The 144179-nt window shown below is 40.7% G+C and overlaps 4 protein-coding genes and 1 long non-coding RNA gene across 8 annotated transcripts; 1 reads left to right on the top strand and 4 right to left on the bottom strand.

Moving 5' to 3' along the window:
- Positions 1-12415: 12415 nt before the first annotated feature.
- On the bottom strand, positions 12416-28111 carry LOC119027659 (high-affinity choline transporter 1-like). Of its 2 annotated transcripts, none has more exons than XM_037113055.1 (9): positions 28012-28111; positions 23955-24204; positions 19038-19151; positions 18680-18835; positions 18441-18589; positions 16046-16189; positions 15056-15209; positions 14213-14430; positions 12416-14035 (listed from the first exon to the last, which is right to left on the bottom strand). In XM_037113055.1, the coding sequence occupies exons 2-9, from the start codon at positions 24136-24138 to the stop codon at positions 13484-13486; spliced, it is 1671 nt and encodes a 556-aa protein (XP_036968950.1). In that variant the 5' UTR covers positions 24139-24204; positions 28012-28111; the 3' UTR covers positions 12416-13483. The 2 variants fall into 2 exon arrangements, with proteins under 2 accessions (XP_036968950.1, XP_036968959.1); XM_037113064.1 differs by having other exon boundaries at positions 23955-24162; positions 28012-28107.
- A 4023-nt stretch (positions 28112-32134) lies between these two features.
- On the bottom strand, positions 32135-43915 carry LOC119028282 (multidrug and toxin extrusion protein 1-like). Its single transcript, XM_037114073.1, has 16 exons — positions 43593-43915; positions 41512-41613; positions 41304-41372; positions 40936-41084; positions 37238-37280; positions 37054-37098; positions 36863-36960; positions 36610-36707; positions 35841-36022; positions 35584-35692; positions 34410-34485; positions 33831-33900; positions 33604-33736; positions 33412-33506; positions 33245-33308; positions 32135-33163 (listed from the first exon to the last, which is right to left on the bottom strand). Exons 1-16 carry the CDS (start codon positions 43782-43784, stop codon positions 32922-32924), a joined length of 1767 nt encoding a protein of 588 aa, XP_036969968.1. The 5' UTR covers positions 43785-43915; the 3' UTR covers positions 32135-32921.
- Positions 43916-46677: 2762 nt separating this feature from the next.
- LOC119022854 (multidrug and toxin extrusion protein 1-like) lies at positions 46678-63742 on the bottom strand. Of its 2 annotated transcripts, XM_037104239.1 has the most exons (16): positions 63322-63739; positions 57722-57823; positions 57524-57592; positions 57224-57372; positions 56358-56400; positions 53755-53799; positions 53555-53652; positions 52595-52692; positions 52217-52398; positions 51896-52004; positions 51492-51567; positions 51170-51239; positions 50930-51062; positions 50733-50827; positions 50579-50648; positions 46678-50452 (listed from the first exon to the last, which is right to left on the bottom strand). In XM_037104239.1, the coding sequence occupies exons 1-16, from the start codon at positions 63463-63465 to the stop codon at positions 50205-50207; spliced, it is 1731 nt and encodes a 576-aa protein (XP_036960134.1). In that variant the 5' UTR covers positions 63466-63739; the 3' UTR covers positions 46678-50204. The 2 variants fall into 2 exon arrangements, with proteins under 2 accessions (XP_036960134.1, XP_036960142.1); XM_037104247.1 differs by lacking the exon at positions 57524-57592 and having other exon boundaries at positions 63322-63742.
- Positions 63743-66357: 2615 nt separating this feature from the next.
- LOC119022845 (FERM and PDZ domain-containing protein 1) lies at positions 66358-110448 on the bottom strand. Of its 2 annotated transcripts, XM_037104224.1 has the most exons (17): positions 110161-110448; positions 108987-109071; positions 98227-98340; positions 90325-90447; positions 89848-90011; positions 83524-83626; positions 83345-83390; positions 82052-82156; positions 78173-78268; positions 77513-77638; positions 77300-77419; positions 76285-76421; positions 75696-75915; positions 75398-75580; positions 74613-74757; positions 73157-74494; positions 66358-71772 (listed from the first exon to the last, which is right to left on the bottom strand). In XM_037104224.1, exons 4-17 carry the CDS (start codon positions 90441-90443, stop codon positions 68384-68386), a joined length of 6291 nt encoding a protein of 2096 aa, XP_036960119.1. In that variant the 5' UTR covers positions 90444-90447; positions 98227-98340; positions 108987-109071; positions 110161-110448; the 3' UTR covers positions 66358-68383. The 2 variants fall into 2 exon arrangements, with proteins under 2 accessions (XP_036960119.1, XP_036960111.1); XM_037104216.1 differs by lacking the exon at positions 108987-109071.
- Positions 110449-113737: 3289 nt separating this feature from the next.
- On the top strand, positions 113738-115776 carry LOC119025041. The gene is made up of 3 exons (XR_005076675.1): positions 113738-114710; positions 115003-115126; positions 115290-115776. It is a non-coding gene; the product is annotated as an uncharacterized LOC119025041 (long non-coding RNA).
- The last annotated feature ends 28403 nt before the right edge of the window (positions 115777-144179 follow it).

Genomic DNA, 144179 nt, shown 5'->3' on the forward strand with positions numbered 1-144179 from the left:
TGAACCACAGATCTTTGTGCAGAGTTTCATGGCAATCCATACAGTAGTAGCTTGCATGTTGCTAGCTTGGTTGAAAATACCTGCACCTCTACCTCCATACTGTTTGGTTCTGTGCCTACAGCATTTTCTAAGACCTTTAATCACACTGTATGAAGTCCTGCTGAGTGGGCCTTTATTATAGAAACTGAGGGGACCAGGAGGTGAATAATGTAATATGCTTTGGCTGAGCAAGGAAGGCAGGTTGCTGTACAGGCAGCTGTATCTGCCAAGCAAACACTCTAATGTTGAGTACGTTTCAAGTCCATTTGTTCACATGCTGGATACAGTGAATAAACAGTCAGACAAGGTCCAGCTGTTCTGTGCTTTAACTTTTTCAATAAAAATTGGAAAACCTGGAGGTGCTGGAGCTTGTGCCGTCTTGTGAGATTTCTGTGAGACATGAGTGGTGCTCAACTAACACACCAGAGAACACCTCATTAAATTGTTCAGTTTTGTTGTTGTTGTGTTTGTGAGTCTACACATTCTTTGGGACAGCATACTTTCCTTTGGTTTTGGTTTGGCACCAAATAATAAACAGCAGATGAACTCTTTACCCTTGTGGGCCTGCTAGGGAGGTAATGGGAGTTTCCTCATCCAGTCCTCATGTGTTTGGATGGATGGGTTTGGAGAAGGAGTACCACCTTGTTCCTCGGGGAGAACTTTGGGGAGTACTGCGAGAGTATGGGGTTGCAGTTGCCTATCTTATCACTATATAACCAACATGAGAGCTTTGTCACATACCTGGTGGTGTTGAACTCGCCAGAGTCTTCCCTTGAACCATATCCCGTTTATGATAATCACAGACAGGATCCTGGTGCAGCCTTGGTAAGAATAGTTTGCTCAGAATTCCGAGGCCACGGTTCCCTGCCAGAAAAAGGTGGCCTGCCCCCTCTGTGCACTGTGGTACTGTTTCAGCAGTAATGCAGAGATGCTGCTCCTCTGCATCGAAAGGTGCCAACTGAGATGGTTCAGGCATTTGATCAGGATGCCTCCTGCACACCTCCCTTTGAAAGTTTTCCAGGCAAGACCAACTGGCAGCAGACTGTGGGGCCGACTCAGAACTCGCTGGAGGGCTTATACATCTTGACTGGTAAGGGAATGCCCCGGGTTCCCCCAGGAGGAGTTGGAAAGCTACACCCGGTGCCATCGTGACCAGACCCCAGAAAAGCGGAGGAAGTTGGATAAATGAAACTACTACCTCTTTTACCATACATGTGTAGTTCTGGTTTACATTACACTGCATTTTTTAAACAGCTCCTGACACAATTTTACACTGAAAACTCAAAGTAAATTTTAACATCATTTCCATAACAGACATCTTAAACAAATACACTACATTTGATGTCCCAGCAGAAGATGTCCACAGAAAAATGTGTGAAATGTTCTTGTGCAAGCAAAGGCACTCCCAGAATCCTCTGAGTGCACACTGTGTAGACAAGGGCTTTAAGAGGAGGCGTTCAGTTGTTTCAATCTGTCGTCGATTGCAATGAGAATGAGGGGAATGGGTGGTATGATAACAGTGAAACCAGACCAAAGAGTTAAACTGCTGAAATACACAAGGGGCACTGGCAATGAGCGTGTGTATACCATTACATGTGTGTGTTAAGGGCGGAGAGGCTGTGTACAGAAGGAATGCAGTTGACTCTCATAAGCTCATAAACTGTTTCCAGGAAATATAAAACAATCCAGGGACACTCTGTCAAAACACAACCTCGCACAACCCGTGGAACTGGCTGTTTATCTGTTTGAGCGAGCCTGCTCTGCTCCAGCATAATTCCATTTTGATTCATGTATGCTCTATAATAAGCACACATTTCTGGGGGGAGGGGGGGCTTTCTGACACAGAGTACTGGGTAATCCTTAAAAGGGTTGACTCCAAAATAATATTCATATCAAAGTGTGGATGACATGATGTAACCAAAGCTTGTGGTGTGTGCATTTCTCTAACCAACACAGTGATAAGGTTAGTGTTAAACTCATGCTAGAACTATGGTGAGTTCACTTGCATTTCTCTAACCAACACCAAGCTGCAAGTTAAATAGGTACTCGACTCTTTCAGAAGTGCACAACTTTGTTTTTTTTACACAACCAACAGGCTTTAGCGGAAAGTTTATACAGTGGAAAACACTCCTGACAGCTCCTGAACTGTACGCCTAACCCTTTTTACTTCCAATAGAGAAAAGCCTTAAGTGTGAAACATGGCTGTGTATGTATTGCTTAAATTTGACAGGGAACACATTTACATCTTTGTTGCCATGTTTTAAAATTCGAATTTCAATGTTTCTCTCGTGGAATCTGTGTCACAGTCCAGCCTACTTAATTCATAGTTATGGGTGGTTTTGTGTTTCAACATCATGTAGTTAAACAGCTTGAAAGACTGCTGGTTTATTCACATGTTTTAATTGTTGCTTCTTTGCAAGCATTTTAATGCAATAGACTCACTGCAATTTCCCGCAAAAGACTCAAGACTCACTTTACCTCGACTCCACATAGCACAGAAAATAAAAGGGCCCGACTTTCACCATCTCCAGAAATGTGAATTAAACCCAGAAAGGAATGTAACAGCCACATATTAGTGAATTATAAAGATACATATGGATAATAAAGATACTGATATTGCTGATACTTGCATATATGCTGGGCCATAAGTATAAACAGTGTGTCACTCTGGATTCTGGCGTGGTGTACAGAATTTGTGGGCGGCTTGAGAGCCCCTGCCCCCCAAAAATGTCTGTGCATGTCCCTGTTGTTCTGATTGTTTCAAAACACATTTTCCACAACCAAGATGAAAACTCAACTCACTGTGATCTTCTGAGTGTGTTTATTGTGTTACTATAAAAGACTGTCGTCTTGTTGAAAGAGATATGAACTAAATGACCGTGCAGTGGGTGACGCACATCAACTGTTATGTCAGGTCATAGTGTCCTTACTTTCAGATTTATATTGTCTGTGATTCAGATTGAATTGCCTTGATGCCCAGTCAGCTGTCAAATTCTGAGCAGCATTAGCCGCTCACAATTATCAGTCATTTGTACTTTGCAGTCTTTAGTACTAGAGGGGGTGGAATAGGGAGGGGTGTACTGTGAGAGAGGCAGATAGCATTTATCATTATGAATATCGCCCCAGTAGTTGTGTTTGAATAGCTTCTATTTCTACACAAATAAACCAATGAACCCCAGAAGACTGCTGTCTACAGTGAATTTTAAAGGGTGTTGATGGCACAATGTGAAACCACTTATTTTGTTTTTCTCAGTGCCATAAAACTGCTGAGCGTCTGGTTCAGCTCTGTTTCCATGATTGTTTTAAATTTAAAATCCAGATCTTTGTCGGCACACCGGCTCTGAAAACATCAAACCGCCCATGTAGTCTAGTTAATATTCCCAGCTCCGTTTCTTTTCCTAGCTCTTCAACTTCCCTCTAGTCAATGTTTTGCATCTCCCCTCCACTTTATCGTCCTCCCCTCTGTCCATCCCTTTGCACTGCTCATCCACGCTCAGGTCAGCCAGGAAAACTAAATAAACAATGGAATCGCCTGTATAACAGACTATATTCACACAGCGGATGTTTTTCTCTGATGTTATGTTCATAGTGGGATACCTAATGCTGTACTGTGCACGCATGTTTCAAGTTGTGAATCTGAATTTTTTTCATTCTTTTTTTTATCAATAATTTCACAATTTGCTGATAATTAATGTTAGTCAGCCAGGTTGACAGTCCATCCATCCATTGTCTGTAACTGCTTTATCCCTTTTATTGGGTCATGGGTTTTTTTTGCTGGAGCCAATCCCAGCAGTGACCCCATAAAAGGGATAAAGCAGTTTCAGACAGTGACATGACATGTTGGACACATTTATTCAATCCTGGAAGTGAATCGAGCTGAATGTAATCAAATGATAATATTATCTAGAAAGTAGACTGGGTGATCAGAAATGTCATTTTAGCTTGAAATACAGCCCAATGTGGACAAGACAAATTATTGCCTTTTCAGCTGATAATCAATCGAGAAGTGATGAAATGACGATTACTCAGATTAACCATGTTTATATAACTTGCAACCTGGAACATGCAGTCCAACATTTTAACTTCACACCCTGAGCATGAAGTCACAGTAAAAAGCTGCCGTGTGAATAATGTCTATGGCTTCGAACACAGCTTCACCAATCATAATCAAGGCCAGGAACTGTCCATTTTGTTTTTGTTTTTATAACCCCTGCAGAAACTTTCAAATCTCTCTGATTGAATGGTTGTCTGGTAAAAGTGATATCAGCTAGTGACCCTGTAGTGATAGGGTGATGCACATTAATTATCAGCACTGTTTTATGACCTTGAGAGATTCCCATACAACCCACTGACCCTAAACAACTGTATCCTGGAATTTGTATAAAATCATTACACAGGAATTAACTTATCAGCAACTTGCTGCGACCTGTAATCCCTGACATCACGCTATCTGGGTCACTCCAGTTGATCCTTACAGGTACGTTTCACCAATTTACAGTCATGTGTCTGTATAGTCGTTATAGATTCTTGACAAGCATCTCTTTCTTGCTGCAGACAGCTGAAGAGATAAACTCAAATTGTCTAAAGTCATTATGGACTGTGGATGTGGATGTATTCTTTTCTCCTCCTTGCTTGAGGGCCTCATGACAGTTCTGTGGACTGTATTTCAGAAAGCCAAACAGCTTTCCCCATTTACACACAGTGGATATTATGGCCGCGTGTCAGCTACAGCCTTGTAGCTCGTAGCCTTGCCATCTAGAGTCAGTCTCGCAGACATAAAAAGAAAAACACAGTCCTGGCTCAACCTGTAAGCCTCTCTGTCCATACAAACCTAGCATTCAGAGCTGACCGGTTCTATGTCGCTGAGGTGTCACACAGTGGTAGTTGTTGTTGGTTTCTGCTGCCAAAGCCAAAGCGGGAAGTGGGCTTGAAATGTTCCTTGATGATAAACAAAAAGCAACAAGCAGCGTTGACAGGACAGTCTGCCACTGGCAGGCGATGCAATTATATGTAATTTGTGACACAAGGCTGGCAGCTAATGGTAGCCAGACAACAGGGCTATGTAGGCCAAACATCAAGACTATTGATAATGAGACTGGCTGGACAAGAAGTCAGTATATTAGAGAAACAAACAACAGACCAGTTGACCTATTTCTAGTTTGGAAACACACTAATGTTCAGAATTCGAAATGCACAAAGGCAGAAACTGGAAGAGTTATCACAGTAAAACTGAAAGTATCACATTGCCTGATGGTCTGCACAATGACCTCGGTCTCATGACATTCTTGGGCATCGTCCAGACAAGCGATCTGAGCTGCTCGTGCTGCTGGATGGCAGCCGGTGCAGAGAGCTCAGCTCACCAATAACATGTCAACATACATATGAATAATTTATGCTGGCAAAAAGGCCACAACACAGAGAAGCGTCGTCTTTGTTCCAGCGTCTTTGTGGGCTGCAGTCTACTTGGATGTGCTTGGAGCGAACAAGGTTAGGGTTCAAGTTCAAGTTTGGATGCAGAACGCAACAGCAGGGTGTAAAATCCAAGACGTGCGTGAAACCAGAGGTAGCACATCTCAACCTGGTGCAAAGCAGCTCTGCTGGTGAATTTACCAGTTTGATATTACTGGAAACACTGCAGCACTAATCACTGATGGCTTGAAAATGATCAAACGCAATTACAGATGAATTTGTTAATTTTCATCTCATAGGTGTACGGTCTATCCTTTGAGGTGCTACATGTCTGCCAGTAAATATGAATGAAGCAAACATCATTGTTCTGTGTTTGTGAATTACACCAGACACTGAAAGTACTCATCATTTGGTTGTTGTATGTTGCAACATTACATGACGCAGGTCGCAATGCTAATTGTCTGCACACACTTTTGTTACGAAAAATAAAAAAATAAAAAACGCTTTCAGTAGGCAGACATGATAAGACTGGTAAACTTAAAGACCACTCTCTAAACCGGTCTTAGAGTTTACTGTTTAGATGTTCACTCTGTTGAGATGGCCAGTCTGTTGAAATGGCGCACACTGAAACCAGCAATTAATCACGATAGGTGGCAGTTTTGTTGCCAGAAATTGATTGATTGAATGTCCACTCTTGGTAAATGTACTCTCTCACACACACACACACACACACACACACACACACACACACACACACACACACACACACACACACACACACATTCATGACAACATCCTGAAAACCACAGAGCCGACAATAAACTATTTGTTATTATGTTCATTATGTAAGACGCCAACATCCCACTGTAGATGCAGAATTTGACACGGTGTTCATACTGCAATTGGCAGGTCTTGTACTTCATTCAGTCACGTGTGTGTATAAAGCAAAATCACATACCATATTTTCCAGTGGGTTTTATGGGCTGTGTCACTCATACTAATTTAGTCGCTGGACTGGTTTATGTGTTCTAAACAGACAATGTGTCAACTGTGCTGTACAGACATTAGCCGAACACTGCCCACGGAAGCACCGACTGTGCGTGTGTGTTTATTCAAAACTCACACTAGTTGTGGCGAGTGTCTCAGTTTGGTGACACACACATACAGATAATCATCATTCAACAACAGTGGCTGTTTGCGGCAATCAACATGCTTGCTTAAGATGGCGGAGGCAGAAAAAAGGGGGAAGGAGCTGTAGTCAGTCATGCATGTTTCACACGCAAACAGCCACTGCATTGCACAACCTGCACATGCAGCGTGGAATTGTTGCCCACTGGACAGTGACTAAAGGCCAACAAGATAAGACGGTTAGGTGTCGAAAGCTTTGATTGATGACAAACATCTGTCAACCTATAGGTGAGGAAGCAAAGCAATGGGCGTGATGTGAAAGGTACAGTATATGAAGAGGTATATACAGTATGTAAAGTTAACAATACAAATATTTAGACCACCTTAAGATGCGAGCATTTTACATAAAGGCTCACCGACGGTAGCTTTATAATTGCAGGAGCAGTTTGTCTGTCAGCGGCGAGGCCACACAACCAGCTGCCTCACTCTGCCACGCCACGAGAGAGAGAGAGAGAGCGCACATGTGAGTATTTTTCCATGACGTGTGAAGTGCGAGTGTGTGTGCAGTGTATTTCCTCTGTTACATGGAGTACTTTTTTGCTCAGAAAATAAAATTGGCTTTCTGCTTTTGAAAGTCTATAGGAAGTTGCAAAAAGAGGATTTGAGACGTGGCACAGTGTCACAGATAAATACACACATTCAAAACTACAAATGAAACCAGTGATATGATCGTGATGTGTAGTTTTTACGAAAAGTAATATTAGGGAGAGCAGATGCATAGGTATAAAAAAAAAAGGATGACACATTAGCCACACTAGTTAGAAACAAAACAAGAGAGACAAGGGAATATGAACAGTTGTATATCTCATGACATGATTACGCAAAATGTAACTGTGTGACATCTAAAGTGTCATGGAAAGTGTCCTTTTTTCACTGCTGTCTTTTAAAACCCCTTGATAGTCATCATCACCAAACCTGCAAACATCTGATCTTATCCACTTGTGATCTGTTTTCTGGGTAAGTGAAAAGGAAGTGCATCTTTTAGCTAAATGAGTAAATGCCAACCTCTTCGAGTAACTAATGTTAGTTCTGTTACCACCCAATAGACTGCTATATATAATCCCTTTAATTCAGCCTTGTTCTGGTCTGTCATGCTGATACAGCCAGTGTCATGTTTACACTTCAATGGCTTTAATCATGGAGGTTAGATGCATGATGATAGTTGTCTCTACAAAAGAGAACCAGTTGCGAGCAGGCCGAACCTGTGAGGAGACACTTAGAAACTAATCAATTTTTTAAATTGAAGGATGGGCCTAAGTCCAAGACGGGATACAGATTACTGCAACTCATTAAACTTGAGCTAGAAGGTCCAATGAGGACACCGGCACACAGCGGAGAAACAAAGGCTGTTCACAAGGACATCGTGTTTCATCTGCTGTCTACAGACACAGAGGTCAGATCAGGAGAAACACACGGGAAGGCAAACTGTTGGCCACGAGTAGTGGGTGACCGTGCCAGTGCTCGGGCTGAGAACGAAGACACACCGCCTGGAGCAAAGAGAGGGGCGGGGAGACGATACATGCTGGGTTGCGCTGATGATATGTTCAGACCAGTTTTTACTGCCTGCTTGGCAGGTGATTATTTATGTAATTCATTGCTCTTATAAACAACAAACCCCAATCCAAATATGGAAAATCCCAGCATATCCACAGAGAACATAAATCAAATACAACAAATAATAGTAAATGGGGGCTTGATAGCACCGGTAGAGATGGTCTGAAGCTAGAATCCACTGATGATTTACAGTTCAACTGAGATTTCTTAAAGGGCAAACAAGTTACGTAACTCTGACTTTCATGACCTCCCCACGTGTAACAGCGTCTGTGTGAGGAGGCAGAGACAAGTCATGATCTATAGAGAAACATTATAACATTTAACTTTGTACTGTGTTGTTTTCCTTTAAAACGTGTAATGTCTCTTTAAAGGAGACAAATTTGGCTAATGTTCAGGTTCACAATTTTATTTTGGGTTACTACTAGAATAGGTTCTGCTCCGATTGGTCAGCTCACACACACCCGAGCCAGCACCGCACTCCGTGTCTCAAGATGGCTCTGTCATATTTCCAACATCCAGTTAGCTTCACTTCAACCAAAAACATAGCCATAGATTATGTAGATGTGGGACATGATGCTGTAGTGTGATGTCGAATAATCACGGAATTAAAGGCAGAGCCGCAGGACTTCTTACGAGGCATTCCGTGAACTTCAGGAGCAGTGATTTCTGTGGGAGAGAGGAGCTCCTGGAGATGAGACTTTGAGCTCTGACCACAAGCACCTATAGGATACAATGAAGGAAGGAGAGAGGAAGAAAAATATGTATTATTATTATTATTATTATTATTATTATTATTATTATTATTATAAAATGTATATAATAATTATAGTCAAAAGTATTATTATCATTTAAAGCTGGTTTGATTTGGTAAACCATGATGGTGACATGACTCTAGGGATGGTGTGTTGGTCGGTAAGCACTTGTCCAGACATTACAGATGTTCATGCACTACTCTACATGGCACACATTTCCCTCACAAATGACAACAAAAATTAGAGAATAATTATTTGGGCACAGCAGTGTAAATGGCCTCGGAGCTCTGACTAAGGATTGTCCTCAGCGTCTGCGCAGCCACAAGCGTTTTTACAGTCCCAGCTACATTAAAGTGAGAGTACTATAGTAAAACAGTAAACTCACCACTTGGATGCGTCAAGTCAGTTTCAGGTATCGAATCTCTCAGTGGAAATTCCAAACACGTTCTATCAGTAAATGAAGGTGATTAACTTAAGATTCTGAATGAACTTAAAATTTAGAACAGGTATCTTTTGAAAAATATGTGCCAAGGTCAGCAAGCTACTGTCATTTAAATGTGTAAATACATAGTTAAGGAGCATTTGATACCTTCTGCTGCTATGTATATATTCATTTAATTTTGTTTACTGAACAGCTAACTTTCTTTCTTGCCTTATTTTCAAGTTGTAGTCGCAGGTTTTTCAAAAGTTCTACTCTGTGTTTTACCGAGTACCATCATCCGCCCAAAACACTCACACATATTTTGGCATATTGTAGCATGGAAAAAAAAAAAAAGAAGAAGAAGAAAAAGATTGTTATCGAACAGTTTGTTGAAAGAAATTGATGAGCAGTAACACATTTTGTTTTGCTGGGTGTCAGTATTTCGCTCCTTTTGGCAGGCAGACTGCTTCAGTGACTTTGGCTGTTACATAACACAAACTGGGACAGAGGTTGTGTATGTGCGGGGCATTTTTAATGAATAGCATTAGATCATCTTTTAACCTTCCTCTCAGATGGATAACAGCTGTCATTAGGGGCTTTAAATACAGTATGCCCCTCACAGGGTGAGTGGTCAAACACTTGAGAACTGTTCTGCGTCTGACTCCAGGGCCACAGCTTCAGTAACACGGCTGGTATTGGGACCTTCATGACACCCGTCTCATCACAAACATGTGCGTCAGGGATTCTTGTCTAGATTTATGATGCAGGCCCAGTTCTTCCTGTTCAAAAATAGATTGACCCACATCTTAACATAGCGGCCTTTTTAGGCCCCGTACAACCCTATCCATCTGTGTCAGTAGCATATGGTGACAACCTCATGCTGACTAAAGGTCAGCTCCAGACGCGTCAGTAATTAGTTACTACATCTTCGCAGCTTATTCAGCTAAGCCAGCGGGGCACCCCTGAAGTGATTAATACTGAAAGTTCACGGTCATAATCAACACACTGGGTTGTTTTGCAGAGCGACTTTTCCCTGTTCGAAATCACAGCACCAACAGTAACACAAGGCCAGCTGCTGAAGATTATCTACCCTTCAAAGCTTATGTTACACTAATGTAAGAGCAAATTTAGCTCACTGGCATGATTTGTTGTTGGGAAAACAAAAATTATGACATAACTCCAACAGGAGTATCTGTGTCTGTCTAGTATGACTGTATGCTTTACACTTTTACACACTTTATTAATTAGAAGAAACATTAATATTTGTCTGAATGAAGCTCAGAATAGCAGCGATCTAAAGGTTCAGCCACCCAAATGTGCAGATGCAAAAACAGGATGAATAGACCTTCACTGTATACAGATTTGTCACAAATGTGGGACTGAAAACAGACAAAATAAACAAAACAAAAGAATAAAAAGACAACATGATCAATGATCTTGATGGAGCCTGATGGAAATAGGAAATTTGGACAGAACAGGACAAGTTACAGCAAGCTACACGGAGTGCTTGTCAATACTTGTTCATACCCTTAAAGATGAATCTTGTTGGTGGGATGAAAATAGGAGTGGGATGAAAACGACTTTCAACAAAGGGGAAATAAGACATCTGTCTTAAATGAAGCTGCCAATAAAATAAAAAACCCAGGACTGATCTTTCAAAAACAAAACCACAGCAAAAGCTATTGACCGTATAATATTTTCAACAGACTATTCAAAAGGTGCAGAACAGATATAGGTAATAATAACAAGACACTGGCATTATACTTCAGTCAGATCGTCAACTCGTGGTATACAAGAGGAAACACATCGCACAGATAAAGATCCAGTAAAAGGAATTATTTCATGTCACACTGAGCAGGTAATTTATCTTACTACTTGTCTCTGTGGTAAAACAAGTAGGGCAATTACAACTTGTGTTGCTGAACACAGAAAAACTCATCATTTTAACTTGTGGCATCACAATATGTTGAATTCAATCATCCTGTTCCCCCTAAGGTATATCAGAAATGAAAAAGTATCATTTCCCCCAAGAGGAAGAAATGCACTATCCAGGAGGAAACACTTTTGGATCCACATTTTAAGAGCTCTGGCACCTCATAGACTGGATATAGATTATGACTAGTGTTTTTTTTTTGTTTGTTTGTTTGTTTGTTTGTTTTTACGATATGTTGATAATGTAGTTTATGATGTTCATATGTAGCTGGTTTTCTTAGCTTGTGTGCATAATTATGACAGATCTTTTTTATCTTTATGATTTATGACATTCATTTGGAGCTGTTGTTTGACTTTTGCCAACTGGAAAGTATTTAACTCAAAGTATTACAGAGTACAATTGGTGTAAAACACTGTTTTTAATCAGAAATGGTTTGATTGATGGTGTCGTTTAACTGTTTTGATTGATTGTCTGTTCACAGCCCAGTGTTGGGGGTGAATTATCTGAGCACTCTCACATGTGTTATCAGGTTAGGACGTTTAAAACACGAGGGCGTGTGTTTCAGTGAGTCTTGATCTTGAAAAAAGGCTGGAGGGCTCACTTTCGGATGATAAATCTGCTCCATGTCAGCTGAAGTTTGGTGTGCTTGGTGTGCGTCTGAAAGCTTTGTTTAAACAATTTTTGGAACTTTCTAGAACTGACAATCAAACAAGGAGACGCGCTGACTTGCTCATGGGCCAGGTGTGTGAGGGTAAGAAGTAGGCAGGGTTTGCAGTTCCCTCTACAGCTCTCTTTTTCACTTTTCTATCTATGTTTCTCGCTGTCTGTTTATAACCCTGTACACCAACAGTAAAACTTACGAGAAACGCTAGAAATTATTATTATCTCCAGTTAAAATATGATCTTTTCCAACTTTTGTACTTCAGTGCAGTTGGAATAAACTACTTTGTTGCAAGCATACACAGCCTGAAAGTGTCATTACAGAATGAAATGAAAAAAGTTAGAGTCTTTGTATAACATGCCTTAATGTTATGTTCCCATAAGGCCAGGGGATGAAGGGAGTAACATAGTTAATATAAAACCAGGTGTAAAGGAGAAAAAAGAAACAGTAGGTAGTTGTTAATTAAAAAACTGCTTTATTTACACCAACAAAAAACACAAAACACTGATCAACCAAGATGGCTGTTGTCTTAAGAAAACTGCAGGCCATAGCTCAGGCTCTCTGGCTCCTACATATCACATCCGCTGCAGCCCACTGGCATCAGCAGCACCTTATAACACTCGGCCTAAGTGACAAGTAGACTCAGGTGTGGCACTTCACACACTGGTAAGGAGGAGGGGGCAGTACCAGGGCAGCACCTGAATAGAAGAAACAGAACACAACACAAAACGCACCCACAGCACTGGGGCTGTAACACTCAATTTAAACCTTTCCGAGGCCCAATGACCACTTTTCTAGACAAGCAAAAGGACAGAATTTATTTGTAGAATAACATTTAATCACCTTTCAAATAAATGGCATCCATGTGTCAGTCAAGCCATTAAGGTGAGAGCAAAGTCATGTGAGAAGTTCAGATTTTGATTCTAAATCCAAAAGTTAACCCAAATCACAGAAAACAACCAAAAAAAAAACATAACACACAAACAAAAAAAAACAACAAGGAGGTGTATGACACTGGTTGTGCAGCTAAAATTTACATTTGATAATCAAGCAATGTTCATTTCTTGGTTACAATAAAACTGATCAAAGCGAATGACTCAGTGAGTGAGCTTTTAAATAAATGCTCAGTGCTTTAAAAAGCAGAAAAGAAATATAACATCTCCGCTGTATTTGGGTTGCAACAGATATCTCACAGTCTGATATCTCAAAATCCAGCTTACTATCTGCATGGGTAGATGCCACAAGGGGTTTTTAATCTAATGAATAATGTGTAAGAATACTATACTATACATTCATTTTGTCACCTGATAACTCTTGAAAGTGTGATATCTGTTTTTTATTTTGAATGATTTTGAGAAAGATTGGGAAAGAGCTTAAAATAAAGGCAAATTCTACTTGTGATTTCTTATATTATCTTATATAGAATATATTCTATATATTCATATTTAATTAATGAACATCTTAATACACATTCAGGCAGACAACCTCACAAAAGGGCAGACAACCTCACAAGAGGAAAGAAAGGGTTACGATTCAGTCTGCAACATTGGCTGTAAGGCAACTCCTTGCTCGTTCTCGTCAAGCTCAGCGTCACTTTCAGGATTCTGTGTGACGGCATCTGCTGGTGCAACAGATACATTACGTTTCACTTTAAAAACATCCCACCCCTCAGGCAACAGGTTGTGGTTGAACATGAACACAGCCAGTGAAGAAAAAACTAGGATGGCTACCAAAGTGCAGACCATGGTGACTGTCCGGACGGGAGATTTTTGGACAAAGACACCATCTTTGAATGTGCAACCAGGAAGATGCAGAACAACAGGAAGACCTATAGTGTTCTCTCCCAACAAAATCCTCAAAGGCAGCCCTATGATGTAACCTGCCAGCGCACCGTAACCATTAGTCACTTCAAAGAAGAGCACAGAGACTAAATGGGGAAATATCAGGCTGTAGTTGACGTCTGCTCCGAGAAGCCACAGGATCAAGGTGCTGTTGGTAAAGAAGGTTATAGTTGTCCCAAGCAGACCCACGACCACCACCGTGATGCGGATCACCCATTGCATTTCATAGTCTGAAGCCTAGGATACAAAAAGGAGATTCATGTACCTGTGTTTTTTCGCAAAATGCATTGTTTTAATTTAGCTGTGCTTTTTTACAGTTTGTAAAGAGTGGAAAAGGACTGGACATCCTGTCTCTTTACACTCAAAACACGTTGTGCCACTGAGCTGCCACCATGAACATGTAGCACTCCTCACCTGTTGATGCAGGATGTTCTTGTAGATGTTTGAAGAGAAAACAGACGTTGCAGACAACAGGGCCGAGTCTGTAGATGACATGACAGCGGCGGCCACAGCTCCGATTCCAATGATCGAGATGTAAGATGGAGTGAGGTTTTGTAAGGCCAGGGGCAGGATAAAGGTATTCTCCCCGCGCTCGTAAGGAGATGGAGAACCGTACAGAGTCTGGTTCCAGTCTTGACAAAAGTAATAACAGTTCAGTACTATTAATATAACATTAATTAATTAATTAACATATATATATATATATATATATATATATATATATATATATATATATATATATATATATATATATATATTCTTTTTTTACATCCATATAGCACTGATACAAAAACATGGGCCTTTTTCTGTCATTGAATAGGTTTGCGATCTAAAATCAACTATTTCAAGAAATCAATGAATCATGTCAGTCGATTTGCAATCAAATATCAAGGAAATTTCATGACTAGACTTGTTACACAGGTGCCATCACAGTACCACGCTGGAATTCACTGAGCTCCTGAGAGCGACCCATTCTTTCACAGCTGTCAGTAGGAACAGTCTGCATGCCTAGCTGCTTGCTTTTATACTCCTGTGGCCAAATGATTGGAACACCTGGTTTCAAATAATTGGATGGGTGAGTAAATACTTTTGGCAATATAGTGTAAGTAGAAATAGTATTTATCACAAAGATGTAATCTTATACTGTCTTCAGTGTTTTTACATGTTTTTCATATACGAAACAACTGGCAATAAAAAGCCACTGGCCATAATTTAAGGGTCTATATTACGGTCTATAGTCTCTAATCCAATTCTTACCTGTGGAGGCAGCGACAGCTCCAACCAAGATAGGCGGGATTCCCAGTATGACAATGACAATTGCAGCAGCATAGCAGGTTAACTGGGCTGTTTGTGGTGAGGAGGCAGACAGCGTCCTCTGGTGGAAGCTCTGAAATGCTATACTACCAAGACCCTGAGAAAAAAGAGCACAGGGGCAGATGCATGTTGAGGACCAAGAAATAATGAGGAAGAAGGAACACTGCTGAATCAGTGACTATTTCTCCTCCAGACTGAAGACAGACTTTCAGTAAATAAATTAAGCAAGAAACAAGCTAGTGCAGATTTGTTTTACTGCTCAGGAAAATACAAATACATATCCTCTGTGACAAATTTTCTACACTTACTATTCAATCCATATACTTCATACTACTAAATTGAGATCTCTCCTTCGCCATAGTTGCATATCTCTGAACAGCAGTCCACAGAGAACAACTCTGAAAACGTTCAGAACACAGACCTCACTTGTCGACGATTCTAATCATTGAGCCACTCTGCTGACCTGCACCTTCATATGAAACTCTGCACTGGAATTATTTCTCTCTAACTTAACCTGCAATAGTCAGTGATTTTAATCCAAACCAAGCACACAGACATGAGTCATTTACACCCCCTCCAGACTAATAATTCCTGCGATTCTGTTTGGAGCGTCGTCATAGTTCTTTAAAGTGGATATCTCGGTTTTATTCACCGGAATATCTTAATTTTCATCCTCATTAAGCTGCAGTGCACTAACAGAAATACTCTCCCTGTATTTGGACCTGGTCATATTATAAAAAGCTGATTGGGATTAATTTGGCATGGAATCTGACAAGAAATTGGGTTTCTTTAATCTCCTTTTTGAATAACATAAAACAGTCTTGTTTACATGAAATTGAAGAATTGAAGTACATCGACGGCAGTTTCCACCAAAATTTGGCTGAGTTCCGACTTTGTGGACGGACACAGGAAAAGTATGAATATTATGCTCACAAGCATTAAGAAGTCGTCAATCCAGTTCCACATTTCGTCCATCTCCAGAGTGCCGATCCACGGTACTTGGAACGTGTGGTTGAAAGCAGTCTGGGCGATGTTTGTAGATATGGGGTTGAGGAGCAGGAAGGGGACACACAACCACTGCAAATAAATCACATTGAAGACTTTAGCAAGGAAAGCTAATTTTTTCATCAGTATTTAAAATATTGTGTTTACATGTAAGGCTGGGCGATATGGCCAAAAGTGTTACCTGAAGGTTAATTATGGTTTTTAAATTAAATGTATTTATTGTCAGATACTAGATGACAAACATTCAACAGAACCAATCAACCAAATGGCTTTATGTTATACACTGAATAAATAAAATGATAAATATGTGCAATAAATTTCTTGTTTCAAACATGTCTCAAACATTTTAGAGGTAGTATACTGAACTGATCATTGATTTAAGAAAATAATAAGACGTTAAATGTTGAGGATGATTAAGCCACTGTATTCTGTAAATATTGCACATTCTAGAGCCTTCAGGTTGTTGTTCAGTTCAGCTTCATCAGCCTTCTGTTCTGTAAGACTTGATGTGGTTCAGACGTGCGACCAGACCTCATATGCTGCACCTCAAACTTGACCCTTCACTCTGGGTACAGCTGAGGGACTGAAGTTTGGCAGAGTGTACTCAACGTCCATAACCGTCATTATCTTCTTGAAGCCCTGTTTGTGCTGTGCTTATAGGCATCATATCTGTAGCGGAACAGTACGTATTTGCGCTGGTTATGTCTTTGTATCACTTCGATTTCTTCGCATAGGGGGCAATTGCTGAAAAAGCAGCGGAGATTGTTGATTGTGAAGTTTGACAAGTAGAAGCAGTGGAACTGGTCTGTTTCTACTTGTGGGGAGGCTGACACTAGCATGATAGCACAAACTCAGGCTTTCACAGTTATGTTCTGGGTAGGTCCTGGTTGAGATGATGGAAGAGGTTCGTGGTTGCCAACACACTTTGCACCTAATGCTGGTCTGTCATTTGTCAGACTTCAGGTAGGAGAGGGGTGGTATGACCTTTCTTCAGATCAATTTCTTCATTTTTCTTTGGGATACATCATTATTTTTACAACAATTCAGACTGCTCTGTGAGGAAAATGGCATCACACACATCAAACCCACACCGAAATATGCTCAGATTGAGAGTCAGAACACATCACTTATGAAAAGGATCAGGATTGCTCAATCAGATTGACTTGATTGGAGAAAAGAACTGAGAAAGTATGTTACGGTCTACAGGAGCATCATTCACACGTAAAAGCCCTGCTGAATTGCTTTTAAGCTGAAAGGTAAGAGGAAAGCTGTCTGAACTGACTGAAGTGCACACTGATCATGAAGGATGTGATCGTTACACAGCGCAAAAGGCAAAGAGCAAGCTGGATGCAGACAAATGCAGAGGAGCACAGCTATCAGAGGTCAGTGTTGGTGACACTGTGCTCTTGAGACAAGACAAAACTGAAAAATTCTCCACCATATTCAATGCAACACCACACAAGATCATCAGCAGGACAGGAAACAAGGCCGGAGTGGAATCGCCAACAGGAGCACGGTATGCGAGAAACAGCACTTTCGCCAAGAAATACAAAGGGAAGTGAGTGAAACAAGGAACATTCCAAGATAAGAGGGACATACAGGAAGCTGAAGATGACACACACACACACACACACACCACTGACACTCAGCGTCTCCTAACAATGACACTGACACACAGATAAAAGCAGATAAGCCATCCAGGCCGCAAAGGGTCAAGATGACACCCAATAGATTATCTGACTATGTTCTCAAATGATTTAAAGAAAAAGAAGACCATTTCTCACACTTCTGCACACACAATTCAGTAGTAAAGCAGGGATACAACAGTAAGGTTACTTGTGCTCGGGTTCGCTAGTTGGACCGCGCATGATGGCTTGACGCCGTCATTCTGATTTGTTGTGAGTGGGAGGGGCCAGAAACATGCATCCACCACACGCATTTGTTTCCCTGCTGTGCGATTGGCTGTTCATGTAGTGTTTTCTAGGTAGAGGAAAATGGACTCAAAAAAAAAAAGAAAAAAGAACGTTATCGAAAATACATTTTACAAATGTATCATTGTTATCATGGAAAATGTTATTGTGAAACTAAATGGATCCTTTTATCTGCCAGCCCTATTTACACCCCACACCTAACACTGCTGTTTCCTGTAGATGATTTTGGAATGGACTCGATTTCGATTTTTCCCTTTCCATTTAAAGGGTTAAAAAGTGTGAAGTCTGAACTATTGTAGCAGGATAACGCTTATCTTTGGCTATAAACTACATGGCAATATACACACTGACACTGTACATTTTGAAAATTAACTTGGTTTACTGTGACTTACCAAACTGAGGAAAGCTAGAGCGAGCTGGATGACGTCAGTGTAGGCCACTGAATATAGGCCTCCTAATAAAGTGTAGATAATGGCTATAACTGCTGAGATCCAGACTGAATAGACATAGGGCATGTCCAGTATCACAGTCACAGTCACTCCTGCCAGGAAATACGAACATTCAAACACTTTAATTGCATCAACTAAATAACAGCAAAAATTGATTTTACCTGGTAGGTATGCATATTTACCTAAGCCAAGCAGAGTGCAGGACACCCACAGCACATCCCCCAGCAGAGCGGGCAGCACTAGAGCACCACTCAGTACTTTGCCATACTTAATCTGGAACGGGTCCATCATGGTGATATACTTCTTGTCCCTCATTGGCTTGGCAAAGAAAAGACCACCTAGTGCAGAGAATAAGATGTAAACCATTAGATTGCATTAATGTATTAAAAACTTTACTGGATGCCGTGGGCACTGTGCTCTGTAAGATGCTGAAATCCAGAAATCAGACACACCAAATTCCTGACTTCTTAAACTATTGTACATTTCACTGCAGCTGTTTAGTAGACTGTCAATAAAAATACAATGTATGATTTGTCATACCTATTATGAAGGATAATGAGTATTGTATGGGCATCAGCGCCCATATCAGGCCCAGTTTAGGAGTGTAAACTGCCTCAGCCAGACCCAGGATGAAGCCACCGCCGACCCACGTAGCTGCATAACAATGACACAGAGGCAGACACACACTTTAATTAAGTGCACAGTGGTATACATTAGTATCAAAATGTTGCTTCAAAGTGTATACATCTAATACATCTAAAGTTCATGTTTGATGTTCTAAAATCTCATTTAAAACAACTCTTTCCCTAAGGTTAGTCATTTTTCCTGTTGCGTTACAGAAATGTCAGCTTTTGTTTATTCCAAAAATAGCAGCTTCTCGTCATGGATTCTGAATTCTACAGCAAAATAACAGAAACACCTAAACTGAAAACCAAAACCGTGACAGTTAGCTGTGTCATTTGAAGAAAAATCACGCTGAAATTAAAGTAGAATTACTTAATTCTTGATTTTGGACTGCTGGTCAACCATTGAAGAAATTGTACCTGACCATGACAAAAACATTTGAGTTCGTGCTCACTCTGATGACATACTGACGGAAAATCAGGCTTTTCTACTGCAAAAGAACTGCAACTAATATTAAGTACTTTTACTGTGCCCTTTCCCACACAAATACAATGAACTACTATTACTGTGTAGTATTTAAGTAATCCACTGTCAAAGAAACACCAGGTAAGACAAAACGCTGTAGTTTTTGAATATTTCCACCTCCACATTTCACTGTGGGTTCGTTACACTGCAGTATCATCGTCTTTCCTGTTCTTATCCGTACACACAGTATACCCTTCTATTAATGCCACAAGTCCAGTGGTGAAATGTAACTAAGTACATTTACTCAAGTAGTTAAATTTTACTTTGTGTTGCTTGTTCTTCCCTTGACTAGTTTTAATATCTTTAAACTTCTTCTCTGCAATAATTTTGAGGCAAATATTTTACTTCTTACTCCATTACATGTAGATGCTGCATTCTGGTATGTTTTAGCCTGCCAAGAGCATCAAGCTGACAGTTGAAATTAGATGAAGGCTCATGAGAGGAATGAGATACAGCTTAAGGAGCAACTGGAACAGGTGTGGAAGGTGAATTCCAAAGGGTTCCCAGTTCTAATAGGAGAATTAGAGGCACTGACCCCCCACAGTATATGACTGGCTCCAGAAGATTCAAGTTACAACATCCGAGGTTCAGCTAATATTCTGCAGAGTAATACAATCAGTATAACTTGATGGAAGTTCAATGTCAGTAAAACATGATTTAATGGTCCTTTGTGGCTTTTTGTTTTTTTTAAATTGTTTGTTATGATGTGTTGGTAGATGTTTAGGAACCAGAAGGTGACTCCAGAGCAGGGAGCAGTTTCAAATATATTTACTGAAGCACTTGGGTTTGGTGAAAATATGACTATATAAATCTTTGTATTAGAGAACGCAACCGAGCACTTCGTCATAATTATGAAATCATTTGGCAGCAGGCAGAATATCAGCGTATTTATCAGGTGCTGATAAATCCAATCACAAGGGAACCCTGCCTAGCCTCTCTAAAGCACCTCTGAAAAACACAATAAACAAAAACACCATCCACAGGTATACAACCGGTCCAAAATCTAAAATCACTAAGATTAATCCTCTTTAAGTGATTTATTATTATTATTATTCTTTTTAAGAATTGGACACCTTATCTTGCATAATCAAAAAGCAAGCGTATCATCAATGAACTCACCTCTTGACAACCTAGCCACACATTATGGACAAGATGAATGATTTTGGCAGAGAAGACTAAAAGCTCATAGTTCTTCAGGGTACCATGTGGAATTTCTGATGAGGGTACAAATGTATGGCAAGGTTTTCCTATCTTTTGAAACAATGTTTATCTATTTTACTTAAGCTCCTCTCCATCATTCATGGAGACTTAAATTGTATATACATAAAGTTGATTTGAGCCTGTATATGTATCTAAGTGGCCTGTGACTAGACAAGGCTTCCTTATGCTGGGGATAAGGCTTAGGTACGGACAATCTTTTAGCCGCCTATTGTGTGGCGACTACTATCACTGGCCATGCACACTAAAAACTGTGTGCATGGTTGCACTAATAACAATCCAGAAAAAGGTTGCAGCCATTATATATAATTACATATGGCTTATAAGACATTTAAAGTTGCATGCCTCTGCATCAGGACACTAAAAATCTTCTGCCTCGACAAGATACATGGAGTGGACTGGAGTGAAGTTAGTTTGAAGTTGGATATTTGACACTCACTCCGGATCTCACTGCATCTTCTTACTACTCTCCTGACATTTTTACTACTTTGGACAATAAGACACATTACTTTTTGAATTGGATTTTAGTTCTTTTCCATTATGATAACAATTTTGAGATACAACTCTTTTAATTGGATGGTGGAGCCTTGTCAATTTTATAAGATACATTTTAGCTTGGATGCTTTTTATAGTGGCATAACAATCCATCAAATCAGAATTGATACATCAGTTTCATGATTAATGGTCTAATACCACAGATGCAAAGTGAAAACATTGATTCATATCATCATCATCTTTAGATTGAAATTCCCATGGCACGCTGCATCACTGTTTCCATTAAACTGCAATCATTTAAACTGTGCCAGCACCAGAAATGTAATGGCAAGTAGCAAAAAAAGATGAGGATATTTTTACTTCGCTCTCTGTAAAATAATCAGCATTGAGGAACTATTTTGGATTTCAGATAAAAGACAAGTCAACACACAAAGTGGGCGGTTCACTCTGTGAGGCAGAAATAATTTTCATGCAGACTGAAATTCATCCTTGCTTGTCATGTTTCAGTTTGTGTTCCTGGGATTTCCTGTTTTATATTTAAGTTTCCTCCCATTGTGTGAATTCCCGCCCCTTTTCTGTATCCACCTGTGTCTCGTTTGTGATCAGCCCTTGTGTGTATTTAAGCCTGTGTTCTCCTGCTGTCTTTGACAGTTTGCCCTGTGTTATTCTCCTGTGTTTCACCTAAGCCTGTTCCAGTGTCTTCCTGTGTCTCCCCGCGGTATGTTCCTGGTTTTTTGTCCCTCGTGTTTTTACTGGTTTGAAGTTTGCCTTTGCCTGTACTTCGTTGAGCTGTTGTTTTTGGTCTTTGAATTGTTGGTATTCACACTTCTTGGTTTGTTGGATTTTACTTTTTGGATTTTGTTTTTAGTTCCCAAGGCTGCTTCCCTCCTTGCTGTTTGTTTTTGCATTTGGCTCCTAACCAATTTTAGCCAAAGGTAACAGAACGAACTGACCAATATGGACCCAGCAGCAGACACCAGCCCTCAACTCCTGAACATTTGGGACAATGTGTTTTTTCGGGATAAGGACTAGAAGAACTGTGTTGAGATGCTTATGGCCATAGCCAAATTCAAAATGAAGCTGGTTCTTTAAGCTCTGGTTGCGAGAAGCTAGAGGCGCAGCAGAAATCAAATCCGGAGGAACTCTGCTTGAAAAGACTTTATTGGGACTAATTATAATTCCAGTGATTCCCATATAGTTCGGCTCCAGTGTATGCTAACCACCGAATGTCTCCTTCCCAGGAAACCTGACTGGCCTACAAGCCAGAAACAGAACTTTTAACAACAGGTAATTTGTTTGACAGTTTCCATGATAACAACCCCTCTTTTTTTACATCTACATTAAACAATACAGTTTTGAGTGGTTTACAATTTAACTTACGATGCTTGCCTCGAAGCAGTTTAAAATGCTTTACTTCATGTGCTGCAGTGCTTTTCCAAACAAATTGCGATGAAAGCAACAACGTGACACAATCTGGCCTTGGAACTTGGCTGTTATTTGAAGTAGCCTTGTATTAGGTCTTGTCCACATGTACCAAAACGATCTTTTTTTTCCCCTCTATTCAAGAATCTTTGCACCCAAACGGATCCACTGAAAACGACTCAAAATGCTGTAATTCGCAATCCAGACCTATAGGTGGCATTTGAAATTCACCAAAAATGTCGAAGAAGAGACGGAGCATGCGCATAACGCTTGCGCGCTGTATTCAAACACAGTAGAAGGAGAAACCGAACACAAGAAGAAGAAGAGGAAAATGGCTAGTGCAAGGAAACCAGAATCGTTTGTGTGGGCCAATAATGTCGAACTGCTGCTGCGACTCACACTCGACTACAAGGCGAGTAAGTTGCAAGAAAGGCTCAATATCTTCTGCTGCACAAACACAAGCATGTAGTCCGCCATTCTTGTTGTTGTTGTTGTTGTTGCTGTTATGAGACATCGTGGGGTTCAGAGGTCAAACGCTAGAGGTCGAGGGGTGGGGCTATGGTAAGTATGCAGATTCACTGTCCACACGAGAACACAAGGGCAGCGTTTTAGGATTCCCCCCCGCCCCCCGAGACTCGGTTTCAAAAAAGTGCATTTTCAGGTGCTGCATTTACAGGATCCATGTGGACGGTTGGCCAAAATGATGCAAAACATGTGTATTTACACAGAAAAGTGTTTCCGTCTGGATGGCCTCTTAGTTGTGCAAGATTTATCTTATCTTAGTGAATTGTAGTGAATCTGGCAAAGGGTCTATTTGGCTGTTATATTTTACTAGTCTAGAAGTTCATGCTGTTAGATCCTCTCGATCGAACAGCAGCTCCAAGATCACAAATCTGTGAATGTTGCTGACTTGATATAATTTCCTTATTATCTAGATATGTGATAAGACATGAGAAGACATCCTTTTCTTAAGATCAAGCGATAATTCACATATTAGGTTGTTATCTCAAAATAATGACATTAGCAACTTGATACTGAGATTGAGATATTAACACTAGCTGTGTTCTCAGCATCTTTCCACAACCTATGTTCTACTCAAAAACAAAAGTGACAAAAAATGTTGGGGTAAAACAAACAATCAAACAAATAACTGAGCCCCACAAAACCACATACCAGTCATGGTGAAAATCCCAACCAGCAAGCCTATATTCCTGTCTCCAAGGAGCACCACTTCAGTCCTGTCTCCATGACTCTTTCTCTCAGCCTTCCTGGACTTTCGGGCGGCCCATAGTCCTGTCCCCAGAATCAGGAGGTAGAACAGCACCATTGCGACCACACCGGGGATGTTCAGAGCCATGGTGTTCAACCACTATGGAGCACACTGACAGATGGGATGGATGGATAACAGATACAAATACTGTGCCTAAAACGAGAATGTTTCAGAGCAAAGGTCACAGTCAGGAACCCAAAAACCCAGGTGCCTGAAATAATCCACAGCTGACCTAGAAGTGTGTACATAAGCAAAGTTAAACAAGGAAGAGATAAAGGCTACATGTAAAAATGTGCTTAGTATCAGCTTTTTACCCTCTTTCCTTGCTTGCCTTACTTTGTCCTGTTGCTAGCATTAAGCAGGTCAGATAAGGTTCCCTTGTAAAATATATGGCCTGTAAACCGTCTACACACATACCTGCGTGTGCATCTCAATGTAACTACTCAGTTTTACTCAGATACCTCCTGTTAACTACATAAGCTTAGGCATATTTCTGAATGGTTGCAGCAATAATTCATTAGAGTACCTTTTGATTTTTAAATTAAAAAAGTAATCTTAAATCATAAATATTTCTTTTAGGAAGTTCTAGTTCAAATTGAAATGTGAACAAAGGCACACGATGTGTTTAGTTATAAAATAGTGCAACCATAGTTAAACTGAGAAAGTGCCATTGTTTCTGGGACTGCATGGTACATTTTTGTCTGACATAAACAAAGATATAACCGCGGTCCCTCCGCCCTCCAGCTGCTTGAGGGGGGGACCGAGAAGCATCCGGTGAGGGACAGCGGGTGGTCGAGGGATGCTGCTTGCCTGAATCAATTCAGAGGATTTTCTGAATCGATACTGAATTGGGAAAAAATGTATTGCAATGCACTGATGAATCGATATTTTTACTCACCTCTACGTTTAAATGTGAGTTTCTGATCCAACCAGATACCCAAATATGTGTATTCAAAAACCCTTTCAATACTGTTTTAGAAGGGTAACATGCAGCCCAATGTCTGCAATATCTCTGGCTCTTGAGAATGTTATGAAATTCAGGTTAAAAAGAGATTTTGCAATTTGTCAAAAGCTTGCTGGAAAATTTGAAACCGCTTTATGTGCAGTTTTAGCAAAGCAGTACAGGACTGTATCATCAGCGTAAAGCTGGCTATTACAATTTGTCATAAAAGAGTAGATGTAATATTGTTACAGATCGTGAATAAGACGGGACCCAGTATTGAACCTTGCAAAACCCCTTTAGACAATGGTAAAAACATGGAACGATCATTTCCTACAGTCACACATTGTTGTTTATGAGACAGATAGTCCTTGAACCAATTACACAGAATGTTAAAAAATATGGGTCTAGTTTATCCTCCCAAGTTACTTTCCTTTCATCTACACCTCGAAGTGCCTCCTTAACAATAAAGTTGTCTAAAAGTTAACCAGTGGGCCTCCTCACCACTACGTCTGGCTAGAGCCCAGGTTTCGTCCCTGGTATTGAGCATCACTGATGGTTCTGAGCTGAACCATGGGTTTGATCTATCTTTATCCCCGAGCTTTTTGAAGGGTGCATGTTTATCAATAATAGCAGCTAACGAGTTGGTGCAACATTTAAGAGCCTGTTCTACATTCAGTATTTTAGTAGGATATTGTATATCAAAAAGCCTGTTCATTAAAATGTTTTTCATTTGGTTTTGATAAAAGTTCTTGACCCTGATTTCACCAATCCAGCACTTCTAATGCAGGCCACAGGGCAGTGGTCACTTGGACCAAATGCTAAAACTCCAGCAGCAGTAATTTCCCCCTCCCATTACACAGAATAAGATCTATCAATGTTGACTTTGAGGGAGCCTTCAAAGGAGGTCTGGTCAGCTCATCGATCAGCTGTGCCGGATGGAGATCGACACACATCTCTTTTAGACCATTAGAATCATTTGTTAAGCAGTCTAGGTTAAAAATCACCTAGAACCAGTATTTCAGAGTTACAGCACTGAGCAAGTAAGTCTGCTAAATTATCAGCTGTACTGGAGATAGCTGAGGGTGGTCTATATACACCCACAACAATGATTGCAATATTACAAGGTAAGTACATTTTCAGAGCAATAAATTCAAAGGAATGAGGTCTACTGACAGCATTTAACACAGTGACAAATAAACCTGATTTCACATGAAAAGCCACACTGCCCTATCTTCCAACTCCGTCTATTCTACAGGCTATAGAAATGCAAAGAAACCTCTGATTCACGAATGCTCTGCTTGAGCGAGGTTTCTGTCAGAACCAAGATATCACTGTCAGTCTGTGATATGAGAATGTTCAAATTATCTAATTTAGACTGACTGAACAAACTTCGGATATTTAAATGTATCAAGCTTAAGCCCTTTCTGAAAATAAAACAATATTTAAAATGATTTTGTTCTGAGTCACCATAGGGCTTACTGGCAGAATTCAACTTAGAGCAGTAGATGGTAGGTTAAGTGGCTAATCATAGTGGACCTAATTAGAAAATGAATGACAGGGCCCCAAACACACTAAGATACACACCACTACACTGGCTCGAATCAAACATCACAAAACTGAATATACTTTTTCCACCATTTAAGACCCAAACATTATCCTCGGCTGGTTGTTGATTAATATTGGACTACATAATATTGGACTTACAGCATAGCATTTACATAATGAGGATCAAATATTTACAACATTTAGCGAGCTAATTTCTTCAGATTAAGCAAATAAATACTGCTCAGCCACAATGTCATCAAATTAGCTTCTAATTTCTAATCAACGTCTAATTGTGGTGAAATTGCCTGTCCCTATACATACTATATACTTTTATGATTTATACTTTTTTATAATTTCCACAGACCACCAAAAAGCAACACTAGAAAATACTAATACTTACAAAAAACTTGACAAAAAACAAAAACAAAAGAATGCATCTAAAGAGGACAGTCAGCAGGAGCAGCTGCACCTACACTCTGCATACTGCTGCCCAGAGGCAAAGAGGGGCCATACCACACATAGCTCTCCTTTCCCTCTGCCAGTCCTGCCTAACCCCCCACCCACCCCCCAGTCCAGTGGTCCTCTCCTACTCAATCTCCATGCGCTACTGATCCCGTGTCCTCCTTTCCCCAAACCATACATTCTACAATTAATCCAACATAATTAGGAAATTTGTTACGGGACAGCAAACTGTTTCCAAACCATTGTGTGGAGAAAATGTGGTGCCCAACAACTAGGGAGGGGAATCATAAAGAATCTCTCCATTTACTTCCATTGTAATTATTATTTTTATCCATTTTTTTTTTTAACTGAATATTTGACAAAGCTGAAAGAGTGACTGAAAGTATGCTGAAACAGTAGCAGAACAAAACTTGAAAAACAAAGTAAAACGTACGGTAGAAGAATAATATTTATGAACTGCCTACAGCATTCACACTGAATAAAGACAACTATGTTTAAAGGTTGTGATATCTCACAGTTTCTTGAAAGCAGCACAGAATAGAGGGCATGTTTACCCTGACTGAATCATTTATAGAATTATTTCATATTATTCTATTTGTATGATATGTACTTATGACCTTAGCTTTAGTCTTCCTGTTATCATTATTAGTTATACATATAAAGTAGTAGTAGTAGTAGTAGTAGTAGTAGTAATGTCTATTACTGTTATCATTGCCAATATTTATTGACTGTGGAAATAAAAACACTGTCTTTTCATTTCACTAAAGCTCATTAAATTCAAATTGACAATTAGTTATCAAACAGCTTGAAACACTGAAATTAATGTTAGCTAGCAGCTCACTAAATTAGCTTAGCTAACGTTACTAGCTAGGGATAGCTAAATAGCGGTCTTTACAGCACTAATAAGTAAAATGGTGAGGACTTTATCAGGTATATTCAGTAAATATATTAATTCCCTGAGAAAAGGCACAACGCAGAATTGGTTATTCAGTAGTTAATATCATCTTAACTTGACTCTCCAAACGTTGATGCAGTTCTACCGCGGGTTAAGCCTGCCTCCACTCCGAAATCCAAACTATTCAAATTAGCTCCTAGTAATTTTGTGGTGCCTGTATATAGTAGATATTACGGAAATGCAGTGTAAGAACAGGATTCAAAATAAAAGCACCGATCTATGAACGCAACTTCACATTAACTCATTCAGGCAGTCAGTTAATCAGTGTTTTAATTAACTGATCCATTTCTGATCACAATGAAGCCTTAGAAGATGGAGGCTGGATGGTGTGAATCATCAGTCCAACGTAGACATAAACACAATATCAATAGCAATATATTCAGATTAGGAATTTAAAAAATTAAACCCCACTTAATAGTCACGTATTTTCAGTATTTCCCTGAATTCATATTTATGTTAAAAGGAAACCACCTGTTCCCACGTACTAATATTTTAAAATCAAAATCCCTCTTAAAAAAACTATGGTCAAGCCAATCGTCATTTGTGATTTCGTGGTCAAATGAGCCGCACCTAATGCGCAAATCCGATAACATTTACGGTAATTGTGAGAGCACAATCTCACAGGTATTGGACAGATGTCACAGAAATACTTTCCATACTCTAAGGCTCACGAATAAGCTCTCCTCATACTACTTGCAAACCTGTGACGTACTTTTTACTGCATTGTTTATTAATTATTTAATTCATTTATTCTCAATAATCCAGGGTCAGCGTTAATCAGAACAGGCAATTTCCTACCCTGAGGGGATATACAAATATTTTCCAGAAGTACTTAACAAAACTAATATTTATGGGCTTAACACTTCCTGGACTACTTTTTAAATAATCCAGGTTCATTCCACAGGATTCAACTGGCCTTTTCCCTATAACTTTGAGATTAAAAAAAATAATAAAAATGTATCTATAAGTACCTCATGCAAACAGAAATTCTAGGCACAGTAACATTTTTTTGAACATTTTAAATAACAATGACGTAATCTATTTAAAACACACATTTGATAGATAAAATATCATATAAACAATCTCAAAAGTTATATAACCATTAACTATAACTTTATTTTTATCATCTACAAAAAGTATTTTTATTTTGACTATTATTATCATTATTATTATTATTATTATTATTATTATTATTATTATTATTATTATTATTATGTTGTCACTTAAAATGTGAACAGGAGCGGTGACATTAAAGTTACTTATTATTTATTAATTACTTGTGATTTTGAAATGTTCCTGTTTTTAAGTTTAAAATCAATGAAATAATAACAAAGCTTTTCACAGGTGTTAATTGGCTCCTAGGATGTCTCCAGGAAAATTAAGTAATCTGGGTTATTTATTTAGTTTCTGAAAAACTCACAGAGCCAAAGAACACAACATACAACTTGTTCCACAGGGCAAGAAGTACTTATTGTGATGAAAAACCCCAGCTTGATGTATTTTTTCCTTCCTCTTCTTAAATCATCGCCAGACTCCTCATAAAATCATTTTCACTGCTTTGGACAAACTGGCACTAAGTAGGCACGTTAATTACTTTTTCAAAATGGCAACCTATATACTTTACTTCAGCATTAATCAGCACTAATGGTTTTACTTCAATTTGAGCAATACTGAGATTAAGCAGTGGTACTTTGATTTTCACTGGGATGTTCAAGGACTCTGTCAACTCACAGTCTGTAATAGTTAGAGGGCATGTTCCAAACCATGAAACGGTCTCATATGTACTGTGAAACACAGCTTTGAATTGTACGGTGTTGGGCCATGCTATACACAAATATATGCAACCCAATTATATCAATCATTCAGCTATTTATTTATATATAGACACAACGTGGAAAAACTACTTATAATAGAAAATACTTTAAATGCAATGCTTACACAACTTACTTTATGTTGCTGATTTTCACTCTGATTGTGGTCTTTGGAATTTTACAGCAAAACATTCAGCAGTGTCCACAAAGGCATAAAAAAGAAAAAAAAGTTCATCACATTTAGAGGATACTAAATGAAATACATGTGCATACTAGATCACAGAGTCATTCAGGGACAGCTACATCTTTATGACATTTATATAGTGTATATGTTACAACAATATCCATGAGTGACAAAGGCACAAGAGCACTATCTCTAAATGGAACCTGAATAAACCTAAATACAGTGGGGCAAATAAGTATTTAGTCAACCACCAATTGTGCAAGTTCTCCTACTTGAAAAGATTAGAGAGGCCTGTAATTGTCAACATGGGTAAACCTCAACCATGAGAGACAGAATGTAGAAAAAAAAACAGAAAATCACATTGTTTGATTTTTAAAGAATTTATTTCCAAATTAGAGTGGAAAATAAGTATTTGGTCAGCTACAAAGAAGCAAGATTTCTGGCTGTCAAAGAGGTCTAACTTCTTCTAATGAGGTCTAACGAGGCTCCACTCGTTACCTGTATTAATGGCACCTGTTTTAACTCATTATCGGTATAAAAGACACCTGTCCACAACCTCAGTCAGTCACACTCCAAACTCCACTATGGCCAAGACCAAAGAGCTGTCGAAGGACACCAGAGACAAAATTGTAGACCTGCACCAGGCTGGGAAGACTGAATCTGCAATAGGTAAAACGCTTGGTGTAAAGAAATCAACTGTGGGAGCAATTATTAGAAAATGGAAGACTTACAAGACCACTGATAATCTCCCTCGATCTGGGGCTCCATGCAAGATCTCACCCCTTGGCGTCAAAATGATAACAAGAACGGTGAGCAAAAATCCCAGAACCACACGGGGGGACCTAGTGAATGACCTACAGAGAGCTGGGACCACAGTAACAAAGGCTACTATCAGTAACACAATGCACCGCCAGGGACTCAAATCCTGCACTGCCAGACGTGTCCCCCTGCTGAAGCCAGTACACATCCAGGCCCGTCTGCGGTTCGCTAGAGAGCATTTGGATGATCCAGAAGAGGACTGGGAGAATGTGTTATGGTCAGATGAAACCAAAATAGAACTTTTTGGTAGAAACACAGGTTCTCGTGTTTGGAGGAGAAAGAATACTGAATTGTATCCAAAGAACACCATACCCACTGTGAAGCATGGGGGTGGAAACATCATGCTTTGGGGCTGTTTTTCTGCAAAGGGACCAGGACGACTGATCTGTGTAAAGGAAAGAATGAATGGGGCCATGTATCGAGAGATTTTGAGTGAAAATCTCCTTCCATCAGCAAGGGCATTGAAGATGAGACGTGGCTGGGTCTTTCAGCATGACAATGATCCCAAACACACAGCCAGGGCAACAAAGGAGTGGCTTCGTAAGAAGCATTTCAAGGTCCTGGAGTGGCCTAGCCAGTCTCCAGATCTCAACCCCATAGAAAATCTGTGGAGGGAGTTGAAAGTCCGTGTTGCCCAACGACAGCCCCAAAACATCACTGCTCTAGAGGAGATCTGCATGGAGGAATGGGCCAAAATACCAGCAACAGTGTGTGAAAAGCTTGTGAAGAGTTACAGAAAACGTTTGGCCTCCGTTATTGCCAACAAAGGGTACATAACAAAGTATTGAGATGAACTTTTGGTATTGACCAAATACTTATTTTCCACCATGATTTGCAAATAAATTCTTTAAAAATCAAACAATGTGATTTTCAGTTTTTTTTTCCACATTCTGTCTCTCATGGTTGAGGTTTACCCATGTTGACAATTACAGGCCTCTCTAATCTTTTCAAGTGGGAGAAATTGCACAATTAGTGGTTGACTAAATACTTATTTGCCCCACTGTAAATATTGGAATTTTTATGTTTTGGTCTTCCAACAAGCCACTGATGTCAAAATAAGGAGTGCTAATGTAATTTACATTAGCGCTCCTTATTTTGTTACAAACAGTCTGAGCTGTCCCTCTGTGGGGCATGTGATGTCATTATTTACCTACAATAACACAGATAAAAAGAGTCTCACCTTAGAGTGTTTATACTTTACGTTTTTACTTTACATTAATTTACATATATAGTATATTTGAACCCAGGGCACAGTGTGTAAACGTCTCAAAATGTTCTTCTAAAATCCAAACATTCTGTAATTTTATTCTTCTTCTTTTAACTCTACCTGAGCTACTGAATAGTATTGAACAGTGAGACAAACATGAACTGATTTTTTTTATTAAAGTTGCACAAATCAAATTCACCCTGGAGGGGTCACAAGTTGAGTCCAAAACAAAATCCTTGTAAAAATCAGTGACATAAAGAGCTGCATCAACTTTCATCACATTTGTTGCTGTATGAAAAATAACGTAGCTAAATGCCAGCAGGATATTACTCAAACATATAAACTCAGACAGAATTTGAATATAATAATAATAATAATAATAATAATAATAATAATAATAATAATAATAATTATATGCAGTTTTAACCAGGAATTGTGATTTTTTTTTTAACTTTAGAATAAGGTTACTACAGTGGGAGCTGGTCCTCTTCAATGTCATGTTTCTACAGTAGTCCAGAATGGCCAAACCAAACACTCTAGGAAAAAGCCTTTCATGTTATCAATGGCCACCGTGACAGAGGGTTTGGTGGAAGGCATTTGTTTGGTTCACATCTGCAACCTCACCACTACATACCTAAACCTTTTTTTGCAGGCCCAATTACTTGCATTTCAGCTCTGGCTTCCTCCTCTAACTTGTGAGCATACGTTGGAGTCTCTTTGGCTTCCTAGGTTTGACACCTTCATAACTGTAGTTAATTCAACTCTGCCACTGATTGCTCTATGTAATATATGACAGGGTTTTGAAAAGCTGCACAAAGCTGCAGAATAAACCATTGGTCCTCATTGGGATTGACAGCACAAGGAATCCTATCACATTATTTAATCAAACTTTATCAATCCTGACAACCATTGGTCTGACTACCGGCTTCACATTATCTAAGGACTCATTTCATCAGCTTGATCAGGAAGTCACTAGCAAAGATTCCAACGACGAGGATAATGACCATTATCAGCAAGGCAAGGCCACGTCGTAAAACCAGCTGTGTTACTGACAGAACATCTCCAACCGTTGTGGCTGTGGATTTATTCTGGTCTGGAATTTGTACCTCCTGGTATGTATGGTCTTCCACAGCACTCTCACAACTGGATGCAGAAGTGCTAAACTGAGCTTGGTTCTGATTGGAGTCTGGAGATTTGAAAGAAGAGCCTTTAGTATTATAATAATTCTGTCACAACAGTATATTTTAGGTAGTGCGGCAGGCCTTACCTATATTTTCCATCCTGACCATCTCTTTTTCTTCTTTGCCCTTGACTCCTGCTCTAACAAGAGCCTGATCGGAGAGACAGTTGTTAATAGTGGGTTCTAACTTCAAATGTATCTCAAGACAAAGTTGGAAGTGGCACTTTGATTCGTCAATGGATGAATATACACACCTCTTCAGCAGCTTTCTTCCAATCGAGTTTGTACACAAATACGATAAAGAAAATGGACTGCATCAACACACAGATGGTAAATCCAGTCCATAGTCCTTTCACAGACATGACAGAAGACTTTTATTGGCTTTTCTGGTGACAGTTGACAAACAGGAGATAATGCTACATACAGTACTAATGGTCTGTTCTTACCGACAATGCCCATATTTGCTGGAAACATTAGGGAAACACCAATAGGAAAGCCAATCATGTAGTATCCCACCAGGTTACACAGAGCACCAATCAGCTGTTTTCCTGTTCCTCGTAGAACACCTCCAACCACACCCTGATGACATGAAACAGACATTCAGTCCAATCATATTCTATATATGCCAGTATTGGTCTGAAATCCTGATTACTTGCATGAAACTGTTTCTCACCGCAACGGCATCAGCAAGATGCATGAAGAAAAATATGATCATGACATCAGAAACCCTCTGCAAAATTTCTCTGGAACACAGAGAGAAAGACAGATTCTTGATAGATACTAACACATTCTGATAAGGAGATGGACAGGAGAAGAATTACTATTTATTTAGAGATAAATGTAAAAAAGAAAGTATCTTGAACTTTCAGGTTAAGTTTAACTTTATTAAGTGTGTAAAGCTTTGTGTTACATGTGAAAAATGTGAAATAGTGTCACCCTAATGTCTGAAATCAATCATATTTGTGTGAGTTAAGTGAAAAGGAAAAACCTGTGCAACAGATACTGTCTGGCAGACTCTACAAAAACTGGGAGGAAAAGCTGTTTTAGCAGTGTTCAATGTTGCATAACAAATGGGTTCAGTGATTGTGAGTTGGCATGAAGATGATGACCTAAGTTAATTTATAACAGCCTGAACAACAATATGAAACTGACCGTCCTATTGAACATGTACTGCAACTAGAGATACACACAATAACTGAACAATTCATTAAGAGCAAGAAGTGAAAGATATTGTGTCAAAGACTTTACTCACTGCTCTGAGGTGAAAATGTATCCAATGACATTTCTGGAGAGGCCAAGACTTCCGCCAACAAAAAATGCAATTATGACTGCCATGAGAAAAAGAAACAAAGATCCATTGTGTTGCTGTTAGTGTAGTTTTGATCAGCTACTTAAAAAGTACCCAAAAGTCATACTTCAGAAGAAGTAAAGATATCTAAAATATGAGTCACCTGTGTGAATATTTTCTTGAGTGAAAATTGTAAATACTTAACAAAAGTATCAAATGGTAATTTACTGGCAGTGCATGTACTTGGGTATCAAAAGTACAAGAAAAAAATAATTAAGCATTTTCCTTGTATGGACTATATATATTGTATATTACGGGTCAAGCGAATTTCGGCCAGGCTGATTATTGTATTATCTAATACTTTCTAACTATCTGAGTAAATGTTTTTTAATTCGATTGGCTCTTTGTAACAATTAACATGTATTAGTCACTTTTTATTACCATATGTGAGCAGATTGTTATGTGATATGAAAAATGAGAACTTGTGGTGTTTCTTTGTGAAGGTGAATGTGAATTTGTGCATGTTCCTGAGTGCCTTGTCTCAGTGCCTCGCTCCCCTCCACTAAGAGAGAGCAATGGTAATGATCACTCGTCTACAAATGGAGTCTGCTAATATAAACTAACAACTGACTTCCAGCACAACACAGAAATCCCACAGAGCACAACTTGGGCTCTGATGCAGCATGTAGTCTACAAAGGAACTAGTACACATGTGCATACAGTAAATATCTTTGTAAACAGGGTTTTAGAAAAAAAAATCCACAAAAGAATTTTAGCAACATCTCAGAAATAAGTCCATACAACATACATGAAAAGCCATATTCCATGCTCATTTACATAAAGTGGGCATGCACATTGTTAGCTACAGAAATACTGTGAACAAGGCAGGGAAACCTGACTGTTTGTCACAAAAAAGTACAACATATGCCTCCAAAATGTAGAAACATAGAAGTATGAAGCTCTAGAAATGGAGAAAAAAAATCAAGTACATCAAATTGTACCTCAGTATGGTCATTGAGTAAATGTACTTTCTTACATTCAATTACTGCTTATTTCAAATCTCCATTAACAACTAATGCTACCAAGCCCAAGTGAATAAGCTCTTCAGGCCACATGCACTGTATGCTCTGGTTCTTACATGCACAAACGATGGGGACTTTGCAAGACAGCTTGGCCTGCTCTATGTTTCCTGCACCAAGAGCATTCCCAACTCGTACACTGGCAGCAGCAGAAAATCCTAGAGGGAACTGTGGGAAAAAATAGATAACTAAAGTGTATTAAAGCTGTTTCTCCTTAACTTCCGTTTTATTGGATCACTGGTCAACACACAATCAAAGGGTTAGCATTTACAATTTATATGTGATATGTGGTAGGGAAAGCACTGAGAGGCATTACCATGTAAGCTATAACAGCGAGCTCATATGTTATAGACTGGGCTCCCAGCTCTGCCTCACTGATTATTCCAGCCAGAAATCCTCCCAACTCAAACATCCACCACTCCAGACAGAGCATGAGCATACTGGGGATGGCCAGCCTGACAAAGGATCCCCACTCCTGCAGACAGTCCAGTGTCCAACCTGTGAGTCACAGGTTTGTAAATTAACCTGTAGGTTAAGCTCGTGTTAATTCCTGTGCGAGTGACATGACGCAAGTGGATGTGAGATTCATGATTGACAAAATCTATCAATGCAACTTAATCATTTAATGTATTTAAATAGTATAGCAGTCATAATGTGTGCTTCAGATTTAAGCGAGGCAAGGTTAAAAAGATTCATTAAATATTTTATTCTAAAATTATGCCAACCTTCGTCACAATAAGGATGCAATTACTGTGTTGCTGGCAAATCATTGCTCACACAACGGTGTTTTGACAAATTAAAGCAAATACTAATTCATCTGCTGCGTCATTGCTGTAACCTCTCCTCTATACTACATTACACAGTAATAGAGTGTAACTGATTTTGCCAAACATTACACACTGGAAAGTTCACAGCGGATAATCCGTTATGAAGTTGTGAAAGACAGGGACTTGAATGATGTAAGAGGATGAAACTACTGGATGGCATTAGAAAATCAACGCAGTCAACACCTGAAGAAAACACATTTAATATTTCAATTTCATGTTGTAGTCAGTTATATCAATAATAATGAGAAAACAACTGACCTCCCCATGTGGCCTTATGCAAGCCCCTCCACCAGATGTAAATGTATAAGACCACAGCCAGAAAATATTGTGAGATAGCATTGGCTGCAGCAGATCCACTGAAAGAAGAAAAAGAGAAACGCAGATCTAGCTAAATGCTAGATGAACTACACTTCACATACATCTGGTGTCCAGATGGCTGATCCGATTGTTATGAATTATGAATGTTATCATTAAACAAAGCTTTACTACAAAATGATTTCGGAAAACTCACGCAACGCCCAGTTCCAGAATATGTAGGAAGACGTAGTTGATGATCGCATTGCAGATGTTTCCAATTGCTCCAGTTATAACCTGAGGCCATATAATTCCCTGTAAACAACAGCACAAACTGGTATCAATATCTATCTTGATAAATACGGTTTATCCAGTACCTTTGATATGAGTGTGTATGAATTGTTGGACCTGATTTTGAAGATACCGCCCTTGCAGCTGATACATAAAAGCAGCCTGAAGAAACGATACAGAATCAGTGTCACTGTATGCAAATTTGAGCATGAGAATAATGATCAAGCATGAACTGAAAACCTCTTCAAAATCTTTATCACATTATTATCTTATATCTTATAACACAGGGTGTAGAACTCACCGGCAGAGCAGGCATGAAGATCTTTACATATAGCTGGGAAATACTTCATGCAGAGACACAACAAAACAAACAAAAATGCACAAGACATTATGTGGTTTGAAATATAAGTATGCCTAGTGCTGGGCGGTACACCGGTTCACACCGAATACCAGTGTGTATTTTCTTGTGATATGAATTTTTAATACACCACGATACCGGTGAATTTGATTACACAATGTTCGGAATGCTACGCTTGCTTCCGATGCATATGTTGTACGTCACTGTTCATGCCCAACTTCGTGTCTCACGTCACATCGCATGTTTATGCCTACCACAGTGAAGGCTTTTTGGGAAAGACGGAATATTAAACCTCCCTTTTAGATAGACAGGGCAGCAGAATGCAGCCTTTACCTTGCAGCAAATGTGCCGCCTTTTCTATCTAAAAGGGGCTAGTAATGCCCCTCTCAACAGTAACATTAGAAAATGCTGTGAACACCTGATTATGCATACATTTTTTTTTTTTAAATACCGACATATACCATGAAACTGTTAGAAATCTGAAAAAAAACCATGATATACATTTTTGGTCATACCGCCCAGCACCAAGTATGCATAGAGCAAGATTTAAAGAAGCAGGTTAAAAAAAATGAAAATTTATCTGTAAACCGTAAAAAGAGAACAGAGAGACAGTAAAGGGAACATAGACTTTAGGGAAAAATCATCCGTGTCTCAGTCACATTTGTCTTTTGTACTGAGGTCTTTGTCCGCTGAAGTCACTACTCCACCACCTGGTCACTGATATAAAGTCTCTGCCTCCAAACCATTTCAGCGCTTCCTGATTGATCCAAATGATGAATAGTGGGAATATGGAGTAAAATCAGGCAATATTTCAAGGTAAAACAACATATGTGATAACTTGCTAGCTAACTTTAGCTATCAACCACTTCCTCGCTAACATTACCATTTGATTACATCCAGTGTGTTTGACTTCCAAGCTCAAATGATTATGTCCAAGACGTACGTCAATATTTCAGTATCAAATTAATTCATGCCTTTCCTGTCGCATTGTTTAGCACTATCATACAGAAACAGTATCTAAAGATTGATTGAATGCTAACACTATCCACTGCCTTAGGGAGGCTAATGGGTTATCAAATATGTTTTTTTTTACCTTAAAATATGGCCTGATGTCCCTCTGCATTTTCCCTACCTAATGCCCTTCAGTTTACGATTAATAAATAGGGTTCAATTTGGTTAAATTTTAACAATTTGTCAGATGTCCAACGTTTATAAGACTTGCAACCTGGAACACAACAGTAAAACATTTAAGCTTCCTGTCCTGAGTGTGCTGTCTGAGGAAAGTTGCTGCCTTGTGAAAATGGTCTGTGGAGCCATTTTATGTTTTAACATTTTAACTCGACTACAGTTGATTAAGAGAATGCTGCAACCCTGTTTTGCTGTTAAGATCCAGACATGTTTTGAAGACTGTGAAACTTCATCTGACTTTCCATCAGCATGAGCGGCACAGATAACCTTTCTTTTTTTTAAGTATTTTTTTGGCCTTTTTGATAGAACAGCTGAAGACTTGGACAGGAAACAGGATGTGACACGCAGCAAAGGGACCCAGGCTGGGATTCGAACCCAGGTCCCTGTAACCCTGTAAATAACCTTTCTTAGAGGTTAAAGATTGTTATGTGTCCAGCAGGGGCATAGGTTTTGTTCTCTTTCTGGCTCTCTTCTGTCTCTCCCTCTCCTAGTTTTCCTTCAGGTGCTGACCAGGTGATGAGGTGCACCTGAGAGGACATGAAGCCACCGCCTTCTTTTGTCTTAATTTCTCCTGTGGCCAATCACCTGACTGGAGGCCCAATAAAAGGGGGCCTGCTGAGGAACTGTCTCTCTCTGATTTTGCATTTGGTCCTCACATGACACAGATTCTCAGACTTGGTTTTTGTTTTGGATTTTTAAATATGCGTGGTGGAGGAAGGGGGTTAGGTAAGTTGGGGTGCCCTGTACATGTCATCGCGTAGTAAACTCTGTCTAAAAACACTAGTCTAGCAGTGGACGGATGCCACTGATGTATTATTTTGACCATTGTTTTGAATGCTCCTTTTTCAGAGAAAACAGTTTTTTTTTGTTTGTTGACTAATAATTAGTATAGACCTTGTTTTGTTTTATTGGTTTCATTACTTTGGCGCTCCACCTTCCTCCTTTCCTCTCTCACGTTTTGTGAACGAAATATTTAAGTTACGTTCATCCTTATTAAAGCATTTTTTTGTTGTGTTGCCATTCCCTGTTCCCCCCTGGACAAATAAAAAGGGACGTAACAAAGATACTCATATTGGCTTTAGGTGGGTTGAGTTTTCCAGCAGAGTTAACTGTGTTTAAATCACCACAAATTTTACCAAGTACATTGTTATTAATGTCACTGTTCTTCACAATAATTCTATAAATGTATCTTTCGTAGCTTATAGTTACTATTGTAGTAACAGCCATTTTTGCAGCATGAGTGAAATATTGCACACAGCCAGTGTCAAATGAGTGTTAAGCTTTAATTAGGCTGTATTGGTTGGGAAATTAATTATCTGGCTGATGTCTTATCGTGTGAAATGACCACCTACTATGTATAAAGCTTCTGCTATGGATAGAAAACTTAAAACAATAGGCAACAACAAAAAAATGGGGCCCGCTGTGAATGGATTAAGTGTGGAGAGTGGCTTGAATTGACCTTAGATTCCCAGCTTGAATTATCATCCCAGTCGCCCCTGCTGCAGGGCCTACTGACAGGTCAAAACATTGTCTCGCATGAATGGGCTTCTATATGAATGCATCCATAGGAATGTTTCCACAAGAATGCTCACCCCAGTTTGCACATTCGCTGTGTGTTGATAGGTCATGGTGCAAACGTATTGTATTCATTCCAGCTCTAAATTTCTGCACATCTAAGAAGACACCCAGTCTAGAAAAGACAAAATGTGCATCACATCAAGTCAGAAGTCTCACTTAATGAATACAGACTGTTTGTATAAAGTCTTTCACAGGGCACCTTAACCCCCCTCCCTTCCACTAACTGTATTGTTTTCAAAATCCCCACCGCTACATGACATCCAAGCTGGCAACCCACACGCATAAATTAGCAGGTCTACCTCCAACAGTGTGTCCAGTAATTATTTACGCATCACTGCTGAATGTATATAATGTACCATCACTTTGCACGGCTGAATTTAGCGTGTTCACCCAGGTCTGGTGTTTAGATCAAAGCCGAGGCGAGCCGAGGGGGTTAAAAAACAATCTCTACTGCAGAGTAAACTGACCTGGGTGTAAATGCAGAGTCCACCCATTCCCATTGCACACAAAAGCCAGATCTTAGCAGGTTCAAGTGGGATATTTGACCAGTGGTAAAGGGGTATAACTTTAACCTGTTCTCTAAGGGCATGCAGGTAAGCTAGCAGCTGTTACCTTTCTTTTGCAGGGATTTAGTCATTCTAATACCAGGGCTCACCTACCCACACGCAAACCAAGTTTCCCACAACAGTACTGGCAGGGGCACCATCGCCACATCCTGAATTATGTTTAAAGCGTGCACACATGCCAGAGCACATTGGTGTAGCCAGACCTTTCCTCTAACACTGAACAGCACTGTGGAGATAGGTTTGGCTTCGCAAGGCTACTTAATTAATTGCTAAAAGTCATTGTTGTTTTTCGGATTAATTATGGCTGACCTGGCCACCTCCGGGCTCTGTCTGACGGCGAGAAGGAGGGGTTCGGTGTTGATGAGAATGGCCCAGCAGGGGAAGCAGGCCAGCAGCAGAATCAGAATCCCTCTCTGCAGAATCACTCCCACACGCTTCAGGTTACCGCTCCCATAGGTCTGCATGAAACAGGTACACAGATAAAGACGCAGAGTTGGAAAACACTAATCACACCGACATCCAAGGTATGATGAGTCAAAGTAAACTAACTTGATACAAAAGCTCATTGTTGAATTGTTTTAAAGGAGACCCCAGGATAACCTGGGAACCCAGCAGCAGATGCTGTATTTGTCTTGGTTACATGAATAAAGTGAAAGAATCTCCAGTGAGAATATTACCTGAGATATAAGGGTATCACAAGTTAATGACAAACCAGTACCAATGGAAATACCAGTGACATTAACCACCTGCAATACAAAGAAACATCGTCAGGGAAAACACATATATATCAGAAGACAGAATATTCAAAATGTGTGAAATCCAATTTTGCACTGGTAGGTTGTGACACCAGTCCGAGCACAGACAGGACTGAGCAAGTCTCCTCACCGCAATTGATAATGCTACTGCTGCAAGTTCAGTTTTTCCCAGGTGGCCGCAGAACACAGTGCTGACGAAACTGATCATGAAGATCATCAACTGGGAAATCACCTGGAGTACAAAAAAACCCATTACCCTTTACTTTCCCTTTTGTTTACACACATTTTAGATATATTCATACAAAAATAAATATGAGCATGAGAACATGAGGTGTCCTTGTGAATTTGGTGACACTTTATTTTACGGGTCTGCATATTTCATGGTAAGTGGATTGTAGCAACCAAGTAATACATTTGAAATGCCTTTGAAGTGATGCCAAAATTGTTACTGTAATTACCTCAAAATTTGTTGAAGAGTACAATAACATTATTCAAAGGGGCACTACGTAGTTTCGGAGAAGAAATTCAAACTCCAAAATGTAATATTTACAATATTTATGAGCTAAGAATACAACCTCGGAAATATTTTTTCCATAACTGAGTAACCAAGCTGTTCTCAGAGGAAGATAAGGTCCCCAGTAAAGGGTTTGAAGTTAGAGAGGTAGCATGGTCCGCCAAATATAAAAAAAAAGTAAAAGTATGAAATTGTGCTGTCCTTTCATCCCTTGTGTTTGTTTATTCAGTCATGAGTTTGTTTTTTTTTTTACTTAGTGTGTTTATGCATAAAAAAATGACCTTCTGATCAATATTTCTTCTCCAAAATGACACAGTGGCCCTTTAAAATTAATATTAATTAATAATTAATATACAGTTAATAAAAAGCTTGTAATTTCTTTCAGGTTTTTAGGAAAATTCCAATTAGTTTGTCCAACTCAGGAGGCCACTCAATTAAAGTGAGGTCAGTAAAGTCAGATGCATTTTTTATCCATGTACATTGTCACCGATATCTATTATTTCAGCAGATGTCCAACAATTTTTAAATGTCATTTTTTTTATGATTAGCCAGCATAAATAGCTAATTACAGACAAATTAATCTTAATAATCAAGTTACTAATTTCCCCTTTCACCTATTCCTTAACTGCCTATTGAAGTCTAATAATGATGGCTTCACAGTCTTCAAAGTCTTTTTGTATTGACAAAAATACATTAGCAAATACATTTATAACAGGAAAGTAGTTAAGACATAGTATAACTGTATAGTACCTTGATATAATAACTCTGTGTGTGTGTGTGTGTGTGTGTGTGTGTGTGTGTGTGTGTGTGTAACAGAAAAACAAACAGACAGAGAGTCTGATTGTTCATTGATGTATTGGTGAAAATGTAAATGGTTAAAAGAAATGTACAACTATTTTACTAACCTAAATAAGTTAGGCTAGATATAAGCTGCTGCAACTCACTTCAGTTTAGTATCCTGCTGAGGGGGGAGTGCAGTTACCAGCTATGTATCAACTGCTCATTGGAAAACAACACAAACAATGTCGGGGTGATTTTCAATACATTTTGAAGTAATTATTGTGGTAAACTGAGGGTCATTTCAAAGAAACGTCAAACTTGGTGCTTACCACCAAGTTACCATGACATTTCTAAAACGTTTAACATATACTTGCTATTTGAATTATATGATACCATCACGGCAGGAAAAAATGTGTTGTGCTTCTTGAGAAGTGATTTTAAACGAGATGTGTAACAATTGGATACCCTTTTAAAATAACCCACTAATTATCGATGCACAGATGCGAACATAATGCCTAACATTGTATCTCAGTCTAAAAATATTATAAGAAGATAGGTGATGCTATGCTATCAAGTCATGACAAGTCGAATAAATGACGTCATAAGCATGATAACAACAGATGAGCAGCATAAACGATTCAATAAGTATAGATACAGTGCAGTCCACGGTTATTTAGACAGCGGCTTTCAGGTTTGAGTGTTGAATGTCTGTGGTGTTCTGATGATTGCGATTTTTTTTTTCTCACAAAAGTTAACATGAACAAAAATTAAAGGGCCCTAAGTTGACGCTTGCGTCATTACATTAACATAGAGTGAGTGAAAAGTGAACACCCAGTGCCTAGGTAAGCTGTGGAAACTACAGATGAATGATAAAAGCCAGTGCGGAGGAGACCTGGAGGCTGTGGTGAGTGTCTTACCACCGGGCCCGCCAGTTTCAGAAGTTGCAGGAGCTCATTCCGGTACTCCGGCGGGATGAGGCGCCTCGTCCTTTCCAGGCAGGAGCCGCAGCCTTCAACGGAACCCTGGACAGAGGGAGTCGCCTCACCCGCTTTTGAATCTTCTTTCACTCCTTCTGTGTATTTAACTGGGTTTTTATCATGGCCGTCCATGACTGAAGAAACTTCAGTGTTCTCCACAGACAGGTTTCTTCTCACTGCTGTCTCCTTGAGAGTGTCAATGTTGGACGAAGTGAGCACGTTATGTCTCACAATCACAGGAGGGCTGACGCACGTGCATGGCTCCGACCCTCCCAGGAGCCAACCAGCTCGTGCTGGAATTTGGGGGCGTCGCTGCCATTGGGTAGACTTAAGGTTGCATTCAAGTGCGCATGCAAGTGCGCTTTACCAGCTTCAGTTAACTTGACAAACTCAGTTAACTGCCTCAGGATAAATTAGCTGCAGTGCAACACATACATTTTGCCATTTGTCTTAATACTTTGTGTAATACATTTACTTCATTAGGTCTGTTTTATAGCGTTAGTTACTGCTTTATGATATGATAATAAATCTTACTCATACAGCAACTTATGACAAAGCAAAATGTCAAAGTGTTTTATAACTATAGCAAACACTATAAAACCCAGAATTTAAGATATGAAATATATAAAATAATAACACAAAAATGACATTCTCTGCAGATTATCATTTTTAAAAAACATTTTGTATTAATAAAGTATGAAATATTATCATATGTAATTAAAGATTTACTCAGTTCTACCGGCTGCAACGTGTCCCCATTCATGCATTACAAATCATAATCCAGTAATATAATTATTGTTACTCTGAAATGGCCATTCTGTATAAAGATCTCTTCTTGTGGTATTTATTTCATACTTCAATGCCAACAATTACAGCCCTTGCAGTGCTTGTAAGAGTTTTCTAGACTCTTATTTAGACACTTACTTTTACTGAACGAAAAGATCTGAATCCCTATTCCACCACTGCATATCTCCAGCATGCTTCAGTCATACAATATGTGTGACTGTGTGTCTGCCTCATGCGTGCCGTAACCCTAGGCCATGCCTCTCATTTGGTGCAATGGAAGGTTGTCCATGTGATCCAGTAAGGGCTGCCATATCTTATAACCCCTTTAGTATGGCTACTCTTAAGTTTGGAGGTAATTAAGTTAGCCAGTAAAGCTCAGAATCCAGTAGAATGACAACTCCATGATTGTTCAACAGCATGTCACATACACCCTGTCAAAACCCCTTAAGTTAAGGACAATGCAGGGTGGAGTGTAGAAATGTTCCCTTATCTATGTCTCACCTAAAAAATGAGGGGAGATATGTTTGAGTTTTGTGCTGCTTATAAGGGCTGATACACAGCTCCTGCAGAAATAAAATAAAATCCATATCTGAAGTTTTAAAACAGATGTTACACCATCACATAATCACAAATCACCCCATAGCTCCCGCTTCAGATTTATTCCCAGGTTTTATGTCATGTCATGTCATTGTCTGTAACCGCTTATCCCTTTCCATGGGGTTGCGGGGTGTTGCTACTGGAGCCAATCCCAGCCTTGTCTCACGGCGAGGGCAGGGTACTCCCTGGACAAGTCGCCAGCTCATCGCAGGGCCCTCACTAGCAATGTGGGGTTCAGTATCTCGCTCAAGGACACTTTGACATACATACAGCTCAGCCCTGCCCAGAGCCGGGATTTGAACCAGCAACCTTCCGATCACCGGTCGACCGGCTCTACCAGCTGAGCTACAGCCGCCCCTATTCCCAGGTTTTATTTCAATCTAAATTTGGATATGTCCTTATTGGGTACTGATAAACTTGACACAAGGTCTTCATACATTAAAGATACATAAAGTGGTTGCTCAGCATGGCACAGCTATACCACAGACATTAGAGTAGGTAAATCCAACTGGCCTTTGTTATTGTCTCTACTATGTCAGGAGATAGTTGAGCAGATAATACCAAAAAAATATCTATGGGGGTGTGTGTGTGTGTGTGTGTCATGTGGGTGTGAATAAAATGAATAATCCCTGTCCCGTGGGGGCATCTGTCATCAGGCATCAGTCAAATTTTGGTCCCTCATGAAAGAAATTGTGGATTTGGCTGTCTTGCTAAGAGGGGATGGCTTATTTGAAGACCTATCAAGTACTCTACTGAAATTAATGAGGTTAAAATCAGTTTAAGGCTTATAATGGGAACTCATCCAACTCCCCTGATCCTAGTGAGGCTATTTTAGGTTTAACTATGTTGCAGACTCAACAGTGGCACAGTCATTGTCACCATTTGTTCTCTTTTCAATGTCATGTAAATAACTAAAAATACGTACAGACATAGAAAAAATACTTTCATAGAAAGGACAGCACAGACAGCAGTCTAAATAATATTTCGACCACATGGGGACTGTTACGCCACTTACAGACCAAGGAGCATAATCCAACCAACAGACCTGAAATTGTAAGAAAATGCTTATTATAATACATAACCAGTCTAAGGTCCTTCCAATGTGACACATTAGACTTAGTGTCTCACATTCTGCACATGCAGAATCATTTCAACAATCATTGAACCAAAGATGGCATACCACGGAAACATACTCAACCAATGGGGGAGTTAAATGGCACAGAGGTCATCACTACTTGGCTTTGTTAAAATTCGCCTCCAACAGTGTGTCCAGTAATTGTTAATGTGTGTTCGACCTACGAATGCTGCTGTGTTCACATCACATCTTTCTTTATTGTGAAGTAATATGATCTGCACTTGGAACAACTTAGAGCTCTTTGAGAAACAGTGTTTGACAGAGAAGCTCAGAGTTGAAGATGTCCCAGCTGAAATGCCTTGCTGACACTCACACAAGCTGCCAACACTAGCTGTGTAACCAAAAATCAGTTATTGCAGAATAAAGTGATTATTCAAAGAAACATTATCTTTGTCATCATACGCACGATAATTAAAAATGATTTCAAGTAAGTTAAATCAAACTTGAAATAATACTTGAAAATAAAAATCAAAGGGTCACTGCTGCACCATGGGCTTGTAATGTTCATATGCACAAGAAATTTAATGTACATTCAATGTTCCTTTGTTTTTTAAAAAAAAAAAATGTTTTCCAAAAACAAGCAAGCAAACAAAAAAACAAAGGAAATCTGCATGCCTCTCTTGCCCTGATAAAAACAAATAAACAAACAAACAAAACATATGGGCCGAACAAGGTACATGCTGGTCCTATATCAATCCTTCTGCCTATATAACCCCAGGTGCCCACAGTGTTACCCAAAATTCCTAAATAAACCAAAAAAAAAAAAAAAAAAAAAAAAAGAATTCTAACTAGACTAAACTGAACATGCTAAAAAGGGAAAGACAAGCTATCAAACTCTAATCTGACTAAGGCAACCATTTAGAATAATCAAACAAAAAACTGTTATTAAAAAAATGTTAACCAAAACTAAGAGCAGTTCCAACAACAACAGTATTAATTGAAATAAAATAACATGGCATTATACAAAAAACAAAGAAAGAGGATGTGTGATGTTTAGATTATAACAAAAAACTTTTAAAGCAACATTATATTGAAATTGGCATTTTGTGCGATTTGGCATTCCCAACAGTTAATGAGAACAACACCAATGTCGTAAACACAGAAACAAGTGTGTTTCAGTAAAGATAAGACAATCTTAGGGTCATTTCAAACAGCAGTAACGTGAACAAATTGACATTGAATAAAGGTGGTTTAAGCATTGAACCCTGGGGAACACCACACATTTCAGTCTGTATTGTGTTCATTTGAAATGCAAGGTGAACCCCAGCATTATACACTGCTCAAAAAAATAAAAAGGACACTTCATTTTCATAGTATGAAACACCAGGTCAGTTAAACTTCAGGGATATCAATCTGTCTGTTTAGAAAGCAAATCAAAGTGACAACAGGTGTTATGAAGAGGTAAAAGCAAGACAACCCCCAAAAGTGAATGGTTTTGCATGTGGTGGCCAAAGACAGGCAGCCCTCAGTGGGTTGATGATTTTTGAACACTGTTAAAACATTTTGTTCACAACAAATTATGTCATGTACATCAATAAATATTCTCAACTTGAATATTCGTTCATCAAGATCTGATGTGTGATTAAAATGTTTAATTTCTTTCTGAGCAGTGTATATTTGCTTAGCATAGTAAAAATCACAACAACTCAAAGAGTTTATCCTACAACGTAAACATCTTTGAACTCACATTCTAACTCCACTTGGGGAACCTAAAAATCCTTATTCCCCAAAACCTTTGGACACTCTCTAAAACTGACATAATGTGATCATTTGCTAATAATTTTTGACATATATAATATATCTGAAGACAGTACAAAGACAATATATTTCATCACATCAGCTAAACTGATTAAAAAATATATAAATTCCTGCTCTGAATTTGATGCAAGCAACACTTTTCCAAGTTGGGACAGAGGAGAGACAGTTATAAATTGTTCTTACATATGACACTTAACAATACAGATACAATATTTTCATGTATTTAAAGTGAAATCTCTTATCTGTCGACTTCTGACATGAGCTCTGTCTTGTGATAATCATGTGGTTGCAGAGTATGAATTGATGCATTCATGTATTATCTATGGTATAATGTATACTGAAAAGAAACTTAGACAAGCATATTATCCTGAAGGCGGTTGGTGAAGCCTCTTCAAAGAGTTTTGACCTTAGGTTAATGTATGACACACAACAATGTTTGAAGCGTATAAGAAGTTGATGTGTATCATGAGAAAGATGTTGGGATGATTTATTGTTCTGGGTTATTATAAAAGATGAACAGAGACTGTCTGTCTTCAGTCATCTATATGCTCCTGACTCTTGCAAGCAGTAAAGTAATTAAATTAACTAGAAATGTTGTGTCACACTTGTGTCATAAATATTTGACTCTCATCTGCACTAGACAAACGACTGATTTTCAGTTGCCATGACAACAGGTTCATTAGTAACATGTTATTGTATCATGAGGGGGGCATGAAAAAAGGCATCCTCTAAAGGCTCAGTCATTCACAAGCAAGTGTGGGGAAGATTCCCCACTTAACCATGAGGATATTATAGGCTCTGGAACACCTTGTTAAACTAGAAGTTAAACTTGAAGTTCTGTCCTCTAGTGTCCTGTTTTGTTTCTCATTTCCTTGCCTTGTCTGTTTTCCCACCTTTTTCTTGCCTCACCTGTGTTCTATTAGTCAGTCACCCGTGTATTTAAGTTCTCGTCATCCTCTTGCTCTTTGTCAGTTTCGTCTGTTCTGTTTTTCCCTTTCGTTCCTGTGTCTCCTTGTCCACTCTTCCTGTTGTGTCTTTCCAGTATTTGGTTCCTGAATCCGCATGTTATTTCTGGTTTGTACTTTACCCTTTCGGTTTGTTCTTGATGTTGCTTTTGTTTTTTTAGATTTCTCCTGTTTAGTCAACTACCTTTGTTGCTATATTTTTCGATTTTGGATATGGATTTGAAGCTTTACTTTTCTGCCTATGTGTCTATGTTTTTGGTTGACTTTTTTTTAACCTCGACAGTAGGTCAGTTTGTCAAACAAAGGGCACCCAAATGAACCAAAATCCGGAAACACGGGACAGGAAAATGGGACAAGGAGACACCGGAAGACAAGGGCAAAACAGAAATGATGAACTGACAAAGAGTGAGTGGAAGACAAGCACTTAAACACACAAGAGGTGAGTGTTTTTTTGGAAACAAAAGTAGCGAAAAGGGCAGGAAAACTGACAAAGAGAGGAAATGAAAAGCAAATCTTGACACAGAACTTCAAAATAAAATAGTAAATGAAAAAAACAAAAACTCAAACTATGTCATGTCTCCCCTAAAATATTCTGTTCAAAGAGGCGGCTTGTATGTGCGAGTATTTCAGCAGCACGGATGTTACTGCACAATCAAATAAATATTATAGAAATTCTACAGGAAGCAGTGTGTAACATTAAAGAAAAATCTGATAGTGTTGGGATAGAAAAAAGTCAGCTTACTAGATTTCTGTAGCCTGCTGCTCAACTGCGTCTGCCACCCATCCATTGTAAGTCTGACAATTATGTGTGCTAAGCTAAATTGATGGATTTCTCTTTTGAAGCAAACAGAATATCTGAGCAGATTATACAGTAAAAAGCAATAAGTAAGACACAGAGAGTATAAATACTGCTATGTTGTAAATCACAAACTTATCAAGTTCCCTTTGGCCTACATGATGGCAAAAATGTGACTTATGTCACTGACACATCAAGCATCCAGAGCAACATGCACATTCCATGCTGTATGTCCAGCATTTACTTACATGTTATCCCTGGTTTGGTCTGTAAGCTAAGAAAAATATTTGGTTCTCTCTTTGATTTGACTCATCACAAGGTCATCACAAGAAGCTTGGCTCTCAATAATCTGTATTGCAGCAGAAAGTACGAATGTGAGGGACAGACCAGCCAGCTCATTCATAACCCTGATGGGAACTGGAAGCTTCACAGGGCTGCAGACTGTGAAGCTTACTCTAAGTGGATTCAACATGTTGAGCAGCCATTTGACACTCAATGTCTGATTTTAGGATGAGTCACTTGAACAGTTTAATCAAAATGTTGCTGGTTATAATCCCAGCTATGAGGATGAAGATCATGATTAGCAACGTAACTCCACGCCATAAAACCAGCTGATTTACAGACAGAACATCGCCCTCTCTGGTGGCAGTGGACAGCAGCGGACTGTGGTCTGAGTCATACAGGTCCAGGTCTGTGTTATCCTCCTCAGCGCTCACATTGTCAGATACAGTAGTACTGACCACAATAGGGCTCTGATTCAAGTCTGGAGGTTTGAGGTACAAAATGAGAGGGGATGTCAAGTACGAACACAAATCTGTCGCAAAAGACTCCTTCCAAAGAAACAATGTTTTATGTGATTACAGAAGAACTAGAAAGTGAAGGAATTCACCTCTGTGTTCAAATTCTATCATCTGATTTTCTTCTGTGATCTTGTTCTGGACTCCTGCTCTTACAAAAGCCTGATCAGGGACACAGAAAAAGGTAGTTTACAGTGAGTTGTATCTTCAAATACATTTTAATAAAAAGGTGATGCAGCCACCAACCTCTTCAGCTGCCTTTTTCCAATCAAGTTTGCTCAAAACTGTGATAAAAACAATCGCCTGCAGTGACACACAAATAGTAAGTCCTGTCCACAGTCCTGCACAGAAATGGACAAAGAGTTTAAATGGCCTTTATGAACGATAGATGTCAAATTAAAAGCAAAAAAACATAGTAGTCCACATTAGAATTTTGGATTTACCAACAATCCCCATGTTTGCTGCAAACATCAGGGACACACCGATGGGGAAGCCGATGAAGTAGACAGACACCAGATTACACAAAGCACCAATCAACTGTTTCCCTACTCCTCTGAGAACTCCTGCAGCAACACCCTGATCATACCAAATACACATACAGTTCAATAGCCATTCACGTCAGTATGCATTAAAGGCTTAATGGATAATGTCTATCAATCAGTTCATTTTGCATTGTTTCTCACCGCCGTGGCATCACCAATGTGCATGAAACCAAACAGAAGCATGACATCGGCGACTCTTTGAAGAATGTCACTAAGAAAGATGCAAAGAGAGATTCTTGTTAGATACAAAAAAATCATACTGACAGTCACACCTGGAATGTAAGATTAAAAGTTTAGAGACAATTATCTTTAGTTTTTAAATAAGGAAGCAGCATTATGAATTACCTGTAGCTGACTGATTAATATGATGGACAAGAGAGCTGAAACTTTAACCGCGTGCGAATGAGACATTGTTTGTTTCTGTTGGTGCGAGATACTGAAGGATACTGAAGACCCTACTCACTGATCTGAGGTGAAAATACATCCAATGACATTTCTGGCGATGCTGAGACTGCCACCAACAAAACAGGCAACAATGACTGTGTCGGCACAAAGACACAAAAAACAGTGCCTGTTGTCAATACAGTTGAGCAATATAGTATTTCTTTGAACACATGTTGAAAAAAAATTGACACAAAAGCATGTCTTTTCGTATACTGTTCTCCGTTTCTATAGTTAAGGGTTTGTTGTGTTGATGAGACACATGGTCTAATGTAGCAAATATACTCTTAATACAAAATATTTTAGTATATTAGTATTAAATTAGTTAAATACAGCCAGAGTCAAATCTAAAATATGTGTTCTTATAACTTTCATGACTTTCTGGTTCTAATGAACAAATCATATGCTGTATGCTTTGATTCTTACATGCACAAACAATGGGGACTTTGCACGAGAGCTTGGCCTGCTTGATGTTTCCAGCACCAAGAGCATTCCCAACCCGTACACTGGCAGCAGCAGAAAATCCTAGAGGGAACTATAAGAAAAGAATACATGACATTGCATGATGAATATAATTCACATTTAAATACATTATGTTAAGTGACATATGAAACAAATGCCTACATTATAGGAACATTCGTGGAGATACATGTATCTGCTTTGTTACTGATAGTTAGATAAGAGGAGTGACACCACTGTATGATGAATATGTAGCTGAGGCCAGTGGCCATCTCAGCAAGGAGTTACCATGTAGGCCATGATGCACAGCTGGTAGACTATGGACTGAGCTCCCAGCTCAACCTCACTTATCACACCAGCCAGGAGTCCTCCAATTTCAAATATCCACCACGATAGACAAATCATGAGCATGCTGGGAATGGCAAGTTTGACAAAGAGACCCCACTCCTGCAGACAATCGAGAGACCAACCTGTTGGTCAGATATGTGTTGTTATAGAGCGTAAATACACGATGACATAAGATAAGATAATCAATTTCTGCGCTGTAAGAGAAGAGAATGATGAAATGGGATGAATGTATTGGACAGAACAACATAATTATTACAGCAGATTCTTCAATAAACACAAAAGAAAACATTTTCAGATATTAACCGGATAAGGACTGACCTCCCCACGTGGCCTTGTGCAGACCCCTCCAGCAGATGTAAAAATATAGTAATGAAGCCAGCAGATACTGTGAGATTGCATTGGCTGCAGCAGATCCACTGAAATGGCATCATGGGGAACCAGCAGGTTTTGGAGCGAGGGCAGAAAAACAAAAAGTAGGAACGACTAATTTGTTGAGAAATTTCAACATATTACTGTTAGCTGATATTATGGTAAAGAATGCTACATATTTATTTTGAATGATTCATCAGATTTTTATTAGATAATATTACAATAATTAACAAGAATAACTGAAACCCCTCTACACTGCAGTGCTAAATACTACCTTGACGACAAAGTAATAAAAATGAGAGAGAGAGAGATACCATGTTGGTTTTTCAGACCTGTTTCCTCATTGTGTCAAAGTAAGCATCATGCACTGCTGCTGTAACATTTAGAACCTGCCAGTTTATTTATTCATCTGAAGAAACAGCTTGTAATTATGTCCAACTCATTTTGACTTATTTGCTCCTACCAGCTAATTTGGAGGTCCAAACACAGAATGTATTGCAATTACCATAAACTCAAACTGTTATTTCTAAGATGTTACAGCAATTCATTTGGACAATATGAGTGCAAGTGTTTTTTTTTTAGCTCCAAGGCCAGGTGAGAATATTAATCGACTAGTTCTTTCAGCATTAGTGTGTTTTTAAGGGTAGTATTTGTGAGTCCAACCACACAGACACGAAAGCCTGATCAAACTGTCTGGCGTGTTTAAAAAGAAATGTGTGTGTGTGTGTGTGTGTGTGTGTGTGTGTGTGTGTGTGTATGTACACATACAGTATGTCATAAACCTGGTGTTGGGAAACTGGAGGTGTAAGAACAATAACTTTGCTTGTGTAAAAGACCTAAAGATTGACTGTTATTGATCAATCAACAACTAATCTATAACACATGATTTTGATATAAAAAAGAACTCACGCGACCCCAAGCTCCAGAGGAAAGAGGAAGATGTAGTTGATCACCACATTGAGGACATTTCCGATCCCTCCAGTTATGACTTGTGGCCACATGATCCCCTGTAATCCACAGCACAACGCAATAGTTAATGGGTTTGATGTTGATTTTAATAGCGTCAGTGCTTCAGCTGTTATTCAATTTCATGAAGTAGCCTCGATCACCTGATTCTGGAGATACCTTCCTTCCAGCTGGTACATAAAAGCTGCCTGGAGAAGACAGACACACATACAATTTAAGCAGTGCTAATTTGGCACAGCAATGAGTGAATGTGAGCTGGAGAGTAATATATGAAGTATAAACATTTTTTTATTAAATCTATATCTGTTGAACATAGGGTTATATGACTATAGATACAGTGAAGGAACAAAAATGTGTTCATTTCAAGGCAGCTTCCCCTCAGACCAATGTTGCAAATCACTGAGTAGACCTGCCTTATAGCAATAATAAATTTAAAGGTCTCCCACTACCCTATTTATCAGCTTTGTACGTTTATTGTTGGCGTCTATTGGAAGATGCTACATGCTTTGATGAGCAGAAAACCCATTGTTTTTCTAATACAGTCCATTGCTTCAGCATCTCTATTACCCTGTCGTGATGCTCTGTTTTAGGGCTTTAGTGTCTTTAAGGCCCTCCTCCCATAAAGCCAAGTCTGGTTGGTCAGTTCTCGCAGGCCCGAGCAGGTACCAGAGCATGTGAGCGGAGCTGAGCAGCGAGAATTTCCGCTCCCTGCTTACGTGGGTATTCGCTCCTTCGCTCCATCACTCAAAGTTATACCAGACAGCTCCGCTCAAAGACCGTTCTCCGCTCACCTAAAATTTCATTCAGCTCCGGTGAAATCTCTCCATGCTCGCTCAAATTTAAAAGAGGGAGCAATTCCTGATGTTTTCCACCGTATTAGCCTGGGACACACTGCCCGATGTTGCCTAAACTGACGTGCAGCGGCTTTGTTGCTGGAGAGAGCCTGTCGATTGAAACCCTTTTCAGTTTGTAAAGAACAGTTGATTGTTTTGGGCTGTCACCTCGTCCTCTTTCTGTGTTCTGTCTGTTTGAGCCAGTGGATGGCCTTGAACTGCCAGTGGTATCGGAACTGGATCGAAACAGAACCATCGCTCTGGCCTTTGGATTAAAACCCGCTCTGCGCTCCAACTATATTTTGCATGCTCGCTCCACACTCACTCCGTGCTCCGCTCCGCTCACATGCCCTGGCAGGCACCACGCAATGCTTTCACTAATCAGCTCTGGCGTATTTTTGCAACCAAGAGCAGGCTGGGGCCGTGGGTCAGAGCGAAGACCACGAAGTTCTGACATCACACCCTGATAAAAATCCTGGCTGCTTGTTTGGAGGCACAGTTTCTGAATAGGGACTATTTGCATTTTGCAACGGATTGACTGTTTTGATACTTTTACAGCATTTATACAGCAAAGCAGTCTGCTTTGTAATAAAAAAGGACAGGAAATCTGACTTCCTACAATATGGGACTTTTAAAGGCTTTGAGCTGCAGCCTGCTAAAACACCTTGATTTGTAGGGTATAAAATTTGCTACAAAACAATACATTACCAAAATGAATGTCATCACAGTGTAAGGTGCAACATGATAAAGAGAAGAACACTGTCTAGCTGACTGCTGAAATATTTATTCACACATTTATTTGCACATTCCTTCCTTCAGTCACAGTCATCCTTAACCATCTGCAATGCTCTCTCTGTGTGCCTCCCTCCATCTCCTGCTCACTTCCCCCAGTCCATGTACTTTCCTTTAACTCCTCATTACATCTCCTCACCCTCTGCCTAGATGCTCCATTTCAGTGTCTTTAAGGCCACCTTCCCCAAAAAAACAGTCTGCTCTGATCATTGAGCTGTCCACCAGATGCCTTCTGACTTTTTTCTCCTTTTTTCTCACTCCTTTCTCACACCTGTTCCCACTTTTCTCATCAGCCCTGCGGCACTTATGCTGCATTCCAGACAACTTGGAGTCAGAAACTCCCAACCTTGTACAAGAAAAAGAACAATAGAATGCCCTTGAAAGATGAAATTCCTGCTTATAAACCTGCGGTGCATCCATCTACCCTGACCTTATGAAGAAGCAGTTGTCTGACATCACACAACACGGCCAGCTGTGCAGTGAAGGTTTTTATATGCCTGGTGGTCACAAACTGAACTCAACTTTTTTATCTTGGTATTTATTTATTTATTCATTTATCTATTTGTTTATATGATACAGACAGAGCAAGTCAATAATGGTCAGTATAATCAGGATAAAAATACACAATGACGACATGTTGGTTTTAGCATGAAAGCTAAGTCCTTTGACAGATAACAAGAACAATAAAATTACAAATAACACTATACAGATACACGATACACAATACAAAAACAAACTGAAAACATTATGTCAACATGTCAACATAAACAACAACATGTCCATTTAAATGTGTCCACAGCTCTGGTTTTTCTTTAAGATGAATTTTAAATGTGGGATATGTTAGCCACTGCCTTATTGCATGGCCCCCGGCAGTCCCCTCCAGTTCCTCTGTAGCAGAAGTTTCGTGGTTGCCATGTGTTTTTGCTTATGAGCCATCCATGCCTGAACATTCACTCACCTAACAAAAACACTGTAGCCTAAAAGTCAGCCAGCCCCATTCACATGGGTGCTGCCATTGTTGTGTGATGTTAGACGACTGCTCTACTACTTAAGTTCCGAGTTCTCTCTGAAATGTTTCATTAGTACCTTGATTCACAGATCACAAAGAACAACAAACTCACCGGCAGTGCAGGCATGAAGATTTTCACATACAGCTGGGAGACACTTAAAAAGACAAATAATGTGTATTTAAAAAACATGTAGAATTATTTCATAAGACTATATATCATGTATGTAACATGAGGATATTCGAGTAATCAACATTACATTTTAATAACAATTGAGGTCACTAAAAAGGAGATTCCACTTTTAGGAGTGCATAGGCGCATTCCTGCTGTTGTTCTTCTGTAATGAGCATCAACTACAACTATCAACTTAGTAGTTCTCTATGGTTTTGGATTGTGGATATATAAGGTTATAGATGATTTTATTTAAAGGGGATCTGTTGGCAGATATGAAATTTATCATCCATAATTTTGTTTGAATATGTGTTTAATCACCTGATACTAAGAAGTTTATCGTTGTTACCTTAAAATGAGCCTTTCATTTGTACAGAGGGAGCTGGTTCTCTTCAAGAGTCTAATGTGTTGCACCACCATGTCTCCACAGTAGCCCAGAACGGACAAAGCAAACACTGGCTCTGGAGAGGGCCTCTTGTGTTTCTCTTGCAGCCAGCATAAAAGAAGACGAAGCAAGCTGCATTCAGCTGATAGCAAGCTGCCACTAAATCCTACACGTTGGTCCCTTAAATAGAATACGTTCACTTTGCATGCTCATGGTGGTCTCCTCTGGTGTCTGCTGTGTTGTCTGTATAGACTTTAAAGCCACTTACTGGTCCATATTTTGGAAAATATGTAGATAGAATCTGTTTTCAAAACTGAGGGAGAAAATGTCTGTTTTTCGAAAAATATCTGTATACATATGAACATGGCCTGAGAGAGCCGACAACAACAGCTCCATACAAATTTACTTCATCACTGGGACTGACCTGGCAACCTCTGGGCTCTGTCTGACGGCGAGTAGGATTGGTTCAGTGTTGATGAGGACGGCCCAGCAGGGGAAACAGGCAAGCAGAAGAATCAGAATCCCTCGCTGAAGAAAGACACCCACACGCTTCAAATTACCGCTCCCATACGTCTGTATGAAACAGGTGGATAAATAAACAGAGTTCAACAACAGTGATCACACTACTAAGCAAAGGTTTGAATAGGGCAAGAAAACAAACGTGATACAAAAGCTCAGCGCTGAGCTGTTTCTAAGGGGATAGAAGAACATCTGGTGAGGATACCTGAGACATGAGGGTATCACAAGTTGATGACAAACCAATGCCAATGGAAATACCAGTGACATTAACCACCTGCAATTGACAGAAGCATGGCCATATAAATTTAAAAAAATCATAGGCAAGACTACAGTGGACAATAACAGCAAATAGTCTGGGAAGCCAGTATAAACAAAGATTGGGCTCAGAAGCATTTCTCCTCACCGCAGCTGCCAAAGATACCCCTGCTAGTTCTGTTTTCCCCAAGTGGCCGCAGAACATCATGCTGACGATACTGATCATGAAGCTCATCAGCTGGGAAATGATCTGGCAAGGAAAAAAAAACAGATATGTGAGTAATTGAAACTAAGTTGTCAAAAAAATTCAAAACACAGCACATTAAAGACTTAACTTGGAGCAAACCTGAAGCAGATTCAATCTAATATCCGTTCAGCACTGGGTTCAACAAATGTTTTGGTTACATGTTAGTTTGAATGGGCTAAAGTTGCTCTGATTTTTTTTTTGATGTGACATCAATTGATATTTGCTTTAATTTGCATGTGTAGACAGATAGATAGATAGATAGATAGATAGAGGAGGATATGGTACAGTATCGAGTAATAATAATTTAAAGAACATTATTTGAGTGTTATGGAGTGTGTCTTATATAGTGGCTGTGTTCAGGTGCAACATACTTCGGAGTGCGCAATTAAAGTGCAATTACGACACAGCGCCGCACGAAGGCTGTCCCAATTCAATGCACCTCACAAATGCTGCCTGCTTTTCCCTCTGCCAGGAGGCTATAAATTGCCCAAGATTCATTGCACTCCTGAAGGGAAGAAATAAATAAATAAATAATGGTGACCTATACTCGGTTGTTACTCATTTGAACATCCAACGCTGGTAATGCTCAGCTTGGTGCCTTTGGAAGTAAAGCCTTAATAGCCTTCACTTTCAAACGTTAGATGTTCAGACTTATATCTTATTGTGACTGTGGAGATGTTGTAGACTCGTTTTACTTCATATACATAAATGGACCAAGATGAACACAATCAGCTCAGGCGGTGATCCCCGCTTTATTTCCAGACTGTAAACTATAAAGTCTAGTTAAACGTTTGAATAAAGAGCTAAGTTTATGATTATACTTATGATGATTATATTTTTTTGCTTTATTATAACTTTTTTGTCAGTTGACATAACACAAAACATCTTTTACATTTCATTTTGTTTTAGGGAGCAAACAGAGAAGCTTCATCACTGTCCCTGGTCAGAACCAACATTTGCTCACAGGGTGAAACATTCCACAGCGGCTAGATGGATATAAGGCAATAATATATAATAAATAGCTGATGTATCAGCCCTGATGTCAGCGGGTGTCAGTGGAAGGCCCAGCGCTGCTACTGGGTCCTGGTGTGTCCTCATGGTGTTAGGACAGAGGCCTTCCACTGCCGTCCTGTCCTAACTGCCTGAGTGACCAGGAGGAGGAGGAGGAGGAGGATGAAGACAATGATGAGGAGGAGAGCCAGCCAGGGCCGAGGAGAAAGAGGAGGAGGGAGGATGAAGAAGGACAATAAGGCTGCAGAGAGGATGGAGAGGCTCTTACCTGCTCCAGAGATAATCCTTACATTATTTCTGTTATTTAGTTAATTTGAGTCCTTTTTAAATCATTTGTTCATATTTGTTCATTTTACATAATTCATGAAATAAAATATTGTTCTATTGTTACACATTGTCTATTCCATTCAATATTTACAGCTTAAGTACAATTTTTAACAGCAAACGGCATCAAGTGATACATTTCAGAGACTAGAAGGATTCAATATTTTCTTTTATTATCAAGGTCTTAACATTTACAACTATTGACAGAATTACAGCATCAATAACAATTTACAGATTATTATTAACTATTAACACAATAAAGACCCTGGTGTCAGTGGGACATCATCTGGGTCGGTACTCAGGGTGTGTTTGGGGGTCCAGTCTCCTCTGTCCATGTGGTGATGAACAGTATCGATGACATGTATTGATATGTTAATGAACTCTAACTGTTAGCTAGCTAATAATTATAATAATGATAACACTACTGTGAGCTTAATAACAGGTGAACCTCTCCACGGTCCTCTCAACCAGGATAAACCAGAGCCGCTTCTCCTCCTCCTCCACATGGAGGAGGCTTTAAAAGGAAATCAGGAATTCCTGTAGCTCAAACAGATCTGACAGTCAAACTTTACTCTTCTTGTCCCTTTTGCGGACCTGCACTGCATAAATAGTGACGTACGGGTGTGTGTGTGTGGGGGGGGGGGTATCTGGTGACGCAACCAGGAAATGCTCCGAAGGCTAGACCATCCCATTTAACAACATTTGACGCAGCCTGCAGGTCTCTTCTTCTTCTTCTTCTTCTTCTCCTCTGCAGGCGGCAAAGACTGGATCCTTGAAGGATGCTGCTCCTGAACCGGGACACAGCTACTATGATGGCACCGGGTAGGAATGATTTGGGCAGCAAGCTTGAATGAGTCTTTTGCTGAATCTGCTCATAAGCTTGTCCACAGTTTTATGGAGAGGTGGGAGGCAAATGCCAGCATCCTGTCTTCCACCAAACCCTACAGGGTAACAAGCTTTGAGCCAACAATGGACTCTGCCTTCTTGCTGAGACACCACAGCGAAGAAGATGGTGCTTGCGACAAAAGACTGATAAAACATCTGGAGCATCTGGTTACAGACATAAAGGACCTGAGCTTACTCAGAAAGTAAAGCCGGCTCAGGCCCTTCTTGACGACTGCGTCTGTGTTTGTGGACCACTCCAGTTTATTGTCCAGCACAACTCCCAGGTATTTGTGTGATTGCACTCCACATCTGTCTGCCCGATGCAGACTGGAGAGGGCGGGGGGCTTGTTCCCCCTGAAGTCCACCACCATCTCTTTCATCATCGCCACGTTCAGCTGCAGGTGGTTCTCCCCACACCACCTCACAAAACTGTCCACCAGGTCCCTGAACTCAACCTCCCTCCCGCCCTCTACATGCCCCAAAATGATATAGCTGGCGTCTGCTGTGGGGATGGGTGTGGGGCTGTGTCCTGGAGAGGTTGCTCAGAGGAACAGCCAGGGTGCTGCTGGGAGTGGGGAGCTGGAGTCAACTGCTGAAAAAGTGGTTTGCTTGTGTTAAAGTCCCTAAGCTACTCCTGCACCTTTGCTCTGGAAGCCGGTTATCAATGTATGTACATATGTATCAATAATTCATTTACTCTCCCATTTAATTTTGATCAGTTCGTTCTTAAACTAATGTGTTTTTAAAGTATTTCTGTTAGGATCTGTTGTGCTTTGTCAATTTCCCCTTGTTTCTCCTGTGTTTTCCCCTCCCTTCTTGTTGGATGTTTGTCTCCCTCTGTCTGTTAGTGCTGTCTCAGGCTGGGCATGGCTGACCTGCTCTCTGATCATCAGCCAGGTGAGAGGGGACCTGCTGCTCCACTCACCTGCCGTCCATCTACACTAATCACCAGATACTTGTTTTAAGCCAGTCCTTCCCCTCCAGCCTCCACCAGTTCGTATGTGGTAACACATATAGACCTTGTTTAGAAGATTTTGTGTAATTCTGCTCTGTATTTGTTTCGCCTGTTTAAAGCCTGCCTTTTTCCCCCTCTGTGCCGCAGACCCGCCACACGCACCAGCCTGTCCAGTGCCTGTTGTCTCTTCAGAAACCCAGGTCTGAACTATCCACAGAGGGTTTTCTGGTAACTGCTGCCTCTTTTTGAACTTGTTGGGTTTTTTTTTTTGTCATCAAAACTGCCTTTGCTTAGAACTCCTGTCTCAGCGTCTGCATTGTGGGTCCAGTTTTGAATACTAGACTATATAAGAATTTCTTTCTGATAAAGACGATGAACCAATTTGTGAAAAGTTAACCCAATGACATACTCTGAAGGACAGCCCTCTCTCATTTTCAAAATGGAACTGAAAAATGCAGGAAGAAATGTGAGAACAAAATTTGAAAATACATATGTTTGGAAGTAAACTGTGTGAGAAAGGCAAAGGGCAAAATAATAACAACAATAAGAAATCAATCAATCAAAAACTACAAGAGGAGAATTAATGCAAGGAGAAAAAAAGCTAATTAAAGCAGAAAAATCTATGTCGCATTTCTCAAATGAATTCCTACATGTAATTTTGGTTTTATGCACATCTATTTGCATATTCATTTATTCAGTAATCTATTTATCTGATTTGATTGTGTCAGTTTCTGTCCTCCACATTTCCTCAAGATTTGAGTGCACCAGAAATGGAAGACATCTTATCCTCAGCTCATCATTCTCACCTCTTAATCACCATATTCAGCTTGGCTGACATAGTTATCCTTATATACATTATGGTTAGGGATATACTGACAATATGAGCTACAGCTGTCTGTGATGTTCATGTGTGTATGAAAAACTCGGCGTCCTTTCGCTATCAAGGTGCTGACAATATTTATATTTAATATGTAAAACTTTTTTTTTTTTCCTGAGGCATTCAATTGGTAAAAGATTTGTTTCTGCTTGTAGTACTCAACAAAGTGACAATCTAATAAGTTAAATAAATGCCTAAAGGAAAGGGAAAGCAATGCCTATCATTGTTTGAAATGAACGCAAGATAAAATGAATGAGCGCTGGCTTTAGGATTTGATAGGTAAGTTAGTTGCACAGATCACTGACAGCATCACTGTTTGTAGGCTCAGCATCCAAACGAGGAGCCTACACAATACATCATGGAATTTAGCAGATACTTCTGTCAAAAGTAAGTCACACTAATTCATATGTTCATTCACTGATCACAGTGGTTACCAGGCAAGGTGCCAAACAGCACATCAGGAGCAGTTTGGACTTCAGCGTCTTCGACATGCAGTCCAGGGAATTCAAACTAGCGACTTTCCGTTACCAGGACACTGGCTTTACCCCTGAACCACAGTCTGTAGTGTTGCTTCATCAACTGCTGTTGTTTTATCAACTAATGCAAACCACTTTAACATCCACACTTCAGACAAGTAGCAGCCCGCTTGTTTCTGTGTGACCATTTTTATGATTGTGTAGCAAAGTAAGCTGCAACAACCGAAAGAAGAACTACGAAGGCCCTTTCCACACCAGACCAGGTTATTTTGCAACCGAGGTTTTGTTACATAAAATTCTGCATCCACACCAGTGGTGTAATACCAAACCAAGAATAACTCCATACACACTTAACTGTAAAATCTGCCACCACGTGATGCAATATATGTGTAATACATATGCCACAGCAATAGGTGCGCCGCCGTTGCTGCATTAGGTTGAGCAGCTGGACATGACAGCTGAACACATCTGACAGCAAGCCAGTAAACAGCAACTTCATCACGTCCAACAACTAATGCAACAACAGCGGCGCCTGGATGAGTAACGAAGGAGACTGCTCCTCTCGCTAGCAAACAAACGATGCACCCCTGCGAGTCGCCATTGTTGTTTGTGTTTTGGTATTTGCCACGCGCCCCCCCTCCGGTTTTAAACTATTTTGATTGGTTAAAACAGCCTTCCATCCCTAACTTATGCTGTGGCTAGGGATATACGCGTATATTGCATCACTTGGTGGCGGATTTTACAGTTGCGTGTGTACGGAGTTATTCTTGGTTATTTTTATCACACCACTCGTGTGGACGCGGAATTTTATTTAACAAAACCTCGGCTGCAAAATAACCTGGTCTGGTGTGGACAGGGCCTTAGCCTACATAGCGTTAGGCTGTTTTTAAAAAAAACCCACTGTCAGCGGTCTGTGGCACTTGTCAGTTCTTTCAGCCCTGGATAACAGGTGAGGTGCTCTTTCTAATCTTACCACCGGTCCTGCTAGCGTCACAAGCTGCACCATCTCAACCCGGTAGTGTGACGGGACGCAGCCTCTGAAGCGCTTCGGCCAGGAGCCTCTGCCGCCGGAGCTGTGGGCAGAAGGAACCGCTTCAAGCGGTGCAGGACCGTCCATATCCGAAAAGGGACGCGCTTCAAACAGGCAGCCTGGCTACGTCTCTACATATCAACTTGTTCGCCATTTTTGGCGTCTGATTAAAAACGTTGCGTGCAGTCAAAGGAGGTGCTGACCAGACCCGCTGCTTCTGGGTTCCCGTTAGGCTGCAACACGTCAACAACATCGCCTCGCGCCTCAAACTGAAACCGGTTCTGACGTGTGACGTCAGGAGCAAAGAGGACTTCCTGTGTCTCTACGGTCAGGGGGGGTCTTCAGGAGCAGCCGACGACTTGTGATGACACTCCACATAACGGTGCTCCTCCTCCTGCTGTTCGTCGCCCATGGCTAGCCGTTTTAACTTTTAGTCGAACCACACTCCTATCGATAATTAATTACATTTTAGATAGCCATAATATAATTTCTCCTGGTCAAAATTGTATTCTCACTAGTCAGAATTCTATTGCAGATATCCAGAATGTAATTGTGGATTTCTGAAATTGAAAGCCCAATACACATGAATGGCAAAAGTGACCTCATTTGTCCGAGGAAGAATGATGTTGTGGATGTCTGAAATGACAGTTGTGGAAAGGAAGAATGTCATTGTGTTTATCTGAAATGTTCTCTTTGACTAGGAATAATTGAATTACAGATACCTGCAATATCCAGTCTAGCTATTAAATGTTAAAATGGCCACTTTTTAAGGATTTAAAGATATCTTGAATTTAATTTTGACAAGTACAATCAAAGTTGTAGATACCTTGAAATACAGAAATACAGTTCCTACTAGTAAGAATGTTATTGTGGATATCTTTAATTACCATTCTTTCTAGGAAAAAACTCTCATTTCAGATATCTTCAATACAATTGTTACTACTCATAATTTTCATTTCAGATATCCAGAATGATATTTGGATGGATGGATAGATAGAGTTACGACCCTAGAGGTCATAAATGTTTGTCTGTTTTAAACATCCCTCTTTTTTCACCTGAGTGAGAGTATGTGTCTGCCTGTGATTGGTTGCAGGTGTATTTGAGTGGCTGCAGGTTACCCCAGGGAGCTGATTGGCTGCTGCCTTGGAACCAGAAGTTTGAAGGTTGGCTCTGCCCAGTTCTTGGAGGCTCTCCTCCATTGTCACAGACTGCCAGCATGCATGTTTGTGTACCCGCTATGTTTGTTAAAATCATTTAAAAACGCTTTACTGCTGGTGGTGCTTGGAGTAAGAGGGGAGTCTCATTTTTTGTTGCACCAGGGTTTCCCCTAGGCCCTGGTTTAACAACTAGTAAAAATGTCATTACGGAAATCCACAATTTATTATTACTGTTAAAAATGCAATCATGGACATCTGTATATGTATTGTGGATATCCCCAATGACATTTTTACTAGTCACAGTGCACAACACTTTCACCTGAGCACTTATCAACAGGTTCACTTTCAGCTGGATGTGATGGATGCTTGTATCCACTACTGACAGGGTTGATCACAGCCCCCCTGCCCTACACAGCCCGCTAGTTATACCCACCCAAATACAGTACGCTGTACACATGTTGGAGGCCCAGTGGTTTAGTGGTGATCTTTGCAGCCTTACAGAGAGGTACTGGGTTCAAATTCATCAGCCATCCTTGACTTTGACCATTTCAAGGTCTATTTACAAGCTTTTCTGGAGCTTTCACTCACATGACATACTTGTACAAAGAGCCCAAACCTTCTCTGGTTAGGGCATTGCCAACAGTACACAGAGCCATTGCTGCTCGTTTTAAAAATGTCCCTGCCCTCTAGTGGTACAACAATTTAACACAATTTTTAAGAAAAATTGACCCATCCTTTATCCTCTTGAGATGTATTCATTGCACCAAGAGTGAAGAGAATAATACATTTTTACTGCAGTGTCACCAAAACTGGAGAAATGCGATGTGATGGGTGTTTTAATAAGTGATCTTGACCGACATATGCACCAACTTTACTGGGGTTCTTTCTATGTGGGAAGATTTGTTCCACTTGACAAGTCCAGCATTTTGTATCGTGTATTTTATAACATACACAAGATAAATGCTACTTATCAACAATATAAATGTGTTTTTTTTAAAGGATCAGTAGGAGTCTGACTTGAATCACGGTGCACCATCCACAAAACATTTGTGGAAAATGTAATAGTTTTGAATTCAGTTATCAATGTACTGTTGGGGAATATATTCAGGATGTGATAGGAAGGGAGACTTCCCCCTTAGGTTTCAAGAGGTCAGAAAGTCACACAAGGGGCAATTCTTTTTGCCTGAGGTGTTTACAGGAAGGTAGATATGATGACATTTACTGTCCTGATAAAATATCAAAGGGTCACTGCCCTGGGAAAGGCAAAACATCAGGGGGGTCATTGTTTTGGGAAGAAATGATTAACAACTGTCATAAAACTATGTTACCCCTATTCTGTTGTATTTAAGTAGGAAACATTTTAAGATTTAAGATTAAAGTAATATGATTCATCACACTGAGTCAACATTTTTCAGGGAATTAGCAACTCTTCACCTCAACAAGGAAGATTTCCCTTACACTTGCATGCATCATTTTATAGAAGAAATATTGGTAAAGAACAGTAGAGTACAGTGTATTAGTGTGTCATTTTTCTCCGTCAGTAGATATACAGATAATGTTTCAGTAAAAACACAATTCTGTGTAAACACAGTCACATTTGGTGTGGTAGACTAATTCTAGTCTTGCAAATATCACTTGTTTTTAATGCAGTGCTTGCTAAATCACATCCTTTTTCCCTAGATCGGTCTTGAGACTAAAAAGACTTTCTGCCTGTGCTGGGGAATAAAAAGTGATTGTAAATGAATCTGCCGTCATGGCTGTCAAGCTGACTGAGCAGAGAAGCTACAAGTGGATGAGCAACAAAGGAGTCATGAAAAGAAAATCTTGACATTGTTTTTAATGGTGGAAGTTAAGCATTGCAAAGCAAGAGCAGACATCATCATTCAGTCATTCACAGATAAAATCCCTGATAAAACAACAATGCATTTTATGGCTTTTAACAGCATGCTTTGTGAGCACAGATGATGAGTTAAAAAGGTTATTTTCCATTATTTGTTAGGGGCAATTTTCTCATGGAGATCAAGGTAAATGTAATTCAGTTCTTTTCAGCTGCATATTGGGAATAAAATACAGGAAATTATATTATTTTGCAACCACAGGGAACAAAACAGGACGAGTTAACAAGTAAAGTGTTTCAACTGCCATTATAAATATATATAGAAACACTGTTTGCATTAAATTGTGTTCCCAGCACTGCAGTGGTGAAATTATTTCTGATAACTTTAATTTCTCCAGTGAACATGCAGGTCCAGTGTGCTTCGGTCCTTTTTATTTTTAGAAACATTCCAAGTGAAAATGCTGTAATATGACAGCTTATCCACAGTTATAACTTTTGCGAAAATCAGTGTTTGACATGATTTTGTGACAAATGTGTTGAGTTCAAGGAACTCCAACGATAGGCTGTCAACCAATGATCGGGTGAGTTCGACAGATGTTCTGAGAACCTCCCACTCAATGTGTTTATCATAAGCTGAAAAGCAAACAGATAGCAAACAGTGCTACACACTGCACTGCTTGAGCTACCTGTGCCCATATCGACTCACAGGTTTGCCACTGTTTGTGGTCATACAAATATATGGGAGATCTTTAGTAATAATGCACTTAGTGTAAGGGACATGGTAGACTAAGTCCTTCCTGACTGTCCCCAGAGCTCAGAGAGAGGTGTGTAGGTTTTTATGATGTTGAAAAGCCTGTGGATTGCTGGAAAATTAAGATTCTTAAAACTAACTACATAACATGATGAATGGAGATTCCTGTTCTCAAAGAACATGTTGATAGCTAATATAAAAATCAATAAGTATGTGTAAAAGACTGGTGGTTGACAGCCACGTAACCATGCTCTGAGGGGTCAGTGTTTTAACTGGAGGTGGAGAAAGAGAGTGTTAACAAATGTATTACACTTAAACAAATCATACCAAATGTCTGTGCAAAATGACAACAAACTGAATGTGCAAAGGACTGTACCTCATCCAAACTGTTTCATGAAGTCACATAATGCGCATACATCAGCATTCTGCTACTAGAATTATAAAATGGCAAACACAGCTTCAGGCTTGATTTCTATGATTTGATGAAATCATTTCTCACTCGAGTTTTTGGTTTTTGTAAACAGTAACATTCAAAGAAGTCTGCGCTGACAGCCTGGCCAATGTAAAGATATATAAGCATCAGTAAACTTCAGTGTTCCTTATCTTCACATGTTCAGTCAGTCACACAAAAGGCCTGTGTATTGATGCAATCAAATACTGATTCACTCTGTGTATTTGAGGTTGTGTGCTTATTTATGTGTGTAAAATGCCCACTGCTCTCACACACCACTATTCCTCAGTCTAAAGCTTTGTCTGTAAACATTTCCAAATATCTTCCTTCCTTTTCTTTACATTCCTTACTTGCTCACTGTAGTAACTCACTAATTAAATAATTGATAAATAAATAAACATAGAAGTTAACATATAATACATTCAAGTACAGTAGTTCTTCTGTAATGGAATGCAAGCAAGTTCTGCTCTTGCAGCTTGCACCGCTTACAGTCGGATGGTTGTTTGCTGACTGTTTGCGGGTTCCAAGACGTGCACAGCAAATCAGTCAGTAACCACATGCACCTCGCCAATCTCAAACTGGCTCTATAATGTTGAGTTTGTTGTGATCATTTGAGTGGTCATGTCAGTGACACCAGTATGTTTCTGAGGTAACCTCACCTCACACTCTAAAGCCCATCCTACACATGGCTGTTCTGGGTCACACTGTCCACATCTGCAGCAGCTGTGGGCTCACTGATGACCTCACTTATATGAGGTCAAACGCTATAGGTAGCTTGAAGGTCTAACACTTCATTGGTCGTGATCCACTCATAGTGCAGTGAGGGTGCGGAACAGCTGAGTGAGGCAGAAGACAGAGGCGGTGAGCGCTGTGCATTGCTTGGCCAACAGCTTGGTGCTCAGGTCCTGGCAGCTGCGCTTGCTGCTGGCTCGCTCCGCTGCCAGACAGAAGTCCCTGAATGAGCGGGCCACATCTGCCAGACCTGCGACTGCCTCGGCATTCCTCCGGTCACATCTGTCGCACCCAGAAAACCAGAGGCATATACCAGCCAACTCCACCAGGGTCCGGAAACTGTCAGCCAGGGAGTGAAGCATTTCCTCAGGGCTCTGTCCAATCCCCACCACCTTCTGACAGCCTGACATCAGTCGCCGTGCCTCTATCTGCAGCACCCGCTTGTTCTCTGTAAAGTGAGCAGGGCAGGTGTCCCTTGGGTGGCGACCTCCATGGCCTGATCGGTCAACACCACTACTTTCCAAAATGGAAAGAAGCTGATCCACGTCGACACGCAGTACTTGGAAACCTGTGGGGGGTTCGGGGTAGCACTGCTGGCCTAGCCGACTGATGGTGTCCTTGTGCGTTTGAGATAGGAAACTGTCAGAGGTGTCAGACAGTGGTGAGAGGAGAGGGCTGAGCTCAGAGGTTGAGGAAGAAAAAAGGATGGAGCGTGGGAAGGAAGGAGAGTGGGTGGAGGAGGTTGAGAGAAAGGAGGGAACAGGTGAAGAGGTCATGAGAGGAAGACCTGCTCCAGAAGTCTGAGTCAATCCGCTGCTCTGTGTGCGACAGGAGAACTCATAGACTGTCAGCTCCTCGTCAAAGCTGTCCCCACCGCTGAAGCAGTTGGTATAGACGGCTGGGCAACCGCAAGCATCCAGTGGAATCTGCATCCCTTCCATAACCGACTCACATCCAGATGCTAGCACAGAACTGCAGCCAAACTCCGGCTTCAAGGGTGGGGTCGTCACCACCTCAGTTAGGGTCTTTGTCTGGGATGGTTCCTCACAGATGGTAAACACCCTGCAGCCTGATGAAAGGGATTTTGCTGAGTCTAAATTCTGCCCAGAAGGCCTGCAAAGACCTATTAAAGGCCTGTCGCTACTGGTCCGTCTTACCTTCTGTGATTGACTGTGAAAAGAAAGTCCTGGCCCATTTAGATTCTGTGTTGTCACCACTATCGGAGGGTGGGCAGAGGGTGAGGAGTCTTTTATAGGGCCAGGAGTGTCTATCTTTTGGCCCGAAGTGTCTTTTTGGATGTTGTTCACAATGGAGACTGGAGGCTCTGTGATTGGTCCTGGCGTGTTCTTGATAGGAAACGTGTACAGAGGCTGATTGTGGTGTTGGGATTTGGGCTCACTTTGAACGGGCAACGGAGAACTTACTTCCTTCACCTCTGGCACTGAATGAAAACTCTTCACTGAGGTTGTTTCTACAAAAAACTCCCCATCTACCTCTGATCCTGTAAGGGTTGCATCCGAATCGTCTGACTCCACGGATTCTGCAGTTGTGCCTGTTTCGAGGTCTATTGTTTGTGTGACGTCATTAACATCTGTGATGGTGATTTCAACATTGTCTTGCATAGGACTGCTGTCAGCGGAAGGACTCTGGGCTACATTCCCTACCCCAGCTTGGCTGAGATTTTCCTGGGATCTTGATAAATACAAGGGCAACTTTTGGATCTTCTCCCTAAGTGTGGAGGCAGATAAGCGACCCATAATGGTAGGAGAGCACGTCTGGAAGAGGAAATGAGTTGGAGAGGGAGGGTCTTTGGAGAGATTGTGGACTATGGCTGTGTTAGCTTTTCCTAAACTAGAACTAGCTAAACTATCTTTAGTTTCAGCACTTTGCATGGATCCACTTTGTGGTTTGTCTACATTTTGATCCGAATCACTTTTCAGTCTTGTACTTGAATTAAATGTAGGAGACGTAACACTTGTTGCAGCTCCAAGCTTTGCAGTTATAGAGTTTATAGCACGAGTATAATCTGAGTTAACTGGATGAATTCTTGTCTGAGCTTCAGTGTTGATATGAGTAGTCATCTGACAATCACCTTTACTTGCTGGGGTTGAATTAGCACTGATGCTATGCTTTGTAGCTATGCTCCAGTCATACTTCTTGTCACTATAAGAATTTAAGGAATTACTCACTTCATCATCATCGAAAACATTGTCCGAATTGGTGCTGTCACTTACTTCATCACTAACAACACTGGTGGCTTCATCCTCATAGACACCGGTTGTGACATCCAAACGTGACTGTGCTTTGTTTGTGTGATTTTGTTGGCAAGGTGGCATCTCCTCAGAATTGGATGAAGATGTTCGTGTGTTTTCCCTTCCTGTTTCTTCCCTCACCAAACAGTCACTTTCTGATTTGTCGACAACTGCTAGTGGAGGTAGAGGGGATGAGGGTGGAGCAGGTGGTGGTGAGTATGATGGAGGATTTGACTTTTCACAGACACTTTCAAGGATGTGTTCCGCTATATATGAATTTTGCTCTAAAGTAACTGGATGGGCTCCTAAAAGGCCATTACTACCCTTTTTATTCACATCTATCAAAGACATAGGCAGCGTGTTGGACTCTGGCTGCCTCTCAGCGCCAATGAGTGGTCTCTTTGAACTGGACGAGGACCCTCTTACCCCCTCTTTCTTATCCTCATCCCGCTCCTCAGTGATTTCTGGCAAGAACATATGACTAGTGAATGGCCCATTTCCTGGCACATCTGTTGTCTCCTCTTCTCCCTCCCCACCACTCTCCTGTCCCTCCCCTTCCTCTTTTCCATCCCCCCTTCGATCAGCACACTCTTTCCCGTCTGGATCCACTCGGCAGCGGACAACGGTGATTGTAGGAGATGCTGCCTTCACCAGATCTGTGACCGATTTGGATTCCATTGCATCTGGTTCCATCTCCATGTCCTGTTTCCTTGTCCTGGAGGAAGGCTGTGATTCTCTGGTCTGCTCACGAGACCCAAAACCACAAGGAGAGCCAGGTCCACGCAAGTGGGGTTTGGACAGGATGGGCTTTGACTCGAGCTGAGCTGGTTCCCCTTCAGAGTGAGTCAGAGAGGAGACAGTAGGACTGGGATTCTGGGTTTGCTCAGAAGGTTCAGGATCTGAGCTCAGCATCTGTGCATCATTGGCTTCTGCCAAATGGTTCTTATGGAGCTTATTAGAGAGCAAGTCCTGCCTTGATTCTGGATCTGGCTCTGGATACGAGACCCTCGAGGTGTAATCAGTTTCCATGAAGGAACGCCGCTTTCGTGATCGTTTTCTGAGCTGAAACAATGTTTCTATGCCTCCTCCTTCCTCCTCGCCTCCTTTTCTGTCTGCTTCTGCTTTTCCATCTTTGTCTGCATCAGTCACTGAGACTCTGATGTCACTGAGGCTGAGTGTGCTGAGGAAGTCCAGTTTCATCTCTGTGCAAATGTCTGCAAGATAGTAAAAAGAGGCTCAGCCAAACAGAATGTACATAAAAACGACCTTTTTATGTCTAAAAAAGCCTAACAATTTCCTCGAGTTTTGTGAACAGTGGACAGAAGCGGAGAAAAGAACTACTGTAGGCAAACCCAATTAACAAAATGAAAAACAAAATTCTAGTTTCACATTACTTTATTTCTGCTTTGAGGTTTAGAGTATGTCAAATGTGTGTGGAACTGTAATTGAAATAATCTTTTTGTGATTTATTGAACTAGTTCATTTATTTACTAGTGAGCTGTGTGTCACTATAGCCACTCGGGGTGTTATTTGGGCATAGGTGAGACAAGTTCCTCCCAATCTTACTTTTGTCTCATTTAAATTGTCCAAGTAGTTGTTAGTCCTAAGTTTATATACTATACTACTACTACTTTATAAAGAGTTAATATTTTGGAACAAGGATGATGGATTCAACTAAAATGTTGCTGTATTTCTTTACTTACACATCAGCACCAATACAATAATCTAAAAAAAATGACATTACAAGTGAAAGTCCTTCCTTTGAAATTGGACTGCAGCAAAAGTTTAGAAATATCAGCAAAATATTCTAGTAAGTAAAATAAGTAAAATATGTCTGTCATTTATGTGACAATCTGTTATTATGTGTATATTAGTAGATAATTAATACTGTAACATAAATATGTCTTTAGCATTTTACATTTGAAGCTGGTGGAGGTGCATCTACTTTAATATACCTTAGATTAAGTTAAGGTCAATCAAGTTGTATCCCAGCCGGCCGGGTCAGGCCACAAGATGAATTGGAGGGATTGAGAGATGATTAATGGGCATGAGAGAAGACAAACTAATTTTCTCATTTGTGAAATCTTGAACAGTTATTTAAATGAAACCATCTGGGAAGTGTCTAAGAAAGTTTCAGAACAACTGGTATGACCTTTATTGAACTGTATTTCATCTGGAAAGTAACTGGTAGACTATAGCTGTCAAATTAATGCTGTGACGTAAAAAGCACAACACATCCTTCTAACAGGTAGTGAAGGTAGTATTACAGTTTTACAAATTGGAAATACTCTGGTGAATTAATAGTATCTTAAAACTGTTCATGAGCACAATGCTTACTTATATACTTTTGGTCACTTTACATCACTGGACTGACTTAATAATCAGTGGGTCACATTGAGCATCAGAGTAGATGTGGTCAGAAGCTGGTCTACTTCTTTCCTGCCAGTTACATAACATAGCTCTATAAAGTTGTATCACTTAGGTTGAGTAATAACTTTGATCACTAGATGGCAGCAAAAGCGGAATTAACAGCCTGTGCTTTCAGTCTACAGGGCTTTAAAATGTTGGTGATGATCCTCACAATAAAAAACGACTCACCTCTTGGCAACGCCCCCGAGGTCGGGTCTTCAGGTGAGGTGAAGCGATCTCTGGCGTCATAGAACTCCTCATCTGAGCTGCTGTCTCCAAAGCCAGGTGGTGGTTGAAGGATGGGGACAGGCTCCAGGTTAACCACCTTCGCTGGCTCTCCCTTCACCTCGTCTCCATTTTCTCCATCATTAGATGAAATGGGCTGGGGGAGGCTGCGTGCGCTGTCGGGGGTGATGCTGGAGCAGAGTTTGTAGTAGCAGCGAGCGTCGCTCTGGTCAAAGTTAAACACAAACTCTGTGTTGGAGGAGGGGGAGGAGGGGGACAGTGGATGTTCTTTAAAGAGACCCTCCCCACTTACACTTCCACCTTCACCTGCTCTTCTCACTGACTCATCCATTTCTTTCAACATCTTCCCCCTCCTCCTCCTCAACTCCTCTTCTTCATCTTCATCTTCCTCGCTGGCCTCCGGAGGGCTTGGCAGGAAGTCCACGAGGCGGGAGAGCTCAGCAAAGCACAGGGAGTTGTCATCAGAGCAGGGGTTACCTGGACACTTTAGGACATGTTCAAGGCTTTGAGAGGGGGAGATGGGTGTGAGGAGCTGGGGATCAGCTCCGTCACCTGACCGTCTGCAGCCCCCTCCTCTTCTCTCATGAGTTGCGAGGTGAATAAGGGGATGGGAGTGAGGAGCTGGAGGGGCGAGGAGGTGGGGCTGAATGCTCCGATGAGAGTAGTGATGAAGCTGCAGGGAAGGGTGGATGTTGGCATGGGTTTGTAATAGAGCACTGGGGTGAATAGAGGAAGAAGAACATGAAAGTAAGTCGTCTTCCTCCAGAGCATCAAGGGAGTCGCTGGAGGGGCTGGTGAGGACACGAGAGTCAGACTGACAAGAATCTGATGCCTCTGATATGGACGGTTGCTCATCTGCTGCTCGCACATCTTCTCCACCTATGTTTTTACCTTCCTCTCCCTCTTTTTCCTGTTGTCCCCCTGAGCTTTTATTTGTTATCTCACTCTGTATTCGCTGACCATCCTGAGCACTCCCTGTCTCTTCCTTGTGCTCTATGTCTTTATCCTTACCCTCTCTGTTCTTATCGAGCGGACACTTTTCCTTTTCAGTGTCAGCATCCTTTTCTTCTTTTTGCTTCTTATTCCCCCAGGGTTTGTCTCCTTTTTCTTTGCTATCTTTGTTTCTCCTTCTGTCTTTTTCTTTTTTTTTTCTTCCGTCTGGATCTGATGAAGATCTGACACGAGGGCAGGGCTTGTCGTCGTGAGACACCTTGGCAACCAGTGGATCCATGTCCATGTCTGAGGAGTTGTCTGAGTCGCTGCCACACCGTGACACATAACCTGGAACATACACAACATGAAAACAAAAAGTGGTTCATTATTCACAGCAAACTTGTGTCTGACTTTATTGATATATAGACTATTTTATGACTGTACATTGCTGTAAATGTTTATGCACCTTCCTCAGCCGACACTCGATGCTTCTTGGAGTCATCAATCCAGGGAAAGATGTTGAGGTTGGGGTCAACAAACAGTCGACAGTACCCTGCTATCAGACAGGACATATCTTTGGCTGCAACTGACTCCAATAGCAACGTGATGGGCTTCATATGAGAAAGGAGACAAGATGGTATGGGATGAGGCAAGGACAGGTAATGTTAGACAGTGGAAAAACACTTTAGCTATAGTGATTTTGTATCCATAGGGCTCATAATATTGATGGAAAGGCAGTTATTCTTTTCAAGCTGACATCTGCACATTGTGTAGACGAGGGGGTACACAAAATAATGCAAAGAGGTCAGAAAGACATTTTAAGTCATCAATCACATTTAAAAACATTGAATTATATTTAGTAATATTCTTAAGCTATTAAAAAGGTCTGGCAGCAGCAGCTTCCAGACTTCAAATTTCCTGTGTCAAAAGCATTAAAAAATGCTAAATTACGTTATTACTCTATGAAATCTGTAAAAAGAATCATAACCCATGATAAATGGTGAAACAAACTGCCAACAAAGAGTGAACAAATAATGCAAATTGATGTGCAACTTTAAATAATCCTACTGCGTAGCAGTGTTTGCAATACTGATTTGGTTACTTCATGGTTAAAGTGCGCTTGTGTGTTTTGAGTATATGCTTATTAAGTTTTTTCAATTTTCAGTTAGGTTAGTGGCATACTTTTTCAGGAAATTCTTACATTATTGGGTGCTCCAGATGTGTGCTGTGTGTGCGTTTTCCTGGTCTTACCTTAATGTCCTGCAGGTATATTTTGACCAGGCTGACCTTTTCGGATTCAGGCAGTAGCTCGATGCGTGTGATGCTGGTGAACTCTGTGAGGCTGGACAGGATACTCAGTTTGTGGTTGACCACCTGACTCACACCGTAGCGTGCCCCCACCAACAATGTCACCATTGACTCTCTGTCCTGGAGCTGAAGGGTGGGGTGCAGGGGAGAGGTCGTTGAACAGACAAAATATTGAAACTTCAATCAACCAACTCTCACTAAAGAATGAATATAAATGTACAGTAAGCAGTTTGAGCGCTACCATCATGGTGGCACTGAAGGATTTCCCTCCAAACGACTTAAGATCACTAAGTTCCTCCAGGTAGTTGATCCGTGCCTGGTCGACTGACAGGCCCTTCTGCTTGGGATCATGCTGTGATTGGCTCTTCTTCATGTGGTATGCAATGGCCTTCCTCAGATCTTTCTCTCGCATGTTCCTCAACAAGGTGGATGACACAAAGTTCTCGATTCCCCACGTCTTCCTGGAGCAAACACAGAAACCAGCAATGAGAGGGTCTGTTTGTCTCTACAACACTGTTAAAGAGATTAAGTTTATTTACAATGTGTGAATTCACAGTACACATGAATGGAATAGTATTCCCTTGATCCCAAACCAATTTCTGATGCAGGCTGCAGAATGACTTTCAAATCGTGAAATGCATCCTTGATGCTCATTTAAAGGACTACAAGACTGCAGTTCTATTGCACAACTTGTGTAACTGTGGGACTGTTTGTCAGGGTGCTGCTTGAGAAACGTGTTGGGATCATATTCACTACTGTTACTCCAAAAGTTTTATCATAGTTTAACTCAGTAGATATAAAGATCATTCAAATGTGTGCATGTGTCTCACGTGATGATCTTCAAGTTGGTCTTTGGTGATTGTCCAAAACTTGCCAATCTCTCCTGGATGTGTAGTGCAGCCAGTCTCAAGGCGGTGTTACACCTCATCTCTATTGCAAAGCGCTCCTGCAGCACATCATTCACCCCCTAACATGCAGTGACACACACACACGCACAGTGAAGAACAGTACAGATTATGAAAGAAATACAAATCTGTAATCTGTATACATTTCATTGGGTAAATGTGTTTGTTAAGTTCTTTGGATTTGTACAGATTTCAGGCCTGTTTATGGTTTTAAGCAACTTGAACTGAACACAAATATAACATAACAACAAGAGGCAACGAAACTTTGGTGTATTTACCATTCAAGTTTTGCTTGTTAAGAGACAAAAGCATTGGCTGCCAGTCACAACTGCGTCTGGCATGTTTTCATTTTGTCAGTGTGTACGAGTGTGTGTCATCATGGCAAAATGTGGTCCTTAAGACAACTATTGTTGCAGGAACTAACACAGAAGCATTTTTGAGTGTTTCACCAGGTGATGTCTGTCTGTAGACAGAGTTTTGTCAGAGCGATAGCATAAAAACAGTGCAGATGCAGCCATTGAACTTTTCAGGTGTATAGTTGAGATCAAAATGGAGGCCTGTTTGAAAGATGGGCATGCTCCTACCCAAGAGTACTGAATACTAAAGTAATACGGTAGTAATGATTAATGAGTAGTCGTGGATCGGACAAGATGAGCTTTCACTCTTCTAATTCACATCATTAAGAAAAGGGCAGCATCATGCTGTGTTAAAAATGCTGCTCCTTAATTTGATTAAGAATCCCCTCACAGGTAAGGATACTTACAGCTGAACAGCTGATTACATATTTTTTCCAAAACATTACAATTATTAAACAAAATTTAAAAGATTAAGTTATGGATAAAATGGAAATCCCAAGATTTTTGTGACAAAAATGATTAGTAATATGAGGAGTTAACTCCAGCAGCCAGGAGTTGATCTGTGGATCTGAGGATCAGTTCACCTGCTGGTAGAGGTACAGAAAGGCTGTGGGATCCTCCTGCAGCATGGTCTCGAGGTTTTTGGGCATGAAACAAACACGAAACAGACATCTGTAGTCGTGGGCCTCTTTCTTCTGCACCACCTGCAAACACACACGCATAATTGTTATTACTCTGTGTGTGTGTGTGTGTGTGTGTGTGTGTGTGTGTGTGTGTCTATGTGAGCACGGGTGTACCTGCTGTATCTTCTCCTCATCATGTAGCAGCAGTAGTTTACTAATGCTGTGCTGCTGCTCCAGCACCAGGGAGAAGTGTTCAATTCGGCTCAGAGAAAGTTTTTCCCTCAGTGTCATCACAATGTCCTGATGCACAGAGAAAATTACATTGTGAGAGACAATATTTTATAACATCAAGGAACAAGATTGCTGAGGTGAGCTGAGCTGAGGTTTGTAGGTCTCAGGAAAGGAAAGGCTGAGTAGTTGGCAAATTTAGAGAGCTGATGTACAGGATATCGAATATCGACAGAAACTGTGGAAGTGACTGAATCACATTAGCTGTAGTTTCAAATCAAATTTAAATTAGCCTATAAATTCATTGAATATACTCAAATATGCAGCTTAGTACAGTCTTGAACCTGCATCACGTTAATCCACATTATGGAGTTGTCTCCTTGACAAATATGTTGATCTCTGAGGAAATTAGCATGGAAATAAGCTTTATATGTTGACTTGATCACAAAGAATACTTTCATCACATAAACACTTTATGAACCTCAGCATCATCTCTGAACCCCCGAACTTCATTACAATTCTCATGTCTTTAGTATGAAGACAACATGAAGTTGGTTATAAATAGGAATGGATATTGATGTGGTCAACTGCATCATTGCATTGTACCTTGACTGTGGTGCCTGGTTCAAATTTAAAGGCCTTGGTCTGCCCGTTCTCCAGATACACCTTCAAAACGTTTGGCAGGAAGAGCAGCGAATTGCCCTGCAAACCAGACATGAGGTCAGAGGTCAGAAGTGTCAGGTGAAACTGTGAGCATTACAAATTATACCTCTAAAAAAAGAGAGAAGCTGATTTTCAGGTATGTTGTTCTAGAATAACAGTAAAGTCTTGACATGGGACTAGGCAACAGGCAAAGTGACACAGAGACACCAGGCTATGAAGAGCTTTAAAAGTACTAAGAAAATTCTTCAGTTTGGTTTTTCTAATACAGTGGTAGCCAATGTAAAGACACTAGAAGGGTGTAATATGCTGCCTTTTTAATTTAAATTCATAAATCCATAAATCAAATGACAAAATTAAAGCCTGTACCATTAATTTGGTTTCTCTGCAGCTCAGAAAATATCACAATGTTGAATATTATTTCAGTGATGAAAGCACAATTCACTGACCTTAGTTTTGAAAAGCTTTTTGAGACTAAGGTTGGGATCAAATAACACACCTTGGTTTTTGACAAAGACTCAATGAACCATGTGAGAACTGCAATTCTATATGCAGATTTTCAGGGCCAAATGTAGCACAGATACACAGAATATCTGCAAAGGAAAGTGTAAATAATGCACACTTCTATCCACTACACGTTGTTTCAATATGATAACTGGCAAAACCAGTTCTCCAGTTGAGTGCCATTAAACCACCTAAGAAGAAGAGGACACTAACTGATGAACAATAATTGAAAGACCATCAGTTGAACCTTAAATGATGCACAGGGCAATTATGTAAATATGACATTTCTTGTTGTGTCATGTATTAATTTGAGGAACTTTACATTGTCCTATTTGATTCTTTCATTATTTCAGACACTTCACTGGAAGCAATATGAACTCTTTCAGCTCATCATAACATAACAAACTTCCATGTTCTTCCTTTCCACACATACTTTTTCTGCTTATATTGAAAATGCACGCTAAAACAGGTGGCTGTTAAAACATCTAATGACAGAGGGTAATAGTTTATTCAGAACTGAATTGAAGGCATTTCTCAAGCAATTCTGCTTTTACAATTAAAAAAAAATGAATTTGCATTTCTACAATGCCATATGATCAAAGCTAACACATCACAACATACTTAGACAAGGAGAGAGACAGAGAAAGAGAGAGAGAGAGAGAGAGAGAGAGAGAGAGAGAGAGAGAGAGAGAGAGAGGGATTAGCCTTGTCTTATTTTCAGCTCTTCTCACGGAGCATTTCTTTCCATCATTTCCTCTGGCCTGTTTCTGTCGGCCCAGCTTATTCACTGTGGTGAGTCATCTTTTCCTGCTTCATCTCTGTTCGCTTATCATTTTATAAAGTGTTTTTCTGTATTGACTCTGTGATATAATGCAACATTGATGTTGGTATGTTTTGAAGATCAAATGGAGAGCTTTCAAATTTTAGACAACCCCTCCCTTGTCACCCTCCCATCTTCCATCTCTCTTGTTTCTGCTCCTTTTACAGTGGCTAACACTTCTCCCCCCTATCTCTTCTCTGTTTGCCTCTGTCTCTTTTCCTACCCCACTCCTTAATCTGATGCTTACTGCCCTGTAATCACAGACATTAGGACTGTAGGACGAGGCAGATATTGATCCGTGTTTTCTCTGTGATTAGTAATGGGCACTCCGGCCTCTGTGGTTTTCCTCATACAGCTAATTTCACATCCGCTGGCAGGGTGGGAACTCTGGCCAGCCAGAGCCAGGCATAAAAGAGAAACACTGCACAAAGTATGGAATAATACTGAATAATTATAGCGCATGTCAATATAGTGTCCACAAGTTACATCTGGTTACAAATGTCACTTAAAGCAATGTCTGCTTTATTAACAACTCAACTGACCAAGATCTAGGAGGCATTGAAGGGGCCCTGTGGTGTTTTCCTATGAACAACAACAACAACAACAACAACAACAACAACAACACAAATCGTTCCGGGTTACTAACCAAAATGCACTGTGTATCTATGAGGTCTAAAAAGTATGTGGCAACTATTTCCTTCCTCATGAAACATTTGTTTACATCCGTGTTAACCAGTGTTGGGGAAGCTACTTTGAAAGCATAGCTTGTAAAACTACATGTAGTTCAGCCTGGCAGTAGTTTGAACAAACTACATTTCTACCCCTGGAGAAATGTAGTTTGTAAAACTGCTGCTAAAAAAAGTAGCTTTAGCAACTACTTATACTGATTATGCTCATTTAACTCAGTGTTAAATAAGTCAACATCATGTGTAACAAAATATAATAGCCTACACAAAATTCACATGCCAGCAGAAATATGCCTCTCAACTCAAGTTTTATCTTTTGAAAAACCAAACCTGACATTTTTCGTCAATATCACAGGAATGTCCGAGGCACAAACACTAAGGCACTAAAACTAGATGCCTGGGCAGAATTGCTTGTTGACTCGACACATGCGCAGTCTCTCACTGTTTGTATCAGACAGCCGGTTCCGTTTGGAACTAAAAACATCTTTACTAACACTAAAAAGCTGCTCACATGCTGCACTGGCTGGGACACCAGTGCTGAACTTCACAAACACTTTGGACATTTTCGGTAGAGATTTGAAAATATTTTGTGGGGTCTCATCTGGTGATTTTTTTGAGTGTGTTTTCGGCTTGTAGAGCTCACATGTGAACACGTAGGTTGTGTCTGTAGATGCATCTATATCCAACATGTACATGCTCAAAAATGGCCATGGTTAGGCTGGCATGTTCGGGGGTGCATCGGGGGTAGCGGAGCACTGAGCACTGCCTTCATGGCACAAAGACCCACCCACTCTGTGAAGCATTTGAGTGTTGCCAGTGCAAGTCAATCAGAGGCAGTGTTGGCTTAGAATGTCATGACATGTTTCATGCCTTTTTTCAAAGAAAAATAAAATGACATTTATATCATACGGGTCCTTTTTTTTTTTTTTTATAAAAAAAATACATTTCATGTTATTGGCCAAAATTGTAGTTTGTAAATTGAGTATTTAAACTACAAAAAATGACTCAAAAAAGTACTTGACACAGCACAAAATATGAATGTAGTTTAACTAACAGCAAGTTACATCAAATTATAGTTAAGCTATCTAGTTTAACTACATGTAGTTTAAGTCTCCCCAACACTGGCATTAACTAGCTTGCAGTCTTCCTCTATGCCTTTGTTAATGGCACTGCAGCGTACTATGTGGCAGTTACAGCCTCATTTTAATCAGTGGAACAGTGTCACAAATTGGAATGATTGTGTATCATGTCATGTGTATGTGTCCTTTTGGAAGAGCATGAAATAATGAAAAACAGGGACCTAATCACAAAGAAGGCGCTAGCTCCATAGCACCACTGAAGTCTTAAACTCCAGAAGGAACCTTTACATCAATCACCTTTACCAACCTGGGGGTCAAGACCCTCCAACTGGATCCCAAAACACAGTATATCACAAGATTTAAGGGAAGAAGCGATAAAATATGTTAATGTATAAATCAAATGTATTTTATTTTCTTATGAAATGCCTTTTTTTCCCCACCTCATTAGGCCATCGCAAACATGGCTCCTTACTGAAATATCATTTTGACACCTGACAACAAATGTGTGGGGGCCATTACGGGCATAAGTAGTTCTTATATCTGTTAAATATATATAAAAAAAATGACAGTAACTCATGTATTTTATACTCTATACCACTATTTAAACCTGGTATAAACACATACATGATGTATCTGGATATCTTATGTAGATGCAAATGAATGTTAATGCCACTGACTAAGTTCAAAGACACTTAGCTGGCAATTTCCACGTAATTTTCCATGTACTCTCACTCACCTGAGAGTGTCCATTGACTTCCACCTCCTCAGCAAAGTGAACTTTAACAGGGTTGGACCTGAGCTTGGCCCTCTTCTCTGGAGTGATGAATGATGACTTGGGGCCCTGGGAAGAACACAGGTCAATTAATCAAGTTGTCACAGTATTTCTTACAATTTAATTAGGAAATGAGTGAATTGAAAATATGCAAAACCCTTTTACTTTTGTAAATGTATCCAAACACATCTGACTATTAAATGGATTGATAATTTATACCCAGTCTTTCTTTGGCAGTATTCTGTGACAGGTTGCAGACTCAAACTTAAAGCAGTTGAAATCACTTCTGCCATTAAAGCTATTAGGCACTGGGTGCATCCAATTTAAAAAATGTATTAATGCAGTAACTGCAATCCTTCTCAAAACAGCACACTCTTCCAAATACATGAAGGTCTACATTTAGGAGTTATACATTATTTATCAATAATAATCCAAAGTAAAGCTTCTCAATGCAAAAATATGCACATTGCTGCGTTCATTAATACCAAACCAGTTATAGTCAGTGGATAAAAGCATGAAAAATCAAATAAACAAACATACAAAAAAAACCTGTTAAACATTGCATTTGTATTTCATCTGATTATAATTATAATCTTCAGGTTGAGAACCTTTTTGATGTTTTGCTACCGCCAACAAGCAGTGATGACAGTGATGAATACTTTCTGGGAAATGCTAATAATTCCTTGAAGCTCAATAATGATTTCTTAGAGGAGCTGTGAATCAGATGGTAAAGGTGCTTCCATCAGCAGAGCCGCTGATGAGAATCACTTAGGAGCAGCCATTTATTTACCGATCTATTTCTCCTTAGTGCAAACACATACGTCACCTTCACAGATTAAGGTCCCACACACGCACACACACACAGTAAACAAACACACATACACACACACACACACACAGGTTGTGTGATGATGGTAGAGTGTCTATTTGAGTGTGTGGGGGTTGAAACATGCTGTCACCGTTAACAAAGATGTAGTGCCGGGACCTAGGTGACAGGTCGCTTGTTAGCAATGACGCTCGACCCCAAGCCTCATTGAAATGCTGATTAATGTGTTGGGTGACAGCTTTCTAAAATCCTATGTGTGTAGAGACACTGTACATCTACAGTATGTAAGTATGTGTACAAAAACATGCCGTGTTTTTTTGTTTTTACAAGAGAAAACAAGAAATGTTCATCTAAAATGCTGCTGGAATTGAATTGCAATTAGGAATCTATCAGTGTTTCTGTTTCTGCAGTTCTACATCAAGCAGACTCACCAGCATTGTTCTGAGGACAGTCATGGTCAACGAATCTTGACACTCCCTGAAAAAAAAAGGTAGCATGAGATTTGACGTGTATATCTTAATTTCAAACAGCAGTTTGTACTGATTCTCATGCCTCATGATAATCGTGTGTGTGTGTTGTGTTGTGTATGAATGCAGCTGTCGGTGTGGACCTGATTATTTCAGCAGCTTGCTCCGGGGTCAGGTCATCGACAGCGACGTTATTGATCTTCACAAGCTGGTCGCCGGGGACGAGCCGGCCATCTGCAGGACCACCTGGACACACAAAATGTCCTTGTGTTGTCATGCCTGAGCGTGTTCAATTGGCCTGCATTCATGCTGCGACCGGGATTGATGACAGACTGTAGCCTGTATTCTAGTGATCTCCTTTCATCTCACACTGATGCATAATTTTTCACACAGCAGTCCAAACCTCCCCACTGCAGAGAGAACAGCAGCCTAATCACTGTAATACTATACACTGTGTATCAAACAACTGCATATATCTCTGCTTAATTTAGCATTCTACTACCATCCTAACGTCACCTTTCTTTTAGTGTCCCTAGATCAGTACCCAACATTAAATGGCTGCTGTTAGCCCTTCTGATGTCATTAGTGGCAAAGACTGTTAATGAGTCTCTGTATTTGCATACTGTACAAGAATACCTTGTACAGTATGCACTGTTAGAACATACAATTGTACACCAGTATAACAGTGCTGTGACCAGAAGTTACAGCTGAAGATCATTTCTTGCACATCCAATTTTCAAAACTCCTCCAAATACATTGATGATGCTGTTCCATACAGTGCATATTTGGATTTTCAGAGTCTGTCTTCGAACAATATTCTGATGTCCAAATGAAGACTGAAAAACTTTGGGCAACAATTTATAGTAAACATTGTTAATACATGGTAAGTGCGTATTTAATTCAACTTTAGTTAATAGTTATTTCACTGAAAACAAACAATGCAGTGATTTATAAACCATCAATTACCCACACCACAGAGGTTATGCTTTCACTTGTGTCTGTTGGTTAGTTGACAGCAAATAAGACTGCTTACAAACGCTAACAAGCTAACGGCAGCTACAGTACATTTAGAAGCAGTTCGCACTTACATTAGCAACAAAGCTGCTGGTGTCTGTCAACCAGGAAACTACATGAACAGACTTGGTACTCTAACTGGCCTCCTTTGTTGTTTTCGGAGGCTGAATTTGATATTGAAGTAGGCTTTTTTTTTTTTTTTTTTCCCTTGGCGGAGGCATGTGCTCTTACTGAGTGCCATTCTATTTATACAACTGTTTATTCTAAAGTTAAACATTTGGTTTATTATACTTTGTAAATGGTTAATAAATGCTCCATAGCAATGTAAATGACCCTTATAAAGCTAAAACTGACCTTATAAAAACCTTAACAATTGTGAATAAATACTGTATAAAGCAGTCTAGGGAAATAACTTAATAACAGTTTAACTAACTATAAATTTACCATTCATTAATGATAGTTAAAAGATAAAGTGTTACCACCCTTTGTTCTTGATGTTGTCACTCCTCCTGTTCATACCGGCCATTAAAAGATGGCCATTAAATTTACAGTCCTCGTTCTGTGCAAGGACACAATGTTTTTAACAATTCAGTGTTTATCTTTAGCAAATATGAGGATTGAGCAGTCTGTGCTTTTCATACAAAACTCCCTGTTCACATTACTATCCCTTCACTGCTGCACAGAACAACACAAAGAGTGAATTTTATACAAAAAAACAGTCACTTGAATTGACTGAACCTAAAACATGGGTATGAGAATGGTATTGTGTCAGTGAAGAAGACAATATTGCAATGAAGACATGGCAAGGGATACGCTCTAACAAAGCTTTAATTGAAAGTTTATATATTTTATTTATACAAAACTTAAAAAGATTCTTTATTTTCTCATGTAGAAAGCTGCTTTTATTATGCACATTTTATCTACTTCTATATAATTAATATTGTGGGATAAAAGGGTCTATTTTTTCTTTTTTTGAACAATCATAGAGGCATGAACAGTGTCTTTGGCTGAGTTTCCACCATACAAATGTTGAAATGGGCAGTAGAGCAAAAATCTTGGCTCTGAACACAGGAAACATACATGAATTCATGTGGGTATTGTGCACAAAAATCCAGATTTGTATCCTAAATTATGTGGAATCTCTGTCTAGTATGTCAATAAAAACATGCATACATATAGACTTTCTTCCCACTTTCCACTGTAGACCACTCCCTGCTATCACCTCCATATTACAATTATCCATAGCATCCTCAGCATATTTTTCAGGGAACCTTCCAATACCGAGTAATGCAATTGTGGCAGTAATGGTTATTACTTGATGCTACATCCAAACATAGATATAGACAGATGGAGGTGACACGGATAGCTCTGGAAATGCTTTTAAATGAAGGCCTCATATTTCACTGTCAAGATGCTGCAGCACGTGCCACAGAGACACAGAGAGAGGAAACACAGAGCCAAGCCTTAGTGGGGCCACTGGAGACCGTGATGACCGTGCACACGTGTGTGTGAGTGTGTGTGTGTGTGTGTGTGTGTGTGTGTGTGTGTGTGTGTGTGTGTGTGTGTGTGTGTGTGTGTGTGTGTGTGTGTGTGTGTGTGTCTGTGTCTGTGTCTGTGTGTATGTGTGATCGGTAGAAGCAGATGGTGACAGAACAGACTTGAGCCAGACAGGAGAGAGCAAGGTAATCTGCCCTCAGACCTCAGGGGGATTCAGATCGTTGTGGCTCTGCAGCTCAGCAGCAAAATGCACTTCAGAGTACAAATACAAGCAGAACACAATACACAGTGTGTACTGAAGTCATTCAATACAGCATGTCCCATACATAGAACCTACTTGCGCTGTCTGCCCAGGTAGATGCAAATCTTAATACATACTTTTAACTAACTTTCCACCAGCATGCCTTCATGGTCAAAGTGATTAAGTGATTAATGATGTCAACTCATGTATTAAGTCACATGCAAGATAACCTTTGCTGGTAGGTGTTATACCTTGACAAACTGCATCCACAATATCTATAGGAAATACATTTTCATGGCCTCATCTTTTAGATGAATCTGAGCTCTGATTGCACTGCAGCTGTTCCTCAGAATGGATGTTTCCAGTGTGGCTCAATTTGCACAATACATAAATAAAATGACTCAAAATACAAACTACTTGTGTTTATGTATTCACCTATAATGTCACTAATCACTGTACTACCAATTACATCAGTGGTATTGTCTATTTAGCTTAGTGTTTGTCTGAGTGCCACATCTCATCATGATGAAAAAAATTTGATCATTAGAATTTGACTGTGTGGTCAGTTATAATTGACTAATGTACAGTATGTAAACATGCCACCAGAGAACACTGGTGTTAAATAACCTCTGTAATGAGGATTAGAGAGACCTAGTCAGGTAACTGTACATTACCGAAACATACTATCCAGTTAGCTGTATTTTTTATCCCAAGTATGCCACAATGGATTGTTTTGTAATTTGTTGAGACTCCAACTTAACCTCCACCTCAGGAAACAGGGATGAAGCTCACTCACCTCAAATTAGCTGTGCTACAACTGCTGCTGACTGGATGAAAAATGGTACATCAGACTGCCTTGTGCAACAGAATGCTATACAATAATGTTCCATCCTTCTATTAGCTAAGGGGTCCTTGGCCTTGGGTCAAATTAAGAGGAATGTACATAAGAAAAGATTAATATTATTGACTAAAAACAAAGAAATTGTATTTTCTGAACTGTCCATGTCACAATTTAGAACAGTACACTCTACCATGCAAAGAGAGGAGTTTTGTATAAATATTGTGTTTACAACATGTTATGTACGAACACACTGTAGGCACGGATTGCCAGTACAATTTAAGGAATCTCTGAATGATTAGCTATGCACACAGCACACAGGTTGGCATCAGCTCTAAAAGGCAGTTAATCCTTAAGTAAGTATGATGGCTGTAAGTAAATCATATTCAGGATACTGTATATAATGATGGATGATTTAGCTCTCTCAATGGAGAGAAACGTATCTGGCTCTGAACAGAAGAAGCCCTTTCAAATCATGCAGCAGGACAAACCATTAGTGTTGCATCACTCTTTTCAAGTTCTGCAATCGACACTAAAGCTAAGCATCATTAACAGGGGTGTACAATACTGTACATCTGTGAGTTTCAGAATTGTGCAAAACTATATATTTCTAAGGTTACATTGTGAAGAGCAGAAGGTGCAGTGCCTTTACTGAAGTCGAGGTGACATGTCCACGTACCTGGAGCCAATCCTAGCTGACTCTGGGCGAGGGCAGGGTACACCCTGGACAAGTCGCCAGCTCATCGCAGGGCCCTCACTGATGGCAGAGGCTGCCATGCAAGGTGCCAACTGCACATTACGTTCTGGGTTTTGAACCAGCGACCTCAGTAGAAAGTTGCTCAACAGATTTTTCCTGTCAGACTTTCAGCTGTATGCAATCCCACCACCTTCACTGAGAGTCCAGTCACAGCCCTAATCCCACTCTTACCTCTCTCCTGCATAACAGAAAGTACATAAGGTATGTGATTGGAGGAGGTTCTTGGCGAGAGTTAACAGCCTGGAAGAAGTGCTGCATGAGAGCCTCAATTAGGAGCAAACAGTGCTCCCTCTTCTTGAAAATCTCCTCCTCTCTTTTGCCTCCTCATTATAGTGAAGATACTTCACACACACACACACACACACACACACACACACACACACACACACACACACACACACACACCAGCATCAGTTCTACACTATGTTTTCTGTGTCCATGTATGCAGTATGAGCATACAGTATTGGCTCCCTCTGAGTTTCCACTTTTTACAGTTTGAGTTGTTCAGCGGCCAGATGCCTGCAGTTGTCTGGCACCACTCCACTATTACATTTGCTGAGAAGACTTGCTCTTTGCAAAGTAGGAGGCAAGAGTGAGAATGAGACAAAAAAGCTTTGTTCCTGAAAGACCAGAATACATTTGCCCTCTTACTAATTATATGGTATGACATAATGCAGTAAAGGAAGGCGGTGTATTTGCTTGGATGTCGTACAGTAAAGCTCTTTATAGAAGCTTATATTTCGGTACCAAATATAGCACTATTGTATTAGGTAAAAGAGGCATCAATAAATTTTCATTGCATTGTTGAGTCTGACGACTCCTGTGCAGCAGCATTGTTTCCACCAAAAGTGTTGTGTCTACTGATCTTGACCTGGCTAGCAAGTGCATTTGTTTTGGAAGCGAGCGAAAGAGTGATATTTTTTATACTACTTTTCTTTTTTAAACACAGTTGCTTGCAGGATGCATATTGATGAAGTAATGTATCTTTTTATGGCTATGAACATGACGATGTAACAAATTTTGTGTTAATACTCCCACACCTACAGGATGTTACACTCTTAAATTCTATAGCAAGCAAATTTGGTTGTTCTGTAATTTTATTGAGCTAAATTTAAAGCTATCAACATTCCTTTGTAATGTTAATATTTACATAATAGCAAGCTAAATAAAAGTACGAAATACCTCAGTACATACTTTAGCTCAGTTGCAAGGTCAACATAAAACGTTAAGATATAAGCCAGTTGTTCCACTGCCATACAACAACACTACAAGGCAGCTTCTTTCCTCAGGCCGCGAGAATGATTTATAATTTTAGGAATTCAACCCTGTTACAGGCATTAAGAATTACTACATATAAATAGCCAAACTGCTCATTGATGGTCTTGTTTGCTTATGTAGGTCATCCAGAGACATCAGTACTAAACTGAGACTGTTTCACAGCTAAAAGTTCCTTGTAGTGCATCTAAATAGACTCTAAGATGAATAATCCCAGTCTCCATAAACAGATGATAACTCTGGTTCAATTGATTATATTTGACTGAACTGACAAAACAATACTAAACAGCTCCTGATAAAAAACTGTATCTACAATACTCTAAAAAGTATGTCCTGTAAATCTGTCAGTATGGCCCTGACCCTCCCATGGGTGGGGCAGGTTATTTCAGTGCTGCTGCCATAGCGGCTCAGCACCTACAAAGTAACAGCTGTGCCTGTTGTGCCAAAGACACTGACAAAGCAGACCAAAACACTGCAGACCTGGCACATAGAAAGTGATCTCGGCGGGGAGGGAGCCTGAGCTGGTGTTGGGTAAGATGATAGGTACCAACCAGACAGAGCTGGGCCCACCTAAACCTGAAGAGTCAGCTGAAATCAAACCCCCTGATACAGTAGTAGTACTGTGTTTCGCTCCACTCATGAGCTGAGTGAGAAGCGCTGCATCAGTTTTGTACAAAAGGGTTGTATATCTGTATATAGAACAATCACGTACATGCACAATACCATTTGTAGCATGAGAGCAGCTTGCGCTTTATAACCACTACCTCAGAACAGACAACCGGCTGAGGTAGGGGTTTGGCTGTTAATAACTAATTCATATTTTGTCTGCACCAGTTTAAGAATACCTGGGGTGACCTCCTGCACCAGAATGGGGGTCTGGGAAGACAGAGTGAGGCCATGAGAGTTGATGTTGTGGTCCCGTTGGATCTGAACGTTGAAGCGGAAGGGGTAATTCCTCTGATCTGAGCCACTGGACTCTGCCGTCTTCCCATCCGCTGCAACCCGGTCTCTGGAGAGGAGCAGGTGGACATAAAAACAAAGCCAAAAATAATTCATTCAGAATGATATATTGCCTTGCAATTTCAATTCTATGCTCTGACAGTCTTAACACTTTTTTGGTTAACAACTTCATTTTTGTATATTTAGAAAAATAAGGAAAGAAAGAATAAATACTATATAAAGTATCAGATATTGCTTGGTGGGTCATTAACGTATGTAAATGTTTTTAAAAAGGCCCTTCCCTCAGGCAAAAGACAAATTTAGGCCAGATAAAACAGAGACTCTAACTACTGAATCTAAATGAAGCAAAAACAGAGTTTTACCTGCTCAGAGAGTGAGACCTGCTGCCTAAGTCTCTGGAACGTCTCAGCCATCGTCCCACCACCTGCTCCACCCGGCTGGTCCTACGGGACGGGGAGCGGCTCCTGTCCTGCACCTCCATTTACCTACCAGGGGTCAAAAGTGCAAAGGGGTTACACAGATATTTAGTAAACTGAGTGTACTTATTTGCCAAAGCAAAAGTAAGTGAAATGTGATGAAACATTTCCTGCATGATTCCAACCAGAAAATATAGGCATACTAAACAGGACACAGAGAGCTCAGCTGCTGAAAAACATTTGCTGAAAACACACTCAAGTTTTTGTGAATGATCAAAATTGAGCTGAAGTGACAGTGTGTCAACAATCAGATTCAGAATACGAGATGGTGAATGATTAAGTTAATTGCAGTGGTGAAAATAATGCTTCTGGGACACAGTGCACACACTCACAGACACACACACACAAACACATGTATTAGCCCTGGCAGTGGGACGTCTGGGCTGAGGCCAACAATGATGTCATTTGTGACTTCATGCAGCCTAATAGGCTCTTAGCCCGAGTTATGAGCCAACTGCTCGCATTTTGTGCTCAACCCTCAGTAAATATCAATATCATTAATTCTGAATGATCAATAACGATGCAGTCTTCTTTAAATGGGTTCGTGTTGTGTTTGCTGTAAGGCAGGTGGTCTTTACAAATGACTGTTGACAGGCTGTGGTGCTCAGTGAGCTGGATGTTATGGACATGGCTCGCCTCTGGTGTCTGTAGGTAGGAGCTGTAGTTGTGAGCTAATGGGTCTTTGTGAAAGCTTGAAATTATCTATCTAATGACATATCAGCTCACACACACACACGCACACACTCATGCACGCGCAGACGCACACATGCACACACACATACACTAATGTTGTCCTTGAAGAGCCACTTAAACTCAAAAATGGAAACTGTTATATATAAGTTATTATCAAAATTTGAAATGCTTGTTAATTGTTTTGTAGAAAAAAAAAAGATCACAGTTTTACATTTGAGAGCTGAAACCAACAGATGTTTGGCCTTTTTGATTCAAAAATGCCATGGAATGAATAATCTATTATCAAACCATCTCAATAAATTAATAACAGAAGGTTTTATTGTTGAACTTAATGAATATGAACGAACAGAATAATCACTTCAGTTCTAGTTGTATTTATGCTACACTGGGTATCACATGTTCGTAGTAATAGACTAACTCATAGATTATGCAGTCATATATTTAGAGCTGCATGCAGACAGTCCATCCAGATACTTAAGTTTTTAATGTGGCCCTTTGGAAACAGTTTTTATGGTTCTGCTTGTTAAGTAAACTAGCACAAGCTCATCAAAGAGCACAAGCATGGAATTCATGTAGATGCTGTCCAAGACTTCCTCTCTCATTTACTTTACACACACACACACACACACACACACACACACACGCACACGCACTCACAGACACAGACACACACACACACACACACACACACACACACACACACACACACACACACTCACAGACACAGACACACACACACACACACACACACACACGCACACGCACTCACAGACACAGACACAGACACACACACACACGCACACACACGCACGCGCGCGCACACACACAAAGAACCTTCCCTCAAGTCTGATGACTGAGACAGTCAGACAAGGACTCGGTCATTAACCCTGACCTTATATCCCCTTTCACATCATTAAAGGCTAAATCTACTAGACTGGGAAATAGATACTAATGTACTCCTGAGTACTCATGTAGAATGACTTTAATATGTAAAACAGATGGAAAAGAATATGACTACTGAAAAAGTGAACACATGATTTGCAATCATTAGAAACTAGAAACCGTCTAGCGATGGGATCACTCCAGCCATGACAACCGTCAACATGTTCACCATACACTGGAGTAATGTAGTTATTACTACATTATAAAATAAGACCAGACCTATCTTTGAAATAGTCCTTCATTTTAATTTATACTACATACCTTGTGACGCTATCTCTGTGATTGTCCAGAGTAGGGTTGGGTTGATTTTAAAATATTCAAACCGGTTTTCTTATAAGAATGGAATAGTAGTACCAAATTTTCTCATTAGCTGTTGCAGGTGACTCAGCTGCTCCAAAGGGAACATAATGAGAGCCTGTGAATGACAGCAGCTCACAACTGCCAAACTACTCAGAACCGTTTCCGTGGTAGTGGGGGGAGCCATGTCCCTATTTCTGGCCCCCTTGTTTTAACCACAGCCACTTTCAACTCAGCCTTCCTTTTGATTACACACCTGTAAATTCTGGCGCTGATAGTTCCTACTACAAAAGGTGTCTCCAAGACCACATTTTAACATGATGACAGACTCAAAAGATGAAAAACATCACCAGCTGACACTGTTGCAGTTGGTACTGACCAATAAATCAATGATCAAAGGTGCCATTCACAAAGAATTAATGAATGAATGGATGGATTGATGATGAGCAGATGAATTAATTAATGCATGGATGGATGCAATAAATGAGTGAATGATCTCATCAGGCCAGTTGTGTCCCTCAGTGAGCAGATGCAGGATGGGATCTCCCCCAGACGGATGTTGTGCTGATGATGGACATTAGCGCCATCCATTAGAGAAAACCAGAGAGTGGGGAGGAGGGAGGAGGAGAGGGGAGGGACAGGGAGATGGGGAATTCAGGTTCTGAATAAGAGACTAGAAAAGGAAGGTGTCAAGTGAATCATCAGCTACAGTACGATGAGAGGAGTGAACAAAACTGAATGAATGGAGGAGAGAAAACAGAGAACAGTGATAGAAGGTGAGAGAAGATGAAAGAGGTGAGTGACACAGTGAGACAGCAATGTCTCCTGGGGGATCTTGAGTCATAAGCACATTATCTATCCATCTGTCTGTGGATACCCCTCTCTTCTCTTTGCTTCTCTCTTTCTTTTCATCGCATCCGCCCCTTACTTCTATCTCTTCCACAGCTCACCCCTCCTGTTTGCTTCACTCACAGGATCTCCCTTCTCCGGTTACACACACACAATGGAGAAGTGTACTTAGGTTTGTTGGGGTCAGAATAATCCTCCTAACTCATCAGCCTGGTGATCTCACAAGTGAAAATGATACAACAAATATAAAGGAACAGTGCAACCCTGAAGGGATTTCCAGAGGGGTTACCTCATCCTAAAATATCAGAAGTGGATTACAGCCAAATGTTGGCACATTTCAGATGGGACCAAGACTTCATACACACCTAATCACCTCTAATCTCATGAACATGTTTTCCTTCCTAAGTGGCTTTGATTGACTGTAGTGATGAAGGACAAGAACAGTGGTGTGCTCTGGGAAAACAGTGTTGAGACCGCACAGTAATTCTTGTTTTGCAACCACAGCATTCACGATGAGAGATAGTAACAGAGTAACATTAGAAGCTGCAGGGAACATTACACTGTACTCCTCTCTCACATCTACCGCAAGACACATCACATTTCTCAACTTTCAAGAAAAAATAGGTGGTTTGGAGCCTTATTAGTCTGCAACGGAACCTCATATATGTGAATGACAATGGGCAGAAAACAATACATATTGTACCATTACAGTGGGAGGGGACTGTTTCTTTGTGACCGCTATGTTTCACACAGTTTTTAAAAAGGAACGGCCGTTACAAACTGAGTAGGACACAAGCACAGCACACCTCTGATTCAATTCCATGTCCCTTGACACTTGATGTATCAGTGATCGCTTCCCTGACAGTTTCCACAATTAACCCATGGTTAATACACTTTTAAAAACAGTTTAGAATTTAAGCTAAAAACCTGCATGTGCTATCACATGATATTATGGCTGGTACAGGTTCACTTGACTTCACATACTGATACACTCCTTTTCAAGCAGCCTTGATCCATCCAATTGTTGGTTCCACATAGTTTTAACCAACCTAACTGAAAAACATAACAGTGTTAAACACAAAACAGTTGTATGAAACAACCTAGCTCCAGGCTACAGGGCCATCCACACCAAGAACAATAACTATAACCCCACCTCATAACTATAACGACAATGACAGTGGCGACCACTTTCAGAGCAATTTGATGACAGCCATTCAAAATTCATACAACTTTTACATAATGAAATATATTTACATAATGTAATTATGGGCTGCAAATAAAAACACAAATCATTGAAATCATTTTTCCTGAAATATACTGCAAAATCCTGCCGGGTCTTGGAAATGTGTTTTGTCCTTACTGATGCTTGCCAGGATAAGTAATTTCTACATACATACTATTCTGTACAGATATAGAACCTTCTCAACCTAGTTGAGAAGGCTGCTATACACATAAAAGTTATCATTATTATTTAGAATAACATTATTATTATAATAATATGTCTGTTGCACTTTGTTGCACAACAAAATTATACTATTCTTCATCGTTCTATGCCATGGTTGGAAAATATACATCTTTTGGTTAAATTAATGACATGGTTCCCCACTATATTTCAACCAGGTCAGCCAAAGAGTAACTGGTAGTAGTTAAACATGTAGAGTTTTATCTGACAAACAGACATTTAATCCTCTGGCTAACATTTCGATAGATATCCTACAGCTACAACATGTTCTGCCAGGTACTTGCACTGTGCAGTGACCTGGTTGCTGTTACTGGCCCAGTTACAACACAGCACCGATCTGGCAACCCTACTGTGGGGACAGGTGTAAGAAATAACTTCACGTCTACCGAATCAGCTCTAAAAAGTGAATCCAATGTATCGATTACAGCTTTAGATTTTTTATTTCTTTAAAATCCAACCAACTCCTCATCATGTAATCCCTAACTTGCATGTCTTCCTCCCTGTCTTTCTATTTGATTATTGTTTAAATGTGTGAGGAATCAGGTTTCTCACATGTTTATCTCTCACTCTTTCTTACTCATAACTGCAAAACAACCCTAACCCTCCACCCTCAGAGAATCACACAAGGTGATTTCTAGGTTTTCATCAAATTTACCAAAGTCATAAAAAAAGTTAGCTTACAATGTGATCAATCTTACTCACCAGGTGAGCTAAATCAGACCAGTATCCGAACAGTTGCTTAACTCATTACATAGTGCAAGTGACCTTTTCTTGTGTTCCTCTGCTTTGTTTTCCAAAGTTTTATTTCTTCTAACAAAGGCAGTCGTGGTCGTTTGTCTTAGGCTTGGTGGCTATAATGCACTGCAGGAAACCCTAACGTCATCTCCCAGCAGAGAGGTGCTTTGAGAATGCTGCATTCTTAAACTGGTGCAGACAAATACACACACTGAGACAAGGTGAGTGATAGGGCTGCAGCAGCACTTACAGACTATGCCCATTGCCCATACTTATGTTCGCTGCTGTACAGTCATTCATTCATTTATTCACTGTATTATCTCTTCTCCCTCTATCCATACATCTTCCTGTGTTTCACACATACTGGAAATATATATTTTTTTCTATTGAATGCCAGTGAAAACTGATCGCATAAAAATCATGAACACTTATACAAAAAAGCAATATAATTTACAGTGTAGAGTATTTTTCCTCATCCTAACATTACAGTTAACTCCCTCTCTGTGCTATGTTAACATGTATATGAACAATGTTCTTGTAATGAGTAATAAACAGTATGTGTTGGTGGAAAGAGCAGCAGCGTATATGAGCATTATCAAAAACAATGAGCTGTGTTGGTTGTCCTCTAACAGCCACGTAAGCTGCTGATTTAATGAATCTCATCACAGAGCTTAGAGATGCTGTGTAAAGTTTCAGTGTACCACAGAGATTAATCTGCCTTGAGACAAACAAACCATATTTATATCCAGACAGACATCAGAGGGTGAAACACTCAGTAAGATGGTTTATTCTATTTTGTTTCCTACAGTAGGTGGCTTATACCACTACAGCAAATACATGTCATAGTCAAAGTAATACAAGTAAAATAATGTTTTTCATCAGTGATAAAACTGTTCTATTGCAAGTATTGCATCTGAAGAATATTCTCTGTTAACACATTTAATTTCTTCTCGTTCATTATCTACCTGTGAAAACTGAAAAACACTTTATTACAACTTTTATGGTTATGTTTGGACACTTCAAGTTGATCAGGGAACAATCATTTTCTCTGTAAAATAGTGAAAGGCCAACAATGACAGGAGACAGGACACATTCACTGTTTGAATGTTTCACCAAAACCAGGTTTCTTCCTTAAGTTGGTGTTTTATTAGCCTCTGCCCACATGGAATGCAAGTCACAGTCACTTGTCTTGTGCTTTATTCAACCATCCATCCACCAAGACATGCTATTTGCTTCTCTAGGTAGTATGGCAACTAGGGCTGTTATGATGTCCCAATAAAACCATTTCTCAAACAAATCAAAAAAGGATCTTTGACAAAGAATATAAACCCAACTTCTGCAATGCTGTTGGAGTTTCCTCTAGCAACAGTCAGTTCACCATCTTTATGCACATGATAGAAACACACGAGTGAAAAAAACACTGTATTTGACATTACATACACCTATAAACACCATGTACAATATATCATGGCAGTCTTGAGTTCAACTGATTTCTACAACTCTCATTTTTATTTGATGGGATGCACACAACACAAACTACTTTGTCACAAAAACATTCATGAAGTTTGGTTCAATAATGGATTTATTATAGATCTTCTGCAACGCTGATTAAATCTAAATTTGCTGAGTCAAAAATACATACATAGAGCAACCTAAACTGTCAATTTTGAAAGTTGTGTAAATCAAATTTGCTTTTTAGCATGACCCCTTCATTTCTGCGAGTAATGACTGACAATGCCCGATGACTTTACTGGGGCCATTTAAATAGGGCTTGTCTGATACACCCATTAGACTCAGCCACAAACACTGCAATGGGAAAATCTAAGGAGCTCAGCATTGATCTGAAAGAGCCCACACTGTACCACACTGGAGTCGCACGAAGGTGGTCTGGGTTTATGGCGGAAATAAAAAGTGCAGAACTGTGACACCAGATTTGGGGTTCACATCCAGACTTCTCTCTGTTGCAACTGGTTTATGCAACAAGAGAACTTCTTGTTGTTCCAAAAATCTTACGTCAGAGCATGACGTATTTCTAACCTTTACCAAGTGCCTCCAGTGCCAGAACACAATGATATAAGATGAATAATGCAGGGGTCACTTGATAGACAAGCTTATTGTAAAAAATTTGGAAGAAAACAAAATTAGACATCATCAGTGAACATGTTACAGCTACGTTCAGTATCAACATCTTTGCATCTTGCCAGGTACTAACATATATAATTAACATATATTCCTAAGATTTAATAGAAAGCATAGGTTGCCATTTTGTTAACCTCAAAATGTATTTGCAGTAGCCACTTAGCAGTATACAAAAATGATTTCACTGAGACAGGGCTGAGTATAGCTGAACATGAACATACTTTAAACTGTAAGTATGTTTCCTCCAAATAATATCGGGTGTAGCCTCCATTGCTTGCACCATAAACTAGCTTTGTATAATGCTCTGAATGCAAACAGACTCTAACACACAGAGCAGGCAAATGGGATTACCAAGTGTGTCTGCATGCTGTGACGGTGAGCTTGTGCGTCACTCCCGCTGAGCCAGATTACGCTGAGCTTCGCCAAACCTTACAGGTCTGTTCAGAGTAACAGACTGACTAAAACTATAACACAGACTCTTTCTGTCTCTGGTTCACTACTCACTTCCCTCTCACTGTCTGTCTGTCTAACTCTCTCCTTATCCCACGCTCTCTTAATCCTCTTATCTCAGCATCTTTGTTTTTGTGTACACATAAAAAAATAAATCTGTTTCATATTTGCATTTACCGACTTAGAAAGACTGACACACACAAACACACACAAACACACACCTGCTCTTTGCCCTGTGTATCAGGGCTCCATGAAGGCGCCAGTTACAGTCCCGCTCTGCTTTCTCTCCGTCCATCATTCTGCTGCAGACGACCGGCCTGATGTGTGTTCATCTCCTGAGGGCAGACACAACAACAGAATTAAGGGTTAGGATATGCTGTGGGGCTGAATCACAGTCCGAATGATTTTGCATGGCCAAAAATAGTCTGATTTGTGCATGGAAAAGTGCACAGACAGACAAACAGATGGATGGATGGATAGATACATGCAGTAGGAATATCAGTCAAGCACCACACATGATTTAAAATTATCTAAAAGGAATAGAAAGCTATGAAGAGGGGAGTAAACAATGGAGGGGAAGCTTCTCTCTTTATTCATAGGCACTAATCAAACAACTGGGCAATCATCACAGGGAGGAAAAAAAGAGTGAAGAGGGGGAAATGAGCAGTGATGAGGGAAGGAGGATGAACAGATGAAGAACAGAGGAAATTAGCGGAGGGAAAAGACCAGAACAGACAGGATGAGCGGTGAAAATGGATGCACTTTGTCATCAGAGCAGCTGATAGACAGACACACTTGAGGGAAGAGAGAAAGGTTGAGAAAAGGGAAATGAATGAGGGAGGGAAAGGGGGGAAGACAGAGGAATGAGTCAGGATGGAGAGACAGACAAGGCGAAAAAGACAGCCAGGCTCCATCGCAGTAGGATGGGCTTGCCTGGGCTGCTTGTGCTGTTTGTGGAGTCCCACTTGCCCCTGCTCTGCTCCAAACACCATCCATATTTAATGAGGCCCTTACAAAGCGCTGGGAAAAGAGATGCTGGGAACTCTTCTGCACCCCCCTCAACTACCTCCGCCTTCCCCGCCACTCAAATTGTTACTCCTCAGTACTTTTCTCTTTCATAACTCTTTCTTGTCTCCTCTCTTTTTTGGTTGTTCTAAATTTCTCCTGTCTGACTGCTCTTTAGTTTTAGTTTAGTTTAATTTTAAAAGACTGATTGTTTCTTAAAGCTTCTCCTGAAGTACTACAGGGTGTTGAACAAGCACACAACGCTAAGCTATTAGCTCAGCATGTGGTTGCAGATGTTGTGCTTAATTCTAGTCCTGTGCATTTCAAACAGAATGACTGTTTCATGTCTTCTTACAGATGAAGTTGGGCAGAATCAGCTGTGCATTCTTAGCCACAAAGAAACAGAATGCACGTGTGCTGTCGTTCTCTTTTTCTCTACCACTCCCACTCACATTCAGAAACAAACTGAGGCACATGCTCTTCGTGGTGGTGTACGGGTGTGTACGTGTAACAGTGTGTTTGATTTTATGAGAGTATGTATGTTTTTATTATGTGAGTGAGTGGTTGGAGTTTGTGTATGTGTGCATGTGTGTGTGCGCGTTAGTCAGAGTGCTGCGTGCATCAATAATGTATCTAGATAATGCAGCCGCTTCACTCTACCAGGAACAACTAACAGGCATACCGACGAAGAACCCAAGACAGAGAATGAGGGAGGAAGAGAGACGTTGAGGCAGAGAGAGACAGAGAGAGAGAAAGAGAGGGAGGAAACACATGCAGTAGCAGAGACGATAGATAAGAAAGGGAAAGGTGAGTGATACAAAAATGGAACAAGATAGTGAGGGTAGGATGGGTCGGGGAGAGAAACCTAAAGAACACAAAAGTCACACCCGGTAGTCAAATTCTACTTGTGATCAATCCTCAGTGTTATAACCCATTTAAAGCACACATGGGGTTTACATAAGAAGCTAATTTAGGTATTGTAAGTAACTGACTTTGAAGTAAACATTCTGGCAAACATTATCATGTACTGGGATTATGTGTATTACACACATAATTAAGTAGAAACCCAATTTTAGATCCAGAACCCATTATTCAAAGTGTGGGAATTCCTCTGTTTATTTTGTAAATACAGTAAAAATCGGGATGAATCAGATTTCCAAAATATAATTTGAGGTTCAATAAAGTGAAAATGAAAATTTGTAAATACTTTGTGTTAGTTTATAACTCTTTGAATGTTTGCATCTGCAAGTCACTCACATGAACTCTGTTAAGAAGTGTTGAGATCACTACACTACACTACACCACTACTACTGCCTCACACCAAGGAGGTCCAGGGTTCTAAACTATCTACTGGCCAGGTGGATGTAGAGCTGTATGTATTTCTGCATGTGTTCTTTCCAGGGGCTCTAGCTTCTCCCCACAGTGCAAACACATATACATACATATTCACTAAAAAAATGAAATTGCCATCACACTTTCATATGGCTCTTCCTTATTCTGCATATGCTATTGCCACATTGGCCTACCACATTCCTTGTGGTAGCAGGTGAGTCTGTGATGCTGCAGACCCTTGTGTACAGCCAGCTGAAGTGTGTGTGAGGACGCAGCCCACGCTTGGTACCTCCACATCATCCACTACTTTTTACATATTTTCACGTTGTCATGTAAAATGACATGGACGCGTTGCTTGTCTATTTCACACACACTCAGCATCTCCTCAATTGCCTGTTGTACATGCTCTCCAGGTGACAAAGAAAATCCTGATCCTATATCACGGAGATGAGCTGGTTATATAGAGCGATTCATTTAATTACCCTCTCTGTAATATTTTTGGCCATGTCGCTGTGTCGAGGATATTTCTCTGTCCCTTTGAAAGTATCCGCGAGTGCTTGTTGCATTCTTTGAGTGTTTGCTTCTTATTTTTATACCTATCAAATGTGTAGTGTCAAATGCAGCTCTTTTGTTACCCCTCTGTAAAATGGTCGTATTTAAGTTATTTCCGCATTATTTACACACACGTCTGCTCTCTGCCAAAAATTGTGCCCTGATGTAAAACATTTTTTTTTAAAAATTAGGCTTGGGTCCACGTTCAAAATTCAACTAGTAGTGTCACTGCAGCAAACTGACCTCATGCTGCATGCGTTATTTCTGTGTGGCGTTGAGACGGTCTGACTCTGTACCATCACATAACGGTAGTAAATACTAAGCTGTTATTTTTCCCATTTGTTTTTAAATATTTCAGATCTGATAAAAAATAATGAGAATAGGCCAGCCCTGATTTCCAATCACATGATCGAACGGGACATCCCTATGTAGAACCTTTCACGGCAGACATTTTGAGTTGTCTAAGCAGGAAAAGCACGGGTGGAATTTATAAGAATAATGAAAGCTGCATTATATTTAGGTGAGCCACTTCCAGTGCTGTGGTATTGTGCATGCATACTCGCTGACAATGCTTACTGAGACATTTAATAGGATGGAGCCATTGTTAACGTCATTGGTCACACCTGTGTGTCTGCTCTGAAAAGGGCCTATTACAGACATTTACTGAGAACAACTTTTGAACAGCAGATTAAAGGCAAAAAGGAAGGATTCATTGTGAAAATACCTGGGTGGGTGGATTACATGTACAGCAGGTGTGAAGGTACTTTTAGGTTGCATTAAGGAAGTCCAGATTAAAAGAAGAAGAACTGTATCTAAAATGCCCAAAGCTAATGTCTCATCTGTAAACAGACCAATGTTATGGTTACCAGCTAAGCTCTTTGTGACTGCCTCAGGTTATATGCCTACCCCGGTCAATGCTTGTCTAGAGAGTGATCATTACAATACTTACTCTAGATTGTTCCCACAATGATAATTCCCAACTGAAGGCCAACCTTTACCAACAATCTTGATGTTACACAAAGATAGTCTCCCAGCTTGTTTAATTATATCAGAGGGTTAGGTTACTGTGTATTTTCAAATTACAGCAAAATACTCCAAATGTTTTACAATGCTTTTACATAAAGTATTTTGTCCTACTCCATCATCTGCTGGTTTGGCAATGCTACTGAGGCACAGAAAAGGACTCTCAAAAAAAACTGTAACATTGGCAAGCAAACAGGTTCTGCACCTTATCCCCCATCCACTTTGACCACTTGTTTACAAACGATGTCCAGATAATCTTCCCATGTTATTTTATGTTTTTCTGCTTCTTTCTTCCCTAAGACTTAATTAGTTGCAAAGTGGTATGTGTCTGGGTACGTGCATGAGTATGTCTAGTGGTGAGTGTTGTGATGTGATGAAATACCCTGAGATTGTGCAGCAAACCAGTTTCCCCATGAGGCAAGTATGTGTTAAGGACACTGCTTGGGTTTTTGTCACCCATGTCTGTCTGTGCAGACTGTTATGCCTCTAAATGGTTTCTTTGTATGTGTCTCTGGCTGAATAATAGCAAATGCACAGACAATCTTTAATTATTTGTTCCTCAGATTTCTGTTCAGCCTGCTCTTAATACATAGTGGCTAATGCAAAATTTTGCTACCAGCAGAAATGCAAAATGCTTCACTCCATGTTCAAAACTGTTCTAAGAAACAGACTTTAATTTGTATACATTTGACAGCAAATTAAAATAATGAATTAATTAATCCTACAAATGTATGAGCTACATTATTCTTACATTATTGGGAAAATCATATCAGCCTCATTTTCACTGCATCTGTTTTACGTCTGTTTATCCTCTTTGTCAATGTTTATCCAGAGACATAGGGTACTTGCATCTCTACCATCTGAGCATTGGTTGGGCATGTCCTCAGAAATGAATGCAAGACATCCAAAAGATGCAGTACACACATAAATGGTATTGGCAGTATGGGGATGTGTCAGGGCAAGAGGTCAGCAGGCATGTCAGCAATGAAACTATGGCAGAAATTTTGCAGACAAGCTGACAGACCAAGTCTGCATCCCTACAATGTGTCACTGTTGCAATGTGCACATTCGGGTCGGTACCATTTATACATTTTTACACGAGAATTTACAAAATAGTTACCTCCTTGACATGTTTACTGTTCTGCTCACAGTGTACCACAATGGGACCTTATTTCAGAGCAAATATGCATGGTACTGAATGGAGAGAGACAAATCTTTTTTTTTTTATCTTTCAAACTGTGCTATGAATTACACATACAATATAATGTATCTATTTGAGAAAGCCATAGTTGTTATAAAACTAATGACATGCATGAAATAGACTGCACTCCCAACAGTCAGTGAGGTGACAGCATCTTGTTGAACGCTAACCAAAACCCATAACTTCTCTAGCCAAAGAGCAGCAGTGTGGAGGACACAATCCAATTAGCGGCTCACATCACAGTTAGAGACAGACCTGCAAGCATGCACACACACACACACACACACACACACACACACACACACACACACACACACACACACACATGATCGCTGTAACTGAATGACCTTTTCAGGTAAATGCCAATCTTTTAACTGACACAGACAGCGGGTGGCTGACAGTGGATGCATGTTTGTGGGTTAAAAAGTTTGAAAGGTGTGTTTTTTCAGGATCTTTGGTTTTATATGTAGTGCCAGAATGGTGATTGAGATGATAAGCTGCCTTACTCTCATTAGTTGATTCATAATTCATTGCAATCTATAATGAGTATTTAGTCTCAGGGTACAGAAGTTTGGCTTTGATTCAAGGAACACATTTGTATTCGATCTCCATTCCCTCAGAAAGCCAAAAGGGTGTTTATGGCAAATATGAAAATAGGATACGAGGCAACACTGGTATCATATTTATTCATATGTATCTAACTTTGCACATCCTGTTTCTATTTATTCAATTCACTGATGCGATTGTTAACCTATCAATGGCAACAGATAAAGAATCTTAGTTCCTTTATCTTGATAGGGGGATACTATTCAGACTGAGAGAAATTAAATAGAGAAACAGAGGTGCCATCAGTTAGTTTTACATATGACATTTTCTCAATGAGACACAGATATACAGCCATTGGCTTTTCTGTTCAGGAGGGTAGTTAAATCACTGGCATGTCGGCAACTGGACTGGGTGGGCTTACTCAAGGGCGATATTTTAATTTTAAACTGGTTAACTTCATTTGTTTTCTGGCAAATACACAGCTATAGCTGGAAATTTGAAAATTATAGGTTCCAATAATCACTTGGCTACAAGTAAGAATGCTAAAACCGATACTATCAAGAACTTGATATGGTGTGTGGTACTATGTGGTCCATCTGGTCTTTAGAGGTAACACTTCCAGTAGTGTTAGTACTATAGTTACTTTGCTGATATCTGTATTTTACAATAAACTGGATAAAGGTTCCAGCTAATTTGTGATCAACGTGGTGAAGGATACTTTGATTCATTGATACTACGGTACACCATCTTACCATTATTTTGTACCTGTATTTGTACTAAAAGAGAGGGAAATTCTAGCACACCATCTCTTCTTTCACAGACTTTCAAGGAAGTGACAGAAAACTTCATTTGATGTCTTTATAGTATTTATAGACAGTTGCAAGTGAATTAAAGTCTGCAGAGAAAAGAACTGGTTCAGCAAAAATCTCAGCAAGTAAAGGAAGCAGAGTGGAGAGAGGAGCTGTGTGTGAGCAAGTGAGACTCTTCATTCACACATCCGGTAGACACTGGCACAGTGTGCTGAATGGCAGCAGATTGTCTCCAGTATCAAGTAGACATTAGGATTTAAAAATGCAGTGTACTGGATGCTCTGAGCATATGTGGCATACATAAAGACAAATATTTTTTACCTACATGTAACTGGTCACACCTATACACATATAAAAGAAGGACACATTACATTGCCTTTGACAATATAGAGCTTCTTAAACATATATAGTTATACTCTTTCTACACTAATATGCAATGACATGGTTCAAGGTGTGGTACCGCACCATGCCAGAATTTAAGAAAATGTCTGTGGAAATCTCTGAAATCTTTTTTAAATTCTAAGTTCTTAAGATTTTCCTCAAGATCCCTAAGAAGGCAATAGGCTGAAGCATTGATCTTTGGAGCTTACAGGGACAGTTTACCCCAAATTCAAAGATACATATATCTACCGTGTCCTATTAGTAGTGCTCTTTTTCATCTAGATGTTTTTGGTGTGAGTTTCAGAGTTTAGAAGATATCGTCATAAAGATGTCTGCCCTTTCTTGAATTTACGAGGTCATATAATGGGACAAAATGGAACTTAGCTTCTCGCGCTCATAGCACCAAATAAGTCCACAGATCTTTCATGTTGGAAGTATTTCATTTGTACTGATCTAAATATATTTTTTTACTTTGGGGAATAAAAGCAGATGTATCCTCTCTCTTGATTCTTCACATCTGGTGAAATGCTAAGTGTAGTGTAAAAGTGTAGTGAGTGCTAACTTTCATCAAAGGCCAGTCCCCTGTCCTACAACACTTCGACAACCTGAGCCCTAGGCAGGAGAGAATACCGGTGCTTCAGAAGACATCCTGCCTGGTTCCTGTGCCAAAGAAGTCAACGCTGTCAGGCCTCGATGACTACTGACCAGTGGCCCTCACATCTTACGTGATGAAGGTGCTGGAGAGACTGGTCTTGGCCCACCTGAGGCCTCAGGTGAGAGCCCTGCTAGACCCTCTGCAATTTGCTTACAAGCCCCACTTGAAAGTTGATGACGCTGTCATCTACCTGCTGCAATAAGCCCATTTGCACTTGGATGGTGGTGGCATCACATTCTTTGATTTCTCCAGTGCTTTTAACACCATTCCACCACTGCTACTGGGTGAGAAGCTGCGGGTGATGGGTGTCAACACTTCCAGTGTCTCCTGAATTACCAGCCTTTTTTAGACAGAGCACCAAGCCGCCAATTTGCCCGTCCTTTTGGCGGCTCGGTCCGCGGTTTTAGACAGAGGCCGGCAAATTGGGGGTCTGTTTTGGTCCACTGATTTTCCACCTTGGAGGGTACACTTATTTCCGCCTCGCCTGCTACCTAAAAAGAGGCGGAAATGTGCCGGCCTGTGGGTGAGATGGGTGGAGGTGTCAATGACCTACACTGTTGTGCGACCCACAACCGAGGAGTTTTAAAACCAAGAAACAGCTGATCACAGCAGTCAGTCCATCATTTCACCCGCGGACATTAAGACGAACAACTGGACAGCCGCAGAGATCCAGGAGGTACAGCGTCTCCGCGGTCTCTGTAGCTGTTTGGTTGTGTTAGCTTGTTGTTTTGTCGGCAAGCTAAAGAAGGTCGCTACTTTCGAATTAAAAGCCCCCCGCTAAGAACCCAGTTCTAAACTCCAATGGGGTATAATGTAAAGCTCTTACTTTGAAGACAAATTCTATGTCACTGTTCATGGCTCAACTCGTCACATGTTTACGCCTACCTCAAGGCGGCTTTGGAAAAGGAGAAATATTACGCCTCGGTTTTAGAAAGACAGGCTGGCACATTGCCGCCCTTACCTTGGAGCAAATGTGCCGCCTTTTCTATCTAAAAAGGGCTACTGAATACCTGACAGGCAGGCCACAGTTTGTCCGTATGGGCAGTGTCCTGTCTGATGTGGTGGTTAGTGATACAGGAGCTCCACAGGGGACTGTACTGTCTCCTTCCCTGTTCACCTTATACACTACTGACTTTCAGTACAACACCGGGTCGTGTCACCTGCAGAAGTTTTCTGATGACTCCGCTGTTGTTGGGAGGTGAAGGAAAAGAGGGGGAGTACAGGACACTGATGGACAACTTTGTGGAGTGGACTGGATAGAATCACCTGCAGCTGAACATCAGCAAGACCAGAGAGATGGTGACTGATTTTAGGAAGCAGAGGAGGATGGCTTCCCAACCTCTGCGTATTCTGGGAAAGGATGTGGAGGCGGTGGAGGATTATAAGTACCTTGGTGTTACCATCAATCACAGACTGGACTGGAGATCTAACACTGAAGCTGTTTACAAGAAAGGGATGAGCAGACTTTCCTTCCTGAGGAAGCTGAGATCCTTCAACATGTGGAGCAAGATGTTGGAAATCTTTTAACAGTTTGTGGTGGCCAGTGTACTTTTCTTTGCTGTGGTTTGTTGGGGAAGCAGCATTGGAGCCAGCGACACCAACAGACTCAACAAACTCATTAAGAAGGCTGGCTCTGTGATTGGTTGTAAACAGGACACCACACTGGTGGAGAGGAGGACACTGAACAAACTGTTATCCATCATGGATAATACTCTCCCTCTCGACCTCACACTGGTCAGACAGCGGAGCACCCTCTCCAAAAGGCTGCTTCAGCTTTGCTGTCTTAACAACAGATACAGGAACTCTTTCCTGCCACAAGTCATCACTTCATACAAAACTCTCTCAGCTCATGTCACCATCATGTTTACATCTGCACTTTTTTTTTTTTTTTTTTAAAGTCTTTTTATCTATTTATATTACCAGTGGTTCTATTATTGCACACCCATCTGTTATTACACATTCATAAGTATATGTTAGTTCTGCTATTGCACATTCATATACATTGTTTACTTATTGTATAGTTGTATAGATTATTATTGTTTATAAGTTTGTACTGTGTATTGTATACATCTTGCTTTCTATCTGTGTTATGTGCAGTGTGTTTTTTCTTATTCTTTCTTTTTTTGCAGACCTACTGCTGCTGTGACAAAATAATTTCCCAGTCTGGGATCAATAAAGTAATTCTATTCTATTCTATTCTGAACACAGACACAGACTAGCAAGCTCCATAGCCTGAGATACTTTGGAGCTAGGTGGGTTAAGTAACCATGTTTCATTCTGCTTGCTTAAGCTCCACCCATTAGCCCATTTTCAGATTAGCTGTATTTAGGTGGAGTTGGGGACTGCCAAGATGGCAGTACTCAGCTGCACCCACTTTAACATTAGCTCTGGAAACCTCTGGGTGACATCATGGTTGCTCTGTCCACATTTTTTGCAATCAATGCGTGTGACCAAAATAATCTAGATGGACGACTAGAACTATTAGTGAAAGGAAAATGTGTTTTATGATTTTGTGGATAACTGTCTGTTTCAAAAAAAAAAAAAAAAAAGATTGCTCAAGATGAGTGCATGACTTTCCCTTTCTGTGTATTGATGTCTGCCTGACAGCAGAAGAATAGATGTCTGTTTTCCCTCAGTTCTTCATGATGTAGGATGCCAGGAATTCCCAATAACCTCCTGGAAATACCATTTTTATGGAAGTACAGTCTAAAGTAATATAAAGTTTACTGACTCAGCAGGCAGGTTTCAGTTTGTTTTCTGTCTCCATCGAATAATAAGTGATGGATGGCTACTGATGAGCCAACTGCCCTAAAAGCACATACAGAACTATTTGTGCTGCTGTCTGAAAACCCTTTAATCAAGAGTTTCAGATTAAAGCCAAACTGACTGAAAGCACTGTCTATGAGGCAAAAGAGATTAGGGCCGACCTAAAACCTTTTAGACCTCATTAGAACAGTTCCTTACAGTCTCTTTAGTTGGTGATTCACCATCCTGTCCTGATAAGCCAAGAAAAGCGGCAGCAGTACCAGTTTTCACTCTCTCGGAAGACTCTGAAGATTATCTAACGCATTCACATCCTCAAATGTTTTGTGGAGCCTTTTAAAGGGATTTACCTCTTATAATATTCTGGTTTCAAAGCAGACTAATTATAGCTCAATTTGAAGAGTGACATTGAGTTTTGGGGTCAAAAGTTCAATATGTAATTTCCTTGCTTTGGAGAAATAACAACATGACTCTTACTACCCTTGGGTGTAAAGCTTTAAGGCTCTGACATGAAGAGGAAGCTGAGGAAAATGTGTCAATCAGGGACTTCAGCTAAACGCTGCACTTGTGGTGTATTAAAACTGCTAACAAATTATTAAGATTACTAACAATCTAGTACTGTAGGCCCTTCAAAGTATCTCCACACATCATCTGTAAGTCTGAAAGTGTGCAGGCAAATGTGTGTGTACTGTATGGATGTGTGCACGTACTTACGTACAAAGAGGTTGACAGACACACCCAGAGTTTTTCGCTCAGTATTAAACTTGACAAATACGAAGCATCAAAAATGTAGCTGAGCCTAAAAATAACATCATAAATTAGTAAAGCCTGGGAGGGCCTACAGAACGCAGCTGGCCTCATATTCTTCTTCTGTTTCAGTGTCAGGGCTCACTTTGTATTCATGTCTTTTCATGAAACGCAGATACATGCATACACTGTGCACACCCACAGACATGGGCACACAGAGTTCACATGCACATAGAGCTGAGCCACACAAACAGCATCAGATTGTGCCACTTATTAGCATGTTAAAACGGCACCAGCACTGTCTGTGCTGTGTTTCAAGAGGCCGAAGCATGATGCAGCAAAATATCTGGATCTGACTGTTAATTGCATGTGGTAGTGTGCGTTTGACTGTCTGTGTGCACATAATGAGTGTTTGTGTGTGTGCTTGTTCAGGTCTCTGGTTGCAGTGATGCATTAGTAAAACACATTTTAATTCTTCAGCAGTAGTTGAATATTGAAAATTACTAAGACATTTGCTTTAAAGAGAGCTGGGGAATGCCTCAGTCTGTTTGTGTCTAATCCGGCTGAAGTGAAACATCCAGAGCACTACCTCCCAGTCCTGTCTACACAATCCACCTCTCAGAGGGCTACTAAGCTTAAAAGTCCCTCTTATCAACCTGCCTCCTCCCCTCCATGTGCATCCCTCCTTCATCATGTGACCAAGGTGGATTTAAACAGGTACAGTCGTAAACGGGTGGTAACTTTCACCTGTGGGTTAGCCATTACAAGTAATAATAGACTTTATTGATAAATGTTATTATTTTGAAGCTCAATATGTCCATTTTATTATGTTCACTATTTGTCGTACACCCGACTGTCGTAGACAGTCAGTTTGTGAAATAATCAAGACTTTTGAGCATTATGGTGGTCTTTCTATTGTTTCATTTTAAGAGCAAATAACAAATGTGTAACAAATGTGAGCTAATTAAAGCACTGTCGTTCGCTTTGCTAGCTTGCAGCGACACACTCAAGGGAAATTTTTTTTTTTTACAATTTTTGTTTACTGAAAATCAATTTTTGGCACTTTAGTTATCCAGACTGGTCGACCGTGTGTGTCCGCTTGTTAGCTGTCTGTAATAATAACGAGCAGTAAAGACCTTACCGAGTAGCTTGTCGCCTGTCTCCTTCTCTAATCCCCTTCCTGAGCGCAGGGCGAGCCGTCCCGTCCGTCCTGGATGTGGAGCAACTTCGAAAAAAAAAAAAAGAAAAGAAAAGAAAAAGAAAGAAGAAGAAAAGGGGCCGCACCTTCCTCAAGAAAGCGAAGTCAGTTAATCCATGTCACCTGGCGGGTGGACAGCAAGAGAAGCATGGCTCGAGGTCCCTGTAGAGAAAGCTGCGTCTGATGGAGTCCAAGCAGGGCAGGTGAGCGCGCGAGATGCGGACGGGTGAGGCGCACGCGGCTTAAGCGACTGTAATCTCTCTCTCTCTCTCTCTCTCTCTCTCTCTCTCTCTCTCTCAAACACACACACACACACACACACACACACACACACACACACACACACACACACACACACACACACACAGTTTTAACAGTGCTGACGGGCCTGGCGAGCTGTGACAGAGACACACCGCGGGCTCACTGATGTTTACACACCTGCATCTCTAGCATCCCACTTGACGTGCGGGCTCGTGCGTGCGTGTGAGAAGAGACCGGAAGAGCCTATACACACAGAGAGCAGCACACTCAGTTCATTTCTTATGAGGGAGACACTCAAATATCTCTGCAAACTTAATATTTTACCGTAGTGACTTATTTTTGAAAGGAACTGAAATACCATGCAGGCTCAGGTCACAAAGATAGATAGATAGATAGATAGATAGATAGATAGATAGATAGATAGATAGATAGATAGACCGTTAATCGGCCTCTGTCGCCCCCTTTTGGCCTTAATGTTTCACTGCCACTCGCATCCATCTATCATAGCGTGCTCAAGTGTATTTTGGGCAAGTAATTACCAGAGAGGGGCGCTGTTATTTGTGTTACCATTTTAAAAGTAAAATCAATTCAAATTGCCCCAGACTAAGAGACCCACAGAGAAAAAACGGGGCTGGTAGGTTGAACAAGTAGTGCAGTAAGGAACTAGGAGTAAATAGTAAAGGAAGCTTTCATACAGTGCACAGAGTAAAACATAGATACAAAACACCAAGTTCTCTTAAAGCACGCTTGTGTCTCCAAATTTGTAATGGTTTGGATTGTTTGTTTAGACTTATTGCCATTACAGTCTGATGTGACTCCAAAATCATCCAGTCACTCAACAATTACTGCTCACTACGAAGGGAGTTCCATCATCAGAACATTTTTTTCCCTCCAGTGCAATGCATGATGATATATAATGCTTGGTTATATAGGCCCTATGCAATGTAACCTATGTTATTAGGGTATATTATCCGAACAGCACAACAAAATGAACTCGATATATAGTCCACTTTGTTAGGAGCAAGTTATGTCCGTTATGTCCGAGTCATGTGGGCAAAACTGTAAATCAATAGGCCTCAGTGCTTTGTCACTGTGAAGTACCATGACCTGTCAAATCATTGGTGGTTTAGCCAGAAACACATTACCATCTGGTTATTCATATCCGTGGTTCTCAAACCTTTACACGTCAAGGACCACTAAACTGACACAAATAAGATCAAGGAAACCTGTTAGATAAGATTTTTTTTCCCCAGGGTCCCCCATATGATAAGAATTTTGCTTGTTTATGTTTTATTACGAGATATTCGTACATTCTATCATTGTTTTGCCAGGGGATAGAATTATAGTAACAATGAGTTATTTCCATTTTTTCCGGAGACTCCCTTGAACCACCTCAAGGAATCCACTTTAAGAACCACAGATTTATATTATTAACATTCCAATATATTCTGATATATCTCCATAAAACAGTATTAGTAAACTGAATTTTTTTCAATAGTAAATTGAATTTGTACAGAACAGAGTGTACAGTGATAAATTACAATTATTTATAAGGCTATGTATTCACATGGTTTTCAGGTGAGTTTCATTAATTGTGGCATTCCCAGTGCTGTAAAGCTAAAAGTTGAATAAAAGTAAAGATGTCATTTTTAAATATAGCTTCAGTAACAGTGAAATTGCGCAAATTGTCTCAAAGGATACGTTCACCCAAAAATTAAAAGTCAGTCATTATTTTCTCTCCCCCTTGCTGATGGAAAGTCAGTTACAGTTTGGGGTTGACAACATTTCTTACGCATGATCGCAAACTAGCGCTCCAGCGATCTCCAAAACAAAAGCAGATGGGGACTTTTAAAATGTAACAAACAAGCTCAACCACACACAGAGGGTGTACATTACAGCTTTTCAAATCAATTTGGGATCTCTGGGCTTTTAGAAATGACTTTAAATAACTTGAATTACACCAATATGCAGTATAGAGCCATTCTATGTTTTTTTTATTTAGCGTGTCCTCATCTGCTGCTATTGTTTCGGAGAATGATGCAACAATGTTTTGCTGTAAAGCTCCAGAAATGATTTGTGGAAATTTCACATGACTTTACATCAGCACGGGGAGTGAGTAGATACTGACTGAATGTTCATTTTTGGGTGAACTTCATCAAAAATCTGACATTAAATATCCTAAAATATCAGTGTGCCCTGCTTTGGCTCTGATGCAATCTGCAAAGTAACTACAAACAAAAGTAATTAAATAAATGTAGTGGAGTAGAACGCACAAGAGTCCCCAAATGTAGCAGAGCAGAGGTGTAAATAGCAGAAGAAAAGAAGTACCTCAAAATTATATTTAAATATAGTACTTGATTAAAAGTACTTAGTCACAGTACATTCCATCAGTGGGTGTGACTGCAGTAGTACAGCAGTATGTGACAGGATCCAGCTTCTTTTCATGGTCCAACTTGAGGTTAATGGCGCAGTTTACACATCTGGCCACAAGATGTCAATGTTACACAACTGTACTGCTGCTTCCCCCCCTCTCTCTCTCTCTTTCTCTCTCTCTCTCTCTCTCTCTCTCTCACACACACACACACACACACACACACAGACTTTCATGCAACAACACACACTCACACACACATTGAGCTTCAGCACTTGTCCACCCTCCATGCTGCCTTTATTATTAATTTCATAACCACACAGTCCACTTCCAGTCACTACTCGAGCCCCTTTATCCTCTCCAGGAAGCCCACACCGCCATGCTCGTCTACTCTAATTTAACAGAGATTAGGAGAGGAAACCCTTTTGTTGCTCTTGCTCCGACCCCCCTGCTCTGTGGTTGGTTTGATCTCTGTCCTTGGTCGTCAGCTGGTGGACAGAACTATTTTGGGCGGGTGTGAGGGGATTTTTTCGCCCTGTTGATTGTACTGAGTCATAAGATTTGGTTCTGCTTTTCTACCAGAGGAGCGAGACGGGCTGCAGTGAGAGTAGAAGCATATTCTAGTACCAAAATGAGGGAAAAGATAGTGTTTTAGACACATGGATTGATGGAAAAAAAGAGGACACAAAACCAAACAAATTCAAAGCTCACATAAAGAGAAAAGTCGAAAACAAGAAAATCTGTGGATGACCACAGCACTTGAAAGAGATAAGGACAAAGTGTCAGAAGTCATTATGTTCTTTCTGTCCCCAGCTTTATTTGAACATGATGTTTTCCTTTCTCAATTTCAGCGGCATTAATTGAGCGACTGACTATAAACAAGAAATACATTTCTCCTTATGACCGATTGTACCAAAGTTTCAAAGCAAAGTCCAACAAACTATTGTATTGACAACAGAGCTGAGCGTATACACACTCTCATCGCTTCCTTTCCCCTTCCCTCTCTATATGGAGATGAAAAGATCTTTCATGTTGTTTCCTCTTGTTGCATTATTTATTGCCGTGTGGCGCTTTATTAGCTGGTTTCATCTCAGATTTCGCAGGCTGTTTTTGGGGAAGCCTTTGAAATGTGTTTCTGACTCCAAACAATCCTTTTCCCGCTTTCTCTCACTTGCTCCAGTCGCCTTCTCTCTCATGATAACCCCCCCCAACATATTTTCAAAGTGAATTGAGCCACGCTCTGAAGCCAAAATCCATTCAATACTGTCCTAAGGAAGGGAGATGTTGTTCTTGTTCCTTGGCTGACATGAAAGGAGAACAGAGGATCCTTTTTTGTCATTAGCCTTATTAGCATCATTAGTGCTATATGGATGAACTTCAAATGATTGGCTTGGAGTTATTTGTGTTACCATAGAAGCAACATGAACGCTATTTTATGTTCTGTGTTGGAGACTGTTGCATTGCGAATGAGGTGGGTTCCTTTTGAAGAGAGCTGATGTGTTCCGGATTCAACCACTAGATGGTGGAGCAACTCCTGATTCAGAATGAGGCTGACTGGAAGTGGAGAGGGGAGTTGGCGTCGCTGGAAGATATGAGAGATTTGGTGATGTTTAAAACCACATAATCACAACTTAAAACAGATCTGTTTCATTCCAGTATTTATGAACGTTACCAAGCTGCACACACCCTCTGAAAATCTTTGACTCCATCTACATATTACAAATTTCCCTTTCACATATTGTCAGCTCCTTCCAGTAAAAGCCCAGGTATGCTCGGAGGAAAACAAAGAAAGAGGACAAAGCAAGAGGAATCCAATGTGGCAAGGCAGTAGAAACATTTTTAATATTTTGAAAGAGCACAGGTGAACACCTATGAATAGTTGTCTGATTGGTACACTACACACTGTTTTCTAGTGTTGACATTTATATCATTTGCCCTTTGAATTAAAAATGGGCATTATCTCCAAAGGCACTCTTCGGGTTCATAATGCCCACTGGTGGTCAGGTTTTTCATAATAAAACAAGCATTTGTAAGTAAATTTGTCTTTTCAGCCAAGATGAAAAGGATTCCATATAAAGACGTTATTAAAACCAAATGTAACTGTCAGTGGTGCGTCTGATGAATAAATGGATAAGACGTTTTTGTCTCACCAGGGAATGACTATATGCAGAGAAATATGTTACTGTAAATTACAATAAGCAGAGAAAAATCTCCTCTGGCTGGTTAAGAGCTTAAAGCACCAGCATGACTCTGGAATCAAAGCGACCATCACATCGGGTGAGCGATGAGATGAAGGTGGGAGAAGAAAAAAGGCGAGCAGATTTTTGGATAGCATGTGAGCAGTTGGTGGTGGGGGTTGAAACCTATGTAAACTTAATGGTTCAGCGTTTTTTTCCCCTCTCCTTCTTCTTCTCAACGTGGTTCCTTGCATCTTTATCAGGAAGCTCCAACCACTCTGCAGTTGATGGTGGATAAGCCCAGCAGGCCTGATTTGGTTTGAACTCGTCTTTTATTCATTCCATCTCTCCCAGTACCCACACCTCCACAATGGCCCGGTTTCTCCTGGCAGGCCTTAATCTCTCTCCCTAATCGGCTGCAGACGTGAGGCTTTGCCATTCCTCACAGGGATACGCATGGGATATGGCCAAGTTTTACAGAGTGAGTGTGGAGGTACTTGGTGCAACAGTGGCAGAAGTGTTGTCACTTTCGGGTTTAGAGAACTCAGTGTGCTACCTTGCCTTGTGCCTTCATGGTTTTCCAAATCTGCTGAGATGAGGAGAGGGAGCGCATGCTACTGAGGTCATACCTAAATGTCAGCAGAATTAATGAACCCAGAGTAGCCAGCTGATCCCAGCATTCAAGACCACTTGGGTCCAGCATCAAACGCACACCAGCGCTTTGATTCTCTGAGGGAGTCTTCCTAAAGGTTCCTACTGTGAACCCAAGTCATAATAAACACACATAAACAGCTCTGTCTTTCATGTCAGCCTTATAAAAGAGGAATAAATAAGTACAATCCACTTCCAGTGAAGGCCTTTGTGGAGAGGAAGCAGCTGGAGATGGCACTGGGCCCTGGTATTGTTTGCCAGCAGCTCCCTAATCGGACCATGGTGCCTTGCTGGCGTCTTCTGGAGAAGCGGGCAGGACACGTCACCCACATGAAAGAGACAGTTTAGAGTCTGAAAGTGCTGAGATGGTCACTGTGGGTCACTTTGTTGTCAGAGTTCTTTCCACGTTGAGTGGCTCTTCATTTCTCGGTCATTATTGTTCATGTCAGTGATTAATCTCTTTAAGGGAATAAAAGCGATCAAATTTCCTTTGAAAATTTCTTCAGAGAAACGAAGATCAAACACAACTTCTTGTTAAGTGAGGATGGAAATCGTGCATGGCTCCAAGGTTTACTTTGGACTAACCCCTGTTGAAAATGTACTTTTCTGTCATCCATAACCTGGTTATGGAGACTTTTGCATCTGAGGATTTCCTGGCCTGAATATTGAACAATATGGTATTTTTCTCTCTCCCTTTCTCTGCTCTGAGTTGATGTTTTCTTGCTAATTCCGTCTCTCCCTTAGATGTGGTTCAAGCTATTTACAAATCCAACTTTTGGAATGAGTGTCCAACTCCCTTTCGTCTGGGATTAGATAGAAAGAGAGAGGGATGAGGGATAGGGAGGGAGGAGGAGACGGATCATAGCACATACAGTGCTGCTGAGGACAAACTTGGAAGGATTAGGGGTAAAGTACAAAATGTCTAGCAAGTAATAAAAATGCTTGTTATTTGTTGTTGGCTACGAAGTGAGATCAGCTTTCCCAGCTTCAAAGGACATCTGATTAATGCTGTGAAGTCACCAGATATAAAAATGGCCAAAGAGCTGTATGGAATATTTACCGATACACAGAGCGCGACTTGGGTTCTGAGCCAGCTGGCAGCAGATACCGAGAAGCAGTTAGAGAAAGTGTAGAGGAGGCCAGCAACAGCGGTCCAGTTTAAAGAGAGGGAGAGGTATGTTTTATGTTGAAGCATATACGTTCAGAGAGAAATACTGGGCTCATTAGTGCAGAGAAAGTGTGTGAAGTATGGAGTTCATATTTTTCAGATGACAGTTTAGTCAAATGTTAAATCTATCACCTAATCCTTGTCATCATTCAAATTGAATATGTTTTACTCAAAATACATTTTTACACTCCCTCCTGCACAAACTTCTGTGGTTCATTCAAGAACCTTCAAGACCAGACTATGTTTGAAACGAACCAGTCTGTAGAAAGTGAGTCTGAAGGCAAAAGTGTTTATACATGTCCTCACTGAAAAGGTATGGTGGGTGGATGATTCAAACACTGTTTAACAATCTGACAAGCAATTAGTTTGAAGCCTTTAACCCTGTAGCACAATATTTCCCAATGAGCAACCAAGTTGCCAGAATAAATGTTGGCAATGTACGTCTCTGCAAACCAAAGATATGTTGCAACTTCACATTTCTTCACAGCAATTTTTCAATTTCATGTTGTTACAAGGCTGTGCAAATGGTGCGGTTAGGTTTAGGCACAAAAACCACTTTGTTAGGGTTGGGAAAAGATCATGTTTTTTTCTGCCTTATCCGGTTGCCACAAACACAGCTGCAAAACATCTGAACGTCTCCTCAAACATTTTTAGGGATTTCATGCTTCAACTGTAACGCCACCTTCATACATTTAAACTGAACGTGATATGAAGCAAATTGTAGAATTGGTACCATGAAATACATTCAGCGTATCTGCAGTTTACAGAGCCCTTAAAGCCGGAGTATTTCTGAAATTAACTAGTTTTTATGTAGTGTTGTCCAGCAACATCTGAGAGCCAATGTTTTATTCTGGTGACTGGACTGAATGGAGTGTGGGGCTGCCAATGAGGTCTTCAGTTGAACAACATGCACTGCTTTGGTTTTCTGCCAGGTTTTGTAGCCAAAGTTCAACTAAAATTGAATTGTGGCCCCAAAATATTCAGAACCCCACAAGCACCGGTGGTCCTGGAAGAGTTCAAGTTATTCTCTTATGACACCAGGACTTTGGTTAAAACTTACTGGGTTAAAAAAAATGTATATGTTATTTTTATATTTCAGGATCTTTAGCTTGCTGCTTTGTACGATGGGACATGCTTGATGCATTATAATTCACCCTAGCCTCCACCACTTGCTAACTACTTGCTCTTGGTGGAGGAGATGAGGGTTAGGAAGGGTTATTCACCTGCACCCTCCTACCAGCCTACAATAGGTAAAGCTGTAAGTCGACGAAGTGAGGGACATTAGCAGACTGATGATGTGACTGCTGTGCATACTAACTGAGCTCCAGTCAGACACAAAGCGGTCTATGTATGCGGCATGGCAACACATGCTGGCCTCATGTTTATGAAACTGTCTGTCTTCAATGCACATTGTTCAGCTCTCTCGGTCTCACACACAGGAGAATGAAAGAGACAGACAATGAGAAGGAGACATCTTCTTTTCCATCTGGTCAAGATCTAGTTGGCTTGCAGATGAATACAGTAAACCAGACACACGGCTGTGAGAAAAAGCATTTTTTTGTCATCAACGGCTTGAGCTTGAGAAGCATGCGAGCACCTTCAGGACGTGATTACCTGGTGGTCACCTTTTCCACGGGACTTTGATGTGAACTGCTCCACTGTCCCACCGTTCGCACCATTTGAGAGCATGGCTGTTTATTGTCCATGGAAAACTTTGTCGGCCTTCTGTAAAACTTCACAGGCAAAAGATTTTGTCATCTTGTTTTTGCATCAAACCGTATATTTATATCTGACTTATTAACCAGATGAGTAACACGAAACAAATGTGTTTAACTGCTGTTCTGATGAAACGAGTGCCACACAGCACCATGTGAATACATTAGTCATCAACAGGAAGCTGATACTAATAGCTCCCAAGTTGTGGTTTGGAAGGACACATGTCCTGACAATTAACCAGGGGCTGGAGGAAGTGGGTTACTGGCAAAACAATGCCCCAGCCTGGCCTGATGTATGCCTGTCTGATAAACAGTTTGGTCAGAGGAAAACCAAGTGTCAGCCGGATGTTCTTTGGAGTCTGTTTGTATTGTTTTTTTTTGCAGATAAAAGAGACAGGTGCCTTTGTTGTCAGAGGCTGGAGGAATGTGAGAAAAGAAGCTGCCATTTTGTGTCATTATATCCTCTTTCATATTGGTTCCCATTGAAAAGGGCACGTACTGTATTTACAGGAAAGGCAAAGCTCCATTACCTGCTAGTTTAATGTTACCTTGGGGTAGTGGAGGTTAAAAAGACTGGTAGCCTTTGATGAAATAGAGCAACACTTAAGCCCCAGAAACCAAGGGTCTTTGATCACTTAACCCGATCTTCTTATATTTAATAGCAAGACCTAAGGAACAAGCATGGGAACAGACTGCACCTCCTTTGATGATCTGAACCAGGTTCACATGCTCCAGCAGACGAAAACATCACAATGTAATAGTATAAATCATACAGCCAAGACAGGTCAGTGAGACGACTGTGTGAACCAGGGGCACCGCATACTGTACATATGCAGGATTCCACTTCAGATTTAACTGTTTTTACTTTTGTTGACTGTATGCACTGACTGTATAAAGGATATTTACCTCAGCAAGGTAGAAGTCCTACTTCTGAGGGAAATGTCTCACTTGTATTGGACGGCTTTCTGTCTCATTCAGGTCCCATATGCTGTGCAAGTTTTTCCCTAAAGCAAACCTGCTGAAGCAACTGCAAATAACACGATAACACATGATATTTTAATCCAAGACAGCACACAAGTGTTTTGATTTCACAATGAAATGCTGCGGAGGTGTTCAGTTAAACAGCCCGTCATATTTATACAGTATTTTACAAATATCTATCGTTAAATCATCTCTGTGAGTAATGGCTCCAATGTGGACTGTCTCTTCAGGCGGGTGCCAAAATTACCAGATGGCCAGTCTGGGTCTGGCTGCCGCTCTGCATTTTTTCTCCTAATATATGTTACATCTGATTCACTGACACTGACCTACATGGCAGTGGGAGGAATGGAGGATACAGAAACCTTTTTTTCTCCGTCCAAAAGAGGAAAAGAAACAATCTGTGGCCAAGTTTAATGATGATGACAGTTTGTCTTTTATTTGAGAAGAAAAAAACAGCCCGCTGTATAAAGTGCCCTTTGATGTAACTCTTTCTGACTTGTACCATTAAATTTAACACTGAGTACAACTTGGCATAAAACTCCTTTCTTTTTCTCTCTTTTTCCTGTTGGTGCTGTGCTCTGTTCAGTTTGATAAACTTCCATCAAAGGGCATATGCTGATCCATCAGACATCTTATATAATCTACGCTGCTCTTTATTGCTGTAATTTGGTTCTACTGGAGAGATCAGCTCCTACTTGCGCTCTTTATTATTCCATTGGCGTTAAATGGACTCCTTAGTGTCATGGATGGCTGTTTGGGTGGGTACTAAAGATGAAAAGGTTTGCCTTGAGCAAAAAGAGGCAGACAGAGTCAGAGAGAGAGGCTGATCTTTGTATGATACAGGCTCACAGTTTTTGTTTCTTCTTTCTTTTACCACAGAGCTGACTTCTAACGGCTGCTGTTGCACAACCAGCACTTTATTCTCATTTCAGTCCTCACACTACATGTCATACATGCACCAAAGCTTCGACCCATATACCAGCTTCCAAAAGCCAAAGTACTCGGCCTCTCTCATCAGATATGTGCTGCCCGCAGGTGTTGTTTTTATAGCACGCTCACACTTTTAATGAGGACGATCTGTAAAACTGTCTGATGACAAAGATTTCGCACAAATATTGACCAAGCAGATTAGTTGTGAAAAAAGCGCTGTAAATCATTTAAGATGGCTACAATCGAATATCAACAGCAGATCAAATCATTACGTGTAATGTGAAATGGATAATTTGTAGTTCCCCTCCAGCACATGACTGAATTGCTAGTGACACAGTATGCCATACATCACCGTTCCCAAAACGACATGACCATTAAAGTGCACCCGCAGCAGGTGTACTGAACCTTTGTCGTACAGTTGCAGTTTGGTTAGGTTTAAGAACTGGATCTACTTGGGATGGTTCAGGAAAACATCAATGTTTGTGTTAAAACAACTATGTTACTTGTTCATCTTCAGCTACAAACATACCTGAGCTAGGTAAGTATGACTTCTGGTCATCCAGGAGTCTCCTGGATGAAAGTCCAGTGACTGTTTTACTCAATTATCCATCCCTGAGCTCTTTATACTACTTCCCCTCACTTCCTCTTTGCAGCCATTATAATTAGTAGTCCCGATGGAGGTGGCCGCCTAACAGCAGTCATAAACATGGGTCGTAAGAAGCATTCTTTCCTAAAGGGTGTGAGACTCAGCCATAGGATATAACTGAATAAGTCACAGTCTGACCTGGTGACGGGTATTAAGGAAAACCATAATAACTATGGACTTTATAAAGGCATCTTCTGTAAAATTGAGACTGTTCCATAACCGGCCAGTCCTTGTAGTACATTTAATGGTGGAATACAAAACACCCTTTAAACTTTGATATTCTGACTTAAGTCGAAGTAGAAAAACTACAAAACTATGATCACTTGTGCAACAGATATTTCTCTCTATTTGTTTTATTGCTAATTATTTGGAGGACCGGTTTCAACAAGGTATAATACCCCACTGAGGTTAATTTTTGGGAACAAAACACAAAAATTTTGAAATTGTAAACTCTTTATCACTTTGTATTTTGAGGCAAGTCACAGCACAGTGTGATGTGGTTTTTCAAGTATTCTCCATGCTGAACTGGGCACTCTTACAAAGTGCCATTGTGGGATCTTTAAAGAATTGCCCAACATTAAAGGGGAGGTAGTGGTAGCAGGTGGTGTGCTGGAGGAAGAGGATCTCCCTGTGGTCCCATTCAGGCCTGAGAGAGAGGACTGGGACAGGTGGTCAGCCCCTTTAATGTTGCTAAGCTTTTCATCTGTGCATGTGGCTCTAAAACAGGGCACACTGTACACTGACCAAGAACTCTTTACTGGCAGACCTGTGATATAGTTTCTGCTGCTGTTGCTGGCCGTTTCATGTGGTTCCACCCAGCTTACATCCACAGTCGGAGGACTTTGTGCATGTCATGGCTACTTAATCCGCCAGTGACATGTGTATTGCTCTCGGTGTTCCAGACACATTATGTTGTTCAAGCTCTGAGACATCTTTTTTTTGTCACCTGTCCACGACAACTGGCAGCTGACTTATAACAATGTCTGTTCCTGTTTGTTCTCAGGTTATTCTTGGACGGGCCTAATGTTATTAGGAAAGATGAAAGACTTGTTCATGTAGTCCTGGACATCAGAAACTCTTCCAGCAAGAACACAACACATAAAAGTAGAACTCTGATAGTTAAGATGCCGCCTGAGCAGCCCTGTTTGGACACGTTTGGATGTTTGATTTATGATACACTTCTTCTTGAGTGTGACCACAGCCAAGTCAGGAGCCTCGAGGTCAATGTGTAAAAGGAGCAATTGGCTCACAAATGTGAGTTGTCTGTGTTGTGGAAACAAGCAGGTGCATTATGGGGGCCTTTAAACACAGCGGTATCACTTTGCATAGGGGCTGCCCCTTGTTACTGTTTCTACTTGATGGATTGCATCATTATCCCAACATTGTTTTTCTGTGTGTGCTAACAGGAGGAACCGTCAATATGACCGCTTCAGGTTTCATGTTCCCAGGTTCCGAGTGCCGCGAAGAGAGAGAAGAATTTTGTTTTGCTCGGGAGTTGTTGAGGCTCATTTGTAAAGCGCCTCCTGGTTTGTTTGATGTTGGCAGCGTCCAGCCTGCATCTCAGGGAGTAATGAATCTGACAATGGTGGCAGCTTCCCAACAGCAAATGCATCATTTCTGCTGAAATACTTAAGGGTTCACATAAAGTTTCACTGATGTAATGTTTAAGTGCACCATATGATGGGAAACGCTTCAGATAGACCCTTCAACTAACAACTAGTCCTTTATATTGCTAACTAAGCTGACGATCATTGTCTCGATTAATCAGTTGGATAATAGTGAAAAAACACCCGTCACAGTTTTCCTTGAGGGCAGGGTGACATCTTGTTGTTTAAAAATAAGCAAATCTTTACAATAAGAAACTAAAAACTAGAGTTAAAAAAATACCTGATTTTTGGGTCCAATTCCAATTGCAATATTAGCAAGTAAAACGATTCTGATAAGAATACGTCAGCTGATACTCACACATTTTCTGCAACAAGCCCTAAAATGTGGTTATTGAGCACATGTGATTAAGATACTTTATGCAACGGACAAAGGATATTTTATAGTTTAACAATAAACCTCCATCATTGGAAACTTGACAGCTTACTTTCAACATTTATACTACATTACAATTAGATTAGTTTCAAAATCAGTTCCAATTCTGTTTATACTGGTCAACAAATCAGCCAGTTTACCAATCATTTCAGCTTTAGCTTCATGCATTATCTTGTGTGTGCAAGTCTGTATATGTCTGTTATCTGTCATTGTGGTTTTGTCTTTTGAGTACCGCTGTTTAACAGAATGGCGGTGGAGTTTAATTTATTATCAGACGCACAGCATTGGCACATTTTTGTTAAAACACAACACAGCATGAAGTAGCATTTTGGAACGTTTCTCTGGCAGAACTCAAAGTACAAGTTACACCAGTGCCATCCCAATTACAAATGTTGGACCTCAAATGACTCAAATTGGGATTTTGCATTTTGTTCTTCTGCTGTATCTACTAGTTGTGTAAAACATCAATAAAACCAACAAAACTTTGGTATAGTTATAGTTAGTTTATCTTTTTTTTCTGTGTCATGCTGGCCCATCTCACATTGAGATTACAAGTCACCATCACAGTACAAAACACACATCATCTTCAGATAGAACATAAAAGAGCATGATTACATAAAAAAATACCAAATAAGTATCACTAAATTCTTGCAGGAAAAACAATATTTGAAAAGCCAACATTTTTAATGGATTGCACAGTGAAAAGATCTTTGGAAAATCAACAGCTTTGCTTGATCAGGAGCTTTTTTCCTGCCTTAAATGTAGGTAACAAGCTTGTCATATGCAAATAGCCAACTTATCACCCACTTTTCAAAATCAAGAGTAGACAACGCATCAGTAATACAACAGAACCACTCGCAAAAACACTAACCCAGTTGTGTGAATCTGAGGCAGATTAAGTAAAAACACAGTCTTTTTTTTTTCTTTTTTTTTTTTCCCCCCAGCTGAAGTATTTCGCAAGGAATTTCAAGACACAATTCAAACTCATGAATCCATGACTATAGCCCAGATTTCAGCCTTCCTCTTGTTTTCCATATCCTTCGCTTGAGTAAAGTGCTCTGGCTTTTTCATTAGTGCCTGTTTGTTCATCCTTGGTAATGATCTCATAAGGGGCTTTTTAGTAGAACATGGTGCTCTGTGATTGAATGGTTTTATGTGGAGTCAAAGCACTCAGGTTTGCACAGCGGGGCGCCACTTCAGATCACTCAGCACAAATCCCCGTGGAGCTCTGGGGGAAAAAACCATCGATTGCTGCTCAGCCTCCCTCTCCTTTTTTCCCTCTTCTACCCCCAATTTTTTCCCTCTTGCAAAATAATCCACTTTAACCGTCCCACTCCATTTCCTCTCTCCCTTCCCCTGAAACTAGTGATTAAGCGCTTAACCAGTTTACACACAAAGAGAGATGTGTTTGAAATGCAAACAAATAAGCACCTGGGACTCTGGAGGTTGTGTATATTGTTTTATGAGTAGCTGTGGCAGCATTTAGCTCTAATTTACTTCATCAGTATGTTAATGCAAAGGGTTGTAGGCAGTGATAATTGTATCTTCCCTTGTGTGGGACAATTGGCCAATGTAATGATACTCTACATAAAGCATGTTGTGAATTAAAAGCAAAAAATAGGATCAATGGTTTAGTCAGCGTAAGGAAATCACTTTCACCTGCATGATGAGTTAACGTATGAAGATGTGTATTACATTATATTTAGAAGTATTTATTACTTACAGTAGGTAATCATATATGATGATTATATGTTTATGTTTAATAAAAAAATGTGCTTCACTGTCACTCATTTTATGAAATATCCCATAGTCATAAATAAATACATACATATATACCTGCCCCTATGGCTGTTAAAAGCTTGTGGCAGTTTCTAACTTCGTCCTTGTGCTGTTAAGTGCTGAGCAGGTAGTATGCTGTGGATTTCCAAGAACTTTTTACTTTTAGGTGAGGTTTGAGTTGTGAATTAGAGCAGAACTCAAAGGCAGTTCCTAAAACACTGGGGGCAGCATATCACCAGCGTAACTAACCTCGCTAGCTACCGAATGGCTAATTAGCGCATGACTCAGTTAGCTGCGGAGCCAGTGGTCCTCGAGTTTGTCTGGACCAAGACGTTGGATCACAGGGGGAGTCACCAGGAGCAACAATCCTCACCTCGGCCGGGTTTAGCAGCCTGAGAGTGAGCACAGCTGGACACCAAACTGGATCTGAACACAGGCTACACGACTGGCGGAGGTCGGTTTGAAGACAGGTGAAGCAGTAAGCAGGTGATTTACAGCAACTCCAGGATTACGACTGTGGGGATGAGAAGACAAGGCAGGCGGGATGACTTAACGAGACAATGAAGCTTGTCTTAGTTCAGTAAAGCAGAGACACAGATCCACAGGTTTTGATTAAAAACAGAAAGCAAAAAGGATGAAACAGCCTTCCTGGAGTCGGTGCTGTTTTGGAAATCACCCAACTGATCTGTGCATCTGTTGATATGTCTCATTAACCTCCCCTCCTTCCCACACACACACGATGGTTTAGATGGTATCTCCCTCAGCCTATCAGTGTGCCATCTGCAGGGCTCAGCCTGAGCCTGTGTGACATCACTTCCTCTCACACATGCAGGCACTGGTGGGAAATTGTACCACCATGACATCATGTAATGGCTCCAACATGTGGTGAGGCGAGTTGTATCCAGCCGCCCGTGGATGCAGGAATGCAAGCTCAAGTTTACAACAAAGCCAGCTTCTCTGTGCACCTTAACCACTGTGGCCTCGGTCCTGATTGACTCCCATTCATGTGGACATAAATGTCATGTTTTGACCAGAGCGGCCTTGAGATTAAGCCTTTCCAGCCTACCTAACGGGCCACAGGGAGATTAGAGTCCATTTCAACCTCCACTTTTAAGGTGAAACTGCACATTAATCTCCGTTTTAATGATGTAACGATGACCCCCGCCTTCGCACTCTCCGCTGTTATTATCATATTGCTCAAAGTCTTAGTCCTATAACTCAATATGACTTCTCCAACTCTTTCATCCTGCCTAAGGATCTTCACACATCTTGTATCCATCATGTGTCCCTCCCACACATGATACACTCCTCCTCTGTTCTCACGTTAATGTGCCCATTCCTCCCTCACTCATTCCCAATCTCCTCCAGCCATTCGCTCATGTGGGATCCCCCCCTCTCCCCTCACCGACATGGTACACCAGGAACCATTGAGAGCAGCCAGTTGTGCACTCTAGCTGCATTTGTCTTGGCACCGGCTCAGGGTTCTAATATTGCCACTTCAGATTAAGTGTACTGGATGACTGTGGAAGGGGGCTTCCTTCTCATGAGGCTGCAGTAAGAGATCAGAGGATGTGGGAGGAGATGTCCACTAATCCATCTACTTATGATTCTTGCTGTTTTGTTACACCGAGTTGAAACCACCAGTCACGGAAAATGACTTGTGAGGCCTGTTTGCTGTGCGCGACACATTTTTTGGTTGCATCTATGGATAAAACGTTTTCACGCGCGGGCGGTCGACTCGCCCTCACAAACCAGAAATAAGGCAAGAGCCAGTGATAATGCAGGAAGTGTTCCAAAGCTGCCCAACTTTTGGGCTGAGCCGAACTGTTTATGAGCTGAACTCTCCTCCTCTTGTAGTTGACTCACACACACGCTGTCAAAGAGGGTAATAGTTCTGCCACTCGTAATGAACTTCAGAGAAAGCAACCCCAAATATGTAAGCCGGTGTTTGTGTATGTGTGGGTGTGTGTAAGCTGCTGTGCAAATGGGGTGGCCTTTGATGTAGCGCCGCTCGGATCCTCTTGTAGTTAGCCGTTCCCAGGCTGTCTGAGCCTGTCCTCCTCTTTTTCAAGGGCAGGACACAGGGAGAGATAGGGATGGGGGAACGAGAGAGAAAAACAGGCTTTCTCAGCTTTACTGTCTTTGGTTGACGCTTTGAAAGAGAAAAAAAAAAGGGGGGGGAGCTAAAGAGGGCAATTTCTCCTAAATACGCCATAATTGCTTTTGTGTGTGCATGCGAATGTGTGTGGTGTTGTGGTGAGTAAAATGCGAGGGTGCTTTCCTACATTCATGCACATATGCAAATCGCACCCAATGACAATGTTACCAGAAAACACTTGTGTCTTAATGATGACTCCAGGAGGTTTCAGTGTCTTGGCAGTATTTTCAGTTTTTTTCAGAGAATCAGAATCAGAAGTTCCTTCATTTGTCCCACAAACAGGAACATTTCTTCATCACAGCAGCCAAAGGACAGTGGTACTGTAATTAACAACAATAATAGCAAAAGAAGAAACAATTCAGCAAAGTAAGATGTAAGACATACAAAATAGAACTGTCATATACATTGTTTGTAATGTATCATGTTTCATGTTCATGTTTCATGTCGGGGATGGATTCTTACTATTTTGGACCACAGCTGTGGGTGAGCTGGTTGTTTCATGTTGCTTTGGGACTATATATGTTATATGGTAGGGTGCACTGCACTGACGGCAGGTCCGAGGCTTTGCAGCGGTGAGAACCTCCTTGCCAAACTGATGACTAGCTGCAAATAATACTGTTTGGATGGGCTTGGATCTGATGTTTTAATACAGGGGTGATGTTAGATCTGCGAATTGTTCTTTCTAAGCGTTAACTTTGAATCTTAACTTAGTTAACTTACTTCACAATAAGGACCAAATTGCAAATCCTGCATCTGCATCTGCATCTGCATGCATGCACAGTCACACATAAGAGCCAGGTTAACCTCCTGACTCAGACTCTCTCTAACAAACCCAGAACAACTTGGTCATGAATCAGTGCAGTGGTGGTGGGGGAACCAGACAAGTTGGCGGACTTTAAAGAACAAGTCTTAACACATCATACCACGCACTTTTAATTAAATTTGTGTATGGGATACATAAATAACCCTGCCCTCCTTGAACACTGATGATGTAAATCGCTGCCCTGCCAGTAACACATCCTGATGAGTAACTAACCCTCCTCCTGCCTGTGTCCCAACAGGAGTCCTGTTTTTCTTGTAAGACAAAGCAGTGTGTTGTGAGTCTTACTAAGCTACTGATGTTGATATGATAACATGATACAATTCTGTTAGCCAGCACAGACACATGCATGTTTGCAGCCAAGCTGTGATGTCACCCCTATGTATCTGAAGAGGCAGGAGTTAAAATTTAGGCTGGGGCCAGATAATGTTTGGAAATGGGAATTAGTCATTCATACGCTGCATTTCACTCAAAGTGAAGTTTAATTTTCCAAGTTCCTTAGCTGAAATTTAAAATAGAACGTTACCTGAAGCTTCTGACATGGAAGAAACTCATCAGCCCCGACCTTAAAAATCAAAAATGGCTGCTCCATGCATGAACAGAAAGTGAGAGCCATTTATTAGAATTTGCCTGTGTATATCTGCATATCAGCCATAAACACGGTACTGTCCATCTTTTATCTGTGCACGAGTTGTGACAGTGTTTTGATCCACGAATACTGCACAGTGCGTTTTCATTTACTGGTAGCAAGCAGAACAAAGGTTCTCCTGGAGGCGCCCATCTTGGTTTTCCAACTGGTGCTGAATGCACTCCAGGATTATACAACTTCGAGGTAAATGGAACTTAGAACTAGAACTAGACTCGGGTGTTCACGTGAAAGCTGATGGTTAGTTGTAGTTAGAGTGTCAGTAATGTAAGAAGAGATCCACAGAGGGAAAAATGGCCATGTCACCATGTACAAAAACAATCTTTTTTTTCCCCTTTTTTCCCTCACACTTAACTACAAAGCGAGTAAGCTGCAACAAACACGAACATAAGGAGTAGTCCGCCATTGTTGTTGTTGTTGTTGTTGTTATGAGACGTCATGGAGTTCAGAGGTCGAAAGCTAGAGGTTGAGGGGTGTGGTGATGGCATCACTGATATGGAAAGTATGCATATCGCTGTCCAAACAAGAACGCAAGGGCAGCGTTTTTTAATTTTTCCAACCTGAGACCTGGTTTCAAAAAAGCGCGTTTAAAGGCACAGCGTTCACAGGATCCATGTGGATGATCGGCCAAAACAATGCAAAACATGTGCGTTTACACACAAAAGTGTTTCCATGTGGATGGCCCCTAAAACTCCTGCTGATGTTCTTACCTCCACACAGCCTGGGTGTGACTGATGGATGGTGGGTCCCACAGAGTCACAGGGGTGTGGGGAGAGGCTGTTTCTGAAGCTTTGCAACCATCTGACAAGCAGTTCTGATGGGATATAACTTTACAAGTAGCTACAGCCACAGCAACATGATGACACATGATGAATGTGATAGGCTGAGACACCTGTCAATCAGGTACACACACTCTCATACAAACCACTCAGAGTGAGTCAAAGGGCACACTGACAGCAAAACAACAATTAGGAATCACTCATACATTTTGATACATGTGTGTCTTATATATGTTATTTCACAGTGTGGACTGTAATGCTGCCCGTCTGGACTTTTTCTTCTGGAAAGGTTTAATCGTGCTTTGGATCAATCAGCTATTGTTTAAAGCTAAGACAGCGTTGCAACATAGATGTATCTGCGCTTTGGCAAATTAGCTGACTAACCTTTCTTGCTTAACCTTTTAAATTTAACCTCATCTTTTTATTTCTACACTACCTGGCTTTGTAGCTTGGATCAATCAAGATAATCATTTCTGTTGTTCCTTGCTGTAAACTGGCTGAAGCAGCTTTAGGTGTCCTCAGTTGTTTTTTGTAACACAGGGCATGTACATTAGAGTCCTCCGCTCGCTGCCTTCCTGTTGACCCCCTGCACACGTGAATGACAATTTGCCGACAATTTACTTTAGTATTTTAGTACAATTTAGTTGGACCTTATGGCTTGAATAATTGCATTGAAACAAAGAGTCAGTCATTTGTCTATGTACCTGTAGAAGCCTCTCAGCCTGCAGTTCTGGCTGTGGCCACTACTCCAGAATCACAGCCCAGCACTGATCCTGGGGGCTTGCTTTAGAGTCCTGTATAAATCACTTCCTTTGAGGTCAAAGGCCACATATTTTTTCCTCCCCACACCTTTCCTGCTGTCTCTCTAAAACAGCGCCTTTGGAAACATCCAAGCTGCTCCTCCTGTGTCTGGGATGTGCTTTTAACATACCAGATAAAGCTCGTTTTACTGTGTGTGTGTGTGTGTGTGTGTGTGTGTGTGTGTGTGAGTGTGATTGAAGCAACCTGCAGGTGGAGGAACATCCTGTAACCTACAGTATCTCCTGCCTTCAAAAACCCCTTTATGTTCCACCGCCAGATGTGGAGAGAAGCAGCGAGAAATTGTGGCAAGGAGCCAGAAGGAATTGTGTCAGAAAGCAGCTTTAGCAGGTCATTGTGTGTTTTCACTCTCTTTTCCTCCCCGTCTGTCTGTCTCGCAATAATTTGACTGTTGCTGAGATTTTCTGAACCAGCAGTGCGCTGGTTGCATGCGAGGAGACGGCCCGTTTGATGAGTGAAGTGTCATCACCAGCCAAATCACACACCGTGTCCGAAGATCCTTCAAGCCCGTTCTGTCAGATTGACGCCATATTTTACATCTTGTTTTTTCTGTTTTGCCACAGTTAAAACTTAACACCTGATCTTCTGACCCGACTCTGGTCCCAGCCTGCAGGAAAATGTTCTCTGACCTTGTGTGCACATCCAAAAAAAAGAAAAAAAGAGGCTCTCTGACTGAATTCGCCCTCTATGGGTGGAGAGCTGCCATGACAGCAGCTGTCAGTACAGAGAGAGGAGGTGAGCATATCCTCAACATTCAAGATCTCAGATAGTTTTTTTTTTTTTTTTTTCACCCTCGTGCTTTTCGGTTTGAGATTCCGACAAAGTCATCTCAGATCTCATCTTATCTTCGAGGCAACACATCTCGGAGATAAAAGCAACATTTATACAGCAGAAGGGCACGAGATGTGTGCACAAACTCCAGCATCAAGTTTAGTCAGAGGCGTGATGGAGAGATGGAGCCTCGCAAGGGCAACGCATTAAGTCTAAACGAAGGTGTTAGTTCAGCCTCGACGCTGCTGTCTATCAGTCGCTCACTGTTCAAAGCTTGTAATTTTAAAGGTATGAAATGCTTCCTCCAAAGCTTTCCTGCCTGAAGGATGAAGCGCTCATGGAGAGGGTTCCCTCAGGGATCCTCTGAATCTGTTATCTCACACATACCACAACACACATGTTCAAACACATGCTTATATTGACACACACACACACACACACACACACACACACACACATACACCTCACTTTGGATGGAACATCTGCTAAACTATACTCTTCACCCCTCCACCTGAGCATGAGTAATCTTCCCTCTATTGATCCCCCATTAAGGCTCCACAACTTTCCGCAGAACAGATGTCAGGCGAGCATCACACAGATTGATGTTTTTAATAAAAATGCAATAAGGAAGAAGAAGAAGAGGAGGAGGAGGAGGAGGAGGAGGAGGAGGAAGAAAGGACACTTTTTTCACGGAGGAGAAACCTGGAGGTAGGTGTGTTACTGCATGTGTGTGTGTGTTCGTGTCTCACTTGGCAGCCCTTTTCACAAGTTTCGCCTCTACTGATGTGGTTGGCGAGAAACTTTTTTTAAAAGCACATTTGAAGAATCTCAGATGTTACAAGACGCAACACCCACATGTGTTTGTGTGTGTGTGCGTGCATGCCAGTGAGTGAGCTCAGATTGACTTGACTCTTTCACTTCAATCGCATCTTTGTAGGTCTGCTTGTGGATCCTATAAGCAAAGCACAGGGGGAGAGGTTGCATCGCAGAGCTTCAATGGTTTCTTTGGCTGAGCCATAAGGGATCTATAGCACCAGCAACCTGACTGGCAGGCAAATGGGTAAGGATGAAATGATAAACTATCAGATAAGAATCTGTCAAAATTCAAAACTGCACCGGTCAATAATCTATGTTTTTACCCGAGCACCTGAACAAGGACTGTGAGTTTGAGTTTGAGAGACAGACAGACAGACAGACAGACTGAGACAGAACAAAGACAGAGATCAACAAGGTGTAAGAAAGTGAGGGAGGAGATACCGACGTGATGGAACAGCAAACGGACAGAGATAGATAGAAGAGTGTTTTGAAAGCTACATTGAGCAAAAGGACACTCATTACTCTCTAAAAGGTTATAAATCTAAGATAGGAGAAGGACATGCACACACATGCACACACACGCGCACACACACACAAATCACACGCACACACACACAAATCACACAAATTTGAGAAGGCTGCCTGCACCAGGCCCGCTCCTCTCTCATCCTCCACTGCTGATGTATTTACCCGGCTGACAAATACATGTGTCGGCTCATCGATGAATTGAAAAAGATGTGCGTATGAATAATAAATCTATAGCGGCTGTACATTTTTAATTGATTCTTCCAAAGTACAAACAGCATGGAGATTGTGAGGCTCCACACGCTCCCTCCGGGAGCCGGTTTGATTTTCTTTTATCCACTAATGTATTTATTACTATTGAAGCTGGAATGAAACAGGGAGGGAAATGGGATGTGATGAATATTTGACAAGGAGAGCTTGTGACGTGCAATATGTCAGTGAGGTTTCCTGACAGTCAGTTTTTCCCTGCTGCGCTTGTTTCACCCGTCCTTTCAGGAGCCGCTCTGTGACCCCTGCCTTGTTAAAAAATTTGATTTGCATTCATGTTTTATGATGGCTGCTCGCTTGAGACACTTCCATCGAGTAGCTAGATCATCTTTGATAACTATAGAGTCATCACCATCACATCAATCACTTTGACTTCTTTCTTATTATTTTCCCACTACACAGACCACCTCATATCCTGTATCACATCCCTGCCCATCAAGCCCTTTGTATGACAGCTGAATAAGATAATCAGCTTTCTGATGTGACAATGCAATGATTAAGTTTTGGTTATAGACTGGCTTAGAAGAGGTCATTGTTACATAATAAATTCTGGTGATGCTTTATGAAAATGTTGACTGTTGATAAGGGGACATGGGTTGTGTTTTAGGACCAGTGTTTGTTGATCCATCCATTGACCCCAACTTCCTAGCACAAACTTCACCCTGTCACCCTATAACAACACCACCTGACGTCCTCTTGGCTCCAGTCATAATTAGGTGACTAAAACTGCAAGAGGGCTTTGTGACATAAAAGATCATGCCCAGCAAGGTGTCCATGATCAGGATAGTTCCTGATAATGATCGCAGAGAAAAGAAGATACAAGATTGGCCATCGATCTAAATTTTCAAGCGTTTTTCAAATTTGCTTGGAGGACGGAGCAGAACACCTGCACACACGGCAGGTAACAAAGATGTGCCCAGTGGAATCAATGTGTTACACTTTGTTGGGCAGCGAAAGTTTACTCTGACGCTGGCAGAGTGAACCTCTAACAAACTGAACTAAATGTTTTATTCTCTGTGTGGTAGCAGTTTTAGGACCTAGGGTGCACTGCATGTCATGTGTACTTTGGCTTAGCTGTTTTTTGAGCTTGATAACAGGCTCACTTTGGCATTTAAGTGTTCATGTTTCGCATTTCATAATCAGCACGTTAGCATATCGGTTGAGCGTGTAAACATGCTCACATGCTCATTGTAAGCCACCAAGTATCATGGGGAATAGACTTATATTTAAGCCACTTTCCTACAGCTCTACACAGTGTTTTAGTATCTTTCAGCTTGTTTTGGAGCTCTGCAAGCTCAAGGTTTTGGTTGGTCAGTCAGTTGTAGCCAAAATATCTTGTAAAATACACTGCCCACTAACTACAGACTGAACTAAAGTCCGATATTTTCCTCAAGAAATGGGGAAAACACAGCTAATGGAGAAGCAAGACTTTCATTCATCAAGTGGACACAAACACAACTTCATATCAGTGCTAATGGTGTCGGTTGTATGCACGGGGGAGTAAACAGACTACTGTTTGTTAAAAAGTCTGGCATCAACTGAAATGGTGATAACATGTCACTGTCGTATTGTTTCTGCTGCTCCCAATTGGCATCAGTCATAAAGTAATGCTGGATTTGATATTTTGCACCAGCTCCAATGTAAAACGGTGAGAGATTGCAGCATGAGAAGATTCCAAATTCTGCAGACGAGCTGTTTTGAATAAACACCGCAAGACTTGGGTGGCAAAACTTGCTCACAATTTGGCCATCAGTATCAACCTTTATCCACTAACACCCCGGTGCTGCATACAGGCTTATGGCTCTCTGTGAAACCCTTCCAAATGAATAAAACAACAACAGAACTCCCTCACAGATATTGTACAGCAACAGAAGTGTTTTGTGGGTTGTTTTTTTTTTTCATTTCAAAGTGGCCCACACATGCTCGAAGAGGCACATGTTATAAAATGATGCAACACAAACGGCAGAGAGAGTTTTTCCTCTGTATACTTACACAAATATGAGAGGTCACGAGGGTGAGATGCGTCCAAAAGCAAAATGTTCGAGGGCCAGGTTGTTCAGGTTAGTGTTAACGACTGCTGTGTCTAATATTAATGGATATAGATTCTCCCATAGCTTCATTTATGTGCAGTTAATTGCTTCCTTGTTGCTGAACAGATGGTCCCTTCACTTTAGTAATTTCCTCCTGAGAGTCAATGTTAATTACAGTCAAGTCAATATGTTTGTCCCCACACTGTGAGACACAAGACCGATAACACTGACAAGGTCAGTCTTCACCTGCCTGTAATGGATTCACAAGCGTCTTCCCCCCTTTCCTCACTTTACTAATTACTGCCAGTCAGCCTACTTTTAGTGCAGCATGAGGAACAGCTGTGGAGGTTTATTTGCCTGCAACACTTTTATATAACACAATTGCTTATGTGTTAATGTAGGAACACATGAAGTTAAATTGAGACAACAGACAGAAAGTTGTATTCTTCATCTTGGGCTCCGAATGGAAGGTCATCTTCACATCAAGCCACCTGAATTGGGGCAAGAAAATAGTGCTGATGAAGATATTTTTAGACTTCTGACTCTTGAGTAGTATCCTCATTAACTGAATATCAAGACGGGTGGTAGAAAATCCCACAGAAAATCCCTACACTCCTATACCCAGTATTTTAAAGAGAATATTTGATTACGAGTTGAAGGGCGTAGTTGGTGCTAATTAAAACACATGTACACCATTATGGCATTTCATCCATTAATATATGGGGGAAAACAATATGTTCAGCACACAGAATAAAGCAGTGAAATAAAACTGTGAAGGAGAGTGCTGTAACATACTATTTTTGCTATTGAGCAGTAAAAGTCAAACGTTCCAATATGAAAAAAAGAAAAAAGAAAAAGGTTTTTCATCACTGGCACAATCCATTACTCTGTAGTGTAATGTCACTAATTAAACCCCATTCAAAGGTCAGTTCACACCATTTCCTCAAACACAATTTACCCCCATGTAGTTTGTGTTTTGTTAAACTCTGTCCTGAGGTCTGCGAACAGTCACTTGGAAATTTTGGTGGTATTTTTCACATTTTATCACATTTATCAGTCATTGGTGGCAAGAAACATGCATCTGCTCTATCAGACATACAGCAGAGGAAGATGAGCTATTCATGGATCTGCTCACAATGCAATTTCATGATTGCCATTCAGTACTAGTAAATGTAAATGTGTTGAGCTATTCTCCCCTTTGCATTCTCATATAATCATTCAGTGGAATGTACACAGATTACAATGCAAAGTGGAAGCGCAAAAACAAATTACTGATCTGAAAACTGAAAGAAAACTCCATTCAATATGTAAATTCTTTTAAGTCCAAGGCAGTAATGGCAGACTGCGCCATTGATAATGCTAACTACTTCATAGAGAGGCAGCTAATGACTGTAAATGCATTTGATACAAGCCCACTGATAGTATGAAAAATTGGGTTTGTCATGATAAAAATCTGTGAAATTGCAAGTAAGCAGAAGATGAACTGAAAGACTTTCAAATTATACAGTGTTCCTTTTTATCTGTGTACATTCTGCTTTAGGCTTCTCACCCACTTTTAAACAAACAAATTCACAATTAATCAAACACCACTCAGTGAATCTGGAGCTTTTGGGACCCCGTGGAGCCCGGGCCAGTTGTCCACCTGCATGACTACAGCAGGTACCAGCACAGTTATGATAGAAATGTGTGTTTTGTGACTTGGGTTAACCTCCAACTTTTTCTCTATCATTGAGAAAGTAATGATTACACCCAGAACAGAGGACAATGTGAGCAGGAAGGACAGGCCCTGGGCCGGACTGATAAGAGTGCATGATCAATATTATATAATTTAACACTCACTGTTTGACTTTGCTTATCATCGTTCTCGGGCAATACAGGAAAATGCCATCAAAGAATGACATCTCCTTCTGCACACATCCTTGGACGGGCGCTGGGTTCAGATAGACGGACAAAGTCATTGTGAAAGACTTTTGTAACAGTTCCACATCGATGATGAACAGACAGTCACAGCACTAATGGATTTTCTGACACTGGCTTTGGAAAAAAAGTATGATGTGCATAACTCTGATACAAACTACTTTTTGAATGTATTTTTCTGCTGCTGGGACAGTGTATACTGACCTTGCTCTAACAAAACTAGACAGTCCATCTCGCCTCACCTATATCTATGTAAATATGTATTGCATATTAAAATAAATACAGCTCCTTAGAAAAAGTGAGTGGTCTGATCAGTTCCTGCTGTATTTATCTCAATGTTATTCCTGCACTACATAAGCAGAACAGAGCTCAACTGCTCTGCTGAGACTTGTAGCAAAGATATCCAGCACCAGGACTCCATGGTGGCTTAGGATCCTAAACTCCAGACATGTACTGTATGTTCGACTGGGGCCTGTTTACGTGTGCTCCAGCAGCAGCAGCAGCAGCAGCAGCAGCACTTCGGCAGGTCTTCAACAGTCTGCGTATTGTCAGCCAGCCGGTTACGAAACACATCAGTCTCGCAGTCAGATTGTTCAACAGATGTGGGGCTGACTGGCTTCCAGCTCCTTTGATGTGACGCTGGAGTTTCTGGATTCCATGTCTGCCTATCTGCGTTTGGCCGACTATGGAGGCCGCAGAGGGTTAGATCTTATTTGCGGCTCTCAGCGTAAACAAGCCGGCCGCGTGGAGCCAAGTCAACCTGACTTCCAAAGATGAGGAGTGTGAGCAGTGGGCGGGAGATGGGGCCCAGGTTCTCCATAAGCCGCCGTAATCAGTGACACCGAGATGGAATCGGCGCAGATGTGAGATGGAGGTCTTGCGCCATAAACAAAAGGTTGGGGGAAGTTATATCTAATCTTGCCACTGTGTTCTTATTTGTAACATTGCTGGGTAAACAGTTGGCGTCTCAGGAGGGCGGCAGAAGTTCAAAGGCGATGCAGGGGTCATGGGATGGAGACAGGAGGGGATTTGGTTGGGACAGGGCTCTTGTTGTCCCCAGCTGTCCTGTCCGTGTCCCTCCCGACCCGCGAGCAGCCCCAGGTCAGGAGGCCACCAAGAAGAAAGGAAAGGAAGAGAAGAGGGGGTTCAAATACAGGCTATAGACCGGGGGAGTCTGGAGGAGGGGTGGAGTCTGCATATATGAGAGTGTGTGTTTTGCGACAGCGTGCACTGTCATCCACTCCCCTCCCCTGTTCTCACACACACAGGGACAGCGTGACCAGACGTCCCTTTGGCCTCTGATATATTTATATGCTCGGAGCAGTCTCTGCTCAGAGAGGGAGACCCGCGAGATGCACCTGAGCAAATATTAACATCCTCCATAAGGAGCCTTTGATGTGCGGAGGCCAGAGCCCGAGGTCGGCACCCCTCAGCAGGCTGGGCTCAGAGCGCGGGGTCTGCAGAGTCAATAGAGGAGTGGGAAGATACTGACGAGCAGACGGGTCAGACTCTCAGCCAGACATGAAGGCTGTGCAGCTCAGTTTGGGGTCAGGGAAATCTGCATCCAAATGATGAGGGTTGTTCAAGAGAATTTATGTAAAGGTGTGACTCAGAAAAAAAAAAAACACACTGGGTGACCTATTAAATACATCCAAATGTCGAACATCAAATGAAAGGTGTTGATCGAAGAGCAGAAAGTCTCAGTCTCATGACAGTCTTAAGGCGACGGTTAAGATTTTTTTTTATTATTAGTACAAAGTCCACAGTCAGCGGTGGGAATTCTGTCTCTTGGCCCTCCCCAAACTACTGTCGAAAGTTCATAAAACTCAACAGCGCGACAAAAAAAAAAAAAGAAAAAAAAATCCACAACTTATTTGAAAGAGGAAAAAAGATTAACTTCCAGAGACTTAAGTGTCTTCGCCGCTAAATCCCTTTTCAAACGTTGGGAAGAGACTTGAGGGAAATAAATATATAAAGTCATCCAAGAACCAGGCTAAGTGGTTTATCTCCTTTCATCTTGCCACCGCTGTATGAGGACTAATCCTGCCTTGTGTCTTCTGTGCGGAGCCGGGGCCCCTCTGAACTACATTAAATAGAATAGATTAGCTCCTCCAAAAAGTCACGAGGTGGCATTTCAGAATCTGCCTTGTTTTGTTTTTTTTGTTTTTTTTTCTTGGTGCCATAGATAGTGGATGGCACGAGTCGGTATCTTTGTCTTTGGGTGCGTCGCTGACATCTGAACTCTCACCAGAGCGAGGGGAGTTTGCGCCGGCGATAAGGGCGCATTGATTGTCTTTTGGCAGCCAGGTTCATTTGAAGCCTGAATGTGTCCTTTTGTGTATGTTTGTGTGTGAGAACTGTATTTGAGGGTGGCTGCGTTTGTAGCTGTGCAAAGAACTGATAAAACCATTCGACAAACCACACTGTCCTCCATCCATTCATCCCGATGTCCATTCCTACAGGCGAAGGGGACGGTTGAGCGCAGGAAGTGGGGTGTGGGTGTGTAACGCAATTAAATGACTCCTTCATCTTGTTTGATACGCTCCATTTCATTTGGTCTTACTAATTTGGAAGAAAAATCTGATAAGGCGCAGCCATCATGTGTTTTCACATCAGTAGTGATGGATGACAATGTTTCCACTATGTTTCCTCTTCATCTCCTCACTCAGACTTCTGAGGGCAGCGGTGATTAGATCATCTCCAGCCCTCCACACAATGAGCCATTGTGGGGAGAAGCAGCCATAAATTGGACTTGTCAAAGCGATCTAGTCAGGGCTGGATCAAAGGATTCCCTGAATACTACTACCTCTCATTCTGTTGATATCTGCTAATTTCTCCTCTTTCTGTGGGTGTGAGTTTATGGACGGGAGATGTGACGAGACAGTTTATCTGAGGACAAACACTGAGGTCAGAGCTCCGAGCATCACGGCCGGTTCGCTGGATGTGTTTTATTGTGCATGTTTGTGAAGTTGTATACCCATTTTCGAGTGTGTAAGCCTGGGTTGTCTGACACAGCTAAAGAGGTGTGCGGGAGCTTCTCCAGATGCACCGAGTTGGAGGAAGTATTAACAAGACCACAGCTATGCCAGATATGCCCAAACCAAACAAGAGGGGCTGGAAACACGCAGGCCGCACACAGAGGATTCCAAAATAAAGGGAACAGGCGGAGAAAAGAGGAAGGTAGACACAGAGTTCTGCATCAGCTCTCTAATCTGCTGCCGGATCGGGGTCAAGAACATGGATTTCAGCGCTTAAAGAAAGCTGTGACCACTTCCAGGAAATCATGAGGATTTCATTCGTTGAATGGCGGCCTAGGTTGTTGTTTCCCATGTCTTACTGATTTGGAGGGAGCATTTATCAGCATGTCAGAGTGCAGGCAGTCTAATGTTATTTAAAGGCAATCATAAATCACCCTCTTACTCCATCTCTGCACATCTGTGGCACAGCACGTGCCCAACGGCTTCGAGCAGTCTGCATTCAAATATAGTACACATATTGTATATTTCTGCATCTGTGGTCACAGCATGTGACAGTCACAGCCACGTCTGCTGGCATGTGACATGTGGCTGTGCATTATGAACTGAAATCTCAGACACCACACATGTTGCAGAAACATAGCTGTTATTGTGTCACAAAGACATAATTTAGGCCGAAGCCTTTGCTGCTTATTATCTCATCTCATCTCTTTGGTTGAAATACACAAAAGGACAAAAGACTGGCCACAGTCAGTTATTTCTGATTGTTTATTGCCATATTTTTAAGTTGTTATCAGATTGCATTCTCTTTAAAGGTCTTATTTGTAAGCGAGGTTGATTTTATAGTCTCAATACCAACTCATCAAAAAGTGACATTTGGGATGCTGGCTGACCCGACCTAAAATGCCAAAGTGTCAGTATTGAATGAAAATTGCCTTAAGGCACTCTCTTCAACACTGGTTGTTTTAATGTGCTCTTGAATTAAAGCGACTTGACTTTGCAGTTTTACAGATATTACATTATCTGAACAAAGACTTTTTTTAACAAACAAAACTCTATATTGGAAAACGAAAGGAAAAATACGTTTACATGCAAGTGCTGCCTAAATGTATGTACATATAATGTATGTACACATACTGTAAACTCACAAGAAAAAAAATTCCATATTAGATTAGAAGATAATATTTTAACAAAAAATACATATATAAACACAATTGTATATACAGTATATAGTCACATCCAGTCACTCAGGAGAATCTATCTATCTATCTATCTATCTATCTATCTATCTATCTATCTATCTATCTATCTATCTATCTATCTATCTATCTATCTATCTATCTGTATATATATATAGCATATACTTCTTTCAGTTGAAGTGTTACAGTATATTGGCACAGAAAGCTTAACAAGCATTTAAAGCTGCTGTAAGCCCACCATCTAATGCCATGAGTATAACAACAAGCCAACTATCCCCAGTCAACCATTTATATAAATATTCTTTTTTGGTTTATGAATATAAAGTGGGACCACATGCTTTTTCTGTAGTCTATGATTAAAACAGCCTTTAATACTCTGTGAAAAACAGTGACTACTGTTGGAGAAAATAAGAAACAGTTTACTGATTTCAGATCTCCCCATATGTGCACGAACTAACAAATAAAACAGCACGGTCAACACAGTGGCAATGTAGAGAGTCTATGTGTAATGTAATGTGTAATGTTGAAATCTAAACGTGAAAAACCTCCCTAGGGCGGCTGAAAGACCATCAAAGCTGCAGTCGTGCTTTATTACATACAGTAAGCAGTATTGGGACTTGCCTGCTGTTCTATTTTGGTGTGTGTAAACAGGGGCCAGTAGTGGACCTCTATCTGTCAGCAGAAACACATTTGCAGGAGCATCAAATGAGGGCCAGAGCTTGAGAGCAGGCCGCCTTATTTAATAATTAATCAAGGTGCAGTTCAAGGCACACAATCTGATGAAAGCGCCGTCTGTCAGGCAAAATTAAGCCCCTCTATCATTCCATTATTGTTGTTGGTTTAGGCTGATCTCTCTTTCATTCCTAAGCCTCCCCCCTCCCTCCTTCCTTCCATCCTTCTTGCCCCCACTCCCCTCTTCTTATCATAAGTTTGAGGTTGTCAATGTGTCAATTAAAACAGGCTGCGGCATGTTGTTTCATCGCATGGGACGTTTGATGTCCTGATATAAAAAGTGCTTTGAAATCTGTTTATTTTGCCTCCGCGTCGCTCTTTCTTCGGCACTCTTCTTCTCGCTGGCTGGTATGCTGTGGGCTCCTCTTATCTTTTGTGGCTGTGAATTAAAGTGCAGGGGAAAACGCAACAAAGGTATGCAAGAGTGCCGGTGATGTCACATGCGGATGATGAGGAGTTGAAAGTGCAGCGAGCTCCTCGAGGGCTCGCAGACAAGGCTGTTAATCAAGACAGGAACACGCTCTTCATACACAGGGACCAGGTGGGGGGTCAGGTATGAACACAAAGAAGAACTTCTGAAAGATGAGTATCAGTCAACTCAAAAAGAGTTGTAACTACTTCTTTTTGGCTTCAGTCACATATTTCACATTGGCTTTACATGAGCAGTCATACACGTTATTGCTCCGGACTCTCGGAGTACTGCAGCTCGGTCAGCGGCCTGAGGCTTCAGCGTTCACCCCTCCAGCATCTGGTCTGCACGTGAAGGACTCCACGGTCGAGATGGCAGTAACGCATGTACGGCGTCCAGTGAGACTTTCAAAATAAAGCTTATTACACTAGACCATGTACTCAGTGCTAGCTTGTCAAATACAGCAGGTTGGTCAGTTGCCATAAGCTTCAAACTTGTGACGTGACACCATTCATGTATGCAAACGTACTTACATAACTCTAACAAGTCAATCCTGACTAAATGTACTTAAGTAGCAGAAGTAAATTTGTGGCAATAAATGTACTGTAAAGTACTGTAAATGTAAAATTATTACTTATTAATACACATATTTACACACTATAGATACTGTATGCTATGGTTTCACTATTGGATTATCGGCCTGTTGGATTATCTGATTTGATGTTCAGCATTTTTCTGATTATCAGGATCTGTTTTTTTGGTAGATAAAACACATGCATACATAATTTAACAACGTGTTGCTATGGCTTTAAAGCAGGATGTAATCTGTGATTTAACAAGTAACTGGAGTTATCACATAAATCATTAATGTAGTGGGGTAAAAAGCACAGTACTTCCTTTAGATGTAGGGAAGAATAAAGTAGTGTGATTCAAGTGAAGTATAAGTACTTCAAGTGGCGCAGTGCCTCAGTAAATGTACTCACTTACATTCCATCTCTGCTTGCCACACATTGTGATTGCTTGATAAAGACTCGGAGCATCATAGCAATGTCTTATGATGTCATGTAGGAACAAGTATTCTGCTGGTGCTTGAGGCACGCTTTACTGCAGTGAGCACGTCTTTATAAGCCTCACCTCAAACACACTGCCTTATTGTCTGACCCGACACGTCTTTGCTCTATTGGACCCCGTTCTCAGATCTGAAGTCACTGTGTAAACTGCTGTCATGAGTGAAACAGACCCAGGATGTGAACAAAAAACAAAAACCAAAGGATTTTCCCTTAAAGAGACGAGCGCTCGCCTTCCATCACCACCATCCATTAACATCAACTCTTGGCTCTGAACTTTAAAAGCCTTAATCAAATAAGTCTTTCATCGTCAGGTGTATAAACCTCCACCTTCTGCATTCCAAAATGCTAGCCCTTTGCATGTGTCTGGGTGTAAGTCTGTGCGCACGCTCATTGTTCACAGTTTGCATATCTATCATATCCACATGCCCATACTGAACATTCCTCACTCCCCGCACAAAGAGCTCAAAGGCACATTCGACTCCAGCAACGGAATACACAGGCAGAACTGACGGGAACACTGTGTGCAACAATAAGTCTCTCCTTCACACCTGTGCAGCAGTGTTTCTTCAGCAAGGAACATTACCAAGTGTGACTGAAAATCAAAAGGAGGAAATAAACAGGTAAGTCTACAGTTTTAGTGCTTCAGCAGGTGTTGATGTGAAACCACAGTCCAGAGCTACGTTAAACGAATACATAGTACGTCATTGCACTGATATCTAGGCCCCAAAATGTTATTATTCTATCAGCTGACCCTTGAAGAAATCTGAGAAGCTGTGTTGAAGCCATATTTAAATGTTGTGTAGCTCATGATACAAGTTCTCCTTTAAGCAGGTGAATACTACATCACCTTTTAAGCTGCAGTGATTCACATTTTTTTGACCTCTTGGGGGCAGTGAAACATCCTGTAAACACAAGATTGATTAACTTTGTGTGTCTGCCAGTCTTTTACAGCTGAAGACAAGGCTGACGAGAGTGATCACACTGAGACAAGGAGTGAGTTTGTGGTGCACTAAAACCAAGGCAATGAGATGTTCCAATGCTCCGTGATCTGAGGGGAAGTGCAGAGCTGGGTGATAATCCTCTGTTGGTATGTCACCATCTGCGATATACCTCTTACATTGTAGACAGTCTTATATACAGTCATTACATCCATTGTTAATATAAAGCTAGAGAGGGACTTTAAAATACCAGCTGGAATGGCGCTCAGCATACCTCTGATAAGGCCCAACTGTCGCCTTCAGTCAATCAAGCCTAATCCAATGTCAGACTCAAAAGAATTTTGAACCACCTGTACTGTCATTTCAGCCTGT

The sequence above is a fragment of the Acanthopagrus latus genome, chromosome 1 (assembly GCF_904848185.1).
Source record: "Acanthopagrus latus isolate v.2019 chromosome 1, fAcaLat1.1, whole genome shotgun sequence".
In the NCBI taxonomy this organism is placed as follows: domain Eukaryota; kingdom Metazoa; phylum Chordata; class Actinopteri; order Spariformes; family Sparidae; genus Acanthopagrus; species Acanthopagrus latus.

Coding starts and splice junctions, on each gene's coding strand:
- LOC119027659 (XM_037113055.1), bottom strand. CDS start 24,138: ATGGCTCTGAACATCCCCGGTGTGGTCGCAATGGTGCTGTTCTACCTC. Junction 18,836..19,037: donor CTCATTATCCTTCATAATAG/GTATGACAAATC, acceptor TCTCTGCACTAG/GTGGTCTTTTCTTTGCCAAG. Junction 14,036..14,212: donor AGAACATCCTGCATCAACAG/GTGAGGAGTGCT, acceptor TTTGTATCCTAG/GCTTCAGACTATGAAATGCA.
- LOC119028282 (XM_037114073.1), bottom strand. CDS start 43,784: ATGGACGGCCATGATAAAAACCCAGTTAAATACACAGAAGGAGTGAAA. Junction 35,693..35,840: donor TCGCTGTTATAGCTTACATG/GTAATGCCTCTC, acceptor TTTTTCCCACAG/TTCCCTCTAGGATTTTCTGC. Junction 33,737..33,830: donor ATCTTGCTGATGCCGTTGCG/GTGAGAAACAGT, acceptor TCATGTCATCAG/GGTGTGGTTGGAGGTGTTCT.
- LOC119022854 (XM_037104239.1), bottom strand. CDS start 63,465: ATGGACGGTCCTGCACCGCTTGAAGCGGTTCCTTCTGCCCACAGCTCC. Junction 57,373..57,523: donor GTGATACCCTCATGTCTCAG/GTATCCTCACCA, acceptor TGTTTCATACAG/ACGTATGGGAGCGGTAATTT. Junction 50,828..50,929: donor AGCAAACATGGGGATTGTTG/GTAAATCCAAAA, acceptor ATTTCTGTGCAG/GACTGTGGACAGGACTTACT.
- LOC119022845 (XM_037104216.1), bottom strand. CDS start 90,443: ATGGAGGTGCAGGACAGGAGCCGCTCCCCGTCCCGTAGGACCAGCCGG. Junction 90,012..90,324: donor AGGTCTCACTCTCTGAGCAG/GTAAAACTCTGT, acceptor GCTCCTCTCCAG/AGACCGGGTTGCAGCGGATG. Junction 76,422..77,299: donor TTCTGTACCTCTACCAGCAG/GTGAACTGATCC, acceptor ACTGCATGTTAG/GGGGTGAATGATGTGCTGCA.